The sequence below is a fragment of the Pleurodeles waltl genome, chromosome 2_2 (assembly GCF_031143425.1).
Source record: "Pleurodeles waltl isolate 20211129_DDA chromosome 2_2, aPleWal1.hap1.20221129, whole genome shotgun sequence".
Taxonomy (NCBI): domain Eukaryota; kingdom Metazoa; phylum Chordata; class Amphibia; order Caudata; family Salamandridae; genus Pleurodeles; species Pleurodeles waltl.
This window is the reverse complement of record NC_090439.1, coordinates 137402476-137546654: the sequence shown is the minus strand read 5'-3', so window position 1 is coordinate 137546654 and position 144179 is coordinate 137402476.

The window sequence follows — 144179 nt, the reverse complement described above, 5'->3', positions numbered from 1 at the left end:
GGCTGGAGGCCCAGGTCCCAAGGTCAATCAGAGGCCTCACACCCACGGGCTCCTACGGCCCGAGACGACCACCGAATAGGCCCCGCAGGTGCAGGAGGACTGGGCGCCGCGCACACAGGCCGGAGAGGCCATCCCCAGGTTCCGACTCCAATTGCGAGAGCAAAGAGAGGAGCAATAGTCGAGGAGCCGCCCAACCTACGGCACTCACCAGTCAGGTCCAACAGCGGCCAGGCCAGCCGTCCCAGCCGAGGCCTGCATTCACCTCTCCCCCAACCAGGCCCGCCCACAAACGCCGGGCAGGCTGACGCGTCCCGGCAGTTCAAGCGGTGCACCGCTGCAATCCACAGCCTCCCCGAGTCCTCCCACACCACTCCCGACTCGGCATCAAAGGCTGGCGACTGCTCCACAGGATAAACAAGAAGATTAGGTCCCCTGCCGGGCACAGCCTCACGGTGTGGTGGCCATCTTGCTGGTCAGCCAAGCCACGCCCCATGGTAACCTTGATTTTGCGTTAAAATGCTCAGAGTGTGTCATATAGGCATTCTATAGTGGGCTAGGTTGAACATATTGATCATGTCCCAATATTTCTTGGTGCTGGCAAAGTAATTTATGGTCTCTCTTACATCCCTAACATTCCAGGACATGCCACCAACACAAAATCGCCAAAAAACAGACAAAAATAGAACACTTTTGGCATGATTGACGGAGGAAGAGAGGCGGTTCCACCACCAGCACCATCATACCGACAACATCCTCCCCTCCAAATTATGATTCACAAATCAGCACCGAAGTCTTAGCATGGAGGTAATCCATTGGCGGTCTGAAATGCCGCAGACAGAAACGTACCTCTACCAGAACACTGCACCACAATAGACAATACTATTATTGTGCACATGATACACATACCCACACCACACACACCTGACCACACAGCTTTATAACACACCCTCCCACATACTCAGAAACCTTTGCACACAGAATTCCGACATAGCAAGGCAAGACCACACTGACAGAAGGCACTGCACCTAGATGTCATAAGCACCATCACAGTGAACACGCATCAGACAACAACCAACATCAAGAACAATACAACACACACATCACCACTGCACACAAACACCACAAACCACACGCACACTGTAATACTCAACCTTGCACCAACAAATAGTACACCAAGCATCCCAGCACATCACACACCCCACCGGCAACACAACCACCATTACACAACAACAAAAAACACAATTCACAGATGAGGAGTGGGTCATGGTCAACAAAATCAAGTGGAGCCACCACTGTTTGGAGCATAGGTCCAGCAGACATGCATAGCCCGGAAAACAAAGTTATGGCAGAGGATCTTCATCAGTGGGTACCCATCCACACATAAAGGACGACATCAGGAAGAGGTGAAATGACCTATGGGGGTGGGCTATCCAGAGTTGGATGACCCTTGAGGGCAGCACAGCAGCCACAAGGGGGTAAGTGGAGACTGTTAGGTGACTTCTGTATGGTTGTCTCCTGTGTCCCTTACTGGACTTAGGTATTGATGAGGCTTGATGGATTTTGGGGGAGTATTCAGTCCTGGTTGTCACTTCAATTATGTTGCACTGTAGTACGTTAGCTATGTAAAGCCATGCAGAACATGATGTGGTGTTATTGTACCACATTTTCTTCTGTAAATGTGAGTTACTACAATGTTGAAGCATTCTACTGCCTTCATACTCTATCCCTGAGTCTACTGTACTCACCCAAAGTGATCTTGTTGGCTCTGTATTTGGGTAATAATAAGTGTGTGTAGTGTACATTAAAAGTGGTGTAATTGCAATATGACTGGACATCTCTACAGAATGTATTCCACACATACTTGTCATATCATTTGTGTACACAGTACCTCTGAAGTCAGATTTGTTTCACCTGTAATGACTGATATGTCTGGTTAAACCTTTCAATATAGGTGAACGATTGGCAAGGAATATAGGAATAAGAAGGGAAAATGGCATTGTAATTAAATGGACTGGGGTAAATGAAACAGATGTGATGAAAAAAGTTGTAACACAACATCATCAAGACATTCTCACATGTACAGAACATAACCAAAGCCCAAATGAGATCCTAGGATCCTTCATCCAGCTTAGAAATGCCATTGCAGGAAACCTAGTGAGAACATTGGGGAACAAAAAGAGCGGAAAAGTGGAGTGGTTTGATCATAACTGTTCACTAGCAAGTCAGGAATTAAAACAAGCCCTGCAGGCTCGACCAAGAAACAGGGAAGAGGTCATTATTAAACGTTCTAATTACAAACTTGCACTAATGACAAAGAAGGCACAATTGAGAGCTAGGGCATGGGCTGATCTTGAGCAAGCAACAACATTAAAAGATAGTACTTTATTTTGGAAAACAATTAATCAACCATTCCTAAAAAACATTGATGTACCCCAAATAACAGTACATGTCCTGTCATCAGAATGGCTTTCATATTTTGGCTTAATTTTTAACCCAGATAATCTGACTACCCACATATCGAATAGGGGGACAATCGAGATAAAGCCACCTTTTTTGCAACCAGTTAGTATAGGGGAAGTGAAATCTGCTATGGGAAGATGTTTGAAAGGGAAGGCACCAGGCCCTGATGGGGTGCCAGTAGATGCCTACTTGACATACATCGATTTATGGTGTCCTATTTTGACCCAAGTCTTCTTGAGTGTGACAAAGGGATATATATTAACATCTTGGACTGAAAGCATAATTGTCCCCATTTTCAAAAAGGGAGATAGAGGTGACCCCAAATGCTATCGGCCAATCTCACTTTTAGATACCTCCATCAAATTGTTGGGAAGAGACCTCCTAGAAAGATTAGAATTATGGGCAACCAAAAACCATATACTCACCGAGGCCCAATTGGGATTCAGGCCTGGGGTTGGTACTCTGGAACAATGCATAAATCTTAACCTAATAATATGTAAATATATAATAGCGAGGAAGGGTAATATGTTCCTCTGCTTCGCTGATCTTAGTAGTGCTTTTGATTTGGTGAACCATGTTAAGCTGTGGAAAGATTTGAAAGACATGGGCGCACCCCTAGATATAATAAGTTTTTTGGCACAATTATATAATCATTTAACAGCACGGGTGAGATATGGAAGAAATGGCGAGTGTACCCCAGGTTTTAGGATAGGGAGAGGAATACGTCAAGGCTGTGTCTTGGCACCTCTTCTATTCTCCCTTTACATAAATGGAATAGATGCCTATTTAAAAAATATGAAAATCGATACCCCTAAAATAGGAGAATGCTCTATCCCAGTTCTTTTATATGCAGATGATGCTGTACTGCTGTCACAAACTGCAAATGGGTTGCAGAGGCTAATTGAGGGGTTTGTGGAATTTATGGAGGAAAGAGATATGTTGTTGAATCTGAGCAAAACTGTTGTAATGACCTGCGGGCAGGGAAAAGTCAGGAAAGAAAGCTTTTTTTATCAAAGGTCATAAATGTGAGGAGGTGAATGGATTTACATACTTGGTTATACAATTTTCTAATATGGGACATTGGAAACACCATCTAGAAATCATTAAGATGAAGTATGTTAGGACAACTGAGGCTGTTTTTAGATTTAAAAAAAAAATCGGCAATAAACCCCTTAGGGAAATGCTGCAAATCTACAGAAGTAAATCAATTAACAGCATTACGTATGGTTCTGCCCTTTGGGGTTCGATGCCCGAGATCCGCTCATTACAAGTGTTAGAGAATACATTTTTTTGTAGACTATTGGCGGTGCCAAATACTACTTCCACATTTCTGGTACATAAGGAGTTGGGTTGCCCTTACGTGGAAGATCTAATATACACCAACGTATTGTTGGCCTGGCATGGTATTTGGGCTAAAGAAGGGAATCTCTTTACCCAAAAGATTATTAAAGATTGCCTTACACTAGAATACTGGGATAGAATTCCGTGGTTCATGCACTTAAAAGATTTGTTGAAAGGCATAAATCTAGTTCCAAATTTGGACAACCCAGGTATGATCCTTTAATTTAGCAAGAAAGAAATGAAAGATCAACTTATAGCATGGAGGGTCTGTGAAAGAGAAAATAGGGAACGCAGGAAGACAACAGTAGCACTTTATATGACTGAAAATAATGAGGTAATGCCAAATTATTTGATGAAAGTAGCAAACATTCAGGATAGATTTTATCTGACTCGAATGCGCTTTAGAACGCTACACTTTTTGGTAGCTTTCCCAAAGATGAGGATTTGGAGTAAAAGTCTACCTAAGTGCCCCTGTGTGGGACAGTTTGCACAATCCACAATGCACTTTATTATATCTTGTCAATTTTACCACAATGCTAGGAAGAAATTTTTAAAACCTTTATTTATTACTAATAAATTATTTTATTGTAGAGAGGCTTTTAACTACTTATGTAATTTAGATACTAATGAGAAATGTGATGCGGTGATAAAATTTATCCTAAATGCCATTGAATTAAGAAAAAATCTGTCATATTTAGAAAATCTTTGGTATGAGAATGAATAATTCCACAATCTGTAGTGGTAAGGGTTTTTATTTATCTATTTATCTATTAGTAATGTTTTTTTCCTTTGTATTTTATTCTATTGTATACTCAACCATTATATTAAAGAAATTGTTTTTTATTTTTATCTTTTGTGGAGTAAAATCCGAATAAAGATTGATTTGATTTTTGATTTTGACTGATATGTAGGTGACTATGTTCATGGATTAAATTGATAGATAAGTAAGTTGGATAGTTGACAGGCATGTACGATGTAAAATCATGTGTCTAGGCTGAAGAAGTGAGGTAATAGGTGAAAGCTTTGGTTATGGCTTTCAGGACTCTATTGTTTATAATTGTATTATGGGCTCTTGTTGTCACAACAGGGGCAACTGTGTATTTTGTTAGTATGTGTACTAGATGGGTAGGTATTTAGGGGCATAATTATACTCCGTTTGCGCCAAATTTGCGTTGTTTCTTTCGACGCAAATTCGGCGCAAAACTAACGCCATATTTATACTTTGGCGTAAGATGTGTCTAGCGCCAAAGTAGGAGTAAAGAGCGTCATTTTTTTGCGTGAACGCCTTCCTTGCGTTAATGAGATGCAAGGTAGGCGTTCCCGTCCAAAAAAATGACTGCGACGCAAATGCGTCGTATTTATACTCCCGGGCAAAAATCACGCCCGGGAGTGGGCGGGTCAAAAAACCCCGCATTTGCGCCGCTTTTTAACGCCTGGGTCAGGGTAGGCGTTAAGGGACCTGTGGGCTCAAAATGAGCCCACAGCTGCCCTCCCATGCCCCCCAGGGACCCCCCCTGCCACCCTTGCCCACCCCAGGAGGACACCCAAGGATGGAGGGACCCACCCCAGGGGCATTCAGGTAAGTTCAGGTAAGTATAAAAAAAAATATTTTTATATTTTTTTTTTGGCATAGGGGGGCCTGATTTGTGCCCCCCTACATGCCACAATGCCCAATGACCATGCCCAGGGGACAGAAGTCCCCTGGGCATGGCCATTGGGCAAGGGGGCATGACTCCTGTCTTTACTAAGACAGGAGTCATGTAAATGGCGTCTGGGCGTCGTTAAAAATGGCGCAAATCGGGTGGAGGCGATTTTTTTGCGTCAACCTGACTTGCACCATTTTTAAGACGCCCTAACGCCATTTTTCCCTACGCCGGCGCTGCCTGGTGTACGTGGTTTTTTTCCACGCACACCAGGCAGCGCCGGTCTGCTTGCGCCGGCTAACACCATTCAATAAATACGGCGCCCGCATGGCGCTTCAGAATGGAGTTAGCCGGCGCAAAAAATGTTTCCGCTAAACTGCGTTAGCGCAGTTTAGCGTCAAAAAGTATAAATACGGGCCTCAACCTTTCCGGCCTTTACTTCTCTCCCACCCTCCTTCTCTCTTCACCTCTGTCTATGTGTGTATTAGCATCATCTGGTGAAGGAGGAGGGGCACTGGTAAGTGGGGAGCTGCAGCCCAAGGGATCCAAGAGGCTGGAACCAGCGGAGCCGAGGGAACCAGTGGGACGGAGGGTGAGGGGAGCACCACGGGGGAGAATGGAGCTACTACGACATCTTCTTTAGATTCCTTATCCGCTGGTGTGAGAAAGTAGGCTCTTTCTAGCATGGTTACCACCATTTTTGGCCTGGTTGTGAGTGTTTGTCAGTGTGTTTTACTGTTTCACTGGGATCCTGCTAGCCAGGACCCCAGAGTTCATAGATACAACCCTATTTTTCAGTGTGTTTTGCCTGTCTCACTGGGATCCTGCTAGCTAGCACTTCAGTAACTTATAAGTCACCTGTATGTTTTACCCTTGTTTACTGAAGGCTAGGTGCAAAGTTACTGTGTGTGACCAGGGCCAATTTCTCCGACTTAGTGAGTTCTTGGATACCATTACAGATGTACACTACATATATGTCAATACATATATGTAGCTTCACAATGGTAACTCCGAATATGGCCATGTGAGGTGTCTAAGATCATGGAATTGTCCCCCCATTCCAAATCTGGTATTAGGGGGCCAATCCCATAGACCCTGGGGGCTCCACCATTGCCCCCCTGTACTGCCAAACCAGCTCTTTGAGGTTTTCACTGCAGCCACAGCTGCTGCCACCTCACAGACAGGTTTCTTCCCTCCGGGGGAATGAGCAGCTTAATCTCAGGAAGGCAGAACAATGCATTTCCTTTGGGAAGAGGGTGTTACCTCCTCTCCCTTTGGAAATAGGTATTACAGGCTTGGGAGGGGTAGTCTCCCAGAGCCTCTAGAAATGTTTTGAAGGGCACAGATTCTGTCTACCTTGCATAAGCCAGCCTACACTGGTTCAGGGACCCCCAGTCCCTGCCCTGGCACGAAACTGGACAAAGGAAAGGGGAGTAACTAGTCCCCTGTCCATCACCACCCCAGGGGTGGTACCCAGAGCTCCTCCAGAGTGTCCCTGGCATTAGTCATCTTGGATTCCAAGGTGTGGGGACACTCTGGAGACCTCTGAGTGGCCAATGCCAGCAAGTGACGTCAGAGACCCCTCCTGATAGGTGCGTACCTGGGTAGGTAGCCAATCCCTGTCTCAGGTCTCTCCTCGGGGTGTTTCCTCAGATTCAGTTTGCAAGATTCCTCCAGGACTCCTCTTCATTATCTGCTTCAGCTTCTGACTGTTGGATCAACCAGAGACTGCTCCAGTAACCGATGTAACTTCAACAAAGTATCCAGGACGACTCCTGTGACCTGCAACTTCAGCTCCAGTTAGCAACAAGGTGTGCACACTCTGAGGATTGTGTGCCTTCACCCTGCACCAGAAGAACCAAATGAATCTCCCGTGGAGTGACGGAGTCACTTCCCTGTTTTTGTAGGCACCCTTCTATGACAACAACTGGTACTCTGGGACTCCTCTCCTTATGACAGGTGTGCTCCCTGGAATACAAGTGGTGGACCAAGTGACCCAGACTGTCCAAAGGTCCAGCTGTCTAAATTTGGTGGAGGTAAGAGCTTGCCTTCCCATGCTGCGACAGTACCTCTGTGCAGCATGTCTTCTGCAGCTCCTTAGGCTTCTGTGCATTTCTTCCATGAATCCTTCTTGCACAGTATAGCCCAGGTCCCCAACACTCCATCCTGTGATGCACAGTTCCCTGAGTTGTTCTCCGGTGGCATGGGACCTTCCTGTGTAGTGCTGTGATTACTTCACTTTGCATCTTCTTTATCCCCGTGTTCTAGACTCCTGTGGGTGCTGCCTTGTCTTCTGAGGGCTCTCTGAAGAGCTGAGAGCCCCCTCTGTCTCCTCAGTCTGAGTTGAGACCACCAGGTTCTTCCTTGGCCCAGGCAACTACTTTTTTACGCAAACCACGTACTTGCTTGATCCAAGGCTTGTTGGCGTAATCCAGTAACACAAACAGCCTGCATCCAACAACTCAACGTGAGATATTACCCACACCAAGCAGGAACCCACAGCCACCTTGCTCTTCTGTACTTTTCTTCTTACCGGAGAATCCACTTTTGCACCATCTTCTGGGTTGGCAGGGGCTCCTGTCCTTCCTCGACTCTTCTTTGACTTCTGGATTTGGTCTCCTCTCTCCACAGGTCTTCAGGTCCAGGAATCCATCATTTGTTGCTTGCATTCTTGCTTGGTTCTTGCAAAATCTCCTATCATGACTTGTAGTGTGTCCTGAGGAAACTTGCTGTACTTTACTCCTGCTTTCCTGGGTTCTGGGGTGGGGTAATTTACTTACCTTTGTTTTTTTTCCTACACTCCCAGCGCCCCTCTACCCACTACACTTGCCTAGGGGGGGAATTTGTGATTCGCATTCCACTATATTATTGTATATGCTTTGTGTTGGCTCAGCCCCATTTCAATCTATTGTATTCTCAACTGTTTCACTATTCTATGGCTGTTTAGTTACTTACCTGATTTTGGTTACTAGTGTATGTATTGTGTATAAAACTTACCTACAGAAGGAGTATTGCCTCTAAGATATTTTAGGCCTTGTGTCACTAAAATAAAGTATCTTTATTTTTGCAACACTGAGTACTGTTGTTTATTGAGTATAAGTACTGTGTAGCTATAGTGGTATTGCAGGAGCTTAGCATGTCTCCTAGTGCAGCCTAAGCTACTCTGCTACAGCTACCTGTAACACTGCCTACATATCACTAATAAGGGATAACTGGACTTGTAATAAGGTGTAAGAACCTTATGTACTCACTACAAGCCAGGCTAGCCTCCTAGAGATGGCGGCTCCCTGTTGGTGGCAGACCCATCTGGGGCCACCCCAGCAATATCGTTGTCCGCCACTCCCCTTACCACACTTGCCCTCCCTGTAACTCCCCACACAGTTGCCAGTACTCGCTCACCCAGGAGGGTGGGTGTCTTCACTGCAGGCACCTGTGCCCCCGCCTGAGTCAGCCCTGCTGTCTATTGACCTCCTGAAGTCCATCTCTGTGGGGCAGTCAACCATCATGAATGCCATACAGGGACGGGCATCCGAGATGCAGCAGTCAAATGCCTACCTGGAAGGCATTCATGTTGCCTTGTCTGGCCTAAAGAGATCCTTTCAGGCTCTGGCCTTCTCGTTGATGGCAGCCAGTGTTCCTTCATCTACCGTCCCCCCTCAGGCTACCTGTTCCCAATCCACAACCCCTCTCCCTTCACACATCCAGAGTACACTTACAGACCAGCATACACCCACTCCAACAGAGAAGGTGCGCAAAGTAGAACACCACAAACAAACCTACAAGAATGCACACACACAAAACACACATTTGCATACACAGAAACAGACACTTCCCACATTGCTTCCACCACCACCTCCTCCCTTACAGTTGCATCACCACTCACACCAGCTGTCACTGAATCATCACATACTGATCCTGCCACTATTCCTGTCATATTCTCACTCACCACAACAGTAGACTCACAGACACCCACCCCACACACCACATCTGCACTCACCCCAATCACCTCCAATACCACCTACAGCACATACACCTCACTTTCACACACCACCCCAACATTCATTCACATATCTTCCATTCCCTCTCCCTGCATCACATCCCCCTCCTCCCAAGAGACACAAACGCACCCACTCAACCACCCAACATACACCAACCACACACATGCACACATTGCACACACTAGCATCTATGTACTGCACACCAGCACGTCACACAAGCACTCCCTCTACCGCCACTCCCATCCCTTTTTCATGTGCCCTGCCTGTGTTCCTAAGAAAAACTCTTCCTTTCCTTCCTTGGGATGTTCCCTACTCCTCTCCCACCCCGTGTTGCTCCTAAACGTCATGTACCCCCACACCCCACCCTCACACCCCTGAAGTGCAGGCCCCATTGATGCCCCTATGACGTGCATGCCTATTTGCTGTAAGGAGTCAAGTTGGGGCTGTAACAGGTGGACTATGGCCCATATTTATACTTTTTTAGTTCCACATTTGTGTCATTTTCTGACGCAAATGTGGGGCAAACTTAAAAAATACAGTTGTGTTTTGTACGTTTGTGCCACTTTTGCGTCAAAAAGTGGTGCAAATGCAGCACTAAAAAAGTCTAAATATGGGCACATGTGCTTTGTGCACTTCTGCTCGCTGGACTTGCCATTTTGCACTTTTTGTATATAGTTCATTTTTTAACTAATGTTTAAGAATACATCTACCCACATTACTGTGGTTGGCAAGGGGAGATACTTGTCCTGGTTTCCTTCTACATGGTGGTGTGACATCTGTGTGCAACGGTATGTGATGTTTGTGTTAGGGTTGTGTTGTTGTTGTTGCTTACGCTGGGTAGATGACTTGTGCCATGTGCATGTTTTGATGTGTCTAAATGCTGGCTTGTGGGATTGTATGGGATGGTGTGTGTGTCATGTGCATGGTGCTGTATCTGTGAATTCCTTTGCATGTTGGTTGTGCATGGCATCTCACCTGTGTCATTATTTGTATGTATGTTCAGTGATATTAATTGTGTGTTGTTGCTACATACAGCTTTTTGTTTGTGTGGTTGTGTGGTACTTCTCAACGTGGCTCTCTATGACTGTGCATAAGCATTTGTGGTCTAGTTGTCATTGTGTGAATATGGGGTGCTAAGTATGGATGTGTATGACTGTGTTGGTGGTGTTTGTGTGTGTTGTGCATGAGTCTGTTTGGAGGTGTGTGTGTGTGTGTTAGGTACTCCCTGGAAAATGTAACTTTATCTACATAGTTGCAACTTTTGGTAAAAAGTTAGTATGGTGACGTTCTACCCATTCATATTTAGTGCAGTCGATTTTCATACCTCACTTATGTAGCCCCAAGACACAGCACTTTTCCCTGTCATGTGTTACTGCAGTGGTTTGGATCTGCAGTCAGCCAGGTCACAACACAGTTATCGTAAAAAATATATTCATATATGTGGGTGATGTAAATATACACTGCAACCCTCTGCAGCTCTCATATGCCATTTATACTGGTATCTACATTGGTTGCTTCAGCTTGACATAGGTGAGTCATAGGTGGTTAGAGGCTTGAGACAGAGAGTGCTCAAGTGTGAAGGCACATTGAAATTGAAGGGCTGAGGACATGACCATCACTCGCAGCACACCTCAGTTTGAGAGGAAAGTGTGGCATTATCTGGCTGAGGCACCCAATGTTCTGCAAGAGCCAAGAAAATAACTGAGGCTGGGCACCAAGAATATACCGGAATTGTTGAGTATTAGCAAGGTAAGACACTCAGAACAAGAGTATAGACCTCCACATTGAACTTAGTAAAATCAACTATGTGCATAGGAAAGTACCATCTTGCCTGGCACGTTACCCCCATTTTTTCTTGTGTGTGTGGTTGTTTTTGCCTTTGTCACTGGGATCCTGCTAGCCAGGACCCCAGTGCTCATAACTTGTGCCCTGTATGTGTTCCCTGTGTGGTGCCTAACTCTATCACTGAGGCTCTGCTAACCAGAACCTCAGTGTTTATGCTCTGTCTGCTTTTAAAATTGTCACTGCAGGCTAGTGACTATTTTCACCAATTCTGATTGGCACACTGAAACACCCTTTTAATTCCCTAGAATATGGTACCTAGGTACCCAGGGTATTGGGGTTCCAGGAGATCCCTATGGGCTGCAGCATTTTTTTGCCAACCATAGGGAGCTCAGACAATTCTTACACAGGACTGCCACTGCAGCCTGAGTGAAATAACGTCCACATTATTTCACAGCCATTTTACACTGCACTTATGTAACTTATAAGTCACCTATATGTCTAACCCTCACTTAGTGAAGGTTAGGTGCAAAGTTACTATGTGTGAGGGCACCCTGGCACTAGCCAGGGCAATTTCCCAAGACTTTTTGAGTGCGGGGACACCATTACACGTGTCAACTACACATAGGTCAATACCTATGTGTAGCTTCACATTGGTAACTCCGAACATGGCCATGTAACATGTCTAAGATCATTAAATTGTCCCCCTAAGCTAAATTTGGTATTGGGGTGCCAATCCCATGCTCCAGCATGGACCCCGAGTACTGCCAAACTATCTCTATGGGGTTTTCTTTGCAGCTACCGCTGCTGCCAACCCTCAGACAGGTTTCTGCCCCCCTGGGGCCTGGGCAGCCCAGGAAGGCAAAACACAGGATTTCCTCTGAAAGAGGGTGTTACACCCTCTCCTTTTGGAAATAGGTGTTAAGGGCCTGAGAGGAGTAGCCTCTCCTGGCCTCTGGAATTGCTTTGAAGGGCACAGATGGTGCCCTCCTTGCATAAACCAGTCTACACCAATTCAGGTATCCCCCAGCCCCTGCTCTGAGGTGAAACTGGACAAAGGAAAGGGGAGTTACCACCCCCCTGTCGATCACCACCCCAGGGGTGGTGCCCAGAGCTCCTCCAGTCTGCCATCTTGAATGCAGAGGTGTGAGGGCAAAATGGAGACCTCTGAGTTGCCAGTGCCAAACAGGTGACGTCAGAGACCCCCATGATAGGCTCTTACCTGGTTAGGTAGCCAATCCTCCTCTGAGGGCTATTTAGGGTCTCTCCTGTGGGTTTCTCTTCAGATAACGAATGCAAGAGCTCACCAGAGTTTCTCTGCACTTCTCTCTTAAACTTCTGCCAAGGATCAAAAGCTGACTACTCCAGGACGCCTGCAAAACCGCAACAAAGTAGCAAGATGACTACCAGCAACATTGTAGCTCCTAATCCTGCCGGCTTCCTCGACTGTTTCCTGGTGGTGCATGCTCTGAGGGCTGTCTGCCTTCACCCTGCACTAGAATCCAAAAAGAAATTTCCTGTGGGTCGACGGAATCTTCCCCCTGCTAACACAGGGACCAAACTTCTGCATCACTGGTCCTCTGGGTCCTCTCTCATCTTGACGAGCGTGGTCCCTGGAACACAGAAGCTGGATCCCAGTGACCCCGACAATCCAGTGGTCCTTTTGTCCAAATTTGGTGAAGGTAAGTCCTTTCCTCCCCACGCCAGACAGTAATCCTGTGTACTGGGTGAACTGCAGCTGCTAGGGCTTCTGTGCACTTTTGCAAGGATTCCTTCATGCACAGCACAGCCCAGGTCCCCAGCACTCTGTCCTGCATTGCTCAACTTGCTGAGTTGACCTCTGACTTCGTGGGACCCTCTTTTGTTGTGCTGAAATGACCGCCATGCTCAGATTTCTTGAATGCCTGGTACTTCTGCGGGTGCTGCCTGCTTCTGTGTGGGCTCTCTTTATTGCTGAGCGCCCCTCTGTCTCCTCCTCCAAGGGGTGACCTCCTGGTCCTTCCTGGGTCCTGGCAGCACCCAAAACCTTTAACCGCAGCTCTTGCAGCTAGCAAGGCTTGTTTGCAATCTTTCTGCGTGGAGACAATTCTGCATCCTCCAGCATGCTGTGGGACATCTTCTGACCAAAGGAGAAGTTCCTGGCACCTTCCGTTGTTGCAGAATCTTTGGCTTCTTCCAGCCAGAGGCAGCCCTTTTGCACCTTCATTGGGGGTTTAGTGGGCTCCTGCCCACCGGACACTTGCGTGACTCTTAGACTTGGTCCCCTTCCTTTGTAGGTCCTCAGGTCCAGGAATCAATCTTCAGTGCTTTGCAGTCAGTTGTTGCCTTTGCAGAATCCCCTATCTCTACTTTACTGTCTTTCTAGGGTAATAGGGTAACTTTACTCCTACTTTTCAGGGTCTTGGGGTGGGGTATCTTGGACACCCTTAGTGTTTTCTTACACTCTCAGGGACCCTCTACACACTACACTAGACCTGGGGTCCATTCGTGGTTCGCATTTCACTTTTGGAGTATATAGTTTGTGTTGCCCCAGGCCTATTTTCTTCTATTGCATTCTATTGTGTTCTACAGTGTTTGCATTACTTTTCTAAGTGTTTTAACTACCTGATTTTGGTTTGTGTGTATATTTTGTGTATTTTAGTTACCTCCTAAGGGAGTCTATCCTCTGAGATACTGTTGGCATATTGTCACTAAAATAAAGTACCTTTATTTTTAGTAACTCTGAGTATTGTGTTTCTTATGATATAGTGCTATATGATATAAGTGGTATAGTAGGAGCTTTGCATGTCTTCTAGTTCAGCCTAAGCTGCTCTGCTGTAGCTACCTCTATCAGCCTAAGCTGCTAGAAAAGTACTAATCTACTAATAAGGGATAACTGGACCTGGCACGAGGTGTAAGTACCCCAAGGTACCCACTATAAGCGAGGCCAGCCTCCTACATTGGTGGTGCAGCGGTGGGATAAGTACTTGTAACTGCTTTACCACTTTGTCATTGGTGCTTTTTATAAGAAAAACATATACCAAATACTTCAAAATACACACAGTAACCTAAATAGTTTACCTTTCCTTCTCTAAAACTTTCTAAAAAGTTTCTGAAACGTTTCTGAAAACTTTTATAATGTTTTCAAAAATTTTGAAACGTTTTTCTCTGTTCTTTTAAAAGTCCCAAAAACGTTTTTCTCTCTCTGTCCTAAACCTTTTCTATCATGTCTGCAGCAGAGCTTACTCCAACAGTTGTCCAGGCAACATATGGGAATCTAAATTTTAAAAGTTTGAGGGGTCTCTGCATTGAAGGAGGTTTAGCAATTGGTAAGAATCCTATCAAAGATCTTCTCCTTAGCCTTCTCCTAGAAAGTGACAAGAACAAGTCTGGCCCATCCCAGGACCAGTAGGTAGAGGAGGGGTGTACCCTGCAAGACGCAGAGGAGTCCCGTGAGGATGCCAGGGAGGGTTCTTCCAAGGACCTGTCAGCTAACAGGCCATCTAGTGACACTGGTAGTGGGACAGGGTGACACACTAGTAGGGCACCTTTCACTCCTAAAGGCCAGGTTACTAGAGTCCAGCCAGTTAGGGACAGGTCTCTCTCTGCCAATTCCCACATTTCTTCTGTGTCTCACAATTCCCAAGCCTCCCACCCTGAGGATAACTTAATGGAAAGGGAACTCAGAAAGCTGAGGTTGAAAGAGGACAGGCTGAAGCTTAAACAGCAGCAGCTGGCCTTAGACAGTGAATCTCTGGATGTGGAAAGGGAAAGGCAGAGGTTTGGTTAGTTCCCCATGGTGGCAGCAGCAGTGTATTTGATAGTAATCCTGTTAGAGAGCAAGATTCCACAAACCTGCATACGATACTCCCCCCTTACAAGGAGGGGATGACATTAACAAGTGGTTTGCTGCACTTGAGAGGGCCTGTATGGTACAGTTGGTCCTTCAACGGCAGTGGGCTGCTATCTTGTGGCTATCTTTCACTGGTAAGGGTAGGGATAGGCTCCTTACTGTCAGAGAAAGTGATGCTAACAACTATAAAGTTTTGAAGGATGCACTCTTGGATGGATTTGGCTTAACCACTGAACAATACAGGATTAGGTTCAGAGACACCAGAAAAGAGTCCTCTCAAGACTGGACAGACTTTGTAGACTGTTCAGTGAAGGCCTTGGAGGGTCGGTTACATGGCAGTAAGGTGACTGACTATGAAAACCTGTATAATCTAATCCTGAGAGAGCATATTTTGAACACTTGTGTGTCTGATTTGTTGCACCAGTACTTGGAAGACTCAGATATGACCTCTCCCCAAGAATTGGGAAAGAAGGCAGACAAATGGGTCAGAACTAGAGTGAACGGAAAAGTTCATACAGGGGGTGACAAGGATGACAAGAAGAAGGATGGTAAGTCCTCTGACAAGGGTGGGGACAAAGATAAAAAAACATTCTGAGTCTTCATCAGTCCCATGAAAATACTCTGGGGGTGGTGGGTCCAAATCCTCTTCTCACAATCAGAAAAAGCCATGGTGTTATTTAAGTAAAGTAAAAGGCCATTGGGCAAGTGATGCCACTTGTCCAAAGAAAAATACCAAGGCTCCCAATACCACAACCACAACTGCAACCTCTAGTGCCCCTAGTAATAGCAGTGGTGGTGGGAAGTCTACTACAAATAGCCAATCCATGGGTGTAGCTGGGCTCACTATTGGAAGTGTAGTTGGGGTTGGTCTTGTTAGGGAGACCACAAAGGCTGTTTTAGTATCTGATGGTGGCATTAACGTTGCTACCTTGGTTGCTTGTCCCCTTAATATGGGTAAGTACAAGCAGATACCCCTAATTAATGGTGTTGAGGTTGAGGCCTACAGGGACACATGAGCCAGTGTAACTATGGTTATAGAGAAAGTGGTTCACCCTGATCAACACCTACTTGGTCAGCAGTACCAAGTGACTGATGCTCACAATGATACACTTAGTCACCACATGACTGATGTGAATCTCAACTGGGGGGGTTACTAGTCCAAAGAAAGTTGTGGTAGCCACTGAATTACCTGTAGATTGCTTACTAGGCAATGATTTGGAGACATCAGCTTGGGCTGAAGTGGAGTTGGAGGCTCATGCAGCAAGGCTGGGCAATCCCTGGCCATATTTTTGCTTTGACAAGGGCTCAGGCCAAAAAGCAAAAAGGATAGGGAAACTTGGAACCCGGAATAATGGACCACGTGCTCCCAAAGCTAGGGGTAATAAGGGTAAATCCTTGCCCACTATCCCTCCCTCACCAGACGATTCCCCTTTTGAGGAAGAGGAATCCTCTCCCTGTGCAGAACCTACACCAGAGGAGCTGGCAGCAGACAATGCTGAGCTTTGGGGTGCAGGGGGGCCTGCTAGGGAAGAGCTGAGTGTGGCACAGCAGATCTGTCCCACACTAGAGGGTTTGAGACTGCAAGCTGTCAAACAGCAGAATGGGGATGTCAGTGATAGCCATAAGGTGTATTGGGAAGACAACCTCCTGTATACTGAGTCAAGGGACTCTAAACCTGGAGCTGCCAGGAGATTGGTGATCCCTTTGCAGTACAGAGAGTTTCTTCTTACCTTGGCTAATGACATTCCTTTGGCTGGGCATTTGGGCCGAAGTAAAACTTGGGACAGACGTGCTCCTCTGTTTCACTGGCCTCATATGTCAAAGGACACCAAAAAGTTTTTTCGCTCTTGTGTGACCTGCCAAGCCAGTGGCAAGACTGGTGGCACACCAAAGGCCCCCTTAATCCCACTTCCTGTGGTTGGGGTACCCTTTGAAAGGGTAGGGGTTGGCATAGTTGGCCCACTTGACCCTCCAACTGCTTCAGGCAATAGGTTTATCCTGGTGGTAGTGGACCATGCCACTAGGTATCCCGAAGGAATCCCCTTAAGGACCACTACAGCTCCTGCAGTGGTAAAGGCCCTCCTGGGAATCTTTTCCAGAGTGGGTTTCCCTAAGCAAGTGGTGTCAGGCAGAGGTAGTAACTTCATGCCTGCATACCTCAAAGCAATGTGGAAGGAATGTGGTGTAACATACAAGTTCACTACTCCTTATCATCCACAAACAAATGGTCTGGTTGAGAGGTTTAATAAAACTCTCAAAGGTATGATAATGGGACTCCCTGAAAAACTCAGAAGGAGATGGTATGTACTGTTACCTTGCCTCCTTTTTGCTTACAGGGAGGCACCCCAAAAAGGAGTGGGCTTTAGCCCCTTTGAACTCCTCTTTGGGCACCCTGTGAGAGGTCCCCTCACACTTGTTAAGGAGGGTTGGGAACAACCTTTGAAAGCTCCTAAACAGGACATTGTGGACTATGTACTTGGCCTAAGATCACGAATGGCTGAGTACATGAAAAAGGCCAGTAAATACCTTCAGGCCAGCTAGGAGCTGCAAAACAAATGGCATGACCAGAAGACTGTTCTGACACAGTACCACCCAGGACAGAAGGTGTGGGTATTGGAGCCTGTGGCCCCAAGAGCACTCCAGGACAAATGGAGTGGACCCCATCTAATTGTTGAAAAAAAGGGTGAGGTTACCTACTTGTAGACCTGGGCACTGCTAGGAGTCCCCTTAGGGTGCTCCGTGTCAACTGCCTAAAACCCTACTATGACAGGGCTGAACTCACCCTGCTCATGGCAACTGATGAGGAACAGGAAGAAGAGAGTGACCCTCTCCCTGATCTCTTCTCCACCACTGAAGCTGATGGCTTAGTGGAGGGAGTAGTACTTGCAGATTGCCTTACTTCAGAGCAGAAGGACAACTGTGTAAATCTCTTTAGTCAGTTTTCTAAACTACTTGGTGTGAGCATACAATCAATACTGGAGACCGTTTTTCTGTCAAAAGAAAGATTTACAGGCAGCCTGACCATGTCAGGGACTGCATTAAACAAGAGGTTCAGAAAATGATAGACTTGGGAATGATTGAGCCTTCAGAAAGCCCATGGGCTAGCCCAGTGGTGCTTGTCCCAAAACCTCACAATAAGGATGGAAAAAGAGAGATGAGGTTTTGTGTTGACTATGGATGGCTCAACCAAGTAACCAAGACGGATGCTCACCCTATACCCAGCGCAGATGAGCTAATAGAAACACTGGCTTCTGCCAAGTATCTAAGCACTTTTGATTTAACTGCAGGGTATTGGCAGATTAAATTATCAGAAGATGCTAAACCCAAGACTGCATTTTCAACCATTGAAGGGCACTTTCAATTCACTGTGATGCCTTTTGGTCTGAAGAATGCACCTGCCACTTTTCAAAGGTTGGTGAACACAGTCCTGCAAGGGTTGGAAGCTTTTAGTGAAGCATATCTGGATGATATAGCTGTCTTTAGATCCACCTGGGATGATCACCTGGTCCACCTGTGGAAAGTTTTGGAGGCCCTGCAAAAGGCAGGCCTCACTATTAAGGCCTCAAAGTGCCAGACAGGGCAGGGGAAAGTGGTTTATCTGGGTCACCTGGTAGATGGGGAGCAGATTGCACCACTGCAGGGGAAGATCCAGACCATTATGGAATGGGCTCCCCCTACTACTTAAACCCAGGGGAGAGCCGTTTTAGGCCTCACAGGGTACTATAGGAGATTCATCAACAATTATGGCTCCATTGCAGCCCCTCTTAATGACCTCACTAGTAAGAAGATGCCTAAAAAGGTTTTGTGGACATCTAGATGTCAAAAAGCTTTTGATGAGCTCAAACAGGCCATGTGCTCTACACCTGTCCTAAAAAGCCCTTGCTACTCCAAAAAGTTCATAGTCCAGACTGATGCTTCTGAATTGGGGGTTGGGGCAGTGCTATCACAGCTTAATTCTGAGGCCCAGGATCAACCTGTTGCTTTTATCAGAAGGAGGTTGACCACAAGAGAAAAGCGTTGGTCTGCCTTTGAGAGGGAGGTCTTTGCTGTGGTCTGAGCACTGAAAAAGTTGAGACCATACCAGTTTGGTACTCACTTTATTTTTCAGACAGACCACAAACCACTGCTTTGGCTAAAACAAATGAAAGGTGAAAACCCTAAATTGTTGAGGTGGTCCATCTCCCTACAGGGAATGGACTATACAGTGGAACATAGACCTGGGAGTACCCACTCCAATGCAGATGGACTCTCCAGATATTTCCACTTAGACAATGAAGACTCATCTGGGTAAGGTTAGCATTATTGTCCCTCATTTGGGGGGGTTGTGTAGGAAAGTACCATCTTGCCTGGCATGTTACCCCCATTTTTACTTGTGTGTATAGTTATTTTTGCCTGTGTGACTGGGATCCTGCTAGCCAGGACCCCAGTGCCCATAACTTGTGCCCTGTATGTGTTCCCTGTGTGGTGCCTAACTGTATCACTGAGGCTCTGCTAACCAGAACCTCAGTGTTTATGCCCTGCCTGCTTTTAAAATTGTCACTGCAGGCTAGTGACTATTTTCACCAATTCTGATTGGCACACTGAAACACCCTTTTAATTCCCCTGTATATGGTACCTAGGTACCCAGTGTATTGGGGTTCCAGGAGATCCCTATGGGCTGCAGCATTTTTTTGCCACCCATAGGGACCTCAGACAATTCTTACACAGGACTGCCACTGCAGCCTGAGTGAAATCACGTCCACATTATTTCACAGCCATTTTACACTGCACTTATGTAACTTATAAGTCACCTATATGTCTAACCCTCACTTAGTGAAGGTTAGGTGCAAAGTTACTATGTGTGAGGGCACCCTGGCACTAGCCAAGGTGCCCCCACATTGTTCATGGCAATTTCCCCAGACTTTTTGAGTGCGGAGACACCATTACACGCGTCAACTACACATAGGTCAATACCTATGTGTAGCTTCACATTGGTAACTCTGAACATGGCCATGTAACATGTCTAAGATCATTAAATTGTCCCCCTAAGCTAAATTTGGTATTGGGGTGCCAATCCCATGCTCCAGAATGGACCCCGAGTAATGCCAAACTATCCCTCTGGGGTTTTCTCTGCAGCTACCGCTGCTGCCAACCCTCAGACAGGTTTCTGCCCCCCTGGGGCCTGGGCAGCCCAGGAAGGCAAAACACAGGATTTCCTCTGAAAGAGGGTGTTACACCCTCTCCTTTTGGAAATAGGTGTTAAGGGCCTGAGAGGAGTAGCCTCTCCTGGCCTCTGGAATTGCTTTGAAGGGCACAGATGGTGCCCTCCTTGCATAAACCAGTCTACACCAATTCAGGGATCCCCCAGCCCCTGCTCTGACGTGAAACTGGACAAAGGAAAGGGGAGTTACCACCCCCCTGTCGTTCGCCACCCCAGGGGTGGTGCCCAGAGCTCCTCCAGTCTGCCATCTTGAATGCAGAGGTGTGAGGGCACAATGGAGATCTCTGAGTGGCCAGTTCCAACAGGTGACGTCAGAGACCCCTCCTGATAGGCTCTTACCTGGTTAGGTAGCCAATCCTCCTCTGAGGGCTATTTAGGGTCTCTCCTGTGGGTTTCTCTTCAGATAACGAATGCAAGCGCTCACCAGAGTTCCTCTGCACTTCTCTCTTCAACTTCTGCCAAGTATCAAAAGCTGACTACTCCAGGACACCTGCAAAACTGCAACAAAGTAGCAAGATGACTACCAGCAACATTGTAGCTCCTAATCCTGCCGGCTTCCTCGACTGTTTCCTGGTGGTGCATGCTCTGAGGGCTGTCTGCTTTCACCCTGCACTAGAAGCCAAGAAGAAATTTCCTGTGGGTCGACAGAATCTTCCACCTGCTAACGCAGGGACCAAACTTCTGCATCACTGGTCCTCTGGGTCCTCTCTCATCTTGACGAGCGTGGTCCCTGGAACACAGAAGCTGGATCCCAGTGACCCCGACAATCCAGTGGTCCTTTTGTCCAAATTTGGTGAAGGGAAGTCCTTGCCTCCCCACGCCAGACAGTAATCCTGTGTACTGGGTGATCTGCAGCTGCTAGGGCTTCTGTGCACTTTTGCAAGGATTCCTTCATGCACAGCACAGCCCAGGTCCCCAGCACTCTGTCCTGCATTGCTCAACTTGCTGAGTTGACCTCTGACTTCGTAGGACCCTCTTTTGTTGTGCTGAGATGACTGCCATGCTCAGATTTCTTGAATGCCTGGTACTTCTGCGGGTGCTGCCTGCTTCTGTGTGGGCTCTCTTTATTGCTGAGCGCCCCTCTGTCTCCTCCTCCAAGGGGCGACCTCCTGGTCCTTCCTGGGTCCTGGCAGCACCCAAAACCTTTAACTGCCGGTCTTGCAGCTAGCAAGGCTTGTTTGCAATCTTTCTGCGTGGAGACAATTCTGCATCCTCCAGCACGCCGTGGGACATCTTCTGACCAAAGGAGAAGTTCCTGGCACCTTCCGTTGTTGCAGAATCTTTGGCTTCTTCCACCCAGAGGAAGCCCTTTTGCACCTTCATTGGGGTTTAGTGGGCTCCTGCCCCCCCAGACACTTGCGTGACTCTTGGACTTGGTCCCCCTCCTTTGTAGGTCCTCAGGTCCAGGAATCCATCTTCAGTGCTTTGCAGTCAGTTGTTGCCTTTGCAGAATCCCCTATCTCGACTTTACTGTCTTTCTGGGGTAATAGGGTAACTTTACTCCTACTTTTCAGGGTCTTGGGGTGGGGTATCTTGGACACCCTTAGTGTTTTCTTACACTCTCAGGGACCCTCTACACACTACACTAGACCTGGGGTGCATTCGTGGTTCGCATTTCACTTTTGGAGTATATAGTTTGTGTTGCCCCTAGGCCTATTTTCTTCTACTGCATTCTATTGTGTTCTACAGTGTTTGCATTACTTTTCTAAGTATTTTAACTACCTGATTTTGGTTTGTGTGTATATTTTGTGTATTTTACTTACCTCCTAAGGGAGTATATCCTCTGAGATACTGTTGGCATATTGTCACTAAAATAAAGTACCTTTATTTTTAGTAACTCTGAGTATTGTGTTTCTTATGATATAGTGCTATATGATATAAGTGGTATAGTAGGAGCTTTGCATGTCTTCTAGTTCATCCAAAGCTGCTCTGCTGTAGCTACCTCTATCAGCCTAAGCTGCTAGAAAAGTACTAATCTACTAATAAGGGATAACTGGACCTGGCACAAGGTGTAAGTACCCCAAGGTACCCACTATAAGTGAGGCCATCCTCCTACATTGGTGATGCAGCGGTGGGATAAGTACTTGTAACTGCTTTACCACTTTGTCATTGGTGCTTTTTATAAGAAAAACATATACCAAATACTTCAGAATACACACAGTAACCTAAATAGTTTGCCTTTCCTTCTCTAAAACTTTCTAAAAAGTTTCTAAAAAGTTTCTGAAAACTTTTATAATGTTTTCAAAAATTTGGAAAAGTTTTTCTCTGTTCTTTAAAAAGTCCCAAAAACGTTTTTCTCTCTCTGTCCTAAACCTTTTCTACCATGTCTGCAGTAGAGCTTACTCCAACAGTTGTCCAGGCAACATATGGGAATCTAAATTTTAAAAGTTTGAGGGGTCTCTGCATTGAAAGAGGTTTAGCAATTGGTAAGAATCCTATCAAAGATCTTCTCCTTATCCTACTCCTAGAAAGTGACAAGAACCAGTCTGGCCCATCCCAGGACCAGGAGGTAGAGGAGGGGTGTACCCAGCAAGACGCAGAGGAGTCCCTGAGGATGCCAGGGAGGGTTCTTCCAAGGACCTGCAGCTAACAGGCCATCTAGTGACACTGGTAGTGGGACGGGGTCACACACTAGTAGGGCACCTTTCACTCCTAAAGGCCAGGTTACTAGAGTCCAGCCAGTTAGGGACAGGTCTCTCTCTGCCAATTCCCACATTTCTTCTGTGTCTCACAATACCCAAGCCTCCCACCCTGAGGATAACTTAATGGAAAGGGAACTCAGAAAGCTGAGGTTGGAAGAGGACAGGCTGAAGCTTAAACAGCAGCAGCTGGCCTTAGACAGGGAATCTCTGGATGTGGAAAGGGAAAGACAGAGGTTTGGGTTAGTTCCCCATGGTGGCAGCAGCAGTGTATTTGATAGCAATCCTATTAGAGAACAAGATTCCACAAACCTGCATAAGATAGTCCCCCCTTACAAGGAGGGGGATGACATTAACAAGTGGTTTGCTACACTTGAGAGGGCCTGTATGGTACAGTTGGTCCCTCAAAGGCAGTGGGCTGCTATCTTGTGGCTATCTTTCACTGGTAAGGGTAGGGATAGGCTCCTTACTGTCAGAGAAAGTGATGCTAACAACTATAAAGTTTTGAAGGATGCACTCTTGGATGGATTTGGCTTAACCACTGAACAATACAGGATTAGGTTCAGAGACACCAGAAAAGAGTCATCTCAAGACTGGACAGACTTTGTAGACTGTTCAGTGAAGGCCTTGGAGGGTTGATTACATGGCAGTAAGGTGACTGACTATGAAAGCCTGTATAATCTAATCCTGAGAGAGCATATTTTGAACACTTGTGTGTCTGATTTGTTGCACCAGTACTTGGTAGACTCAGATATGACCTCTCCCCAAGAATTGGGAAAGAAGGCAGACAAATGGGTCACAACAAGAGTGAACGGAAAAGTTCATACAGGGGGTGACAAGGATGGCAAGAAGAAGGATGGTAAGTCCTCTGACAAGGGTGGGGGCAAAGATAAAAAAACATTTTGAGTCTTCATCAGTCCCATGAAAATACTCTGGGGGTGGTGGGTCCAAATCCTCCTCTCACAATCAGAAAAAGCCATAGTGTTATTTATGTAAAGTAAAAGGCCATTGGGCAAGTGATGCCACTTGTCCAAAGAAAAATACCAAGGCTCCCAATACCACAACCCCAACTGCAACCTCTAGTGCCCCTAGTAATAGCAGTGGTGGTGCGAAGTCTACAACAAATAGCCAATCCATGGGTGTAGCTGGGCTCACTATTGGCAGTGTAGTTGGGGTTGGTCTTGTTAGGGAGACCACAAAGGCTGTTTTAGTATCTGATGGTGGCATTGACTTTGCTACTTTGGTTGTTTTTCCCCTTAATATGGGTAAGTACAAACAACTACCCCTAATTATTGGTGTTGAGGTTGAGGCCTACAGGGACACAGGAGCCAGTGTAACTATGGTTATAGAGAAAGTGGTTCACCCTGATCAACACCTACTTGGTCAGCAGTACCAAGTGACTGATGCTCACAATGATACACTTAGCCACCACATGGCTGATGTGAATCTCAACTGGGGGGGTTACTAGTCCAAAGAAAGTTGTGGTAGCCACTGAATTACCTGTAGATTGCTTACTAGGCAATGATTTGGAGACATCAGCTGGGGCTGAAGTGGAGCTGGAGGCTCATGCAGCAATGCTGGGCATCCCTGGCCATATTTTTGCTTTGACAAGGGCTCAGGCCAAAAAGCAAAAAGGATAGGGAACCTTGGAACCCGGAACAATGGACCAAGTGCTCCCAAAGCTAGGGGTAGTAAGGGTAAATCCTTGCCCACTATCCCTCCCTCACCAGACGATTCCCCTTTTGAGGAAGAGGAATCCTCTCCCTGTGCAGAACCTACACCAGAGGAGCTGGCAGCAGACAATGCTGAGCTTTGGGGTGCAGGGGGGCCTGCTAGGGAAGAGCTGAGTGTGGCACAGCAGATCTGTCCCACACTAGAGGGTTTGAGACGGCAAGCTGTCAAACAGCAGAATGGGGATGTCAGTGATAGCCATAAGGTGTATTGGGAAGACAACCTTCTGTATACTGAGTCAAGGGACTCTAAACCTGAAGCTGCCAGGAGATTGGTCATCCCTTTGCAGTACAGAGAGTTTATTCTTACCTTGGCTAATGACATTCCTTTGGCTGGGCATTTGGGCTAAAGTAAAACTTGGGACAGACATGTTCCTCTGTTTCACTGGCCTCATATGTCAAAGGACACCAAAGTGTTTTTTCGCTCTTGTGTGACCTGCCAAGCCAGTGGCAAGACGGGTGGCACACGAAAAGCCCCCTTAATCCCACTTCCTGTGGTTGGGGTACCCTTTGAAAGGGTAGGGGTTTGCATAGTTGGCCCACTTGACCCTCCAACTGCTTCAGGCAATAGGTTTATCCTGGTGGTAGTGGACCATGCCACTAGGTACCCTGAATGAATCCCCTTAAGGACCACTACAGCTCCTGCAGTGGGAAAGGCCCTCCTGTGAATCTTTTCCAGAGTGGGTTTCCATAAGCAAGTGGTGTCAGGCAGAGGTAGTAACTTCATGCCTGCATACCTCAAAGCAATATGGAAGGAGTGTGGTGTAACATACAAGTTCACTACTCCTTATCATCCACAAACTAATGGTCTGGTTGAGAGGTTTAATAAAACTCTCAAAGGTATGATAATGGGACTCCCTGAAAAACTCAGAAGGAGATGGGATGTACTGTTACCTTGCCTCCTTTTTGCTTACAGGGAGGCACCCCAAAAAGGAGTGGGCTTTAGCCCCTTTGAACTCCTCTTTGGGCACCCTGTGAGAGGTCCCCTCACACTTGTTAAGGAGGGTTGGGAACAACCTTTGAAAGCTCCTAAACAGGACATTGTGGACTATGTACTTGGTCTAAGATCACGAATGGCTGAGTACATGAAAAAGGCCAGTAAATACCTTCAGGCCAGCCAGGAGCTGCAAAAGAAATGGCATGACCAGAAGACTGTCCTGACCCAGTACCACCCAGGACAGAAGGTGTGGGTATTGGAGCCTGTGGCCCCAAGAGCACTCCAGGACAAATGGAGTGGACCCCATCTAATTGTTGAAAAAAAGGGTGAGGTTACCTACTTGGTAGACCTGGGCACTGCTAGGAGTCCCCTTAGGGTGCTCCATGTCAACTGCCTAAAACCCTACTATGACAGGGCTGAACTCACCCTGCTCATGGCAACTGATGAGGGAGAGGAAGAAGAGAGTGACCCTCTCCCTGATCTCTTCTCCACCACTGAAGCTGATGGCTTAGTGGATGGAGTAGTACTTGCAGATTGCCTTACTGCAGAGCAGAAGGACAACTGTGTAAATCTCTTTAGTCAGTTTTCTAAACTACTTGGTGTAAGCATACAATCAATACTGGAGACAGTTTATCTGTCAAAAGAAAGATTTACAGGCAGCCTGACCATGTCAGGGACTGCATTAAACAAGAGGTTCAGAAAATTATAGACTTAGGAACGATTGAGCCTTCACAAAGCCCATGGGCTAGCCCAGTGGTGCTTGTCCCAAAACCTCACAGTAAAGATGGAAAAAGAGAGATGAGGTTTTGTGTTGATTATGGAGGGCTCAACCAAGTAACCAAGACGGATGCTCACCCTATACCCAGGGCAGATGAGCTAATAGAAACACTGGCTTCTGCCAAGTATCTAAACACTTTTGATTTAACTGCAGCGTATTGGCAGATTAAATTATCAGAAGATGCTAAACCCAAGAATGCATTTTCAACCATTGAAGGGCACTTTCAATTCACTGTGATGCCCTTTGGTCTGAAGAATGCACCTGCCACTTTTCAAAGGTTGGTGAACACAGTCCTGCAAGGGTTGGAAGCTTTTAGTGAAGCATATCTGGATGATATAGCTGTCTTTAGATCCACCTGGGATGATCACCTGGTCCACCTGTGGAAAGTTTTGGAGGCCCTGCAAAAGGCAGGCCTCACTATCAAGGCCTCAAAGTGCCAGACAGGGCAGGGGAAAGTGGTTTATCTGGGTCACCTGGTAGATGGGGAGCAGATTGCACCCCTGCAGGGGAAGATCCAGACCATTATGGAATGGGCTCCCCCTGCTACTTAAACCCAGGGGAGAGCCGTTTTAGGCCTCACAAGGTACTATAGGAGGTTCACCAACAATTATGGCTCCATTGCAGCCCCTCTTAATGACCTCACTAGTAAGAAGATGCCTAAAAATGTTTTGTGGACAGCTAGATGTCAAAAAGCTTTTGATGAGCTCAAACAGGCCATGTGCTCTACACCTGTCCTAAAAAGCCCTTGCTACTCCAAAATGTTCATAGTCCAGACTGATGCTTCTGAATTGGGGGTTGGGCAGTGCTATCACAACTTAATTCTGAGGCCCAGGATCAACCTGTTGCTTTTATCAGAAGGAGGTTGACCACAAGAGAAAAGCGTTGGTCTGCCTTAGAGAGGGAGGTCTTTGCTGTGGTCTGAGCACTGAAAAAGTTGAGACCATACCTGTTTGGTACTCACTTTATTTTTCAGACAGACCACAAACCACTACTTTTGCTAAAACAAATGAAAGGTGAAAACCCTAAATTGTTGAGGTGGTCCATCTCCCTACAGGGAATGGACTATACAGTGGAACATAGACCTGGGAGTACCCACTCCAATGCAGATGGACTCTCCAGATATTTCCACTTAGACAATGAAGACTCATCTGGGCAAGGTTAGCCTTATTGTCCCTCGTTTGGGGGGGTTGTGTAGGAAAGTACCATCTTGCCTGACATGTTACCCCCATTTTTACTTGTGTGTAAATGTCTAAGATCATGGAATTCCCCCCCTAAGCCAAATCTGGTATTGGGGTGCCAATCCCATGCATCCCTGGGGCTCCAGCATGGACCCCAGGTAAGCCAAACTAGCTCTCTGGGGTTTTCTCTGCAGCTACTGCTGCTGCCAACCCTCAGACAGCTTTCTGCCCCCCTGGGGCCTGTGCAGCCCAGTCCCAGGAAGGCAGAACAAAGGATTTCCTCTGAGAGAGGGTGTTACACCCTCTCCCTTTGGAAATAGGTGTTAAGGGCTTGAGAGGAGTAGCCTCTCCTGGCCTCTGGAAATGCTGTGAAGGGCACAGATGGTGCCCTCCTTGCATAAACCAGTCTACACCAGTTCAGGGATCCCCCAGCCCCTGCTCTGGTATGAAACTGGACAAAGGAAAGTGGAGTGACCACTCCTGATAGGCTCTCACCTGGTTAGGTAGCCAATCCTCCTCTGAGGGCTATTTAGGGTCCCTCCTGTGGGTTTCTCTTCTGATAACAAATGCAAGAGCTCACCAGAGTTCCTCTGCACTTCTCTCTTCAACTTCTGCCAAGGATCGACGCTGACTGCTCCAGGACACCTGCAAAATCGCAACAAAGTAGCAAGATGAATACCAGCAACATTGTAGCGCCTAATCCTGCCATCTTTCTCGACTGTTTCCTGGTGGTGTCTGCTTTGCGGGCTGTCTGCCTTCACCCTGCACTAGAAGCCAAGAAGAAATTTCCCGTGGGTCGACGGAATCTTCCCCCTGCTAACGCAGGGACCAAACTTCTGCATCACCGGTCCTCTGGGTCCCCTCTCATCTTGACGAGCATGGTCCCTGGAACACAGGAGCTGAATCCTAGTGACCCCGACAGTCCAGTGGTCCTTCTGTCCAAATTTGGTGGAGGTAAGTCCTTGCCTCCCCACTCCAGACAGTAATCTTATGTACTGCATGAACTGCAGCTGCTAGGGCTACTGTGCACTTTTGCAAGGAATCCTTCGGGCACAGCACAGCTCAGTTCCCAAGCAATCCATTCTGCATTGCTCAACTCACTGAGTTGACCTCCAACTTCGTGGTACCCTCTTTTGTTGTGCTGAGACAACAGCTGTGCTCAGATTTCTTGAATGCCTGTTCAGGTACTTCTGCTGGTGCTGCCTGCTTCTGCATGAGCTCTCTTTGTTGCTGAGCACACTCTCTGTCTCCTCCTCCAAGGGGCAACCTCCTGGTCCTTCCTGGGACCTGGCAGCACCCAAAACCTTCAACTGTGACTCTTGCAGGTAGCAAGGCTTGTTTGTAATCTTTCTGCGTGGGAACAACTCTGCCTCCTCCAGCACACCACGGGACATCTTCTGACCAAAGGAGAAGTTCATGGCACCTTCCGTTGTCGCAGAAACTTTGGCTTCTTCCACCCAGAGGCAGCCCTTTTGCACCTTCATCCGGGGTTTAGTGGGCTCCTGCCCCCCCGGACAGTTGCTTGACTTTTGGACTTGGTCCCCTTCCTTTGCAGGTCCTCTGGTCCAGGAATCCGTCTTCAGTGCTTTGCAGTCATTTGTTGTCTTTGCAGAATCCCCTATCTCGACTTTACTGTATTTCTGGGGTAGTAGGGTAACTTTCAGGGTCTTGGGGTGGGGTATCTTGGACACCCTTAGGGCCATATTTATACTTTTTGACGCACAACTGCGCCAACGCAGTTGTGCGTCAAACATTTTAACGCCGGCTAACGCCATTCCAAAGCACCATGCGGGCGCCTTATTTATGGAAAGACGTTAGCCGGCGCAGCTGACTGGTGTGCGTCAAAAAAAATGACCCACACCAGGCTGCGCAGGCGTAGGGAAAAATGGAGCTTGGGCGTCAAAAAATGGGGCAAGTCAGGTCTGAGGCAAAATTTTGGCCTCAACCCGATTTGCGCCATTTTTTTTTACTCCCAACCCCCATTGAAATGACTCCTGTCTTAGCACAGACAGGAGTCATGCCCCCTTGCCCAATGGCCATGCCCAGGGGACTTATGTCCCCTGGGCATGGTCATTGGGCATAGTGGCATGTAGGGGGGCACAAATCAGGCCCCCCTATGCCACAAAAAAATAAATAAAAAAATACTTACCTGAACTTACCTTAAGTTCCCTGGGATGGGTCCCTCCATCCTTGGGCGTCCTCCTGGGGTGGGCAAGGGTGGCAGGGGGTGTCCCTGGGGGCATGGGAGGGCTCCTCTGGGCTCCTTCCGAGCCCACAGGTCCCTTAACGCCTGCCCTGACCAGGCGTTAAAAAATGACGCAAAAGCGGCTGGACATCTTTTTTTTTGACCCGCCCACTCCCGTGCGTCATTTTTGCACGGGAGTTTAAATAAGGCACACATGCCTTGGAGTCATTTTTTAGACGGGAACGCCTACCTTGCATATCATTAACGCAAGGTAGGTGTCCACGCTAAAAAATGACACAAACTCCAAGATCTTTGGCGCTAGACGGGTCTAACGGCAAAGTATAAATATGGAGTTAGCTTTGCGTCAGATTTGCGTAAAAAAATGACGCAATTCCGGCGCAAACAGAGTATAAATATGCCCCTTAGTGTTTTCTTACACTCCCAGCGACCCTCTACACACTACACTAGGCCTGGGATCCATTCGTGGTTCGCATTCCACTTTTGGAATATATGTTTTTTTTTGCCCCTCGGCCTATTTTCTCCTATCAAAATCAAAATCATAATCATTAACATTTATAAAGCGCGCTACTCACCCGTGCGGGTCTCAAGGCGCTAGGGGGGAAAGGGGGGGTTATCGCTGCTCGAACAGCCAAGTCTTTAGGAGTCTCCGGAAAGCGGAGTGGTCCTGGGTGGTCCTGAGGCTGGTGGGGAGGGAGTTCCAGGTCTTGGCCGCCAGGAAGGAGAAAGATCTCCCACCCGCCGTGGAGCGGCGGGTGCGAGGGACGGCAGCAAGTGCGAGGCCAGCGGAGCGGAGGGGGCGGGTGGGGACGTAGAAGCTGAGGCGTCTGTTGAGGTATTCCGGTCCCTTGTTGTGGAGGGCTTTGTGTGCGTGGGTGAGAAGACGGAAGGTGATCCTTTTGCTGACTGGGAGCCAATGCAGGTGTCTCAGGTGTGCGGAGATGTGGCTGTTGCGGGGTACGTCGAGGATGAGGCGGGCCGAGGCGTTTTGGATGCGTTGCAGGCGGTTTTGGAGTTTGGCGGTGGTCCCGGCGTAGAGGGTGTTGCCGTAGTCCAGGCGACTCGTGACAAGGGCGTGGGTCACGGTTTTTCTGGTGTCGGCGGGGATCCAGCGGAAGATCTTGCGGAGCATGCGGAGAGTGAGGAAGCAGGCGGAGGACACGGCGTTGACTTGCTTGGTCATGGTGAGAAGAGGGTCCAAGATGAAGCCGAGGTTGCGGGCGTGGTCTGCGGGGGTCGGTGCGGTGCCGAGGGCCGTGGGCCACCAGGAGTCGTCCCAGGCGGACGGGGTGTTGCCGAGGATGAGGACTTCCGTTTTTTCAGAGTTCAGCTTTAGGCGGCTGAGCCTCATCCAATCTGCGACGTCCTTCATACCCTCTTGTAGGTTGGTCTTGGCGCTGGCGGGGTCCTTGGTGAGGGAGAGTACAAGTTGGGTGTCGTCGGCGTAGGAGGTGATGATGATGTCGTGCTTGCGTACGATGTCGGCGAGGGGGCTCATGTAGACATTGAAGAGTGTCGGGCTGAGCGATGAGCCTTGAGGTACGCCGCAGATGATCTTGGTGGGTTCTGAGCGAAACGGAGGGAGGTAAACTCTTTGGGAGCGGTTAGCGAGGAAGGAGGCGATCCAGTCCAGGGCCTGGCCTTGGATCCCGGTGGAGCGTAGGCGGGTGATTAGGGTGCGGTGACAGACGGTGTCAAAGGCAGCCGAGAGGTCGAGGAGAATGAGGGCGACTGTTTCACCGTTGTCCATCAGGGTTCTGATGTCGTCTGTGACTGAGATGAGGGCGGTTTCCGTGCTGTGGTTGGTTCGGAATCCGGTTTGTGAAGGGTCGAGCAGGTTGTTGTCTTCCAGGAAGGTGGTCAGCTGTTTGTTGACGGTCTTTTCTATTACCTTGGCTGGGAAAGGTAGAAGAGAGATGGGGCGGAAGTTTTTCAGGTCGCTTGGGTCAGCCGTAGGTTTCTTTAGTAGGGCGTTGACTTCAGCGTGCTTCCAGCATTCGGGGAAGGTAGCAGAAGAAAAAGAAGAGTTGATGACGGTCTGGAGGTGCGGGGCGATGATGTCGTCGGCTTTGTTAAAGATGAAGTGCGGGCAGGGGTCCGAAGGGGCGCCGGAGTGGATAGAGTTCATGATGGATTTGGTTTCTTCCGTGTTGAAGTGGGTCCAGTTGTTGAGGGTGATGTCCGGGGAAGCGGGTTCAGTGGTGTATGGTTGGGTCTGGTGTCCGAAGCTGTCGTGGAGGTCGCTGATCTTGCGATGGAAGAAAGTGGCGAGGGATTCGCACAAATCCTGTGAGGGCGTGACGGCGTTGGCGCTGGCGCTGGGGTTGGAGAACTCTTTGACGATGCTGAAGAGTTCTCTGCTGTTGTGGCTGTTTTTGTCTAGTCTGTCAGTGAAAAAGTTCCTTTTGGCAGTGCGGATCAGGTGGTGGTGTTCGCGTGTAGCGTTCTTGAGGGCGGTCATGTTGTCCGCGGTGTGGTCCTTGCGCCAGGCCTTCTCAAGGGCACGACAAGTTTTCTTTGATTCTTTGAGGGTGTCAGAGAACCAGAGAGGTTTTTTGGTGTTGGTCTGTCGATGCGTGCGTTTGAGGGGAGCAAGGTTGTCAGCGCAGTTGGAGATCCAGTTTGTGAGGTTGAGAGCTGCGTCGTTGGGGTCGGTGGTGAGGGTGGGTTGGTTGGCGGCGAGAGCGGAGAAGAGTTGCTCTTCAGGGATCTTGTTCCACTGTCGACGAGGGGTGGGTTGAGTGCGGAGGTGGGAGGTCTCGCGTCGGAATGTGAAGTGGACGCAGCTGTGGTCGGTCCAGTGTAGGGCAGAGGTGTGGCTGAAGAAGATGTGTTTGCTGGCGGAGAAGATAGGGTCGAGCGTGTGTCCGGCGATGTGGGTGGCGGTGTTCACCAGTTGTTTGAGGCCGAGGTTGGCGAGGTTGTCGAGCAGGGTGGTGGTGTTGGGGTCGTTGTTTTGTTCCAGATGGAAGTTGAGGTCGCCTAGGAGGATGTAGTCCGGTGAGGCGAGGGCGTGCGGGGAGATGAAGTCGGCGATGGCATCGCTGAAAGAGGCGCGAGGTCCGGGAGGACGGTAGACGAGGGATCCTCTGAGGGTGGTCCTTGGGTCGGTGCGAATCTGAAAATGCAGGTGTTCAGCGGCGAGAGGGGAGTCTTCAGTGGAGGTGGTGACGCTGATGGAGTCTTTGAAGACGATGGCGACACCTCCTCCTACTTGGTTGGTGCGGTCTTTTCTGGAGATCTTGTAGCCTTCGGGGATGGCGGTAGCGATGTCTGGAGCAGAGGAGGCGTTCATCCATGTCTCCGTGATGAAGGCGACGTCCGGGACTGTGGAGTCCAGGAGGTCCCAAAGTTCAACGGCGTGCTTGTGGACGGAACGAGCGTTGATCAGGATGCACTTGAGGTGGTTGATGGCGCGTGGGCTTGTGGTCGTGGTAGTTGCGTGGTGGAAGATGCGTTTGCAGGAGTTGCAGGCGAAGGGTCCATGGGTGCGTTTGGGGTGAGCTAGGAAGCAGGTTTTGGAGCGCCCTGGGTTGAGGGCGTGGAGGGTGGTGGGGTCGTAGCGGATCAGCGGGGCTTGGGGGAGCTGGGGACCAGGGGTCGTGGCGCTGGGCGCGGGCCAGGCGCGGACGGGCGCAGACGGGCTTGCCTCTGGCGCGCCTCCGGCGCGCCAGCGGCGTGCCCGCTGCGCGCGCCCGCTGCGCAGTCGCGCAGCGGCCGCCATAAGAGGTAGGAGGGGGGGAGGGGTCAGCTGGGGGCGAATGGGAGCTGGGGGGCGGGGGCGTGCAGGAGGTCGCGGCGGGAAAGCACGAGGGAGGGGGGACAGGTAGAGTGAGAGGAGCTGGGGGAGGGGGTTTAGGGTGGAGGAGGGTGAGTGTTAGGAGGTTTGGAGATTAGGGAGAGAGATAGGAGTAGGGTTGTGAAGATAGGGGAGGGGGGGTTGTAGAGGTGGGTGAGGGAGAGAGGTAGAGTGAGAGGATAGGGAGATAGGTAGTAGAGGGGGTGGCGGGAGGGGGGGAGAGATAGAGAAATAGATAGAGAAAATAGATAGAGAAGTCGATAGATAGGGAAATAGATAGATAGACAGATAGGTAGGTAGGAGGAGGTGGAGAGTGGGGGAGTTAGATAGTGAGATAGGGAGCTAGAGAGATAGGAAGATAGTAGGAGTGAGGGAGGTAGATAGCGAACGGGTTAGCTAGGGGTGAGAGAGGGGGAGGCGAGTGAGGGAGGGGGATGAGGAAGGAGCAGGAGGGCAGGCTCGGGGGAAGAAGACGGAGGAGGTAGAAGAGCCGAAGACAGGAGAACAGAAGACGGAAGAACAGAAGACAGAAGAACAGAAGACAGAAGACAGAGGCACAGAAGATCGGAAGAGCAGAAGAACAGAGAAGAACAGAGAAGAACACAGAAGAACACAGAAGAACCGAGAAGAAGAACACAGAAGCACCGAGAAGAACAGAGAAGAAGAACACAGAAGACCGGAAGAACACAGAAGAACAGAAGGGAAGAACAGAAGAACAGAAGAGAAGAACAGAAGAACACAGAAGAAGATTGCAGAGGGGGAGCGAGGAGGAAGAGACAGAGAGGAGGAAAAGAAGCAGGAGCAGGAGAGAAGGTGAGTGGCGCGGGGCAGGGCGAGGGGCTGGGAGGAGGGGGGTACTTACAGTTAGGTGGGTCTCAGGAACACAGGAACTCGGGAACTTGGAGGAGCTGCAGCGGCAGGGGGAGCGACCTACCCTTGGGTCAAGGGTCGCTACCACTGTCGCGCAGCGGCCGCCATAAGAGGTAGGAGGGGGGGGAGGGGTCAGCTGGGGGCGAATGGGAGCTGGGGGGCGGGGGCGTGCAGGAGGTCGCGGCGGGAAAGCGCGAGGGAGGGGGGGACAGGTAGAGTGAGAGGAGCTGGGGGAGGGGGTTTAGGGTGGAGGAGGGTGAGTGTTAGGAGGTTTGGAGATTAGGGAGAGAGATAGGAGTAGGGTTGTGAAGATAGGGGAGGGGGGGTTGTAGAGGTGGGTGAGGGAGAGAGGTAGAGTGAGAGGATAGGGAGATAGGTAGTAGAGGGGGTGGCGGGAGGGGGGGAGAGATAGAGAAATAGATAGAGAAAATAGATAGAGAAGTCGATAGATAGGGAAATAGATAGATAGACAGATAGGTAGGTAGGAGGAGGTGGAGAGTGGGGGAGTTAGATAGTGAGATAGGGAGCTAGAGAGATAGGAAGATAGTAGGAGTGAGGGAGGTAGATAGCGAACGGGTTAGCTAGGGGTGAGAGAGGGGGAGGCGAGTGAGGGAGGGGGATGAGGAAGGAGCAGGAGGGCAGGCTCGGGGGAAGAAGACGGAGGAGGTAGAAGAGCCGAAGACAGGAGAACAGAAGACAGAAGAACAGAAGACAGAAGAACAGAAGACAGAAGACAGAGGCACAGAAGATCGGAAGAGCAGAAGAACAGAGAAGAACAGAGAAGAACACAGAAGAACACAGAAGAACCGAGAAGAAGAACACAGAAGCACCGAGAAGAACAGAGAAGAAGAACACAGAAGACCGGAAGAACACAGAAGAACAGAAGGGAAGAACAGAAGAACAGAAGAGAAGAACAGAAGAACACAGAAGAAGATTGCAGAGGGGGAGCGAGGAGGAAGAGACAGAGAGGAGGAAAAGAAGCAGGAGCAGGAGAGAAGGTGAGTGGCGCGGGGCAGGGCGAGGGGCTGGGAGGAGGGGGGGTACTTACAGTTAGGTGGGTCTCAGGAACACAGGAACTCGGGAACTTGGAGGAGCTGCAGCGGCAGGGGGAGCGACCTACCCTTGGGTCAAGGGTCGCTACCACTGTCGCGCAGCGGCCGCCATAAGAGGTAGGAGGGGGGGGGAGGGGTCAGCTGGGGGCGAATGGGAGCTGGGGGGCGGGGGCGTGCAGGAGGTCGCGGCGGGAAAGCGCGAGGGAGGGGGGGGGACAGGTAGAGTGAGAGGAGCTGGGGGAGGGGGTTTAGGGTGGAGGAGGGTGAGTGTTAGGAGGTTTGGAGATTAGGGAGAGAGATAGGAGTAGGGTTGTGAAGATAGGGGAGGGGGGGTTGTAGAGGTGGGTGAGGGAGAGAGGTAGAGTGAGAGGATAGGGAGATAGGTAGTAGAGGGGGGTGGCGGGAGGGGGGGAGAGATAGAGAAATAGATAGAGAAAATAGATAGAGAAGTCGATAGATAGGGAAATAGATAGATAGACAGATAGGTAGGTAGGAGGAGGTGGAGAGTGGGGGAGTTAGATAGTGAGATAGGGAGCTAGAGAGATAGGAAGATAGTAGGAGTGAGGGAGGTAGATAGCGAACGGGTTAGCTAGGGGTGAGAGAGGGGGAGGCGAGTGAGGGAGGGGGATGAGGAAGGAGCAGGAGGGCAGGCTCGGGGGAAGAAGACGGAGGAGGTAGAAGAGCCGAAGACAGGAGAACAGAAGACAGAAGAACAGAAGACAGAAGAACAGAAGACAGAAGACAGAGGCACAGAAGATCGGAAGAGCAGAAGAACAGAGAAGAACAGAGAAGAACACAGAAGAACACAGAAGAACCGAGAAGAAGAACACAGAAGCACCGAGAAGAACAGAGAAGAAGAACACAGAAGACCGGAAGAACACAGAAGAACAGAAGGGAAGAACAGAAGAACAGAAGAGAAGAACAGAAGAACACAGAAGAAGATTGCAGAGGGGGAGCGAGGAGGAAGAGACAGAGAGGAGGAAAAGAAGCAGGAGCAGGAGAGAAGGTGAGTGGCGCGGGGCAGGGCGAGGGACTGGGAGGAGGGGGGTACTTACAGTTAGGTGGGTCTCAGGAACACAGGAACTCGGGAACTTGGAGGAGCTGCAGCGGCAGGGGGAGCGACCTACCCTTGGGTCAAGGGTCGCTACCACTGTCGCGCAGCGGCCGCCATAAGAGGTAGGAGGGGGGGAGGGGTCAGCTGGGGGCGAATGGGAGCTGGGGGGCGGGGGCGTGCAGGAGGTCGCGGCGGGAAAGCGCGAGGGAGGGGGGGGACAGGTAGAGTGAGAGGAGCTGGGGGAGGGGGTTTAGGGTGGAGGAGGGTGAGTGTTAGGAGGTTTGGAGATTAGGGAGAGAGATAGGAGTAGGGTTGTGAAGATAGGGGAGGGGGGGTTGTAGAGGTGGGTGAGGGAGAGAGGTAGAGTGAGAGGATAGGGAGATAGGTAGTAGAGGGGGGTGGCGGGAGGGGGGGAGAGATAGAGAAATAGATAGAGAAAATAGATAGAGAAGTCGATAGATAGGGAAATAGATAGATAGACAGATAGGTAGGTAGGAGGAGGTGGAGAGTGGGGGAGTTAGATAGTGAGATAGGGAGCTAGAGAGATAGGAAGATAGTAGGAGTGAGGGAGGTAGATAGCGAACGGGTTAGCTAGGGGTGAGAGAGGGGGAGGCGAGTGAGGGAGGGGGATGAGGAAGGAGCAGGAGGGCAGGCTCGGGGGAAGAAGACGGAGGAGGTAGAAGAGCCGAAGACAGGAGAACAGAAGACAGAAGAACAGAAGACAGAAGAACAGAAGACAGAAGACAGAGGCACAGAAGATCGGAAGAGCAGAAGAACAGAGAAGAACAGAGAAGAACACAGAAGAACACAGAAGAACCGAGAAGAAGAACACAGAAGCACCGAGAAGAACAGAGAAGAAGAACACAGAAGACCGGAAGAACACAGAAGAACAGAAGGGAAGAACAGAAGAACAGAAGAGAAGAACAGAAGAACACAGAAGAAGATTGCAGAGGGGGAGCGAGGAGGAAGAGACAGAGAGGAGGAAAAGAAGCAGGAGCAGGAGAGAAGGTGAGTGGCGCGGGGCAGGGCGAGGGGCTGGGAGGAGGGGGGTACTTACAGTTAGGTGGGTCTCAGGAACACAGGAACTCGGGAACTTGGAGGAGCTGCAGCGGCAGGGGGAGCGACCTACCCTTGGGTCAAGGGTCGCTACCACTGTCGCGCAGCGGCCGCCATAAGAGGTAGGAGGGGGGGGGAGGGGTCAGCTGGGGGCGAATGGGAGCTGGGGGGCGGGGGCGTGCAGGAGGTCGCGTGGGAAAGCGCGAGGGAGGGGGGGGACAGGTAGAGTGAGAGGAGCTGGGGGAGGGGGTTTAGGGTGGAGGAGGGTGAGTGTTAGGAGGTTTGGAGATTAGGGAGAGAGATAGGAGTAGGGTTGTGAAGATAGGGGAGTGGGGGTTGTAGAGGTGGGTGAGGGAGAGAGGTAGAGTGAGAGGATAGGGAGATAGGTAGTAGAGGGGGTGGCGGGAGGGAGGGAGAGATAGAGAAATAGATAGAGAAAATAGATAGAGAAGTCGATAGATAGGGAAATAGATAGATAGACAGATAGGTAGGTAGGAGGAGGTGGAGAGTGGGGGAGTTAGATAGTGAGATAGGGAGCTAGAGAGATAGGAAGATAGTAGGAGTGAGGGAGGTAGATAGCGAACGGGTTAGCTAGGGGTGAGAGAGGGGGAGGCGAGTGAGGGAGGGGGATGAGGAAGGAGCAGGAGGGCAGGCTCGGGGGAAGAAGACGGAGGAGGTAGAAGAGCCGAAGACAGGAGAACAGAAGACAGAAGAACAGAAGACAGAAGAACAGAAGACAGAAGACAGAGGCACAGAAGATCGGAAGAGCAGAAGAACAGAGAAGAACAGAGAAGAACACAGAAGAACACAGAAGAACCGAGAAGAAGAACACAGAAGCACCGAGAAGAACAGAGAAGAAGAACACAGAAGACCGGAAGAACACAGAAGAACAGAAGGGAAGAACAGAAGAACAGAAGAGAAGAACAGAAGAACACAGAAGAAGATTGCAGAGGGGGAGCGAGGAGGAAGAGACAGAGAGGAGGAAAAGAAGCAGGAGCAGGAGAGAAGGTGAGTGGCGCGGGGCAGGGCGAGGGGCTGGGAGGAGGGGGGTACTTACAGTTAGGTGGGTCTCAGGAACACAGGAACTCGGGAACTTGGAGGAACTGCAGCGGCATTCTAATGTGTTCTACAGTGTTTGCACTACTTTTCTAAGTGTTTTACTTACCTGATTTTGGTTGGTATGTATATTTTGTGTATTTTACTTACCTCCTAAGGGATTATATCCTCTGAGATACTGTTGGCATATTGTCACTTAAATAAAGTACCTTTATTTTTGGTAACTCTGAGTATTGTGTTTCTTATGATATAGTGCTATATGATATAATTGGTATAGTAGGAGCTTTGCATGTCTCCTAGTTCAGCCTAAGCTACTCTGCTGTAGCTACATCTATCAGCCTAAGCTGCTAGAACACAACTAATCTACTAATAAGGGATAACTGGACCTGGCACAAGGTGTAAGTTCCACAAGGTTCCCACTATAAGCCAAGCCAGCCTCCTACAATGTGCACCTGTCTTGCAATTAACCTGAAATGGTTTCCGCTTTGGTCAACCATGTGAGCCCCTCCTGCGTAGCTGATCGTAGTATGAAATTACAAAAAAACTGTCATTTCTGGAGCAGTTATTGTGTATTGGTCAAAAACAAGCATTTCATGCAACACAGTTGCAGGTTTGGCATGAATTTTCATGGGATTTTTGTCTGCAATTTCTGGACTGAACCATTATTAAAATGAATCTTTCGTTTAGAAGGTTGATACAGTTTCAGGAAGATAACTGGAATATATTCGACAGAATGTGCAATTTAATAACCACGCTACAGTGACTTCAACTCCAGTTGCAGTTTTCAAACTATATTACCTGTAGAAGTCTAACAGGGGCAGTAAATCAAAGATGGGCACCTGTGTTTCTCTAACAAGGACAGACAACGGCTCCAGACAAAGGGGCAGATTTAAGAGCCCCTAGTGCCTTGTTGCATCACATTAGCATCAGTTTTTTTCATGCTAATGTGGCCCAATGAGGCAAAAATCACCACCCCAAATTTACAAAGTGGCCCAATGCATGCCTTGCACCACTTTGTAACCCATTGAGCTACGTTATGCCTGCACCAAGCATAATGTATACAAAGGGAGTGTTCCACCATTTGGGGGGAAATGTCACAAATAATTTTAGGAGATTTATTTGCGTCATCTTTTTCAACACTTTTAAAGCCTCCTCAGAGCAGGCGTTAAAGGAGGCACACCAATGTTTACAATACGCCTGAATGGGCTTTGCAGGATTAGCGTCAACATTTTTTACACTAATCCTGCAAAGCTCTGAACTAGTGTCAAAAATATTGATGCTAGTTTCCTTATTACCGCCATGGTGTGATGTATCTTAGATACAGCACACATATGATGGTCTTACGGGGCGCTAGGGGGCGCAAGAAAAGTGGTTCTGCACTAGGGGAAGGTCCACTTTTCTTAAATCTGGCCTAAAATATTTGAGGGTAGACTGTCATTGAGGCAATAGTTCATCAATGAATACAGACCGGGATGTTTGCGGACACCATTAATGCTCACATTTCATTCCTGAAGATAAATGATTAATGGCTGCAATGGTTCAACCACAGAGTTGAATGCCTGATTTATGCACCTGTGTGTAGAAAGTGAATTATTTTAACCTGATATTTATCCAAGTTTGTGTATTTATTATTTTACATAACACAGCATGCTTATTGTTTCCCGAGCAGAATTGTCCGAAAATGAAGCCTTCACTATCATGAAATATCGGATTGCATTAATCCACTTTTCACACTACATGTACTCGGAAAACAGGTGTTTAAATCCGAGGTGGATAAGCACAGCCCATCATGATATGTCATCTTACCTTTCTCAATCTGCCAACAAATGTCTATGCACAGCACAGTTCCGAAAATATGAAGCGAAGAAACGAGCACTCGTAGAGCTTCGTGTTTCAATCAATACATATATCACTTTCTTCCAGCATCCTAATCCAGTGCTTTATTTGTGAATAAAAACGAAGCGGTGCTCAAAGTCCTCCTCTTAAACAAGCGGCTGCTGCAATTAAATGTGGGAGCACGGAATACTGAGGCAGAGTATTCCTGAAGCCATCTCGGGCCTCTTCAATCCATTTACACTCACTCCCTGCCCATCCAGCTAACTCTTGCACCTGTCTTCTTTCTCCCATTGTGACGCTTTTTAGTTTTTCTCCTCTTCCGTCTTTCCCTTATGTGCCTTTTGCTCGCAGCAAGCGCCTAGGGCAGAAGAACAAAAATAAATAAGTGCCGTGCTCAGCACCGGAAACATCAGGCACAAAAAAGTACCGTCCTAATCAAACAGGTTTTAAATGAACTTTCCAGCAGTGGCTGTAATATAATTTCGGGCTATACATTTGGAGAAAATAGGGCCCCTGGAAATATGCGACCCCGCAGCTGAGTTAGCCACATAGTCCATGATCTGTTGTATAACCTGCAGACGTTACCAAACAAATTTATTTCGAGCTAAAATGGGTCACAGGTTACTAAATTCATGGCGACACGTGCTCCCACGCATTTGAAGGGCCTTCTCAAATGCTGACTAAGCATGTTTCAATTGCTTATTGCTGTATTTTGTTGTTACTTCTAGATAAACACGGCGAAATCGTTCCCAGGCAGCGTTATCATGTGTAAAAATGACAAAATAATAAAGCAACTTATCCCAAAATGTGCCACACTAAGCCACATAATTGGTCTTTATTTGCCTTGTTATTTAGTCAGCCATACTGCATAATGTGATCACCCTTGTCGCATGATTCCTGTAGCCCTGACGAGAGGAAAAAAAAACCACACACACGTTTCCCGATGTAACAGTATGATAAAACGATATCCACCATCATTATGTTGCATTATAAAATAAACAAATTAGGCATGTCACGTGAACCTGCCAATAAGGCTCGCGGTTTACTTTTTGTAGCATGCAGTTGTCCAAATGAATCGTGACTCCAGCAAATGACATCAGCAGCTAAAGTTGAAATGAAAACATATTACATCATCTTCTTCCACTTCCGCGTCCCAGTTATTCATTTGTGAGGTGTGTCCTTCTCGTTTACAATGCACAGGTTGACCAACATTCATTATGTGACCCATACCAAATTTGGCCGCCTTCGACTTCTGTTCTTTCAATAATAAATCACCGATAGTACATTTATTTAAGGATAAAACTAATTGCATACATCTGTTTTAGGCTTTGGAATTCATATATTATGCACTCCACTCCCTAAAGATAAAGTAGTAATTACTTTTAGCAACACTGGGATTGCAGGAGAGTCAACCAAATGATGTTAGCAATGATCAGACAGACACTCAAGTGCTGTGCTCAGAGGGAAGCCACTTGTTTTCACTTTGCGCCGGTACATATTTTAAGCAGCCACTAATGCCTCATGCAACTGAAGTCTTGCTGACAGATAAGGATTGTAGCTAACATGCCCACGAAGGCGTCAAAAACATACTTCCTGCTGCAAGGAAAACAACGATCCGGTGCTCTTGAGTGAATATTTTTACTGTTAAGAAACATAATGTCCCACCTGGCAGTGGAGGTTCAACATGTATTAAATACGATAGGCCCTCACCGGACAGGAAAAGGTGCAGAACCAGAAGTAAGATTTACTTCACATGAGTTAGATATAAATGGCCATATTTATGACCCAGTTTGTGTCTCCTTTGCACCAAGCAACATGGTCAAATCCGTTACCCTGGGTGGCTTCATAATTCGTAAGTAATGCAATGCAGCGTAAATGACCTTCAATACAGCGCATTCCTGCCCTTTTCAGTGATGCGGCGCAGCGAGGTGACTTGCTGTGCTGCTCCACAACTTCATAAATATGCCTCTTAGGGTTTACCATTCATCTGAGAACACTTGTGTGACTTTCATTAATGCCGGTGATACTATACATGCAAATACTATCAAAACTAACTGCACTGTTCATGTTTATGTTACATAAAAATTCAAACACAACATCGGCACAGGCATTGCCATGCCACAGTTTCCTGTAAGTTGGAACCTACAGATAAAGGTTGCTTTGGTGCACTTGTCTAATAAATCTGTGTATTTCTGTAAAAAGATACATTTTGTTCTGTTGATCATATTACTCAAAATTGGAACATATGAAAAAGCCATGACAAAATGTGTATTTTATTTGATACTTAAGGAGTCCTCAGAACGGACTAGCCCCTGTCTACACCTTTTGTTACTGTCTTTCCTTGGCTTGCACCGGGTAAAATCTAATGGCGATTATTCATTCCCAGCCCATCAACTGACTGCTGGTGCCCACCACCTGAAAGCTACTGCTGAAATGAAGCACAGCAAGAAGGATTTAACCACTTAGCCAAGGAGACACTTTAACATCTTTGTTCCACATTTAGTGATGCTGGCTGTGGAGATGGGTCTTCCCCTGAAAGAGTGGATACCATGGTTCATTTCAGTGACACTTCAAATTTTTTCATTTTTTTCCCAGTTTTATATCATGTGAACTCGACCCAAAGATAATGGAGTGCTTTACATTAGCAACAGTCACTTAACACAAGGTCATACTTATTTTTATTTTATGCATGCGGAGTCTAAATGATTTACGCAGAATCACAGGACATTGCGTCAATGTTGAGACTCACTAGTGGAGCCTTATTTCCAAATTTGGCAGATTTGGCTGTAACGCCTCATCCTCTACATGTCAATTGAATTTATTTTCTAACACACCAGAATTTCACTGTCAGCACCCTATTTGCAACTGTGAGGTTTAAATGCAGCCAGATACTAAAAGTTGTACAGTCAATTAACTTAGTCATCGCTTCTCATCCCACTCTTAAAACTTGAGGCATTACCTCCCTACCAGCACTGTCACAAGTAAAAACATAGGTCCATATTAACGAGGCCCTTGCATCCGCCATTGTCTCACTTTTTGTATTGAAATGGTGGCCCAGATCACTTAATCATATTTTGCGTGGCTTTGAATGGCCTCATAAATATGGAGTAAGGCAAGGCAGCGTAAATCACTGTGTAGTCTTATTGTACCCTAGGAAGGTGTTCCATGGGTATTGTGGTGGGTGTTTCCATACAACACCCATTAATTTTGATGCATCCCCATATTTACAAGACCTTGCCAACCAGGAGATGCAACAGAACATTACTCCTCCCCCTGGAGTTGCAACAAGGAGAAATATCATTTTTTTTCCCAACATAGTTTCTTCTTCTATGCATACTGCATTCTGATGGGCAGTATTACTATTTAAGACTTTGCTCTTGCTCTGATGATTGAAATATTTTCAATGTTTAAAATGATAGGTGTTGGAGTCCAAGACAATATGACTGGGGATGGAGACTCTGAAGAGGGGCCTAAAGGAAGGTATATTCAAGAGCATCAGTTGGAGGAGGTGTGGAAAAAGTACCATCTTGCCTGGCAGGTTACCCCCATTTTTACATGTATGTCAGTTTGTTTTAGACTGCCTCACTGGAACCCTGCTAGCCAGGACCCCAGTGCTCATAGTTTGTGGCCTGAATGTGTGTCCCTGTGTAGTGACTAACTGTGTCACTGAGGCTCTGCTAATGTGAACCTCAGTGCTTATGCTCTCTCTGCCTTTAAAATTGTCACTATAGGCTAGTGACCATTTTCACCAATTCTAATTGGCACACTGGAACACCCTTATAATTCCCTAGTATATGGTACCTATACAAGCATCCTGGGACCGGTTTCAGGGTATCATCCTTCATCAGCCAGGCTAGCTTGAATCTGGTGGCATAGCAAGCACGGGACCCACGTCTAGGCATACCCTTCGCACTTGGGGCGACAAATGCAAAAACAACAGATGATGGACGTGGCGAGCAAAAAAAAACGATGGATTGAACCCAGATCTGTGTGACCTGGGGTGAATGTTTGATTTGCCCAGCATTATGTCTATCATCTGTTCTTTTTGCATTTGTCGCCCCAAGTGGGAAGGGTATGCCCAAAAGTGGGTCCCATGCTCACTGCGCCACTGCATTCAAGATAGCCTAGCTGATGAAGGGTGATACCCTGAAACCGGTCCGAGGATGCTTGTTTCTGGTCCAGGGAGGACCTGGCTTGGCAGTTCGGGTTGGACTGTTCCCATGAGGAAAAGGGTCAAGACTGATTTGCATATGGCTGGGTCCAACCTGTGGTGGCGTGGTGAGCAAAAAAACAATGGATTAAACCCAGATCGGTGTGACTGGGGGTGAATGTTTGATTTGCCCTGCATTCCGTCCATCTTCTGTTCTTTTTGCATTTGTCGCCCCAAGTGGGAAGGGTATGCCCAAAAGTGGGTCCCGTGCTCACTGCGCCACTGCATTCAAGATAGCCTAGCTGATGAAGGGTGATACCCTGAAACCGGTCCGAGGATGCTTGTTTCTGGTCCAGGGAGGACCTGGCTTGGCAGTTTGGGCTGGACTGTTCCCATGAGGAAAAGGAACCAGACTGATTTGCATATGGCAGGTTCCAACCTGGGGTGGCGTTGTGAGGAAAAAAACGATGGATTAAACCCAGATCTGTGTGACTGGGGTTGAATGTTTGATTTGCCCTGCATTCCGTCCATCATCTGTTCTTTTTGCATTTGTCAACACAAGTGGGAAGGGTATGCCCAGACGTTGTTCCCGTGCTCACTGCGCCACTGGATTCAAGCTAGCCTAGCTGATGAAGGGTGATACCGTGAAACCAGTCCTAGGATGCTTGTTTGTGGTCCAGAGACGACCTGGCTTGGCAGTTCGGGCTGGACTGTTTTCATGATGAACAAGGGCAATACTGATTTACATATGGCAGGGTCCAACCTGGGGTGGCGTGTTGAGCAAAAAACGATGGATTAAACCCAGATCTGTGTGACTGGGGGTGAATGTTTGATTTGTCCTGCATTCCGTCCATCATCTGTTCTTTTTGCATTTGTTGCCCCAAGTGGGAAGGGTATGCCTAGACGTGGGTCCCGTGCTCACTGCACCACTGGATTCAAGCTAGCTTAGTTAATGAAGGGTGATACCCTGAAACCGGTCCTAGGTTGCTTGTTTCCGGTCCAGGAAGAACCTGGCTTGGCAGTTCAGGCTGGCCTGTTCCCGTGAGGAACAGGGTCAAGACTAATTGCATATGGCTAGGTCCAACCTGGGGTGGCGTGATAAGCAAAAAATCAATGGATTAAACCCAGATCTGTGTGACTGGGTGTGAATGTTTGTCTTGCCTGCATTCCGTCCATCATCTGTTCTTTTTGCATTTGTTGCCACAAGTGGGAAGGGTATGCCCAGAAGTCAGTCCAGTGCTCACTGCGCCTCTGGATTCAAGCTAGCCTGGCTGATGAATGGTGATACCCTGTAACCGGTCCTAGGATGCTTGTTTCCGGTCCAGGGTGGACCTGGCTTGGCAGTTCGGGCTGGACTGTTCCCATGAGGAACAGGGTCAAGACTGCTTTGCATATGGCTGGGTCCAACATGGGGTGGCGTGGTGAGCAAAAAAACGATGGATTAAACCCAGATCTTTATAACTGGGGTGAATGTTTGATTTGCTCTGCATTCCGTCCATCATTTGTTCTTTTTGCATTTGTCGCCCCAATTGGGAAGGGTATGCCCAGACGTGGGTTCCGTGATCACTGCACCACTGGATACAAGCTAGCCTAGCTGATGAAGGGTAATACCCTGAAAGCGGTCCTAGGATGCTTGTTTCCGGTCCAGCTAGGACCTGGCTTGGCAGTTCGGGCTGGACTGTTCCCATGAGGAACAGGGTCAAGACTGATTTGCATATATCTGGTTACAACCTGGGGTGGCGTGGTGAGAAAAAAACAAAGGATTAAACCCAGATATGTGTGAATGGGGTGAATGTTTGATTTGCTCTGCATTTTGTCCATCATCTGTTCTTTTTGCATTTGTCGCCTCAATTGGGAAGGGTATGCCCAGACGTGGGTCCCGCGCTCACTGCGCCACTGGATTCAAGCTAGCCTAGCTGATGAATGGTGAATCCCTGAAACCGGTCCTAGGATGCTTGTTTACGGTCCAGGGAGGACCTGGCTTGGCAGTTCGGGCTGGACTGTTCCCATGAGGAACCGGGTCAAGACTGATTTGCATATCTCTATGTCCAACCTGGGGTGGCGTGGTGAGAAAAAAAACAAAGGATTAAACCCAGATCTGTGTGAATGGGGTGAATATTTGATTTGCCCTGCATTCCGTCCATCATCTGTTCCTTTTTCATTTCTCGCCCCAAGTGTGAAGGGTATGCCCAGATATGGGTACCGTGCTCACTGCGCCACTGGATTCAAGCTAGCCAAGCTGATGAAGGGTGATACCCTGAAACCAGTCCTAGGATACTTGTCTCTGGTCCAGGGAGGACCTGGCTTTTTCAGTTCGGGCTGGACTGTTCCCATGAGGAACAGAGTCAAGACTGATTGGGAAATGGCTGAGTCCAACCTGGGGTGGTGTGGTGAGCAAAAAAAAACGATGGATTAAACCCAGATCTGTGTGACTGGGAGTGAATGTTTGATTTGCCCTGCATTCCATCCACCATCTGATCTTTTTGCGTTTGTCGCCCCAGGTGGGAAGGGTGTGCCCAGACATGGATCCCATGTTCACTGCACCACTGGATTCAAGCTAGCCTAGCTGATGAAGGGTGATACCCTGAAACCGGTCCTAGGATGCTTGTTTCCGGTCCAGGGAGAACCTGGCTTGGCAGTTCAGGCTGGACTGTTCCATTGAGGAACAGGGTCAAGACTGATTTGCATGTGGCTAGGTCCAACCTAGGGTGGCGTGATCAGCAAAAAACAATGGATTAAACCCAGATCTGTGTGACTGGGGGTGAATGTTTGATTTGCCTTGTATTCTGTCCATCATCTGTTCTTTTTCCATTTTGTCACCCCGAGTGGGAAGGGTATGCCCAGACGTTGGTCACGTGCTCACTGCGCCACTGGATTCAAGCTAGCCTAGCTGATGAAGGGTGATACTGTGAAACCGGTCCTAGAATGCTTGTTTCCGGTCCAAGGAGGACCTAGCTTGGCAGTTCGGGCTGGACTGTTCCCATGAGGAAGAGGGTCAAGACTGATTTGCACATGGATGGGTCCAACCTGGGGTGGCGAGGTGAGGAAATAAATGATGGATTAATCCGAGATCTGTTTGACTGGGGGTGAATGTTTGATTTGTCCTGCGTTCTGTCCATCATCTGTTCTTTTTCTATTTGTCGCCCTGAGTGTTAAGGGTATGCCCAGACGTGGACCCCGTGCTCACTGCACCACTGGATTAACACTAGCCTAGCTGATGAGGGGTGATACCCTGAAACCAGTTCTAGGATGCTTGTTTCCGGTCCAGGAAGGACCTGGCTTGGGAGTTTGGGCTGGACTGTTCCCATGAGGAATAGGGTCAAGACTGATTTGCATGTGGCTAGGTCCAACCTAGGGTGGCGTGATAAGCAAAAGAACAATGGATTAAACCCAGATCTGTGTGACTGGGGGTGAATGTTTGATTTGCCCTGCATTCCGTCCATCATCTGTTCTTTTTGCATTTGTTGCCACAAGTGGGAAGGGTATGCCCAGACGTCGGTCCAGTGCTCACTGCGCCACTGGATTCAAGCTAGCCTAGCGAATGAACAGTGATACCTTGTAACTGGTCCTAGGATGCTTGTTTCCGGTCTAGGGAGGACCTGGCTTGGCATTTCGGGCTGGACTGTTCCCATGAGGAACAGGGTCAAGACTGATTTGCATAAGGATGGGTCCAACATGGGGTGGCGTGGTGAGCAAAAAAACTATGAATTAAACCCAGATCTTTATAACTGGGGGTGAATGTTTGATTTGCTCTGCATTCTGTCCATCATCTGTTCTTTTTGCATTTGTCGCCTCAATTGGGAAGGGTATGCCCAGACGTGGGTCCCGCGCTCACTGCGCCACTTGATTCAAGCTAGCCTACCTGATGAAGGGTGAATCACTGAAACCGGTCCTAGGATGCTTGTTTACGGTCCAGGGAGGACCTGGCTTGGCAGTTCGGGCTGGACTGTTCCAATGAGGAACCGGGTCAAGACTGATTTGTATATGTCTAGGTCCAACCTGGGGTGGCGTGGTGAGCAAAAAAACAAAGGATTAAACCCAGATCTGTGTGAATGGGGTGAATGTTTGATTTGCCCTGCATTCCGTCCATCATCTGTTCTTTTTTCATTTCTCGCCCCAAGTGGGAAGGGTATGCCCAGATATGGGTACCGTGCTCACTGCGCCACTGGATTCAAGCTAGCCTAGCTGATGAAGGGTGATACCCTGAAACCGGTCCTAGAATGCTTGTCTCCGGTCTAGGGAGGACCTGGCTTTTTCAGTTCGGGCTGGACTGTTCCCATGAGAAACAGGGTCAAGACTGATTGGAAAATGGGTGGGTCCAACCTGGGGTGGCGTGGTGAGCAAAAAAACGATGGATTAAACCCAGATCTGTGTGACTGGGGGTGAATGTCTGATTTGCCCTGTATTCCGTCCATCATCTCTTCTTTTTGCGTTTGTCGCCCCAGGTGGGAAGGGCATGCCCAGACATGGATCCCATGCTCACTGCACCACTGGATTCAATCTAGCCTAGCTGATGAAGGGTGATACCCTGAAACCGGTCCTAGGATGCTTGTTTCCGGTCCAGGGAGAACCTGGCTTGGCAGTTCAGGCAGTCCTGTTCCATTGAGGAACAGGGTCAAGACTGATTTGCATGTGGCTAGGTCCAACCTAGGGTGGCGTGATAAGCAAAAAAAACAATGGATTAAACACAGATCTGTGTGACTGGGGGTGAATGTTTGATTTGCCCTGCATTCTGTCCATCATCTGTTCTTTTTGCATTTTGTCGCCCCGAGTGGGAAGGGTATGCCCAGACGTTGGTCACGTGCTCACTGTGCCACTGGATTCAAGCTAGCCTAGCTGATGAAGGGTTATACCGTGAAACCGGTCCTAGAATGCTTGTTTCCGGTCCAAGGAGGACCTGGCTTGGCAGTTCGGGCTGGACTGTTCCCATGAGGAAGAGGGTCAAGACTGACTTGCATATGGATGGGTGCAGCCTGGGGTGGCGTGGTGAGGAATAAAATGATGGATTAAACCGAGATCTGTGTGACTGGGGGTGAATGTTTGATTTGTCCTGCGTTCTGTCCATCATCTGTTCTTTTTCCATTTGTCGCCCTGAGTGTGAAGGGTATGCCCAGACGTGGACCCCGTGCTCACTGCACCACTGGATTAACACTAGCCTTGCTAATGAGGGGTGATACCCTGAAACCGGTTCTAGGATGCTTGTTTCCGGTCCAGGGAGGACCTGGCTTGGCAGTTTGGGCTGGACTGTTCCCATGAGGAACAGGGTCAAGACTGATTTGCATGTGGCTAGGTCCAACCTAGGGTGGCGTGATAAGCATAAGAACAATTAATTAAACCCAGATGTGTGTGACTGGGGGTGAATGTTTGATTTGCCCTGCATTCTGTCCTTCATCTGTTCTTTTTTGCATTTGTTGCCACAAGTGGGAAGGGTATGCCCAGACGTTGGTCCAGTGCTCACTGCGCCACTGGATTCAACTAGCCTAGCGAATGAACGGTGATACCCTGTAACTGGTCCTAGGATGCTTGTTTCCGGTCCAGGGAGGACCTGGCTTGGCAGTTCGGGCTGGACTGTTCCCATGAGGAACAGCGACAAGACTGATTTGCATAAGGCTGGGTCAAACATGGGGTGGCGTGGTGAGCAAAAAAATGAAGGATTAAACCCAGATCTTTATAACTGGGGGTGAATGTTTGATTTGCTCTGCATTCTGTCCATCATGGGTTCTTTTTTCATTTCTTGCCCCAAGTAGGAAGGGTATGCCCAGATATGGGTACCGTGCTCACTGCGCCACTGGATTCAAGCTAGTCTAGCTGATGAAGGGTGATACCCTGAAACCGGTCCTAGTTTGCTTGTCTCTGGTCCAGGGAGGACCTGGCTTTTTCAGTTCGGGCTGGACTGTTCCCATAAGGAACAGGGTCAAGACTGATTGTAAAATGGCTGGGTCCAACCTGGGGTAGCATGGTGAGCAAAAAAACGATGGATTAAACCCAGATCTTTGTGACTGGGGGTGAATGTCTGATTTGCCCTGCATTCCGTCCATCATCTCTTCTTTTTGCGTTTGTCACCCCAGGTGGGAAGGGAATAGCCAGACATGGATCCCATGCTCACTGCACCACTGGATTCAATATAGCCTAGCTGATGAAGGGTGATACCCTGAAACCGGTCCTAGAATGCTTGTTTCCGGTCCAAGGAGTTCCTGGCTTGGCAGTTCGGGCTGGACTGTTCCTATAAGGAACAGGGTCAAGACTGATTTGCATATGGCTGGGTCCAACCTGGGGTGGCGTGGTGATGAAAAAAATGATGGATTAAACTGAGATCTGTGTGACTGGGGGTGAATGTTTGATTTGTCCTGCGTTCTGTCCATCATCTGTTCTTTTTCCATTTGTCGCCCTAAGTGGGAAGGGTATGCCCAGACGTGGGTCCCGTGCTCACTGCGCCACTGGATTCAAGCTAGCTTAGCTGATGAAGGGTGATACCATGAAACCAGTCCTAGGATTCTTGTTTCCAGTCCAGGGAGGACCTGGCTTGGCAGTTCGGGCTGGACGGTTCCCATGAGGAACAGGGTCATGACTGATTTTCATATGGCTGGGTCCAACCTGGGATGGCTTGGTGACCAAAACAACTATGGATTAAACCCAGATCTGTGTGACTGGGGGTGACCGTTGTCTTGCCTGCATTATGTCCCTCATCTGTTCTTTTTGCATTTGTTGCCCCAAGTGGCAAGAGTATGCCCAGACGTAGGTCCCGTGCTCACTGCACCACTGGATTCAAGCTAGCTTAGCTCATGAAGGGAGATACCCTGAAACCGGTCCTAGGATGCTTGTTTGTGGTCCAAGGATGACCTGGCATGGCAGTTCTGGCTGGATTGTTCCCATGAGGAACACAGGCAATACTGATCTACATGTGGCAGGGTCCAACCAGGGGTGGTGTGGTGATCAAAAAAACTATGGATTAAACCCAGATCTCTGAGACTGGGGCTGAATGTTTGATTTGCCCTGCATTCTGTCCATCATCTGTTCTTTTTGCATTTGTCGCCCCAAGTGGGAAGGGTGTGCCAAGACGTTGGTCCAGTGCTCACTGAGCCACTGGATTCAAGCTAGTCTAGCTGTTGAAGGGTGATACCCTGAAACCAGTCTTAGGATGCTTGTTTCCGGTCCAGGGAGGACCTAGCTTGGCAGTTCGGGTTGGACTGTTCCCATGAGGAACAGTGTCAAGACTGATTTGCATGTGGCTGGGTCCAACCTGGGGTGGCGTGGAGAGCAAAAAAATGATGGATTAAACCCAGATCTGTGTGACCTGGGGTAAATGTTTGTCTTGCTTGCATTCTGTCCATCAACTGTTATTTTTGCATTTGTCTCCCCTAGTGGCAAGGGTATGCCCAGACGTGGGTCCCGTGCTCACTGCGCCACTGGATTCAAGCTAGCTTAGCTGATGAAGGGTGATACCCTGAAACCAGTCCTAGGATGCTTCTTTGTGGTCCAAGGACGACCTGGCTTGGCAGTTCGGGCTGGACTGTTCCCATGAGGAACATGGTCAGGACTGATTTGGATATGGCTGGGTCCAACCTGTGGTGGCGTGGTGAGCGAAAAAACGATGGATTAAACCCAGATCTGTGTGAATGGGGGTGAATGTTTGATTTGCCCTGTATTCTATCCATCATCTTTTCTTTTTGCATCTGTTGCCCCAAATGGGAAGGGTGTGCCCAGACGTGGGTCCCATGCTCGCTGCGCTACTGGATTCAAGCTAGCCTAGCTGATGAAGGGTGATACCCTGAAACCTGGCTTGGCAGTTCGGACTGGACTGTTCCCATGAGGAACAGCTTCAAGACTGATTTGCATATGGCTGGGTCCAACCTGAGGTGCCGTGGTGAGAAAGAAAACAATGGATTGAACCCAGATCTGTATGACTGGGGGTGAATATTTGATTTGCCCTGCATTCTGTCCATCATCTGTTCTTTTTGCATTTGTCACCCCAAGTGGGAAGGGTATGCCCAGTCGTGGGTCTCGTGCTCACTGCGCCACCGAATTCAAGCAGGCCTAGCTGATGAAGGGTGAAACCCTGAAACCGGTCCTAGGATGCTTGTTTATGGTCCAGGGAGAACCTGGCTTGGCAGGTCGGGCTGGACTTTTCCCATGAGGAACACAGGCAATACTGATTTACATATGGCAGGGTCTAACCCAGGGTGGCGTGTTGAGCAAAAAACGATGGATTAAACACAGATCTGTATGACTGGCGGTGAATGTTTGATTTATCCTGCATTCCGTCCATCATCTGTTCTTTTTGCATTTGTCGCCTCAAGTGGGAAGGGTATGCCTAAAAGTGGGTCCCGTGCTCACTGCACCACTGGATTCAAGCTAGCCTAGCTGATGAAGGGTGATACCCACTGGTGATACGCCACTGGAATCCCTGAAATCGGTCTTAGGATGCTTGTTTACGGTCCAGGGGGTACCTGGCTTGGCAGTTCGGGCTGGACTGTTCCCATCAGCAGCAGGGTCAAGACTGATTTGTATAAGGCTGGTACCAACCTGGGGTAGTGTGTTGAGCAAAAAAACTGTTTATTAAACCCAGATCTGTGTGACTGGGGGTGAATGTTTGATTTGCCCTGCATTCTGTCCATCATCTGTTCTTTTTGCATTCCTCGCCCCAAGTGGGAAGGGTATGCCCAAACGTTGGTCCCGTGCTCACTGCGCCACTGGATTCAAGCTAGCCTAGCTGATGAAGGGTGATACCATGATACCAATCCTAGGATGCTTGTTTGCGGTCCAGAGATGACCTGACTTTTCAGATCGGGCTGGACTGTTCCCATGAGGAACACGTGCAATACTGATTTCCATATGGCAGGGTCCAACCTGGGGTGGCGTGTTGAGCAAAAAACGATGGATTAAAAGCAGATCTGTATGACTGGGGGTGAATGTTTGATTTATCCTGCATTCCGTCCATCATCTGTTCTTTTTGCATTTGTCGCCTCAAGTGGGAAGGGTATGCCTAGACGTGGGTCCCGCGCTCACTGTGCCACTGGATTCAAGCTAGCATAGCTGATGAAGGGTGAATCCCTGAAACTGGTCCTAGGATGCTTGTTTAGAGTCCAGGGAGGACCTGGCTTGGCAGTTTGGTCTGGACTGTTCCCATGAGGAACAGGGTCAAGACTGATTTGCATATGGTGGGGTCCAACATGGGGTGGCGTTTTGAGCAAAAAAACAATGGATAAACTTAGATCTTTATAACTGGGGTTGAATGTTTGATTTGCTCTGCATTCCGTCTATCATCTGTTCTTTTGCATTTGTCGCTCCAAATGGGAAGGGTATGCCCAGACGTGGGTCCCGCACTCACTGCGCCACTGGATTCAAGCTAGCCTAGCTGATGAAGGGTGAATCCCTGAAACCAGTCCTAGGATGCTTGTTTACAGTCCAGGGAGGACCTGGCTTGGCAGTTCGGGCTGGACTGTTCCAATGAGGAACAGGGTTAAGACTGATTTGCATAAGGCTGGTACCAACCTGGGGTGGTGTGTTGAGCTAAAAAACAGTTGATTAAACCCAGATCGGTGTGACTGGGGGTGAATGTTTGATTTGCCCTGCATTCTGTCCATCATCTGTTCTTTTTGCTATCTCGCCCCGAGTGGGAAGGGTGTGCCCAGATGTTGGTCCCGTGCTCACTGCGCCACTGGATTCAAGCTAGCCTAGCTGATGAAGGGTGATACTGTGAAACCAGTCCTAGGATGCTTGTTTGCTGTCCACAGATGACCTGGCTTGGCAGTTCGGGCTGGACTGTTCCCATGAGGAACACGAGCAATACTGATTTACATATGGCAGGGTCCAACCTGGGGTGGCGTGTTCAGCAAAAAACGATGGATTAAACGCAGATCTGAATGACTGGGGGTGAATGTTTGATTTATCCTGCATTCCGTCCATCATCTGTTCTTTTTGCATTTCTCGCCCCGAGTGGGAAGGGTATGCCTAGACGTGGGCCCCGTGCTCACTGCGCCACTGGATTCAAGCTAGCCTAGCTGATAACCGGTCCTAGGATGCTTGTTTAGAGTCCAGGGGGCACCTGGCTTGGCAGTTCGGGCTGGACTGTTCCCATGAGGAACAGGGTCAAGACTCATTTGCATATGGCTGGGTCCAACATGGGGTGGCGTGGTGAGCAAAAAAAGATGGATTAAACCTTAGATCTTTATAACTGGGGGTGAATGTTTGATTTGCTCTGCATTCCGTTCATCATCTGTTTTTTTTGCATTTGTCACCTCAATTGGGAAGGGTGTGCCCAGAGGTGGGTCCCATGCTCACTACGCCACTGGTTTCAAGCTAGCATAGCTGATGAAGGGTGAATCCCTGAAACCGGTCCTAGGATGCTTGTTTAGAGTCCAGGGAGGACCTGGCTTGGCAGTTCGGGCTGGACTGTTCCATGAGGAACAGGGTCAAGACTCATTTGCATATGGCTGGGTCCAACATGGGCTGGCGTGGTGTGTAAAAAAACAAAGGATTAAACCTAAATCTTTGTGAATGGGGTGAATGTTTGATTTGCCCTGCATTCTGTCCATCATCTGTTCTTTTTTCATTTGTTGCCCAAAGGGGGAAGGGTATGCCCAGATATGGGTACCGTGCTCACTGCGCCACTAGATTCAAGCTAGCCTACCTGATGAAGGGTGATGCCCTGAAACCGGTCCTAGGATGCTTGTCTGTGGTCCAGGGAGAACCTGGCTTTTTCAGTTTGGGCTGGACTGTTCCCATGAGGAACAGGGTCAAGAATGATTGGAATATGGCTGGGTCCAACCTAGGGTGGCGTGGTGAGCAAAAAAACTATGGATTAAACCCAGATTTGTGTGACCTGGGGGTGAATGTTTGATTTGCCCTGCATTCCGTCCATCTCCTGTTCTTTTTGCGTTTGTCGACCCAAGTGGGAAGGGTATGCCTAGACATGGGTCCCATGCTCACTGCACCACTGGATTCAAGCTAGCCTAGCTGATGAAGGGTGATACCCTGAAACTGGTCCTAGAATGCTTGTTTCCGGTCCAAGGAGGACCTGGTTTGGCAGTTCGGGCTGGACTGTTCCCAAGAAGAAGAGGGTCAAGACTGATTTGCATATGGCTTGGTCCAACTTGGGGTGGCGTGGTGAGGAAAAAAATGATGGATTAAACCCAGATCTCTGTGACTGGGGGTGAATGTTTGATTTGTCCTGTATTCCGTCCATCATCTGTTCTTTTTGCATTTGTCGTCCCAAGTGGGAAGGTATGCCTAGACGTGGGTCCCTTGCTCACTGCACCACTGGATTCAAGCCAGCCTAGCTGATGAAGGGTGATACCCTGTAACCGGTCCTAGGATGCTTCTTTCCGGTCCAGGGAGGACCTGGCTTGGTTCGGGCTGGACTGTTCCCATGAGGAACAGGGTCAAGACTGATTTACTGATTTGCATATGGCTCGGTCCAACTTGGGGTGGTGTGGTGATCAAAAAAACGATGGATTAAACTTAGGTCTTTATAACTGGGGGTGAATGTTTGATTTGCTCTGCATTCCGTCCATCATCTGTTCTTTTTGCATGTGTCGCCTCAATTGGGAAGGGTATGCCCAGATATGGGTACTGTGCTCACTGCGCCACTGGATTCAACCTAGCCTAGCTGATGAAGGGTGATACCCTGTAACCGATCCTAGGATGCTTGTCTCTGGTCCAGGGAGGACCTGGCTTGTTCAGTTTGGGCTGGACTGTTCCCATGAGGAACAGGGTCAAGACTGATTGGAATATGGCTGGGTCCAACCGAGGGTGGCGTGGTGAGCAAAAAAACTATGGATTAAACCCAGATTTGTGTGACTGGGGGGTGAATGTTTGATTTGCCCTGCATTCCGTCCATCTTTGCTCTTTTTGCGTTTGTCGACCCAAGTGGGAAGGGTATGCCTAGACATGGGTCCCATGCTCACTGCGCCACTGGATTCAAGCTAGCCTAGCTGATGAAGGGTGATACCCTGAAACTGGTCCTAGGATGCTTGTTTCCGGTCCAAGGAGGACCTGGCTTGGCAGTTCGGGCTGGACTGTTCCCAAGAAGAAGAGGGTCAAGACTGAATTGCATGTGGCTGGGTCGAACCTGGGGTGGCGTGGTGAGCAAAAAAAGTGGATTAAACCTAGATCTGTGTGACTGGGGGTGAATGTTTGATTTGTCCTGCATTCCGTCCATCATCTGTTCTTTTTGCATTTGTCGCCCCAAGTGGGAAGGTTATGCGTAGACGTGGGTCCCGTGCTCACTGCACCACTGGATTCAAGCTAGCCTAGCTGATGAAGGGTGATACCCTGTAACCGGTCCTAGGATGCTCGTTTCCGGTCCAGGGAGGACCTGGCTTGTCAGTTTTGGCTGGACTGTTCCCATGGGGAACAGGGTCAAGACTGATTTGCATATGGCTGGGTCCAACCTGGGGTGGCGTTGTGAGCAACAAAACAATGAATTAAACTCAGATCTGTGTGACTAGGGGTGAATGTCTGATTTGCCCTACACTCCATCCATCATCTGTTCTTTTTGCATTTTTCACCCCAAGTGGGAAGGGTATGCCCAGACATCGTTCTCGTGCTCACTGCGCCACTGGATTCAAGCTAGCCTAGCTGATGAAGGCTGATACCCTGAAACCGGTCCTAGGATGCTTTTTACCGGTCCAGGGAGGACCTGGCTTGGCATTTCGGGCTGGACTGTTCCGATGACGAACAGGGTCAAGACTGACTTGCATATGGTTGGGTCCAACCTGGGGTGGCGTAGTGAGCAAAAAAACTAAGGATTAAACCCAGATCTGTGTGATTGGGGTGAATGTTTGATTTGCCCTGCATTCCGTCCATCATCTGTTCTTTTTTCATTTGTTGCCCCAAGTGGGAAGGGTATGCCCAGACGTGGGTTCCGTGCTCACTGCGCCACTGGGTTCAATCTAGCCTAGGTGTTGAAGGGTGATACCCTGAAACCGGTCCTAGGATGCTTGTTTCTGGTCCAGGGAGGATCTGGCTTGGCAGTTTGGGATGGACTGTTCCCATGAGGAACAGGGTCAAGACTGATTTGCATATGGCTGGGTCCAACCTGGGTTGGCGTGGTGAACAAAAAAACAATGGATTAAACCCAGATCTGTGTGACTGGGGGTGAATGTTTGATTTTCCCTGCATTCCGTCCATCATCTATTTCTTTTTACATTTGTCGCCCGAGTGGGAAGGATATGCCCAGATGTGGGTCCCATGCTCACTGACGCACTGGATTCAAGGTAGCCTAGCTGATGAAGGGTGATACCCTGAAACCGGTCTTAGGATGCTTGTTTCCAGTCCAGGAAGGACCTGGCTTGGCAGTTCGCGCTGGACTGTTCCCATGAGAAACAGGGTCAAGACTGATTTGCATATGGCTGGGTCCAACCTGGGGTGGCGTTGTGAGCAACAAAACAATGAATTAAACTCAGATCTGTGTGACTGGGGGTGAATGTTTGATTTGCTCTACACTCCATCCAACATCTGTTCTTTTTGCATTTGTCACCCCAAGTGGGAAGGGCATGCTCAGACATCGTTCTCGTGCTCACTGTGCCACTGGATTTAAGCTAGCCTAGCTGATAAAGCTAATACCCTGAAACCAGTCCTAGCATGCTTTTTACCGGTCCAGGGAGGACCTGGCTTGGCAATTCGGGCTGGACTGTTCCCATGAGGAACAGGGTTAAGACTGACTTGCATATGGCTGGGTCCAACCTGGGGTGGCGTGGTGAGCAAAAAAACTAAAGATTAAGGCCCATATTTATACTTTTTGACGCAAAACTGCGCCAACGCAGTTTTGCGTCAAAAAAATTAGCGACGGCTAACGCCATTCTGAAGCACCATGCGGGCGCCGTATTTATTGAATGACGTTAGCCGGCGTTAGCCGCCGGCGCTGTCTGGTGTGCGTTAAAAAAAACGACGTACACCAGGCAGTGCCGGCGTAGGGGGAAAATGGCGTATGGGCGTCCACAAATGGTGCAAGTCAGGCTGAGGCAAAAAAATCGCCACAACCCGATTTGCGTCATTTTTTTACGACGCCCATCCCCCATTGAAATGACTCCTGTCTTAGCAAAGACAGGAGTCATGCCCCCTTGCCCAATGGCCATGCCCAGGGGACTTCTATCCCCTGGGCATGGTCATTGGGCATAGTGGCATGCAGGGGGGCACAAATCAGGCCCCCCTATGCCACAAAAAAAAAAAAAATACTTACCTGGACTTACCTTAATGTCCCTGGGGTGGGTCCCTCCATCCTTGGGTGTCCTCCTGGGGTGGGTAAGGGTGGCAGGTGGTGTCCCTGGGGGCAGGGGAGGGCACCTCTGGGCTCATTCTGAGCCCACAGGTCCCTTAACGCCTGCCCTGACCCAGGCGCTAAAATCCGGCGCTAATGCGGGTTTTTTAGACCCGCCCACTCCCGGGCGTCATTTTTGCCCGGGAGTATAAATCCGACGCATATGCATCGGAGTCATTTTTAAAGACGGGAACGCCTACCTTGCATATCATTAACGCAAGGAAGGTGTTCACGCAAAAAAATGACGCTAACTCCATGAACTTTGGCGCTAGACGCGTCTAACGCCAAAGTATAAATATGGAGTTAGTTTTGCGTCGAATTTGCGTCGAAAAAAACGACGCAAATTCGGCGCAAACGGAGTATAAATATGCCCCTAAACCCGGATCTGTGTGACTGGGGTGAATGTTTGATTTGCCCTGCATTCTGTCCATCATCTGTTCTTTTTTTATTTGTTGCCCCAAGTGGGAAGGGTATGCCCAGACTTGAGTCCCGTGCTCACTGCACCACTGGGTTCAAGCTAACCTAGCTGTTGAAGGGTGATGCCCTGAAACCGGTCCTAGGATGCTTGTTTCTGGTCCAGGGAGGATCTGGCTTGGCAGTTCAGGATGGACTGTTCCCATCAGGAACAGGGTCAAGACAGATTGGCATATGGCTGGGTCCAACCTGGGTTGGCGTGGTGAGCAAAAAAACAATGGATTAAACCCAGATCTGTGTGACTGGGGGTGAATGTTTGATTTGCCTTGCATTCTGTCCATCATTTTTTTTTTTTACATTTGTCGCCCCGAGTGGGAAGGATATGCCCAGACGCGGGTCCCGTGCTCACTGAGGCACTGGATTCAAGGTAGCCTAGCTGATGAAGGGTGATACCCTGAAACCGGTCTTAGGATGCTTGTTTCCAGTCCAGGAAGGACCTGGCTTGGCAGTTTGGGTTGGACTGTTCCCATGAGAAACAGGGTCAAGATTGATTTGCATATGGCTGGGTCTATCCTGGGGTGGCGTGGTGAACAAAAAAAATGATGGCTTAAACCCAGATCTGTGTGAATGGGGGTGAATGTTTGATTTGCCCTGCATTCCGTCCATCATCTGTTCTTTTTGCATTTGTTGCCCCAAGTGGGAAGGGTATGCCCAGACATGGGTCCCGTGCTCACTGCACAACTGGATTCAAGCTAGCCTAGCTGATGAAGGGTGATACCCTGAAACCGGTCTTAGAATGCTTGTTTCCAGTCCAGGAAGGACCTGGCTTGGCAGTGTGGGTTGGACTGTTTTGCATAATGCTGGGTCCAACCTGGGGTGGTGAGTAAAAAAAACAATGTATTAAGCCCAGATCTGTGTGACTGGGGGTGAATGTTTGATTTGCCCTGCATTCTATCCATCATCTGTTCTTTTTGCATCTGGCGTGAAACATGAATAGGGAAAGGGGAGTGACCACTCCCATGTCCATCACCACCCCAGGGGTGGTGCCCAGAGCTCCTCCAGTGTGTCCCAGACCTCTGCCATCTTGAATCCAGAGGTGTGAGGGCACAGTGGAGGCCTCTAAGTGGCCAGTGCCAGCAGGTGACGTCACAGACCCCTCCTGATAGGTGCTTACCGCACTAGGTGGCCAATCCTCCTCTGGGGGCTATTTAGGGTCTCTTTGGTGGGCTTTTCCTCAGATAACGATTTGCAAGAATTCACCAGAGTTCCTCTGCATCTTCCTCTTCGACTTCTGCCAAGGATTGACCGCTGACTGCTCCAGGACACCTGCAAAACTTCAACAAAGGTGCAAGAAGACTACCAGCGACATTGTAGCGCCTAATCCTGCCGGCTTTTTCAACTGTTTCCTGTTGGTGCATGCTTTGGGGGCTGTCTGCCTTCACCCTGCACTGTAAGCCACGCAGAATTCTCCAGTGGGTCAACGGATTCTTCCCCCTGCTCCAGCTGGCACCAAACTTCAGTGTCAGTGGTACTCTGGGACCCCTCTCATCCTGACAAGCGTGGGCCCTGGAACACAAGTAGTGGACCCAAGTGACCCAGACTGTCCAGTGGTCCAACTATCCAAATTTGGAGGAGGTAAGTCCTTGCCTCCCTTCTCCAGACAGTAATCCTGTGTACTGTGTGAACTGCAGCTGCTAGGGCTTCTGTGCACTTTTGCAAGGAATCCTTTGTGCCCAGCAAAGCCAAGGTCCCCAGCACTGTCCTGCTTTGCTCAACTCGTTGAGTTGACCACCGGCTTCATGGGACACTCTTTTGTAGTGTTGAGATGACTGTCATGCTCAGTTTTCTTGAAACCGTGTACTTCTGCGGGTCCCCTCTTCCAAGTGGCAATCACCTGGTCCTTCCTGGGCCCGGGCAACACCCTTTTTCTTTAACCATGACCTTTGCAGCTAGCAAGGCTTGTTTGCGTTCTTTCTCCAAGAAAACAATGCTCCGTTCTCAAGCACTCTGTGGGACATCTTATGCACAAAGGAGAAGTTCCTAGCACTTTTCGTTGTTGCAGAATCTTCAGCTTCTTCCATCCGGAGGCAGCCATTTTGCACCTTTATCTGGGGTTTAGTGGGCTCCTGCCCCCCCTGAACACTTTTGTGACTCTTGGACTTTGTCCACTTCTTTTGCAGGTCCTCAGGTCCTGCACTCCGTCTTCAGTGCTTTGCAGTCTGTTGTGGTCTTTGCAGAATCTCCTATCACGACTCTAGTGTGTTTCTGCGGAAATAGTATCACTTTACTCCTACCTTTCAGGGTCTTGGGGTGGGGTATCTTGGACACCCTTAGTGTTTTCTTGCACTCCCAGAAACCCTCTACACACTACACTAGCCTAGTGGTCCCATCGTGGTTCGCATTCCACTTTCTTAGTATATGGTTTGTGTTGCCCCTAGGCCTATTGTATCCTATTGTATTCTACAGTGTTTGCACTACTTTTTTTAACTGTTTGCTTACCTGATTTTGGCTTGTGTGTATATTTTTGTGTATTTTACTTACCTCTGAAGGGAGTATATCCTCTGGGATATTTTTGGCACATTGTCACTAAAATAAAGTACCTTTATTTTTAGTAACTCTGAGTATTGTGATTCTTATGATATAGTGCTATATGATATAAGTGGTATGGTAGGAGCTTTGAATGTCTCCTAGTTCAGCCTAAGCTTCTCTGCTATAACTACCTCTATCAGCCTAAGCTGCTAGAACACTACTAATCTACTAATAAGGGATAACTGGACCTGGCACAAGGTTTAAGTACCATCAGTTACCCACTATAATCCAGGCCAGCCTCGTACACGAGGTGACCACCCAAAGTTGTGGAAGAAACCTCAGCAGGATGAGGAACACAGCTTTGCAGGTAGAAGCTCCTATTTTTCATCTTGTAGTCGTGACTATGATTTTAAAGGAGTGTAATGATTTGGACAAATCTTCCTTCTCAAGATTCATTGCATAAATATACCCACTAGAGCAGTTTAATATTACTTTCCCTCAGGTGCTGAAAGTTAATGATATTCTGGTGAGTATACCTTCTACTTTGTTTTTAGCAACTGAGGCATCATCTCTTCCACATTTCTTGCATGTACAGTAAAGACAAAAGTAGAGGCTGCCATTAAGGAAAGCATCTGAAGCATCTCATTTTGCACTGAGAGTGAATATTTATGCTGCTTTTGCCTCACAAGCAATTCTGAAAGATTTCCAGTTGTTCTCTGAATGTTTGGATGAGGGAAAGGATCTGTCTGAAATAATGAAGAAAATTGAATTGCTGGGTCTGATTTTGTTAGATACACTCTTTGATTCCTTATGGGCTGCAGCTACAACCTCGGGAGCAGCCATATTTGGGTGGAGGTTGTGGATGAAGCAGTGGAAGGTCAGTCAGGCACAGAGGTCTTTGATGCATCATCTCCCATTTATAGGCAACAAATTATTTGATTTGTAATTGGAGGTTATCATTAAGAAATCCATGGAGGAGAGAAAGATGTTCTATACCCTTTGAACTCTTACACTATAGAGTCATTGTTTCAGAGCGAAACAATACCGTTTTTAAATGGCAAGGAGGGCCCCTTGAAAGTCAGAGCTGAAGGTTGAGGGGATGCATTGTTCTCCAAATCTCTCCTACAGCCAGACATGAACAGCCAAGCCAAGCCAAACCTGACTATATGGACATAGCAGTGGGAACATGTCTGAGAGACTTTTATCCACAGTAGGTTCATGTGATATCAGACAAGTGGTGTCTTGAAGTAATCAGCAAGGGCTATGCTATAGAATTCACAGGTCAACTGCCAGGTCAGTATTTTTAACACAGGCCAGTTCCCAAGGATCTAGTAAAGAGGAGAACTATGTTGCATGGTTTACAGTATCTAGGGAATGGTGTGTGAATGCATTGGGACATGAAAGGGTTAAAAGCTTAGGAAGTGTTGATGAGTGGAAATGCATACACAACATGAACATAGCATGAAGAGACAGCAGATGATTTTGTGATGCTTATTTCTGCCAATCCTATGCTCATAGACAAAATTACATGTTCTGAAAAGGTGTAGTGCTTATTGTACCATGGCAAGACATGTTGTTCAGGGGAGACATTCTGTTGAAGTTATGCTGACCCTACCAAGCCTGAGATTAGTTTGAAGGCCCTTGGAGCATGATTGATTGGTACCAGTGAGAGAGAGGTGCGAGCTGCAGCTGGAAAGAGTCAGCAGGAACCTGGGTTAGGGAGAATACTGATAACACCACAAGAAAAATTGGCACAGGAAACGAACATGATGTTGTGTGAGCCAGTTTTTAGTGTATAAAAAGGAGGGTCGGAGATCCCTCACAGTTGGAGACATGCAGATTTTCCATTACTCAGAGCTGCTGTCCTTTTTGTGCAGTTTCAAGAGAATGTTTGGAGTGCCCTTCAGGTGCCAGCTGCCAAAGACTAGTCATCCCTGGGCGTAACGTCTTCTACTTAATCTTGATTCACTGATTTATTATTATGCATTTGACTTACTGCATTGCAACTGATTGTCTTGCTATTGTTCTGCCAGCATTGCAATACATATATGTGCCTGTTTTGCTACTGTGTAGCCAGAATTGCGAATACATATGATTTTTTGTTATTGTTTTTATTAAAGTTGTGTTGTATCAGATACATGTGTTGCTCCTTACTGAGTGTCCTTAGTATATTTGTGCCTGAATAAAACTGCTTGATGAGGCTACAGGCCACCATGCCAACACAGATGGGTACCAAGCCATGGTCCAGAAGAGGTCAAATGTGCAGGGTCTGGTGTGGCAGAGAGAGTGTGGAGTGTACTCACTGATCTTCTTGGTGCCAAAATGAGGGGGAAAGTACAGGCCTGTCCTGGATTTGAAACGTTTAAACACATTTGTGAAATACATTCTATTAAAAATGCTGGCACTTCAGATGATAATTACAATCTTGTAGAAACAGGGTTTTTTGGTGGCTCTGAATCTTCAGGATGCATATTTTCATGTCCTGATTTGAGAGGAGAATCAGTAGTACCACATGGTTTCAGTACAGGGACGGAATTTCCAGTTCAGAGCTCTCCCCTTTGGGCTCTCATTGTCTTTGGTTCTTCTTTCTTGATGGTGGATACCAATGTGAAGGTGGTGTGCTCATATCTCCGTGATATGGGCTTTGTGGTGAACCATCAAAAGTCTAGTTTGGTTCCAGAACAAATAAAAACATATATAGGATCACTTCTAAATACAGAAAAGGGACAAGTGTTCTTACCAGAGTAGAGGATATAGTCATTACATAACTATCTGAATCAACTTATGTCTATAAACCAGGCATCCTCCAGGGAGGTAAAACTTAAGGGTCTGATGTCAGTCAAAACAGCAGTGGTTTCCTGGTCATGTCATAATTTGAAGCCAGGGGTGTATGATAAAGTGGACAACTAGTCTCCAGTGACTCAACAGTTCAACTCAATATTCCCAGTAGTAGACAGGTAAGGGGTCATTTATAGCAGTGGTTATAGCCATCAAATAATGGAAAACGGGTACACTTCTAGCTCCCAAATCCAAAGGTAGCATCCTCAGATACAAGTGTGTGGGGTTTGGGGTGCTGCCCTTGAAGGGGCAGAATCACAGGGAGAGTGGTTAGAAACAAAAGGGTATGCTATTTCAATTGGAGAGAACTGAAGGCAGTTTGGTGTGCCCTTCAGAGGTTTGCTCCTCAGATGCATAATGCTGCAGTGTTGGTAAGAACAGACATCCAGGTTGCAAAAGATTATCTCAACAGACAGGAGGTCAAAAAGGATAAAGAGTTGGGGAGGTTGGCCACGGAGATATTTTCATGGGCAGACAGCTATCTATTGGAGCTGAGAGCAATGTATATTAAGATGGTAGAAAATGTGTTGGCAGACAGGTTACAGTGCAATCTCCCCACATCGGTCTTGTATCACACCAGCAGGGAAGCTTTTGAAATAATAAACAGGGGGTTCAGGAAACTGTGGATAGATTTGTTTACTTCCCCAGATAATGCCCTTTTCCCACAGCTTTGTTTGGAGCAGTGGCACCAGGGGAGTGTGAGCAGTGATTTTGCTGGCAGTCACATTACCAGCAGGCCTAATTTGTTTCTGCCAATTTCTCTCCTACCAACAGTATTGCAGAAAGGGAGGAGAGAACAGGTGCAGGTAGTTCTGTGGGCACATTTTGGTCCAGGAGAGTTTTGGTTCCTATTATTCAACAGGTTGGCTCAAGGGAAGCATTTCCATCTTTCACTCGAACCTGCCCTGCTCAAGTCTTCAATTCTATTACAGAAACATTGGGTGACTTTAAATTTTCACAGCCTGGAGATGAAGCATCAAGTCCTACAGGATATAGGTTGTTCAAATGAGGTAGCAGCAGGAGTGTAAGCAACTGTCTATGTTGTGATCATTTGCTAGAAACAGGAAGAATTTTTACAACTGGTGCAGAAAGAAAGGACTGAATCTCATGTTTTATGATATTTGTTCTTGTTTTGGACTTTCTCGGTGTAGGATTTGTTTTTGGGTTGTCTCCACCAACCCTAGCAGAACAATGGGCAGTGATTAAGTACTGCAGTCAACTGGGGAGGGGTCAGTAAACAATATACTCTTTTTGGTTAGAAAATTGATTAAAAGTTTTAGGTTGAAGAAACCAGCAGTTCATTCTCCTACACTGACATGGAACTTGGAGTACCGCTTAAGAGCTTACAAGAGAAGCCATTTGAGCAATTGCAGGAAGCAGATTTCTCTTGGGTATCCGAAGTGCTAGCATTTTTTGCTGGTGATTACTTCAGGTAAGAGGTGGGGGGAACTTGATACACTAGTGATTAATTACCCATACTTTTGATTTCTAGCAGATAGGATGATGTTAAGGCCAGACCCGAAATCCAGGTCCGGGGAACAGAGAGAATTTAATTATTTTCAAGAACTTAATTTACAGGTGGTGTTAGAAGGTTCAGTCTCTGTCCTTCCAGGCTCATTGGACGTGAAAAGTGCATTGGCAACTTGCTGGGTAAGGACAAAAATGTTTCACTTAGCTAATGCATTATATCTAGCTCATGGTGAAGCAAATTAAGGGATAACGGTGGCTACTGTTACATTGAGCAGATGGTTGAAGCAAGCTATTACTCAAGCTCATGTCCATACAAGGGGGCATATTTTTACTCTGTTTGCGCCAGATTTGCGTCATTTTTTTTAATGCAAATTCAGCTTAAACTCAACTCCACATTTATATTTTAACGCTAGACATGTCTAGCGTTAAAATATTGGAGTTAAAGTAATTTTTTTGCCTGCGGAAAACTACCTACCGTCAATGAGATTCAAGGTAGGCATTCTCGGGCAAAAAATGACTAAAGGGCGGTAGCACCTTATTTATCCTCCCATGCAAAAATCTCACACGGGAGGAGGAGGGCCTTAAATAATGGTGCTAAGCTTGCTTAGTACCATTATTTAACGCCTGGGTCAGAGACCATGGAAACACCCCACAGGTTCCCTTCCCTGCCTCCAGGGACTCCCCCACTCACCCACACCTGGAGGACACTTAAGGATGGGGGGACCCATCCCAGGTAAGTCCAGGTTAAGTATTTTTATTTTTTTTGCAATGTGCCATAGGGGGGACTAACGTGGCCTCCCTACATGGCACTGTGCCCAAAGGCCAGGGGACTTATGTCCCCTGGACATGGCCATTGGGCTGGGGGGTATGACATGTTTTTACTTAGACAGGAGTCCTGTCCATGTGGGTGGTGCGTGGAAATAATGACGCTAATCAGGTTAGAGTAATTTGTTTACTCTAACCTTACTAGCACCATTCTTTCACGCACAACCTTCCGTTTCCCCTACGCCTCCCCCATCCGGTTAGCATCAATAATGTTGACGCTAACTGGGCCTTACAGCTGGCTAGCATCATAGCTTAAATATGATGCCAGGCTGGCATCCAGGAATGGCGCTAGCCGGCGGTATACCTTTTGACACCACCCTGCACTAACGCTTGTTTGCGTCAAGAAGTATAAATCAGGGCCTAGGTGTGATGTTCAAGAGGATCTCCAAGGGAGATCTACAAGGTCAGTATCTACCTTTTGAGCAGAGCGATGCGGGATGTCTATATAGGCAATATGTTAAGCCACAAACTAGGCAACTCCTAATGCATTTGTCAAACATTATAGATTGTATGTAACTGAGTGTAGTTCTTTGACTTTTGTTACAGGAATGTTGAATACCACAATAAAGTAATTGTAACTGTTTTTGTCTTTGGCTGTAGTTTGATGACTGTACTAATAAAGACTTTGAGTAATGTTTCAGTGTTTGATGGCTTGCGTATATTCTCAAATGTTAGAACTGGAATGAGGAGCAATGATGAGGATGTAATCTCTCCGAATCAGGAGCTCCTCATCCCAGTCAGATTCCCATCCCTTCCTCCCGGGCATGGCACCAATAAACTGTCTTGTGAATACAGGAACTACCAAAGAGAAAGGTGGGACTTTATAGGAGCCACTAAAAGTAGTTAAAGGAATATGTATTTACTTGTGAGGGTGCTGGAAGGAGACAATGTCTCAAACTTTAGGACTGGAATGAAGAGCTCCTGATATGGAGTAATGAAGATTACTGGAAAGTGGTGGATTCATTTCATTGCAAAAGTTCAAAGTGTTCCAGAAGCTGACGCAGTGCAACTCAAAGACAAAAGAACTACACAACAGCCCAAAAACCACTTCATCATTCGTTTGTCCCTCAGAATTGGGGGCCACACACATTGCAGATTTAATAAGGGTACAACCAGTACTGTCATGGCATGAAGTCTGGTTGTCAGGGCACGCAGGCCTAAATTGAATCATATTAAAAAACTGTATAGACCTAAGACGTTCTTTGAGAATCCCCTGGTTGATGCACATTAAGAACATTTTTGAGGAACTGGGCCACCCGGTCTCCTACGAGATGGCAGAAATAATGGAAGCACTCAGTAGGAAATATCTGAGAATGGAGTGCCTCACTTATCTGGAGGATCACAGGTGGTCCACAGAAGCACAAAAACCCAGGCCCATAATTATACTTTTTTAGTGCCGTATTTGCATCATTTTTTGACACAAAAGTGGCGCACACCTTCAAAATATAATTGTATTTTGTAAGTTTGGGCCATTTTTCCATAAAAAAAAGACGGAAATACGGCGCAAAAAAAGTATAAATATGGGCCCCAGTGTCCTAAGGGACCAATTGATGCAGACTGTGGACAGCATGGAGCCTTACTTAATTAATGTTATGAACCCTAGGCATCGGTTTGTTCTCACTCGTTTAAGACTGGATATGTTCTTTCGCCTGGATAGTTTCCCTACAATGAATGATTGGACTGCTACCTTAGAGAACTGTCTTTGTGATTCAATCTCAATACAAAGTACAATTTATGTAGTTTTATTTTGTAAATTGTACGTTAGACAGAGGAAGTGATTCGTAAAACTATTTTTAAAATTCGTACACATACAACAATGACATCTGGCTTATTTGTTTCTTCAAAGTCTTCAAACAATTGAAATTTGTTATGGTCTCGCAAACTATCTATGTTCTGTACTGAAAGCCAGAAAGTGTTTTAGATAATTGTGTATGCACTGTACTTATAATAAATTCTGCAGTTGCCCACAGTCAAGTTTTAGCTGCTCTGCATAATTTTTACGGATTACGCTTTTTTCTCATCATGATTTTTATTCAACTAGTGCACTTTATGATTGAGATTACATTGAACAAAGTTTTTTCGTTTTAACTGAAACATTCTTTGTTTATAGGCTGCTCATTGGTATCATCAAATTGGTATTTATGGATGTATGGTTTTATATTCTTATTTATCAACCATTCTATACTAATTTTGAAATGGTTTTATATATTTTAATGTACCTTTATGGTTGCTGAATATAACCAAATAAAGTGATTACTACTACCACTACACAACAGCCCAAGCACATGATAAACTTGTAGCTCTCAATGTGTACTCATTTGTAGGCGCTAACCTTCAGTTTATAGTCTCTGTAAAAGAAGTAGAGACAAATTGTTGTTTTCACTAGTGAACCTCCTAAATATTCATCCCCCCAATGTATTTCAATTGAAAGTTGAAACTGAACCATCACTTTAATATCAATGGGCTGCGAGCCATGAATGCAAAGATGAGCTAGTGTTGATATTCCTTTTCTGTGTCTTCAGTCTCCTTATTAAAAACGGAACCTGCGCTTGTTTGCAGGCCTTTCTTCAATATGCATTGAGTAGGACAAAGTTAACATCCAAGTCATGCAAAGTAGGCGTTCCCGTATTTGCATGACAGTAGGGGGGAGTAAATGCCTTTGCCTGCATTCCATATTAAAGAGATTAAGGGGGTTATTACAACTTTGGAGGAGGTGTTAATCCGTCCCAAAAGTGACGGTAAAGTGACGGATATACCACCAGCCGTACTACGAGTTCCAAAGGATATAATGGACAATTCAAAATACACACACCTGATACACATACAAACACCACTCCCACACACCCAACACTATATAAAACACACACCCACATCACCCACAAACACCTACGTCAAAAAATTAGTCACGAAGGCCAGAGAGACAGCACAGAATAGACAATCCCACCACACAGAGGCACACAACACCATCACCCACACAACATCCACGCACAAAACACCACACACCACTACACATCACCACACACATCAACACTGACACCGCCCCACACATCACACACACCACCCCATGTCACGCCAAAGACACCCCCGGTTTTCCGAGGAGGAGCTCAGGGTCATGGTGGAGATAATCCTACGGGTAGAGCCACAGCTATTTGGCTCACAGGTGCAGCACACATCCATAGCCAGGAAGATGGAGCTATGGCGCAGAATAGTCGACAGAGTCAACGCAGTGGGGCAGCATCCAAGAAATTGGGAGGACATAAGGAAGAGGTGGAACGACCTATGGGGGAAGGAGCGTTCAGCGGTCTCCAGGCACAACATCGCGGTTCAGCGGACTGGCGGCGGACCCCCACCTCCTCCCCCACAACTAACAACATGGGAGGAGTAAGTCTTGACCATCATGCATCCTGAGGGCCTCGGAGGAGTCGGTGGAGGAATGGACACTGGTAAGTCAAATCTTAACTATCAGATCCACCACCCTACCTGCATGCTATCACACCCCCCCACCCTCACACCCTCCCCTATCACTCCAACTCCTCACTAATGTACTAAGAACACAAACCACACATCCCAACACCAAGCCCTGCATGACACAACTAAGCATGGACACCCATCACTAAAGCATGCTCACTGCACATACCCATAACACCCCCCAAACCATCATCACACAAGCCCCCACACAGGAATGCTTGCACTGGGGTACACGCACACCCACCCATTGCACACCATTACACACACACATGCAATAATCATTCTCTTATGCCCCTGCAGGATCACAAAGGACCGTCACCACACCAGAGGGTCCAGACAACTCCACTCCACCCACAGAAGAGGCCCACAGTGACAATAGCAGCTCTGCCCTACTGGATCCTGATGACCAGCCCGGACCATCGTGGTACTCGGGATAGTCGGTTCCCCTTGCACAGGCACAGCCCAACACTGACCTTCCACCCTCTGGTAACACCAGCACAGCACCCACCCAGCGGGCCCATACCTCCATACCCAGGACAGGTCAATCAGCGGTGTGTCCAAACTACAGGGAACCCAGGATAACCCACCACCCCAACAACAACAGGGACCTGGGGGCAGTGGTAGTGGGCACACGGTCCAGGGGACGGAGGCCCACGAACACAGGGGTACTGGGAGGGCTGCTGTGCGTCAAGGGGCGGACAGGCCAAGAGAACCCACTCTCCACGAGGCCCTCTCCTCCATCATGGGAGCATACCACCACTCCCAGGAGACGATGGCGACGGTCCTGGCCAAGTTTCAGGAGATCCAGCGCATGCAGGACGAACTGTATTTGGGGTTCAGGGAGGAGCTCAGGACCATCAGCTCCACCTTGGGCACCATCGTAGGGGTGCTGAAGGACATACAGCAGACCTTGAGGGACACCGTGGCATTCCAAGGGGCCCCTGACACTAGCATGGACGATGAACTGCCAACCACCTCCGCCGGCGCTAGTGGACAGGAGGCACCGCCACAGGACCACCACACCAGCACCCCACCCCCTGCAGACGGAGAAACACACCGCAAACAGTCCCTGAGATCCAGGAACAGGACAGAGCAAGATGGCAAGACCCCCGCCAGGAAATTAGACCACCCTGATTGTCCTCCCATTGTCCCACTTTGTTACCCTGTCCATACTTAAACTGCCCCAGCTCCACTTCCTATGCCCATATGGGCAGTGCACCTGTGAGACTAATAGACTGGACTCTGCCATGGACATTCCTCCACCATCACCCCTCACCATTTTACTAACCCCCTCCATTTTTGAGGACTTAAATAAACACCCTTGAACCACAAAACAATGTTGAGTCAGTCTATGATTTGGTAAAATGTATTATCACTGACAGTGTCAAGATGCGTTTCTAGTTGTAAAGGCAACATACCTTATGTCACACATCACAAGTCCTTGAAGGATGCATGCAGATGAAGACACATTGGTAACCACACCTGTGAAACCATAATGGAAAGGTACAACTCAGTTACCAAATAATGCTATGAAATTACACACAGGATAGAGGAAGACGTGTGACAGTGAATGTAATGGTAAAAATGAAAATGTTCTCACCTGTGTGTCACTGGAAATATTGCTGTATGACTCACTCCCTGTTGTCGTTGTCTTCTTCCTCAGCTTCCTCCTCATCACTGTCCACAGGCTCCACAGACTCCACAGCTGCCACAACACCGTCATCTGGACCATCCTCCTGCAGAAAAGGCACCTGGCGTCGCAATGCAAGATTGTGAAGCATCGAGCAGGCGATGATGATCTGGCACACCTTCTTCTGTGAGTAGAATAGGGAACCACCTGTCATATGGAGGCACCTGAACCTGGCCTTCAGGAGGCCGAAGGTGCATTCGATCACCCTCCTAGTCTGCCCATGGGTCTCATTGTAGAGTTCCTCTGCCCTGGTCCTGGGATTCCTCACTGGGGTCAGTAGCCATGACAGGTTGGGGTAACCAGAATCCCCTAATAGCCACACACGGTGCCTCTGGAGTTGACTCATCATATCAGGGATGCTACTATTCCGCAGGATGTAGGTGTCATGCACTGAGCCAGGGAACATAGCATTTACCTGGGAGATGTACTGGTCTGCCAAACATACCATCTGTACATTCATAGAATGATAACTCTTCCGGTTCCTGTACACCTGTTCTCTCCTGTGGGGGGGGACCAGAGCTATATGGGTCCCATCAATAGAACCTATGACGTTGGGGATATGTCCAAGGGCATAGAAGTCACATTTCACTGTAGCCAAATCTTCCACCTCAGGGAAAATTATGTATCTCCTTACGTGTTTCAGCAGGGCAGACAACACTCTGGACAACACGTTGGAAAACATAGGCTGGAACATCCCTGATTCCATGGCCACTGTTGTCTGAAATGAGCCACTTGCAAGGAAATGAAGCACTGACAGCACCTGCACGTCAGGGGGGATTCCAGTGGGATGGCGGATTGGTGACATCAGGTCTGGCTCCAAATGGGTACATAGTTCCTGGACAGTGGCACGGTCAAACCTGTAGGTGACGATTAAATGTAGCTCCTCCATTGTCAACAGGTCCACCAGCGGTCGGTACACCGGAGGATTCCGCCATCTTCTCAATTGTCCCAAATGACAGTGCCTAGGAAGGACGACAGCGACCACAGAGTCAACTTTTTTCCAGGTGTGTACCCACAGTTACACAGAACACAACACCAAACACAAAACCCTTCCTGTATGTGTGTTGAGTGTAGGCCTAGCTATGTGTGACGCAGAAGTAAATGAAGCCATGTGGGCCCCTGAAATGGCGGCTGCCTGACCTCTAAACTGGGACAATGGGATTGTGAGGTAACTGCGCTGCCGTTGCACACCATCCCGGTAGGCGGTCGTAGACCGCGGCGCAATGCTGCATTGGTTAACATTGGACCCTATGGGTCCCAGGAGCCAATGAACAAGTGTGCCGCCGGTGATGATACGCACCGCCGCGGACGTCACCGCCACGGACGTCACCGCCATTTTCTATCTGTTCAATCACTAGATACCTGATCTTCGACAGGAGAGGACCTTCACTGCAAGTGCTGCTGTAACCTCGGTCTGGAAGCGACGATGGCTGCCGCGTCTGGGGAAAGGGCCCCTGCCTTCACTGTTCAGGAGTTGGAGAAACCAGTAGACGGGGTCCTCCCCCAGTACACGCTACTCTACGGTCCTCCAGACCAACAGGTTAGTACACAGGTAGCACATTGTATGGGCTAGGCCTGGGTGAAAAGGGCTGGTTGTAAGAGGGAAGGGGGCAGAGTTCAGGGAACATTAATGCATGTGAATGAATGTACCACATGGCTAGGGTAGGGAGCGGGGACACTCACATCGACTGTGCAGTTGGTAATGACTTCTCTTCTTCTCTTGTGCATGTCATGTAGGTCAGCGCCCACCAGAAGAAGGACATTTGGCGTGCCATCGCCAAGGATGTCCGGACCCTGGGGGTCCACCAGAGACGGGGCAAGCACTGCCGGAAAAGATGGGAGGACATTCGCCGCTGGAGCAAGAAGACGGCGGATGCTCAGCTGGGGATGGCCTCCCAACGTGGGAGGGGCGCCCGTCGCACCATGACCGCCCTGATGTTCCGGATCCTGGCAGTGGCCTACCCTGAGTTGGATGGGCGCTTGAGGGCATCACAGCAGACACAAGGGGGTGAGTACAACCTCATTCTCCTGACTTCGCGCGCATTTGAGGGGCTGGCTGAGGGCTGTGGGTGTACCTAGGCCAGGCAGAAATACGTAGGCTAGGCCCCTCCGCAATGCAGGCCAATGCAGGCCATGTGGCACCCCACCCCACCGCAGTAGAGTGACAAGTGCAGGTATACATGCCCCTGTGGCATCCATGTGTGCAGATGTCCACCATAGCCATGTAGGCCAGATCCCAGAAATTGCATCTGTAGAGGCCAGGAGCACGTCGTAGTGCATGGGGCAGCTGTGTCTGTATTGTCCACCAACGGTAGCGGTATGCCATGCACTCAACCTGTCTTTCTTCTGTCGTCCCCCCCCCCCTTTTTCTGCTCTCCCTGTTCTTTTGTGCATCAGCATCATCAGGCGGAGGTACAGTGGCACCGGAGCACGAGGGAGCTGCATCCCACATGGCCATGGAGGGCCACACCACAGACTCAGAATGCACCAGTGGGATGGAGGGCGAGGGGAGCTTCATGTCGGCCACCGGATCACCGACCAGCGACACGGACTCGTCCGCCGATGGGAGCTCCCTTGTGGTGGCGGCACCATCTGTGCCCCCCACTTCTACAGGTACAGCCGCCACCTCCCCTACCAGCACCGCCCTCCCAGCAGCCCAGGAGGGTGGGCATCACCTTCGCCCCAGGCACCTCAGGCACTGCCCCAGTCACCCCTGCTGCCCTCAGTGAGGAGGCCATTGACCTGCTCAGGTCACTCACTGTTGGGCAGTCTACCATTGTGAATGCCATCCAGGGTGTAGAAAGGGAGTTGCAACACGGTAATGCATTCCTGGAGGGCATTCATTCTGGTCAGGCTGACCTTCAGCGAACCCTGCAATCTCTGGCCTCAGCACTGATGGCAGCCATTGTCCCTGTCTCTAGCCTCCCCCCTCCAACTTCCTCCACCCAGACCCAATCCCCTGTACCCCAGCCCATCCCAAGCACACCACAGACCAGCATGCACACACCTCAACACACAAAAGTAGCTCAGGCAAACATTGGCACCACACATCCCACAGGCACTCACACAAGCATCACCCACATACAGACACAGCAACATCCACTGCCTCCACTGTGTCCCCCTCCTCATCGTCTCCCTCCTCCCTCCCATTGTCGTCTACACTCTCACCTGCATGCACTACATCTACAGCCACTAGGACTCGCTCCAGAACACCCAGCACCACACCCCACTCACCTGCACTCATCACCCCCACTACCATTTACACGTCCCCTGTGTCCTCTCCCAGTGTGTCTGTGATGCCCCCTCCCAAAGTACACAAACGCGGGCACCCACACACCCAACATCCATCCACCTCACGACAGCCTCCAGTACCTGCACCTGCACCCAAAACACTTAAAGTGACACCTCCTACAACCACCTCCTCTTCCTCCACTCCCAGACCCCCTCCAGCTACCCATCCCAGTGTTCGTTAGAAACTGTCCCTCTGCTAAGTTGACCTTTTTGCCCCCACCCCTACCCCTCCAATTCATCACTGCCATCGTAGCGCCTCAGCCAAAAAGCCTCCAGTACCAGTGGTGCGTGTTCAAGGTGTGTGGAGTGCACCGGCCACCAGGGCAGGCAGTGTGACACGGAGCCAAGGCACTGACAGTCCACCCCCTGTAAAGGCTCTGAAGTTGGAAAGTGGCCGACAGGACCGTGTGAAGACTCCTGGAGGCAAAACAACTCACAGGGGTGCCAGGGGGATTGCAGAGTCAGCTGTGACTTCCCCAAAGGTGGGGAAAGGCCAGAAGAAGTCTGCACAGCCTGGTGTGAGCATCACAGTGGAGAAAGGCGCTATCCTTCCCGGCGGCCGGGACGCCACCCCCAGCATCATCGTCACTGGTCAGGAGACCACCGCCACCGCCAGAGTCAGGGCCCAGGAGGGCACAAGGATCGTCACTGGTCAGGAGACCACCGCCAGAGTCAGTGCACAGGAGGGCCCAAGTATCGTCACTGGTCAGGAGACCACCGCCAGTGTCATTGCCCAGGAGGGCCCAAGTATCGCCACTGGTCAGGAGACCACCGCCAGAGTCATTGCCCAGGAGGGCCCAAGTATCGTCACTGGTCAGGAGACCACTGCCACCGCCAAAGTTAGTGCCCAGGAGGGCCCAAGTATCGTCACTGGTCAGGAGACCACCGCCAGAGTCATTGCCCAGGAGGGCACAACTATCCTCACTAGTCAGGAGACCACCGCCAGAGTCATTGCACAGGAGGGCACAAGTATCGTCACTGGTCAGGAGACCACTGCCAGAGTCATTGCGCAGGAGGGCCCAAGTATCGTCACTGGTCAGGAGACCACCGCCAGAGTCATTGCCCAGGAGGGCCCAGGTATTTTCACTGGTCAGGAAACCACCACCGGAGTCATAGCCCAGGAGGGCCCCGGCAGCCACAGCCCCGCTGGCCAATGAGGGACCGTCAAGCCACACACCAATGCCCAGTCCAGAGAACGTCATGCCACACACCAATGCCCAGACCAGACACCGCCAAGGCAAAGCACCGCTGAACAGTCCAGACACTGCCATGGCAAAGCACCGCTGAACAGTCCAGACACCGCCATGGCAAAGCACAGCTGAACAGTCCAGACACCGCCATGGCAAAGTACCGCTGAACAGGGCATGCACCGCTGAACAGGGCAAGCACCGCTGAAGAAGGAAAAGACCGCCACATCAAACATCGTTATCCCATGTGCAGCTGGGACAGTGACGGCGCAGGAATTGTCACGGGGAGACTAATCCAGTCTCAGCACCAGTCCCCCTCCAGAACCAGTGGAGACATGCATCCACTCTGTCAGTCCTTCACAGGATGAAGCACTCTGGGCACCAGTCCCCCTCCAGCACCAGTGGACACATGCATCCACTTGTGAGACTGTGGCTTTGCACTCCCCAGGATGGAACAATGGGCAACCCAGCCACTGTAGAGACTTGAGAGACTGTGGCTTTGCACTCCCCAGGATGGTAAAGTGGGCAAGCCACCCACTGTAGAGACTTGAGAGACTGTGGCTTTTCACTCCCCAGGATGGAACAGTGGGCAACCCACCCACTGTAGAGACTTGAAAGACTGTGGCTTTGCACTCCCCAGGATGGAACAGTGGGCAACCCACCCATTGTAGAGACTTGAGAGACTGTGGCTTTGCACTCCCCAGGATGGAACAGTGGGCAAGCCACCCACTGTAGAGACTTGAGAGACTGTGGCTTTGCACTCCCCAGGATGGTAAAGTGGGCAAGCCACCCACTGGTGACACTTGAGAGACTGTGGCTTTGCACTCCCCAGGATGGAACAGTGGGCAAGCCACCCACTGTAGAGACTTGAGAGACTGTGGCTTTGCACTCCCCAGGATGGAACAATGGGCAACCCACCCACTGTAGAGACTTGAGAGACTGTGGCTTTGCACTCCCCAGGATGGTAAAGTGGGCAAGCCACCCACTGTAGAGACTTGAGAGACTGTGGCTTTGCACTCCCCAGGATGGAACAGTGGGCAAGCCACCCACTGTAGAGATTTGAGAGACTGTGGCTTTGCACTCCCCAGGATACATCAATGGGCATGGAGCCCCGTCGTGGATCTGGCGTGGTGCTGTCATCTGGCTGAGGTGCCCCCCCCCTTCTCTTCCCCATGAGGTGCCTGTTATACTTCTCTCTGATGCCCCGGCAGTGTTCTCTCCGTTTGTGGACAGGTATCTTGTGTGGGCCTCGCCCATGCATTTTTGGACTAGTGTTGCATGGACATTGATATGTGCATATCTGCACTACTTCTCATAATGTATATACTTTTGAATGATTTTATATATATCTGTGTATATTTGAAACATATATATATTGATACATTACCATGTTTGAACCGATTTCGTTTTGTCTTTGCATTCTTCCGGGTGGGTTGTGGGTTGTTACTGTGATGTTTGTAGATGCATTGGTGTGTGTGTTGTAATATGCGAGGGTGGGGGTGGAGGTGGGGGTGGGGGTGTTGCATGTGTGTCCCCCTGACTTTTGCCTCCCCCCTTCCCTATGTCGTAGGTGCAGTACTCACTGTTGTCTTCGCCGGCGCCGGCGTTGGTCTTCGTAGATGAGTAGGAATACAAGGGGCGGTAGGATTTGGAGTTCTGGCTCCATGGGGTCCTCCTTCCTCGTGGGATGTGTTCAGGTGAGCGTTTTCCCATTGCAGAAACTGTTTCTGCTGTGTTTTTATCCACGGTGAATCCGCCCCGGAAAAGGTGGCGGATTGGCGGCTTGTGATACTATGGGCGGTACATTGTTTTCCGCCTGTCTGTTGGCGGTGACCGCCGCGCTGCTTTTCTGTACCGCTGTGGCGGGCGGTGTGTTAAAGTGGCTGTCTTTGTTGGCGGTTTCCACCAGGGTCATGATTCCCTTTTTTTGTCCGCCGGCCTGTTTGCGGTATTACCGCACTTTTACCACCGTCCACCAGGGTTGTAATGACCCGCAAAGTTTGGATATTTTAAGACATGGTTTAGGGTTACTCCAAATTATTTTTTTTAAAGGTGGCATTCATGTCCCTCAAACGTCTTCTAGAAATATTAATTTGCAACATGCTGAGTGCATAGTTATGTCTGATCACTGCATTTAATTTTTACAATTTAATTATCCCTTGTATTGACATCGCTAATGCCTACCACCTATGAAAGTTAACCCTCACTTTCTGCAGATGTTTGAGCAATATCATCCTTAGCTAAGTCCCTTATCCCATTATTAATATAAATTCCCAGGTACCCAGCTGTAAAAGTTAATTTCCTATTGTGCATTCCTTGCATATGATTTAAGGGGTAAAGCTTTGTTTTTGTTCTAATTAATTCAATTGAACAAAAATTGGGTGAATCAGGCAACATTAGACATTTGGGCTGGTAGTGAGATCTGCAGAATGGAGAGGGCAAGCAAAATAAATCCAACATGTATTAATTATTTTTGTATACTGCCCATAGTAAGTACTCCCTTTTTCCCATTGTCCCGTTGTATGACCGCTGTAAGAGGCTCGAAAATCAAAAGCAACAACAACTAGTCCCTGAACTGATAAAAAATGATTCAGACAGGAATCCTTTTTAGTTGTTTCTTGCAACCATTGCTTTCCATGGCCATTTGACCTTACTTATGAATAAAAGGTCTATTCAACTCCAGGTCAATGTCCCAAATAAGTACCCCCATTAAACTCAATCAAAAGACTTCTCTGCATCTAGCGAAAGGACTGTTGCCTCATCCAAGTGACCCTGTACTTGACCCATTATATATGGGAGAGTTCTCATATTGTCATTAGCTTTACTGCTGGTAAGAAACATTCCCTGAGCAGGGTGTGTAAGGTATGGTATTGCCCTTTTAAAACTATTGATGAACACTTTAGCTTAAATCTTTACATCCATGTTTAGCAATCAAATGGGATGATAGCTAGAACACACCAAAATATCTTTCCTGGGTTTAGGGAGAATCATTATTATTGCCTTATTGTATTTGTGTCTTTTGGTCCTATTCCCCTCTGCGTTCTTGATTACTTGATGTAAAACTGTTAGTAATTGAGTTTTATTCATTTTACAAAAATCTGTATGCAATGCTTCTTCCCCTGGCTCCTTTCCACTGGCCATGCACCCTAAAGCTGCCTGATTTTCCTTTTTTCTCGTTATTTCCCCCTATAGCTCATTATGTATTTCTTTGGCATCTTCATGTAATTTTACACTGGTCAAGAAAAGTTTCACTGTCTGTTGTGAAAAATTATGTAGGGTTTAACACTTCCGGAGAATTCTTCCACTATTTCAGATGTGTGTGTGATTACTGAACGTTCCTCCTTTCTTCAACCCAACAGGCCATAATGCTTCCATTGAATATGTGTGAGTGCTTGCTCAGCTTGTTTTGTTAAAAGTGAATGTAGGGTGTATTTAGCCGCCGTAAGTGCTTTAATATTGTCATGTGTTGAATTTTGTTGATATCATTCTTAACTTCTTTTGTAGATCTACCTGTTTTTTATTATTATGTTTTTATATAGTGCAGAGCCACACATAAGGGCACATTTGAGTACAGCTATACCTGCTGCCTACAATACCCGGGAAAAGACACTGAGCTCTCATTAGAGGTTAATTAATCGTCCTGTTGGCTTTGGAGTTTTTTCACCACTTGAATTAATCATCCATAGTTTGGAAGAAGGAAAAATAATGCATGTAGAGATCCGTACTTTCATGGGAGTATGATTCAAAAATACTCCTTTCCAAAATGTCATGCACTTCAGCACTAGGAGGAGCACTCTGATATTTCAAACAGTACATGTCCTGGTACCATTTTCATACTACAAGAACACGTAATGCTTGTCCCAAAAGTTGTAATGATCTCCAGATTTCCACTAAAGTCTGGCCTCCCACAACTATAAGATTGCTGTCACTGTTGTTTCCAAAGTCTGGTCTACTAAACCTGTCCATTACTGGGTCTACTGTAACCTTCTAATCCTCACTGACAACCCAAAAATAATTGAACACCCAAACTCCGCAAAGATCCTATAGAGGAAGGACAGGAAAGCAAATTTACTACCTTCTGGGGCAAAACTTGTTGTCACAATTATCACTGAGGCTTGCATCTTGATCTTGGCACACATAATTATACCCAGGAAAAAAGGCCTCTTTTGACATAGCAGCCCTACACTTTTTGCCTGGACGTGATGTGTTTTCAAACTGCAAGTGCCCTGGGCCCCTGTTAAACAGGTTCCCAGGGCCAGCTATCTTCCCCAAAACAATACTATTTATTGGCATTTCAGCCACCCTTGTGAGTCCCTAGTAAATTGTACCCGGGGGACCTAGGGCATGGGTACTAAAGAGGGCCCCCAGAGCAGCAGCATCAATTGTGCCACTCTGAGAAGCCCTAAACCAGCCTCATGCAGACTGCCATTGCAAGTGCATGACAAGATGTATTCAAAAGTTGCAAACTCGACATGGTACTCATCAAGAGTGCCTTGTCCCCTAACACTGCATGCACTTTAGGTAGATCACCCCTCTGGCAGGCCTTACAGCCTGGGAGGGTGCACTATAGTGCATGTGAGGGCATATGTTTGCAGGAACAAAAATGCCCCTACTATGTCTTTACACAACCTTAAGACATAGTAAGTGTACAGGGAAGCCGTAGCAAATGCATGTGCTGGACACTGTTCATTATGAGTTCCCCAGCTACATGATTGCCGCTCTCAATAATGGGTTGTTTGGCATCAAACAACTCAGAATAAACAAACCACACTGAAGCCAGTGTTGTATTTATTATAACATGTACCCAGAGGGCACCTTAAAGGAGCACTCTACAAAACGTAACAACCTTGGCATGGTTGCTGACTGTTTTTTTACCAGCCTGACACCACCAGACACAAATCTGGACTCCTGGGGTGAGACCCTCTGCTCTGAGGAGCCAGAACACAAATCCTTTCCAGGGTGGAGGTGCTATACCGCCTTCCCTAGACAGACACCCATGCCTAGCGGTATGCTTCAAAGGCTTTACTGCCTTTGAAATCTGACCTCTGACTCTGCTGTTGGAGCAGGTGCCTGCCCAATGTTTTTTCCCTCAGTTTGAGAAGGAAAATGTAGTCAGAGTAGGGGGAGTGGCCCTCCTCAGCCCGCACCATATATATATAAAAATAATCGAACCGCACTCCATGAACACTTAAGATTTTTATTTCGTCAACATGTTGCAACTGCACCCATATATATATATCTCTTAATGTATGTATATTTTCACTAAACAATAAAGGTTACAGGGATGTTATAGTTAGGTTCAAATGTTGCAAACACAAAATCATAGCAATTCAGCTGTTACAGTTACAGTTATTTCAAGTAACTATAACTTGTGCCATAAGGTCACTGTTACTCGCTCCCTTGCTATGATGTTTTCTCATCAATAACTTTACTGCAAATATTATACTCATATTATCAATGTTGTCACAGAAGATGTCATGAGTGATGTAATATCTGGGGTAATTAGCAGTGCATGGTGAGAGCATCAGTTTTAGTTACTTTAGGGCACAAGTTATAGTTCCTTGAAATAACTCTAATTATAGCTGCTGAATTTCTATGGTTTTGTGCATGTAAAATCTGAACCTAACTACAATGTCCCTGTAACACCTGTTTTTTAGCAAACTTTTAGTTTTCCTTTTTAAATTCTATTTCATTACTATAATATCCTTGTAACCTTTGTTTTTTTCAGTGAATTTCTAGAGATTTTTTTAGTGTTACGTAAAATGCCCATCACAATGCACAGTGAGGGTGGGGCGGTTGGATGCAGGGCCTGATCAAGCTTTGTGCTGCCCCCCACCCAAGCTTGCTGCTCCTGCCCCCTCCTCCTTACCCTCCACTGTCCAAGCCAATGCCCCTGCTCCCTCATTACAGCACTGTGCGGCCATTATTTTGCCACTGGTCTTAGTGCCTGCCCTGAATAGTTAGCTCCTCTTCCCTACCTTCTGTTGTTGGAGCCCATGAACCAGCCCACTGCTTCCTGCCCTGCATGGTTTGATACGCTTCCACTGCCCTACATTTAGCTTGGTGTCCTTGCCCACTCCACCTGCCCTCCATTGCCCAATTGTATGCCCCATCATTGCACTCAAGCTTAGCCTCTGTGCTTAGCTTGCAGCCCTTACCTTCCTTCCCTCTGCCTTCCAATGTTTTTGTGTTTGCTCCGCTCCCTCCTTTTTGCCCACCGTATTCCATGGACCTGCCACTGCCCCTCCTATCTACTCTGAGTGTTCTGTTGAGCTGCTACTGCCCCTCCCACCTGCCTCGCCAGGTCAGGTGGCTGCGGCCTGTCCATGTCACCTCCACCCTGCCTGGTAGAGTCCAATACCAATGTCCCTTTCCTCCTGTACCCCTTGGTCCATTTTGCAACTCCCCCCTCTCCCCTCCATCTACTGGTGTGCTCCACTTGCTCATCCTGCCTGCCCTGCGTGGTTTGTTGTGGAGTCCCTTCCCATTCCCTATCTTGTCTGTGTCAAGCCCCTACCCCTCCCTTTTGTCCTCCATGGTCCTTTGTGCATGCTACATCCCTCTTGCCCACCATGCCCGTTGTGCTGCCACTAACCCTCCAACTTGCCATGCATGGCCTACTTTGCTGTCACAGCCTCTCCTACCTGCCCAGTGTCATCAGCATGCTACCACTGACCCACTCCCACCTTCCCAAAATTGTCTGTGTATATTCCAATATAGTCTCACTATTGCCCTTCTTGTGTGCTGTGCTTCCAGTGTCCATCCTTCCTGCCCTTCATGGTCGGTTTGCTGCTCCAGCCCTGACCCCTTTCCCCCTACCCTCTCTTTTCTTTGTGAAGGTCCCTATCCCCTCATTCCTGCCTTGTCTAGTCCATTGTTGAGTGGCCCCCTCCTCCCTCCTGTCTTTCATAGTCCATTATGCTGCAACTGTTACTCCTGTGTGTCTGGTAGTGTCAGCTTCCTGCCCTTGCCTCTTTCACCTCTGCTCTCTGTTGTCAATGTGCATGGCCTTGTCCCCTCCCTATTGCTTTCCATGGTCTGTTGTGCTGCACTGCTGTCCTGCTTGACCTGTGCGGTGTACTGTACTGCTGCAAGCCCTATCACCTGCCCTCCAAGGTCCCTTTGGTGCCCCTGCCTTTCTCCCTCCTGCCCACTATTATCTGAGTCTCTACCCACAACCTTTCCACCTGCTCTCCGTGACCCAATGTACCATACTTGCCAACATTTTTAACATGATGAGAGGTAAATTTTGAAAACAAAACTGGGGAATTGATTTTCCATATTGACTTACTTTAGAAATGAGGAGGTTTTAGGGAGAAGACAGATAAATAAAGCCCGTTTGGACTTAGAAACATTGGGCATCTCCTATCTGAATCAGATATGTTGGCATGTATGGTTGTACTGCCACTGCCTCTTATGTCTGCACTCACTTGTAGGTTATATTGCCACATGCCTGCCCTGCGTGGTTAGCATGTTGCCCCTGACCCCTTTCCCCTGCCCTCCATGGTCCGTTGTGCTGCCATTGCTCCTCCCACCTGCCCAGCATGGTCAACTTGTTGCCTCTGCACACTCCCCTGCCCTTAATCATCCAAGTCTGTGCCCCGGACATCTGCCTCCCCACAGTATTATAATGAACAACTAGATTGCTAACATTCTATATTTATGTCAAAAGTGTGGCATGCCTGACGTCCTCTTGATGTAATCAAAACTGTAATACCTAAAGCATTTCCTTTAGAATTTATAAAAATTAGAAGGTCTTATTCCCATAGAAATAATGGTTAGTGCACTAAAAAACTAAAACGAAGACATATTTGTTGAGTTCTCAAATAGTAACAAAGCACTTTTAAATTATTTGCCATCTTGATGTGATTTTATCCAGTTGATCACTTGATTATATGATACACTTTGAGGAGAGAATGTGGCATCACTCACTCTGCAACTGACTTTCAGACTTTGCAACTGGGGACCAGGTTCAAGTTTCGGTGTCAGCTTGACATCCTGTGATTCTAGGAAGATCAGTTAGGCCCTCATTACAACCCTGGCAGTCGGTGATAAAGCGGCGGTAATACCACCAACAAGCCAGTGGTAATTTTTTTTAAATTATGACCACGGCGAAAACCGCCCACACAGACAGCCACTTTAACACACTGACAGCCACGGTGGTAGCAACAAGTACGGTGGCGGTAACCGCCAACAGCCAGGCAGAAGACAATGTACCGCCCACACTATTACAACAGGCCTATCCACCACCTTTTCCGAGGCGGTACCAATCACATCAAAAGCATGGCAGAAACAGAACACCAAAGTCAAAGGACTCAACTCTGGAGACTCAGGGAAGAACAATGCTGCCATGGAGCCCGAACTGCAGATGTTCCCCATGCTGGTCTACCTCCTTCTACACCAGGAATACCAAAGAAGGCGAAGATGACCACGGTGAGTACTGCTGCATAGCACACAGGGGAGGGGGGAGGAAAAAGAGAGTGACACACACACACAACACGCAAAACCACCACCCCCAACACTATACACACAAACAGATGCAACAACATTACACATCCACCCCGTATCCCTCAGGAATAATGCAAGGACAAAAGGAATTGATTGAAGTGAGTGTAATAAGTTAAAACACTAGAAATACATCCTCCAAAATCAAAACAGTATTTACATATATACAAATTGAAGGACACTGCCAAGTCTATAATGTCTGTGGGCCACAAGGCCACATCACGTAGGCCAAGGCCCCACTTGACTCCTGTATCAACACGTACAGAACACTGCAAGGGCATCAGGTCGAAAATACACAGGCACCTCAGGGTGATGGGGAACGGGGGGCACCTCAGCCAGAAGATGGTACAACACCACTTGTCATGGAGGGGGCAACAGGCCCTTGCGATGACCTGGGGTTTTCAAAGCCACAGTCTCTCTAGTGGGTGGTTTGGCCACTGCTTGGTCTTGAGAAGTGCAAGGGCACAGTCTATCAAGTGGGTGGTTTGCCCACTGCTTGGTCCTGGGGAGTGCAAAGCCACAGTCTCTCTAGTGGGTGGTTTGGCCACTGCTTGGTCCTGGGGAGTGCAAAGCCGCAGTCTCTCTAGTGGGTGGTTTGCCCACTGCTTGGTCCTGGGGAGTGCAAAGCCACAGTCTCTCAAGTGGGTGGCTTCTTCCACTGGTTATGGAGGGGGCTTTGTGCCCAGTGTGCTTCATCCTGGCAAGGAGGGGGTGAGTGGATGCCTTCTTCCACTGCTTCTGGAGGGGGCCTTGGGCCTAGTGTGCTTCATCCTGGCAAGGAGGGGGTGAGTGGATGCCTTCTACCACTGGTTCTGAGGGTGGCTTTGTGCCCTGTGATGCAGATCTTGGGGAGTGCAAGGTCACAGTCACTCACCTGGGTGTCAGGCCCACATGATTTGCAGTGGTCAGGATGCATCACAGTCCATGGAGGCAGGACTACACACTGCCTGCCAGCGGTGACGGCTGCTCAGTGGTGGCAATGCCAGTGCTGATGTCGGTGCTGCCAGTGGTGGGGGGAGGCTCCAGCCCTTCCCCTGCAGCCTCGAACGGATGGCCACTGGGGCTGCTGCTGCTGGCGGGGGTGCTGGTGGTGGTGCTGGTGGTGGTGCAGGTGGTGGAGCAGGTGCCGGTGCAAATGGCAGTGCTGGGGGCGGTGCTGGGGGTGGTGCTGGTGTCAGGGCTGCCAGTGGTAGGGAGAGGCTCCAGCCCTTCCCCTGCAGCCTCGGTTGGCTGAAGCGCATTGGTTGGTGTTGGGGGCTCAGAATCAGTCCCAGCACCAGGCCTTCTGTCCTTCCTGTCTGCAGGGCAAGGCCCTTTGCCCTTCCCCTTGTAGGTGGTGGTGCCTCCTTGCCATCTGGTGGTGCATCCTTGCCCTTACCCTTGGCAGCTGGTGCAGGCACACTGCCAGTGCTGCTGGGGGTGGAGCCACTCACATCTGCAGTAGCTGCCGAAACTACTGTGGTCGTGGACTGGATGGCTGAGGTGCTAGCCTGGGTTCTGAACACCCTGGCCTGACGTGAAGCACGAGGGTGAGGGGTAGGGAAGAGGTCAATGGCAGAGATGAAAAGCACGGACGAGAGAAGAGGGTGAAGGTTTGGGAGTGGAGGAAGAGGGAGTGGTTGTTGCAGGTGTCTGTCTGCTGTGTTTGGGTTCAGGCGCATGGGCTGGATGCTATTGTGAGGTGGATAGCTCTTGGGTGTCTGAGGTCTTGCGTTTGTGTACTTTGGGAGGAGTGGGCACAGACACAGTGGGAGAGGACACAGGGGACGTGTGCACGGAAGTGGGGGTGGTGACTGCCAGTGAGGGGCGTGTAGTGATAGGCGTGATGGTGATGGAGGCAGTGGATATGGATGTAGTGCATGCAGGCGTGAGTGGTGATGTTACTGGAAGGGAGGTGGACAAGGAGGAGGAGGGGGACATAGTGGGGGCAGTGGATGTTGGTGTGTCTGTATGTGGATGGAGTTTGTGTGATTGCTTGTGGGATGATGTGTGGTGCTTGTGTTTGCCTGAGCCACTCCTGTGTGTTGTCTTGGGTGCATGCTGGTCTGAATGTGTGCTTGGGATAGGTTGGGGTTGAGGGGAATGGGACTGGGCAGAGGAAGTTGGAGGGGGTAGGCTAGAGACAGGATCAATGGCTGCCATCAGGGAGGAGGCCAAAGCTTGGATTGATCTCTGTTGGGCTGCCATGCCACAGTGAATGCCCTCCAGGAATGCATTTGTTTGTTGCAAATGCCCTGCCAGCCCCTGGATGGCACTCGTTATGGTTGACTGCCCAACAGAGATGGATCTCAGGAGGTCAATAGCCTCCTCACCCAGGGCAGCATGGCTAACTGAGGCAGGGCCTGAGGTGCCTGGGGCGAAGGAGGTGCCCACCCTCCTGGGTGAGAAGGCACAGGAAACTTGCTGAGGGGCTGGTGGAAGAGCGGTGCTGGTACGGACGTTTGCAGCTGTACCTATAGTTGGGGTGGGCACAGAGCTGTCTGTCACCACTAGGGAGCTTCCACGTGAGGAGGTATCACTTTCCGAACTGTCCCCTTCTGTCTCCGCCGTGGTGCTCCATTTGCCCTCCATCCCACTGGTGCCCTCACCGTCGGTGGATTTGGCCTCATGGGCCCTGTGGGATGCAGCTCCCTCCGTCGCCGATGCCTCTGCTCCTCCACCAGATGATGCTAATGCACATAAGGACAGGATGACAAAACAAAAAGAGGGGAAGAGACAGAGGATACACTTGATAAAAGGTAGCAACAACACCACAGTTGGCGTACACAACACACACACACACACACACACACAGGGAACCTCCCTAGGCACTAGGCAATGCACTAACAGTCACAACGCTAGTCAGCATGCCATGGACAGTAATACCTAACGCCAATTGTAGCATACCTGAGACCCACAGAGCTCTGCCCAGTAGTGGATGTCCACTAGCTTGGTTGGAGGTGGAGTTTATCAACCTACCCTGCAATGTCTGGCCTGGCCTAGGGGCACCAGCAGGCCCACACCCCCCACCCAAAGGCCACTCCACCACGCACAAGTGGTATAATGTGAAACCCCCTTGTAGCTGCTGTGATGCCCTCAAGTGCCCATCTAGCTCCCGATAGGCCACCGCCAGTATGCAGAACATCAGGGGGGTCAGGGTTCGACAGGCACCCCTTCCTCATTGGGAGGAGATCCCCAGCTGGGCCTCCCATTGCATAAACTGGCAGTATCCAAACCCATACCATTATGCCACCAGAGCAACACCCACCACATTATGACACATGAATCACCACAGCGGACAATCAACAGCAGTAAACCATTGGCTGTACATACCACTGCGCTCAAAATGGACACCCAGAGACAAAAAAACACCACATTGGACAATTCAAACAACACACACCTGATACACATACACACACCACACCCACACACCCACACCACTATAAAACACACACCCACATTACCCATAACCCTTTTCCATTCCTAACAATTGCCAGCATAGACATCAAGACCACAGACATAACCACAGCCACACACTATACACATTTATACACCACTCTGCACCCCACATCACACAGCCCAACACATTAACCAACACACCCTCACCTACACACCTCACACAACACCCATGGCACCACAAAGACACCCCCGTTTCACAGAGGAGGAGCTAGGGGTCATGGTGGAGGAAATCATCAGGATAGAGCCACAGCTATTTGGAGCATAGGTGCAGCAGATATCGATAGCTAGGAAGATGGAGCTATGGCAGAGAATTGTGGACAGGGTTAACGCCATGGGACAGGACTAAAGAACTAGGGATGACATCAGGAAGAGGTGGAATGACCTACAGGGGAAGGTTTGTTCCATTGCAGCAAGACACCAGCTTGCTGTACAGTGGACTGGTGGTGGACACCCACCTCCGACCCCACAACTAACAGCATGGGAGGAGCAAGTCTTGGCAATCCTGCATCCTGAGGGCCTTTCCAGAGTAGGAGGAGGACTGGACTCTGGTAAGTCAACTCTCTACTACTATCACCCCCCTACCTGCATGCCGTCACATATGCTGACCCTCACCCTCACTCCCATCACTCCACCACTTCCCACACACCCCGCCATCACATCTCACTCATCCCAATGCCAAGCCCTGCATACTCTACAAATGCATGGGCACTCATCACTAAAGCATACACACCATAGAGAACTAATCTTTCCACCATACACCATCGTACACAAGTGAAAGCTGCCAGGGCAAATACACCAAAGAGGGCAAGCCACAGATGCACAACATGTCAGACACACAAACATAAGACATCATTTACATCCCCACAGGTACCCCAGCCAATGCCAGGGGAGAGGAAGTGCCAGAAATATCCAGTCCCCCAACTGAAGAGGCCCACAGTGATGACAGCAACTCTCGTCTTCAGGATCAGGATGACCTACCCGGCCCATCAGGGACTCTCTGGGTTCTGCCGGTGAGAAAGGAGGTGACCCAGTCCAGGGCTCTGTCATGGATTCCAGCATTGCTGAGGCGTGAGCATAGGGTGTGGTGGCAGACGGTGTCAAACACGGCCAAGATGTCCAGGAGGATGAGGGCAGCTGTTTTGCCGCTGTCCAGTATGGTTCTGATGGTGTCGGTGGCGACGGTGAGGGTGGTTTTGGTGCTATGGTGGCTGTGGAATCTGGAATGGGAAGGGTCCAGGCCGCAGTTCTCCTCTAGGAAGCAGGTTAGTTGTCTGTTGATGGCCTTCGCGATGACTTTTGCCGGGAATGGGAGCAGGGAGATAGGCTGGAAGTTCTTGAGGTCTTTTGGGCCGCCTTGGGTTTTTTGAGGAGGGCATTGATCTCGGCATGTTTCAGGCTCTTTGGGAAGGTGGCAGACTCGAAGGAGCTGTTGATGATCTTCCGTAGTTGGGGTGTGATGACGGAGCTTGCTTTGTTGAGGATGTGGTGAGGGCAGGGGTCAGATGGAGAGCCGGAGTGGATGGTGTTCATGATTTCGATGGTGTTGTTGTCGTTGACGGGGGTCCAGTTGAGAAGGAGGTTGGTCAGAGGTGGATCTGTGGTGTTGGTGGTTGCCAGGGCGGTCTGGGTGCTGAAGCTGTCATGGATGTCTGCTATCTTGCGGTGGAAGTAGGAGGCTAGGGAGTTACATATGTCTTGGGATGGAGGGATGTCATTGACGTTGGAGCTGGGGTTGGAGAGTTTCTTCACGACATTGAAGAGCTCCTTGTGGCTGTGTGCATTGTTGTGGATTTGGTCTTTGAAGAAGGTTCTTTTGGTAGCTCGGATGAGTTAATGGTGTCTGCGGATGGTGTTTTTGAAGGCTGTGTGGTTGTCCAGAGTTTGATCTTGGCGCCACTTTCTTTCGAGTCTTCGGCAGCTTTGCTGAGATTCGTGGAGGTTGGCGGTAAACCAGAAGGCCTTTCTGTTTTTGTGTCTATTGGAGGGATTCTTGACTGGTACAGGTGTTGACCCATTGCATGAAGTTGTGGGCAGCTGCATCATTGTCAGGGTGTTGATAGGTGGGTTCTGGGAGAGAGTCGCAATAATTTGGTCTTCAGTGACCTTATTCGAACTGTGGTGGGGGATCTGTTGTGGTTGGTGGTGTGTTGTGGGTTTCTTGCTGGAGAAGTGGATGCAGCGGTGTTCTGTCCAGTGGAGTTCGGTGGTGTGATTGAAAGAGACATGATCGCTGGGCAGAGAAAATAGGGTCAAGTGTGTGTCCTGCGGAGAGGGTTGGTGCTGTGACAAGCTGTTTGAGGCTGAGGTTAGAGAGGCTGTCGAGCAGGGTGGGGGTGTTGTTGTCGTTGGTGTTTTCGAGGTGGAAGTTTAAGTCTCCGAAGAGTATGTAGTCAGTGGATGCAAGAGCGTGCGTGCTAATGATGTCGTTAATGGAGTCGTTGAACTGCTGTTGTGGGCCGGGGGGCCTGTAGACGAGGGTCCCTCGAAAGGTGGTGGTTGGGTCGTTGTGGATTTGGAAGTGCAGGAGTTCGGTGGTGCTGAGGGTGTCTTCGGTGTTGGTCGTGATCCTGCGGGTGATCTTGTAGTCATCCGGGATGGCTATGGCGATGTCAGGTGCTGAGAAGGGGTTCAACCAGGTCTCTGTCAGGAAGACGACATCTGGGGAGCCTGAGTCGAGTAGACTCCATAGCTCTTCTGCGTGATTGTGGACGGAGCAGATGTTGAGGAGGATACATCTGAAATGGTTGCGTCCTGCCTTGGTGGGTGTGTTGTTAGCATGGGGGCTGGTGAAGGTGCAGTTCTGGCAGGAAAAGGGTCCTTGGGTGGTCTGCGGAGAGTCTTGAAGGCAGGCGGTAGAGTGGTCAGTGTTAAGGGCGCGGAGGATGGCGTGTCGGAGTGAACACGTGCGTGGCATCGGTGGGGGGACAGGAGGCAGGGGTTCTGATACTGGGCCGGTCACGGCTTGGGCGGGCGCAGACGGGCATGCCTTTGGTGCACCAGCAGCGTGCCTGCTGCGTGAGTCCTCTGCATGGCCACGAAGTAGCCACCATTAAGTAGGGAGGTGGGGGGAGGAAAGGACAGCTGGGAAGAGGGAGGGGGACGGACAACGGTGTGAAAAAGGGGGCGGAGCCAAAAAGGGGGTGAGGCGTCGGGGCAGCAGCGTGGGGGAGAGAGAGAGAGGGGAAGAGGGAAAGTGAGAAAGAGAGCATAGTGAGAGAGGAACAAGGAAAAGGAGCACTAAGGGTCAGTAGGGGAGCAGAGAGCAAAGCAAAGCAAAACAAAAGAAGGAGAGAGGCAGAAGGTAGCCTAGTAGGAAAGCAGAGCTCTCCCACTAGATACCAGGTATGAGGCGCAGGCAGAAGCCTGCGGGTGGAGGAGGGCCTCGAACTCCTGACAGGAGTCAGGAGTTAAGAGGAGCCAGTAAAAGGGCTCTACTTAGACAGTGGAGCCACGGGAGGCAGAGCAATGCACTGACCAGGTCAGTGGTATTGCTCAGTCTACCATGCAGTGGCTGCCATTAAGTAGGGAGGTGGGGGGAGGAGAGGACAGCTGGGAGGTGGGTGAAAAACAGCATGAAAAAGGGGGTGGGCTAAAAAAGGGGGCGGAACCAGAAAAGGGGGCGGACCGCGGGGGTAGCAGCGGCGGGGGAGAGAGAGACAGGGGGAGAGTGAAAGTGAGAGAGAGAGCGGAGTGAGAGAGAATCAAGGAAAAGAAGCACTAAGGGACAGTAGTGGAGCAGAGAGAAGAGCAAAGCAAAGCAAAGCAAAAGAAGGAGAGAGACAGAAGATAGCCTAGTTAGAAACCAGAGCTCTTCCACTAGACACCAGGGATGAGGCGCAGGCAGAAGTCTGTGGGTGGAGGAGGGCCTCGAACTTCTGACAGGGGTCAGTAGTTAAGAGGAGCCAGGGAAAGGGCTCTACTTAGACGGTGGAGCCACGGGAGGCACAGCAATGCACTGACCAGGTCAGTAGTATTGCTCAGCCTACCATGCAGCGGCCGCCATTAAGTAGGGAGGTGGGGGGAGGAGAGGACAGCTGGGAGGGGGGCGAAAAACAGTGTGAAAAATGGGGTGGAGCTGAAAAAAGGGGGTGGGCCGTGGGGGCAGCAGTGGCAGGGGAGAGAGAGAAAGGGGGGGAGAATAAAAGTGAGAGAGAGAGTGGAGTGAGAGAGAAACAAGGAAAAGGAGCACTAAGGGACAGTATTGGAGCAGAGAGCAGAGCAAAGCAAAGCAAAAGGAAGAGAGAGGCAGAAGGTAGCCTAGTAGGAAAGCAGAGCTCTCCCACTAGATACCAGTGATGAGGCGCAGGCAGAAGTCTGCGGGTGGAGGAGGGTCTCGAACTCCTGACAGGGATCAGGAGTTCAGAGGAACCAGGGAAAGGGCTCTACTTAAACGGTGGAGCCACGGGAGGCAGAGCAATGCACTGTCCACAGGGTCCACTGCTGGCACACAGGCATCACGGGCATCTCCAGACTCCTCCTCCTGCATGAATGGGACATGGTGTCTGAGGGCCAATTTATGCAACATGCAGCATGCCACCACTATCTGGCAGACCATCTTGGAAGAGTGGCATATGGATCCACCTCTTAGATGGAGGCACCGGAACCTGGCCTTTAGGATACCAAAGGTCCTTTCAATTATCCTTCTGGTTCCCCAATAGGCCTCATTATTACGTTCTTCTATCCTTGTCCTGGCATTCCTTACAGGGGTCAGCAGGCATGAGAAATTGGGATAACCAGAGTCACCTCAAATATTGAGGGTCAACATATTTCCACACACTATCCCATATGGCCCACACCATACCCATATACCAACATCTACTAGGTGGGAACCAGACCTCACCTATTAGCCACACCCAGTGCCTCTGTAGTTAGGCCATCACAATTGGGATGCTGCTATTCCTCAGGACAAAGGCATCATCCACCAAACCAGGGGCCAGATGTACGAATGCGCCATGCAAAACGCGCATCGCGAAGCACAATCCCATTTTGCGAGTCGGTTCCGACTCGCAAAATGGGAATGCGACTCGCAAATAGGAAGGGGTGTCCCCTTCCTATTTGCGATTCGCACCGAGATGCAGAATTGCTTTGTGACCGCGAACGCGGTCACAAAGCAATTTGCAGTTAGCACCCATGTCAGGTGGGTGCTGGGTCTCCATGGGACCCCTTCCCCTTTGTGAATGTTGCCATAAATATTTTTTCAGAACAGGCAGTGGTCCAATGGACCACTGCCTACTCTGAAAAAACGAAACCAAATGGTTTCATTTTTTCTTTTGTATTGCAACTCATTTTCCTTTAAGGAAAACGGGCTGCAATACAAAAAAAAAAATGCTTTATTAAAAAAGCAGTCACAGATATGGAGGTCTGCTGTCTCCAGCAGGCCACCATCCCTGTGACTGCAGGGAATCACAAGGGGGTCGGAAACTGCGACCCACCTCATTAATATTAATGAGGTGGGTCTTTGCGAACCCCTTGCGATTCGCAGAAGGTGTCATGGACATCATTCTGCATATGATTTTGCGACTCGGAAATTGCGAGTTGCACTGACTCTCAGTTTCTGAGTCGCAAAATCTTATCTGACTACATCTGGCCCCAGGATACTCAGGGGGTCATTACAACATTGGCGGTAAAAGCCACTTACCGCCGTGCAGAAGTCCACCAACACACCGCTGTGGCCGTGGAAATCCGCCACAGCTATTACGACCCACATCCCGAAATCCGACAAAATTCAGACACCCACACAAGTCTGCCACACCAAAGGTCAGTGATAAACTGGCGAAAACAAAACCTCCACCGTTATGCCAACAGAAATACGCCCATGCTATCACGACCCACGAATCCACGCAGCGGTCTTTCAACCGCGGTATTCCATTGGCGGTACACACCGCCGCGCTCAAAATACACACACATCTCCAAAACACCACCACATTGGACAATTCGAAAGACACACTCCTGAGACACATACACACACCACTCCCACACACTCAATACAATATAAAACACACACCCACATCACCCACAAACCCTTTAGACAACAATTGAGAACGAAGCACAGAGAGAGACACCACCATCCACAAACTAGCAGCCACAGACACTCAACACCATCACCCACACTACTTCCACGCACAAAACACCACACACCACTACATATCACCACACTTATCAACACATACACCACCCCACACATCACCTACACCACCCCATGGCACGGCAAAGACACCCCAGGGTCTCGGAGGAGGAGCTCAGGGTCATGGTGGAGGAAATCGTACGGGTAGAGCCACAGCTATTTGGCTCACAGGTGCAGCACACCTCCATTGCTAGGAAGATGGAGCTATGGAGAAGAATAGTCGACAGGGTAAACGCATGGGACAGCACCCAAGAAATCGGGACGACATCAGGAAGAGGTGGAACGACCTACAGGGGAAGGTGCGTTCCGTGGTCTCTAGACACAACATCGCCGTACTGCGGACCGGCGGCGGACCCCCACCTCCTCTCCCACAACTAACCACATGGGAGGAACAGGTCTTGACAATTATGCATCCTGAGGGCCTCACAGGAGTCGGTGGAGGAATGGACTCTGGTAAGTCAAATTTTAACTATCATATCCCCCACCCTACCTGCATGCTATCACAGACCCCCACCCTCTCCCCCACCCCTATGACTCCAACTCCTCACAAATGTACCAATATCACAAACCACCCATCCCAACACCAAGCCCTGCATGCAACAAAAAATCATGGACACCCATCACTAAAGCATGCCCACTGCACATACCCATAACACCCCCCTCAACCATCATCACACAAGCCCACACACAGGAATGCCAGCACTGGGGTACACGGTCACCCACCCATTGCACACCATGAAACACACTGATGCAATAATCATGCCTTTCCACCCCTGCAGGACCACTACCCAACTTCACCAGACAGGAGGGTTTAGACATCTCCACCCCACCCACAGAAGAGGCCCACAGTGATGACAGCAGCTCTGTCCATCTGGATCTAGATGACCAGCCTGGACCATCGTGGGCCTCGGGACAGTCGGTTCCCCTCACACAGGCACAGCCCACCACAGACCTTCCACCCTCTGGTAACACCAGCACAGCACCCAACCAGCGGGCCCATACTTCCGTCCCCAGGACACGTCAATCAGCTGTGTGTCCACCACTACAGGGAACCCAGGATAACCCACCACTCCAACAACAACAGGGACCTGGGGGCAGTGGTATTGGGCACACGGTACAGGGGACGGAGGCACAGGAACACAGGGGAACTGGGAGGGCTGCCGTGAGACAGGGGACGGACAGGCCTAGGGAACCCACTCTCCATGAGGCCCTCTCCTCCATCATGGGAGCATGCCACCACTCCCAGGAGACGATGGCAACGGTACTGGGCAAGTTTCAGGAGACCCAGCGCCTGCAGGAGGAACAGTATTTGGGCTTCAGGGAGGAACTCAGAACCATCAGCACCGCCCTGGGCACCATCGTAGGAGTGCTGAAGGAGATACTGAACACCAGGAGGGACACTGTGGCCCCTGACACTAGCATGGACGATGAACTGCCCACCACCTCCGCCGGCTCTAGTGGACAGAAGGCACCGCCACAGGGCCACCACACCAGCACCCCACCCCCTGCAGACAGAGAACCGCCCTGCAAGCGGTCCCTGAGAACCAGGAACAAGACAGAGCACAATGCCAAGACCCCCGCCAAGAAATAAGACCACCCTGATTGTCATCCTACTGTCCCACTTTGTAACCCTGTCCATATTGGAAGTGCCCCATCTCCACTTCCTATGCCCATATGGGCAATGCACCTGTGAGACTCATAGACTGGACTCTGCCATGGACATTTCTCCACCATCGCCCCTCACCATTTTACAACCCCCCTCCAATATTTAGCACTTAAATAAACACCCTTGAAGCACAAAACAACCTGGAGTCAGTCTGTGATTTAGAAAATGTATATTAGCAATGACAGTGACAAAATGTGTTCTCAAATGTAATGTTAACATACCTATGTTACACATCTCAAGTCCATGAGGAATCTAAGCAGATGACACACGTTGGAAACCACACCTGTGTAACTGTAATGGAAATGTACAACTCAGTTACCATATACTGGTTGAAATCGACAGACAGGATAGAGGTAGAAGTGTGAAAGTACATGTAGTAGGCAGGAATGTATTCTCACTTGTGTGTCACTGGAAATATTGCTGGATAACTGAGTCGCTGTTGTCAATGTCTTCTTCCTCTGCTTCCTCCTCATCACTGTCCACAGGCTCCACAGCTGCCACAACACTGTTATATGGACCATCCTCCTGCAGAAAAGGCACCTGGTGTCGCAAAGCCAAATTGTGAAGCATACAGCAGGCCACGATGATCTGGCACACCTTCCTTGGTGACTAGAATAGGGAACCCCCTGTCATATGGAGGCAGCTGAACCTGGCCTTCAGGAGGCCGAAGGTGCGTTCGATCACCCTCCTAGTCCGCCCATGGGCCTTATTGTAGCGTTCCTCTGCCCTGGTCCTGGGATTCCTCACTGGGGTCAGTAGCCATGACAGGTTGTGGTAACCAGAGTCCCCTAATAGCCACACCGGTGCCTCTGGAGTTGACCCATCACATAAGGAATGCTGCTATTCCGCAGGATGTAGGTGTCATGCACTGAGCCAGGGAACATAGCATTTACCTGGGAGATGTACTGGTCTGCCAAACATACCATCTGTACATTCATGGAATGATAACTCTTCTGGTTCCTGTACACCTGTTCACTCCTGTGGGGGGGGGGGGGAACCAGAGCTACATGGGTCCCATCAATGGCACCTATGATGTTAGGGATATGTCCAAGGGCATAGAAGTCACCTTTCACTGTAGGCAAATCCTCCACCTGAGGGAAAACGATGTAGCTCCGCATGTGTTTCAGCAGGGCAGACAACACTCTGGACAACACATTTGAAAACATAGGCTGGGACATCCCTGATGCCATGGCCACTGTTGTTTGAAATGACCCACTTGCAAGGAAATGGAGCACTGATAGCACCTGCACTTGAGGGGGGATTCCTGTGGGATGGCGGATTGCTGACATCAGGCCAGGCTCCAACTGGGTACACAGTTCCTGGACTGTGGCACGGTCAAACCTGTAGGTGATGATTAAATGTCGCTCCTCCATTGTCAACAGGTCCACCAGCGGTCGGCACACCGGAGGATTCCGCCATCTCCTCACATGTCCCAGCAGACGGTGCCTAGGAAGGACAACAGCGAGCACAGAGTCAAACAACTCAGAGGTATGTACCCACAGTCTACACAGAACACGAAACATAATCCAAAAAGTTGCCTGTATGTGTGTTGAGTCTAGGCCTAGGTATGTGTGATGCAGTTGAAAATGAAGCCATGTGGGCCCCTGAAATGGCGGCTGCCTGACCTCTAAACTGGGACAATGGGATGTGAGATAACTGCGCTGGCGTTGTACACCGTCGTGGTAGGCGGTCAAAGACCGCGGCGCAATGCTGCATTGGTTAACATTGGACCCTATTGGTCCCAGGAGCCAATGACGAAGTGCGCCGGTGGTGATGGTACGCACCGCCGCGGACGTCACCGCCGCGGACATCACCGCCGCGGACGTGACCGCCATTTTCTATCTGTTCAATCACTCGATACCTGATCTTCGACAGGAGAGGACCTACACTGCAAGTGCTGCTGTGACCTCAGTCTGGATGAGACAATGGCTAGTGCGTCTGGGGAAAGGGCCCCTGCCTTCACTGCACAGGAGTTGGAGAAGCTCGTGGACGGGGTCCTCCCCCAGTACACGCTACTCTACGGTCCTCCAGGCCAACAGGTAAGTACACAGGGAGCACGTTGTATGGGCTATGCCTGAGTGGAGAGGACTGGTTGTAAGAAGGAAGGGGGCACGGTTCTGCGTGCATGATGGACATTGAATGCATGTGCCACATGGCAAGGGTAGGGATGTGGGCCACTCACTTTGACGGTGCAGTTGCTAATGACTTCTCTTCTTCCCCTGTACATTTCATTTAGGTGAGCGCCCACAAGAAGAAGGATATTTGGCGTGCCATTGCCAAGGACGTCCGGACCCTGGGGGTCCACCACAGACGGAGCACCCACTGCCAGAAAAGATGTGAGGACATTCGCCACTGGAGCAAGAAGACAGCAGAGGCTCAGCTGGGGATGGCCTCCCAACGTGGGAGGTGTGCCTGTCACACCATGACCCCCTGATGTTCCGGATCCTGGCAGTGGCCTACCCTGAGTTGGATGGGTGCTTGAGGGCATCACAGCAGACACAAGGGGTAAGTACAACATCATTCTGCGGACTTTGCGCGCAGTGAAGGTGTCTGGGTGGGGGAGGAGGGCTGTGGGTTCCCCTAGGCCAGGGCGAGTTCCGTAGGCTAGGCCCCTCCATAATGCAGGCCATGTGGCACTCCACCCCACCTCTGTAGAGTGCCAAGTACAGGTATACATGCCCCTGTGTCATCTATGTGTGCAGATGTTGACCACAGCCATGTAGGCCATATCCCAGGAACTACATCTGTAGTGCCCAACAGTGCGGCGTAGTGCAGGGGGCTGCTGTGTCTGTATTGTCCGCCAACGGTAGCGGTAAGCCATGCACTCAACCTGTCTTTCTTCTGTCGTCCCCCCCCTTTTTGTGGTCTCCCTGTTCTTGTGTGCATCAGCATCATCAGGCAGAGGTACAGTGGCACCGGAGCACGAGGGAGCTGCATCCCACATGGCCATGGAGGGCCACACCACGGACTCAGAATACACCAGTGGGACGGAGGGTGAGGGGAGCTTCACGGCGGTCACAGGATCTGCAACCAGCGACACGGACTCGTCCTCTGATAGGAGCTCCCTTGTGGTGGCGGCAAAATCTGTCTCCCCCACTTCTACAGGTACAGCCGCCACCCCCCCTACCAGCACCGTCCTCCCAGCAGCCCCTCAGCCTTCGCCCCGTGCCCGCTCACCCAGGAGGGTGGACATCACCTTCGCCCTAGGCACCTCAGCCCCTGCCCCTGTCACCTCTGCTGCCCTCAGTGAGTAGGACATTGACCTCCTCAGGTCACTCACTGTTGGGCAGTCTACCATTTTGAATGCCATGCAGGGTGTAGAAAGGGAATTGCAACACACAAATGCATTCCTGGAGGGCATTCATTCTGGTCAGGCTGCCCTTCATCGAACCCTGCAAACTCTGGCCTCAGCACCGATGGCAGCCATTGTCCCTGTGTCTCGCCTCCCCCCTCCAACTTCCTCCACCCAGACCCAATCCCCTGTACCCAGCCTATCCCAAGCACACCATCAGACCAGCATGCACAAACCTCACCACACAAGGGAAGCTCAGGCAAACACAAGCACCACTCATCCCACAGGCACTCATGCAAGCATCACACACATACAGACACACCAACATCCACTGCCTTCACTGTGTCCCCCTCCTCCTCATCTCCCTCCTCCCTCCCAGTCTCGTCTACACTCTCACCTGCATGCACTACCACTACAGCCACTAGGTCCCGCACCAGCACACCCACCACCACACCCCGCTCACGTACACTCACCACCCGCACTACCATTTACACGTCCCCTGTGTCCTCTCCCAGTGTGTCTGTGACGCCCCCTCCCAAAGTACACAAACGCAGGCACACACACACCCAACATACATCCACCTCACAACAGCCTCCAGCGCATGCACCTGCACCCAAAGCCACAAAAGGTACACCTCCTACAACCACCTCCTCTTCCTCCACTCCCAGATCCCCTTCAGCTACCCATCGCAGTGTTCCTAAGAAACTTTTCCTGACCAAGCTTGACCTCTTTCCCACCCCCCCCTCCAATTCATAGGTCCCGTACTAGCACCTCAGCCAAAAAATCTCCGGGACCAGTGGTGCCTGTTGTTAGAGGTATGTGGAGTGCACTGGGCAACAAGGCAGCCAGTGTGACATGGAGCCACAGCACAGCCAGTCCCCCCCCCGTGAAGCACCAGAAGTTGGTCAGTGCCCGGCGGGAGTGGGGGAAGACTCCAGCCAGCAAAGCCGCTCACAAGGGTCCCGGGGGAGTGTCCACTCAGCTGTGACTCTTCCCAAGGTGGGGAAGGGGCAGAAGAAATCGCCAAAGTCTGGGAGGAGCAGAACGGCGGAGAAGACCGCCATCTTCCCCGCTGCCCAGGAGGCCACTGCCAGACCAATCGTCACTGCCCAGGAGCCACCGCCAGAGTCAGTGTGCCCAGGAGGGCAGCCCGATCGCCACTGGCCAGGAGGCCACCGCCAGAGTCAGTGCCCAGGAGGGCAGCCCGATCGTCAGTGGCCAGGAGGCCACCGCCAGAGTCAGTGCCCAGGAGGGCAGCCCGCTCGTCACTGGCCAGGAGGCCAACGGCAGCCACAGCCCAGCTGCCCAGGAGGGCCCCGGCAGCCACAGCCCAGCTGCCCAATGAAGGACCGCCAGCCCCAGCTCAGCTGGGCAATGAAGGACCGCCATGGCAAGCACCGCTGAACAGGGCAAGCACCGCTGAACATGGCAAAGACCGCCATGGCAAGCACAGCTGAACAGGTCAGAAACTGCAAACTCAAGCACCGCTGAACAGGGCAAAGACCGCCATGGCAAGCACCGCTGAACAGGGCAAGCACCGCTGAACAGGGAAAGGACCGCTGAACAGGGCAAGGACCGCCAACTCAAGCACTGCTAGCCCATGAGCGGCAGGGGCAGTGACGCAACTGGGACCGTCACGGGGAGAGTGATGCACTCTGGGCACCAGTCCTCCTCCAGAACCAGTGGAGACATGCATCCACTCAGTCTGTCCTGCACAGGATGAAGCATTCTGGGCACCAGTCCCCCTCCAGAACTAGTGGAGACGTGCATCCACTACCTCTGTCCTGCACAGGATGAAGCACTCTGGGCACCAGCCCCCCTCCAGAACCAGTGGAGAAAGGCATCCACTACCTCGGTCCTGAATAGGATGAAGCACTCTGGGCACCAGTCCCCCTCCAGAACCAGTGGAGAAAGGCATCCACTACCTCTGTTCTGCACAGGATGAAGCACTCTGGGCACCAGTCCTCCTCCAGAACCAGTGGAGACATGCATCTACTACCTCTGTCCTGCACAGGATGAAGCACTCTGGGCACCAGTCCCCCTCCAGAACCAGTGGAGAAAGGCATCCACTACCTCTGTCCTGCACAGGATGAAGCACTCTGGCCACCAGTCCCCCTCCAGAACCAGTGGAGACATGCATCCACTACCTCTGTCCTGTACAGGATGAAGCACTCTGGGCACCAGTCCCCCTCCAGAACCAGTGGAGACATGCATCCACCCAGTCTGTCCTGCACAGGATGAAGCACTCTGGACACCAGTCCCCCTCCAGAACCAGTGGAGAAAGGCACCCACTACCTCTGACCTGCACAGGATGAAGCACTCTGGGCACCAGTCCCCCTCCAGAACCAGTGGAGACATGCATCCACTCAGTCTGTCCTGCACAGGATGAAGCACTCTGTGCACCAGTCCCCCTCCAGAACCAGTGGAGACATGCATCCACTCAGTCGTCCCTGCACAGGATGAAGCACTCTGGGCACCAGTCCACCTCCAGAACCAGTGGAGACATGCATCTACTACCTCTGTCCTGCACTGGATGAAGCACTATGGGCACCAGTCCCCCTCCAGAACCAGTGGAGAAAGGCTTCCACTACCTCTGTCCTGCACAGGATGAAGCACTCTGGGCACCAGTCCCCCTCCAGAACCAGTGGAGACATGCATCCACTACCTCTGTCCTGCACAGGATGAAGCACTCTGGGCACCAGCCCCCCTCCAGAACCAGTGGAGACTGTTATCCACTTGAGAGACTGTGGCTTTGCACTCCCAGGATGATCAGTGGGCAACCCACCCACTTGTGAGACTTGAGAGACTGTGGCTTTGCACTCCCCAGGATTGAACAGTGGGCAAACCACCCACTGTTGAGACTTGAGAGACTGTGGCTTTGCACTCCCCAGGATTGAACAGTGGGCAAACCACCCACTTGTGAGACTTGCGAGACTGTGGCTTTGCACTCCCCAGGATTGATCAGTGGGCAAACCACCCACTGTAGAGACTTGAGAGACTGTGGCTTTGCACTCCCCAGGATTGAACAGTGGCCAAACCACCCACTGTAGAGACTTGAGGGACTGTGGCTTTGCACTCCCCAGGATTGAACAGTGGGCAAACCACCCACTGTAGAGACTTGAGAGACTGTGGCTTTGCACTCCCCAGGATTGATCAGTGGGCAAACCATCCACTGGTGAGACTTGAGAGACTGTGGCTTTGCACTCCCCAGGATTGAATAGTGGGCAAACCACCCACTGTAGAGACTTGGGAGACTGTGGCTTTGCACTCCCCAGGATTGAACAGTGGGCAAACCACCCACTGTAGAGACTTGAGAAACTGTGGCTTTGCACTCCCCAGGCTACATCAATGGGCATGGAGCCCCCTCGTGGATCTGGCATGGTGCACTCATCCGGCTGAGGTGCCCCCCCTTCCCTTCCCCCTGAGGTGCCTGTTGTATTTTTATCTGATGCCCCAGCAGTGTTCTCTCCGTTTTGATCAGGTATCTTGTGTGGGCCTCGCCCAGGCATTTTGGGACCAGTGGTCCACGGACAATGACTTGTGCATTACCTGCACTACTAATCGTGGTGTATATTTTGTTTAATGTGTGTATATATATATAGATATATATATATATATGTATATATTTGGTTACTGTATTTTGATATATTAAAATGGCTCCACTCATTTCCTTTTGTCTTTGCATTCTTCCGGCGGGGTTGGGGGGTGTTACTGTAATGTTTGGATATGCATTGGTGTGTGTGTTGTAGTGGGTGAGGGTGGGGGTGGGGATGGGGGTGGGGGTGTTGCCTGTGTGTGTCCCTGTCTTTTGCCTCCCCCTCCCCTATGTCGTAGGTGCAGTACTCAACGTTGTCTTCGCTGCCGGCGTTGATGATCGTCGTACAGGAGCAGGAAGACTATCGCTGGCAGAATATGGATTCCGGCTCCATGGTGTCCTGATTCCTCGTGGGATGTGTAGAGGTGAGCGTTTTCCCTTTGAAATGGCTGTTTCTGCCGTGTTTTTATCCGCCCCGGAAAAGGTGGCGGATTGGTAAGTTGTGATACTGTGGGTGGTACATTGTCTTCCGCCTGTCTGTTGGCGGTGACCGCCGCGCTGTTTGTTTGTACCGCCGTGGCGGTCGGAGTGTTAAAGTGGCTGTCTTTGTTGTCGGTTTCTGCTACGGTCATAATTCCCATTTTTTTACCACCGGCCTGTTTGTGGTCTTACCGCTGCTTTAACACCGTCCGCCAGGGTTGTAATGACCCCCGTAGCATTGATGTGGGAGATGTACTGGTCCGCCAAGCACACATCTGTACATTCATGGAAACTCCTCTGATTTCTTAACACCTGTTCATTCTGGCGGGGGGGGGGCAAATGTAATATGTGTTCCATCAGTTGTCCCAATTATGTTGGGGATATGTCCCGTTGCATAGAACTCGGCCTTCACTGTGGCCAAATCTTCAGCCTGGAGTAAAACAATGTAGCTGCACATGTGTTTAATCAGGGCAGACAATACTCTTGTCAGCACTATTGAGAACATTGGCTGTGACATTCCTGCTGCCAAACCCACTGTCACTTGGAAAGAACCCGTTGCCAGGAAATCGAGCACTGATAGAACTTGCACAAGAAGGGGATCCCAGTAGGGTGACGGATAGCAAATATTAGGTCAGGCTCCAATTGGGCACACAGCTCTGTGATTATGGCCCTGTCAAGTCTATAGGTGAGGATAATGTGGCTGTCCCCCTGTGTTGCCAAGTTCACCAGGGGTCTGTACACTGAGTATGTCTCCATCTCCTATCCATCCGCAGTGATAGGAATCTATGGGGCAAAATAGTGAGGAGCTGGTCACAACTGAACAATGAAGCTACAACAGAACCTTGCATGCTGTTAACTTGTAATGGGTTAGTGTGATTTGTCCAGTATGTCCTAATTTCACCAGTGATGTAGCAATTTTCCAGGGCCTGCCCCCCTAAATGGCATCCGCCTGTCCTGTGTGGAGGGACAGGTGGAAGTGAGGTAATTCCTCTGACGTTTTGTTCCATTGCGGGAGGCGGTCAAGAACCCCCATGCAACTCCTCATTGGTTATAATTGGGCCCCATGGGTTACAGTGGCCCTTGGTGATCTACGCCGGTGGTGACGATATGCACCGCCATGGAAGTGACCACCATTTTCTATCTGATTCCTCACTTGCTACTGGATCTTCCGCAGGAGAGGACCTACACTGCATGTGCTGCTGTGACCTGTGTCTGGAACCTACCATTGCCGTGTGACCAGGGAAAGGGCCCCAGCCAGAGGTGTTGGAGAGACTGGTGGATGGGGTCCTACCCCAGTACAGACTGTATGGGCCTCCAGACCAACAGGTGAGTACACTGTGGGCACGATGCAATGTGGGATGAATGCAGGAAGTGGTGTGTGTGAAGGCCTCATGTAAGGTTGGTGGGTGGATGTCCTCTGGGTGGCATATAGGTTGTGTACTGGGACATGTGTGTGCCACTTGCGATGGAAATGGGTAGGGTGGGCAATATGTGTAACAGGCAGAACTGTTTGCGTAATTCAATTTCCTGTGTGTATTGCCTCTGCAGGGCAGCATCCATCAAAAGAAGGGTATTTGGCGTGGCATCACCAAGGACGTGCAGACCCCGGGGGTCTATGTCAGGGGGAGCACCAACTGTCGCAAACAGTGAGAGGACATGAGACGCTGGGCACGGCAGACAGTGGAGTCCCAGCTGGGGATGGCCACACAACGAGGAAAGGGTGCGTGTCGAACCCTGACCCCCCTGATGGCCAGCATACAGGTTGTGGCCTATCCTGAGCTAGATTGGTGCTTGAGGGCATCACAGTAGCCACAAGAGGTGTGTACAGTGCCCATCATTACAACCTATGCATGGTAGAGTGGTATCTGGGTAGGGGATGTCTGTCAGTGGGTGCCCCTAGACCAGGCCTGACATTGTAGCGTAGGTCCCCTGGTGGCTAGGGTTCAGAGGGAAAATCTTGCTACCTAGCTCGTAAGCATCCACAAAGCTAGGTAGGTCCCAGGTGTGCTGTATTTGCCGGTGGCTGCCCCTCCCCATGCCTTGGCTACTATTTTTCTGGTAATGCTATGACATATTGTGTAGGCCTGTTCCCTGTGTGTGAGGGTACTGTGTACGCCAACGGTGGTGTTGGTGCAGCCATTGACCAAGTGTATCCTTTGTCTCTCTCCCCCCCTTTTTGTTTTGTCATCCTGTCCTTATGTGCATTAGCATCATCTGGCGGAGGAGCAGAGGCACCGGCGACGAAGGGAGCTGCATCCCACAGGACCCAGGAGGCAGAGCCCTGCCCCAGTTAGCCTTGCTGCCCTGAGTGAGGAGGCTATTGACCTCCTGAGATCCATCTATGTAGGGCAGTCAACCATTGTGAATGCCATCCAGGGGCTGGCAGCCCAGATGCAGCAATCTAATGCATTCCTGGAGGGCATTCACACTGGATTTGCAGCCCAACTGAGATCGATCCAGGCTCTGGCCTCATCTCTGATGGCAGCCATTGTCCCTGTTTCTACCCTCCCTCCTCCAACTTCCACTGCCCAGTCCCATTCTCCTCAACCCCAATCCATCCCAAGCACACAGGCAGATGAGCATACACACAAGACAATACACAACAGTGTCACAGGCAAACACAAGCACCACACTTCATCCCACAGGCACTCACACAAACACCATCCAGTTGCAGACACACCAACATTCACTATTTCCACTGTCTCCCCCTCATCCTCCTCCACCACCTCCCACACAGTTCCATCCACACTCACACCTGCATGCACTACATCATCATCCACTACCACTATCACCACACCAAGCAGAACACACACATCACTGGTAGACACCTCCAGAACAGCCATGCACACATCCCCTGTGTCCTCTCCCACTGTGTCTGTCCCCCCTCCTAAAGTACACAAACGCAAGCACTCAGACACCCAACAGCCATCCACCTCACAACAGCATACAGCCCATGCACCTGCACCCAAAAGTAGGAGACAGATACCTACAACAACCACTCCCTCTTCCACCACTCCCATTCCTTCTCCCTCTTCCCATCCCAATGTCCCAAAAAAACTGTTCTTATCTACCATTTACCTCTCCCCTCCCCCTCCCCCATCCTGCACGTATGGGCAGGGTAGGAAGTTCCCAGTCAAGCACTTCAGCCACACAGTCCACGGGCCCAGCCGTCACCATACCCACTCATGGTGGAAAAGGATCCAGCTCACACGTCCTGAAGGTGAAGGACCCTGCATCAGGCAGCCTCAAGGGAAAGGAGCCTGCCCCAGCTGCCAGAAAGACCAAGGTGCCTGCCCAAGCAGGCAAGAAGGGAAAGGAGTTTGCCCCAGTTGCCAGGAAGACAAAGGAGCCTGCACCAGCAGGCAAGAAGGGAAAGGAGCTTGCCCCACCTGCCAGGAAGACCAAGGAGCCTGTACCAGCAGGCAGGAAGACCAAGGGGCCTTGGGCAGGAACTGTGATGGAGCCCCCACCACCAACCATGGTTGTGCGCCCACCTGAGGTTGCAGGGGATGGGCAGGAGCCTCCCCCCATCAGCTGCACCTCCACCACTGTGCAGCTGTCTGAGGTTGCAGGGGATGGGCAGGAGCTGCCCCCCCACCAGCAGCACCACCACCACTGTGCAGCTGTCCTAGGTTGCAAAGGATGGTCAGGAACTGCCCCCCCACCTGCAACACCACCACTAGTGTGCAGCCATCCAAGGTTGCAGGGGATGGGCAGGAGCCTCCCCCTACCAGCAGCACCACCATCACGGTGCAGTTGCCCGACTTTGCAGGGGATGGAAAGGAGCCGCGCCCCACCAGCAGCACCACTACCACTGTGCAGCCATCACTGCTGGCAGACGGTATGTAATCCTGCCTCCATAGGCTGCTCTGCAGCCTGTCCCCTGCAAAGCCAGTGGGTATGACACCCACCTGAGAAAATGTGACCTTGCACTCCCCAGGATCAAGCGCAGGGCATGATGCCCCCGCCAGAACCAGTGGGTAAGACACCCACATGCCCAATACCCCCTGGATCAAGCACAGGGCACGATGACCCCTCCACAACCAGTGGGTAAGACCCCCACTCGAGAGACTGTGTCACATCACTCCCCAGGACCAAGAGCACAGGGCAGGTTGCCCCCTCCAGAACCAGAGGGTAAGACACCCACATGCCCAGCACTCCCCAGGACCAAGAGCACAGGTCATGTTGCTCCCTCTAGAACCAGTGGGTGAGACACCCACATGAATGACTGTGACTTTGCACTCCACAGGAACACGCACAGGACATGTTGTCCCCTCCAGAACTAGTGTTCTTGTAACATCTCCTGGCTGAGGTGCCCCCGTCTCCCTGAGGTGCCTACCTATTTAGCAACTAATGCCCCTGCAGTGTTCTCTCCGTGTTGAAGCAGGTGACATGTGTGGCCTTGGAATTTGGCCTGTGGCCATGTGGACTACGCAAATAGTGGATTGGGCTGTGTCCCTTTTTCTCTACATATGTATATATCTATTATCTTGCCTAACTTATTTTTCATGCTGTGTTGATCTCATTACATTCACTTTTGCGCAATTGTTTTGTCCTTGCATTATTCATCCAAAATATGGGGTAAAATTGTTTTTGTAATGCAGCTGGTTGTGTGTATGGTGTTGGGGGTGTGTGTTGTTCATGTGTGTCACTCTCTTTTTGCTCCCCCCCTCCCTTGTGTGCTAGGCAGTTGTACTCACCGTCGTCGTCTTCGCCAGCATTGGTGTTCATGGTGGAGCAGAACGTAGAAGATCATGGGGAAGACAGGCAGTTCAGGTTCCATGGTGGCGCGGTTGTTCCCTGTGTCTCCAATGGTGAGTCTTTTCCCGTCTGAGCTGAGTTTCCGCCAGGCTTTTGATGTCATTGGAACCGCACCGGAAAAGGTGGCAGTTTCCTGGGTCATAATATGGTGGCTGGAACCTGGCTGTAGGCGACTACCACAGTGGTGGTTGTTGTTTCCGCCCTGGCGGTCGGTGTGCTACATTGGCTGTCTTTTTGAGATCTTTCTGTCATAGTCATAATTTGGCAGTAGTTACCACCAGCCTGTTGGCGGTATTACCGCCACGTTATCACCAACTGCCAGGGTCGTAATGAGGGCCTAAGTGTTTTGCACACTTCTGTCATCAGGCTATACTTGGGGTACATTTGGGTAATATTTGTGCTACATTTGGCCTCTTTTTTCTCTGGTGGCCATCTTGGAAGGCTTATTTGCTATGAAGCTCCCTAGTCTCCTCATTTGCTGCAGCAACCTGAGCAGAAAATGCTTTCAGTTCTCCACTTCAATTCCATCAAAATGGCATTTAGACGTGCCACACATGTGACATGAATTCAGAATGTTAGCACTATAGTTGTTCATGAAAACACTGTAGTAAAGTTGCTGATTAATTGGCAGTCTGCTGCTTGCGGTAAAACTACATGTTTCAGTCTGCATGTCAGAATGTTTTAATGAAATATAAGTGTAAGATATTTGAACTCTCTCGTTTTGTTTCTTTCAAAATTAAACATTTTAAATTTTACCAGTTTGATTCAATCAAGATGACTTCAGGTGTGCTGCACTTTTGTCATAAGCAGACTTTTAGCACGACCTTTAGCTATTTTTCAGAACACTCTGGGAGGCTGTAGTAGAACACAAAGGAATCAAATGTCAAGCTACTCCTTTTGGCAGTACATGTTTTACTGCGAATGTCAAACTTCATTCTCATATGGCTAAGAAAGATAGCGTGAAAGTACAGAAAATATGCTCTCATTTTAGCTTCTGGAGCACTGTCCATAACCTCTATATAGGAAAATCATGAGAAAATAGTTTTCTCATGATTCAGAATACCCCAGCAGAAGGCTTTTTCATTGGGTTAAATCACCTTAGAACATACTACAATTCCTAAAATTGGTATGGTACCATGAACAACTGATTTATATTGTAACTAAAATCTGTTACAACCATTTATATGCTCTCCATGTTGTGACCGTCAAAACTTGCCATTCACTACAATGTTTTTCAATGGGGTGCTCTCATGTATATTGTTCCCAAGATGGCTGTGAGCACGTCCTGGTTGAAGTGCTAACAGCCAATCAGATCGCCCTGTGAGATTTGTGCTTAGGCATATCTATGCCTGTTTTTCTTTTAGTAGCTCCAAAACTAGTGAACGGATTGTATGCACTGCTAATTACCTCATACACTCATATATTACATTACATCTTCTTTGACATCATTGATAATATCACTGGTACATTTGCAGTAAAATTATTGATGAGAAAACTGTGCATGATGAGAGCATGAGTTAAAGTTATTTAACCCCTTCCCCGCCACGGATGTAATGGTTACGTCCATGGCAGCGCCCGTGTGGCGCCATGGACGTAACAATTACGTCCTGGGACTGGCAGTCGGGGGAAGCGAGGGCCGCCCCCCACCCCCCCAGGCCAGGGTTGAAAGGGGAATCCCTTCCCCTTTCACCCCCTCCCACACCCCCCATGACGTCAGCGCGCTGATTTCATGGAAAGGGGGAAAGACGCGCTGGAAGCCATTTGCTTCCAGCGTGTCTAAGGGAGAAGGTGAGTTTTTCACCTTCGTGCGGGGGGGGGATGCTCTGAAAGAGGCATCAAGGGAAAGGAAAGGGTTTTCCTTTCCCTCGATGTCTCTTTGAGCATTCCTGCTGCCCGATCGCGATGCGATCGGGCAGCAGGAATGCCCACTAGACACCAGGGATTTGTGTATGTGTGTGTGTGTGTGCTTTTTTATTGTGTGGGGGAGTGACCCCTTGGGCAAGGTTCGCTTCCCTTTGGGGGCAAATTTATTTTTCGTCGTTTCAGCCCCCCCCTGGGGGCAGATTGGCCCTATTTTTAGGCCGATCTGACCCCAAGGGGGGCAGAAAGCCACTAGACACCAGGGATTTTATTGTTGATTTTTATTTTTTGTGTTGGGGGGCGGCCCCTTGGGCAAGGGTCACCCCCAGGGGCCCACTTGTATTTTTGGGCAGTTCTGCCCCCCCTTGGGGGCAGAGAGGCCTATTTTTTTTAAGCCTTTCTGCCCCCAAGGGGGGCAGAATCCCAATAGAGCCAGAAATAGTATGTATGTATGTGTGCTTTGTGCTGGGGGGTGGCCCCTTGGGCAAGGGTCGCTCCCCCTGGGGGCGCAATGTATCTATCGTCATTTCTGCCCCCGTTGGGGGCAGATTGGCCCTATTTTTAGGCCGATCTGCCCCCAAGGGGGGCAGAAAGCCACTAGACACCAGGGATTTTATTGTTGGTTTTTATTTTTTGTGTTGGGGGCGGCCCCTTGGGCAATGGTCGCCCCCAGGGGCCCACATGTATTTTTGGGCAGTTCTGCCCCCTTGGGGGCAAATAGGCCTATTTTTTTAGGCCTTTCTGCCCCCAATCCCAAGAGCGCAAGGGATATTATATGTGCTTTGTGTGCTTTGTGTGGGGTGTCCCCTAGGGCAAGGGTCGCTCCCCCTGGGTGGCCAATGTATTTATTGCCGTTTCTGCCCCCCTTGGGGGCAGATTGGCCTTATTTTTAGGCCAATCTGCCCCCAAGGGAGGCACAAAGCCACTAGACACCAGGGATTTTATTGTTGTTTTTTTTTATTTGTGTTGGGGGGCGGCCCCTTGGGCAAGGGTCGCCCCCAGTGGCCCATATGTATTATTGGGCAGTTCTGCCCCTATTTTTTAGGCCTTTCTGTCCCCAAGGGGGGCAGAATCCCCATAGCGCCAGGGATACTATATGTGTGTGTGTGTGCTTTTTGTGGGGGTGTGGCCCCTTGGGCAAGGGTCGCCCCCCCCAAAGGGTGCAATGTAATCTGGGCGATTTCTGCCCATCCCCTCCCCCCCTCTTGGGGGTAGATTGGCCTATTTTTTTTTACGCCCATCTTCCCCCAAGCAGAGAACACTAGACACAAGGGAAAATTAAAAAATGGTTAGTGGCGGAGTGTTTGTCAACTGGCGAAGTATTTGCTTTTATGATAATAACAGTTTTTCTCCTTTTTGTTCTAGTTCAAAGCTTTTGCTGACTTTGCTGTGGCTTGTTGCAGTTTTGGCAGTAGTTGTCCTGCGGTTTGCGTAGTTGCATGTTTTAGGTAAGTAAATAAATTTACTCCAAGTGAGTATTGTTGCCATGCATGAATGACATGTTTGTAGGTGGTGTACTGAATGCAGGATTTTGTGTGAAATTGTCCTTAGATTTATGCACAATGATTATTGTGTTGTCTTATGTCTAATTTGCTTTTTGTTTCTCTTTTTATTGGGATATCGTTGGTGATTGCACATCACAGACGTATGTGGACACTCACCAACATCCAGAGAGCATACCACCATTACCAGGAGACAATGGGCCACATACTGGACAAGTTGCAGGAGACCCAGTGGCTGCAGGAGGGACAGTACCTGGGGATCAGGGAGGACCTAAAGAACATCCACACCACCCTGGTCACCATTGCAGTGGTGCTGGCAGACATGGCCAACACCATGAGGGAGGCAGTGACACTAGCCACACCGATGAACAGCCCTCCACCTCTGCTGCCTGTAGTGGACAGGAGGCCCACCAGAGGAACAACAGGCCACCAGCAACCCTCCCCCTGCAGAAGGAGAACCACCCCGCCAACGGTCCCTGCGATCGAGGCAGAAGCCATAGAGCATTGCCAAGACCCCGCCAGGAAATAAGACTCTCCTGATTGTCACCCTTGTGTCCCACTCTGTCACCCTGTCCACCCTGAACTGCCAATGCAACAGGGGCAGGACAGGCCCAGGGAACCGACTCTCCAGGAGACACTCACCAACATCCAGACATCCCTTCCTATGCCGCCTTGGACATTGCACCTGTGATACAAATAGACTGGACTCTATCCTGGACATTCCTCCACCATCAACCCAGCCCATTCCATTACCCCCTCTACTCCTTAGCACTTAAATAAACACCATTTAAAAATACGTGTAAGTATGGAGTCTGTCAAATGATTGACCAAAGTATTCGTCTAAAAACCTTTAAACACTGCAATACAACTGTACAGGAATAAATACATAGGACTGGCCTGTAGTAGGCTGCAGTCAACACACCAGGTGCCAGAGTGGGGCACAGATATCTGAAAATAGAGATGCCAAAGGGTACAGTAAGTGGCCATAGAATCTGGAGAATCGGCCTGCCATGTACAATGTCAAACACAAAACTGTTAGTTTAAAGTGAAGTTACAGTGTCTTACCTGTGTGTCACTGGAAGTACTGTTGTATAATTGCTGTTCTGTTGTCCTCATCCTCATCCTCTGTCTCCTTATCTTTACTGTCCACAGGGTCCACTGCTGCCACACGCCCATCTCCAGCCTCATCCTCCTGCCGAAAAGGCACCTGACATCTCAAGGTAAGGTTATGCAACATGCAGTATGCCACGATTATCTGACAGACCTTCTTGGGTGAGTAGTACAGGTATCCACCAGTTAGATGGAGGCAACGAAAGCTGGCCTTCAAGAGGCCGAATGTTCTTTCTATTATTCTTCTTGTTCGACCATGTGCCTCATTGTAACGTTCCTCTGCCATTGTCCTTGGATTCCTCACAGGGGTCATTAGCCATGAGGGGTTGGGGTAACCAGAGTCACCTGCAAATATCGAGGGATACCTGTTAGCCACACACTAACCCTTATGACTAACACCATACCCATACATCAAAATACACTGGGTGGGAACCAGGGCTCACCTATTAGCCACAGCCGGTGCCTCTGAAGTTGAGCCATCACATATGGGATGCTGCTATTCCTCAGGATAAAGGCATCATGCACAGACCCAGGATACTTTGCATTGACGTGGGAGATGTACTGGTCCGCCAGGCACACTATCTGCACATTCATGGAGTGAAAGCTCTCTCGATTTCTGAACACCTGTTCATTTCTCCAGAGGGGGACAAATGCAATATGTGTACCATTGATTGTCCTAATGATGTTGGGGATATGTCCCATTGCGTAGAACACAACTTTCAATGTGGCTAAATTCCCCACCTGGGGGAAAACAATGTAGCTCTGAATGTGTTTAATCAGGGCATACAACACTCTGGTCAGCACCATTGAGAACATTGACTGTGACATTCCTGCTGCCAAGCCCACTTTCACTTGGAAGGAACCAGTTGGCAAGCAATGGAGCACAGATAGGACTTGCACACAAGAGGGGATCCCAGTGGGGTGACGAATAGCAGATATCAGGTCAGGCTCCAATTGGGCACACAGCTCTGTGATTGTGGCCCTGTCCAGCCTATAGGTGAAGATAATGTGCCTGTCATCCATTGTTGCCAAGTACACCAGTTTCTGTGCATGAGGGGGATGTCTCCATCTCCTATTCATCCTCAGCGATTGTAATACAGGGGGAAAACCGGGGAGCAGCTGGTCAGTATTCCACATTTCCAAACAGTACACTGCATTGCATGTTGTGACTGTAACAGTATTTTGTGGATAGGCCCAAATGGTGCCTATGTGTACTGTGAACCAGTTTGGTGCCAGGGCCTGTCCCCCCTGAAATGGCGTCCGCCTGTCCTCTGTGGATGGACAAGTGAAAATTAGGTAATGCCGTTAACGTTGTGCCCCGTTGTGGAAGGCAGTCGAGTGCCACCGTGCAACTCCTCCTTGGTTGTCACCGGGCTCTATGGGTTACAGTGGCCAATGGTGATGTACGCCGGCGGTGACAGTATGCACCGCTGCAGATGTGACCACCGTTTTCTATCTGTTCACTCACTTGCTACCTGACCTTCAACAGGAGAGGACCTACACTGCAAGTGCTGCTGTGACCTGTGTCTGGAACCGACCATGGCTCGTGTCACTGGGGAACAGGCCCTGACTTCACCACTGCAGAGCTGAAAAGACTGGTGGTGGGGTCTTACCCCAGTACTGAATGCTGAATGGGCTTTCAGACCAACAGGTGAGTACACTGTGAGTACAATGCACGCAGCATTAATGCATGGAGTGCTGTGTGTGAGAGCATCATGTGGGGGGAGTTGGTGGAAGGGTTCTGGGCAGCTTGATGCATGTATGGTGTGCAATGTCTGTGCTTAAGGGGATGTGAGGGCTATGGTAGGTCATGAGTGTAACAGGCCGGACGGTCTGACTGATACCTTTTTCTATATTTATTTTTCTGCAGGTCAGCACCCATCAGAAAAAGGGTTTTATGGCGTGCCATCGCCAAGGATGTGTGGACCCTGGGGGTCAACGGCAGGTGGAGCACCCACTGTCGGAAACCGTGGGAGGACCTGAGATGCTGGCAAGGAAGCCGGCGGAGGCCCAGCGGGGGGTGGCCTCCCAATGAGGAAGGGGTGCCCTCGAACCCTGACCCCCCTGATGGGCTGCATACTGGCAGTGACCTATCTGGAGCTGGATGGGCGCTTCAGGGCATCACAGCAGCCACCAGGGGGTGATTCAGTTTCCCTATATACTAGTTGCACTTGGTGGGGTGGTCTCCAGGTGGGGGATGAGGGCCTGTAGGTGCCCCTAGGCCAGGCCGGACATTGCAGGGTAGGTCCCATTTTGGGCAGGGGCTGATGAACACCACCTCCTACCAAGCTAGTAGCTATCCACTACTGGGCAGTGGTCTGTGGGTGCCAAGTATGCTGCTATTGGCGTTAAGTATTCCTGTCCATGGCCTGGTGACTAATACTGTGACTGGTAGTGCATTGCCTAGTGCGTAGTGCTGTTCCCTGTGTGTGAGTGTGCGTGTCATGTACGCCAACAGTCGTGTTGTTGGTGCCATTGACCAAGTGTATCCTTTGTCTCTCCCCCCTTTTTGTTTTGTCACCCTGTCCTTATGTGCATTAGCATCACCTGGTGGAGGAGCAGAGGCACGGGTGTAGAGGGAGCTGCATCCCACAAGGCCCGTTAGGCCAAATCCACTGACAGTGAAGGCACCAGTGGGACGGAGGGCGAGGGGAGCACAATGGCGGAGACAGGAGGGGACAGTTCTGACAGTGATACCTCCTCCGATGGAAGCTACCTGGTGTGGCAGACACCCCTGTACCAGCACCGCCCTCCCAGCAGCCCCTCAGAGAGTTTCCCGTCCTCTCTCACCCAGGAGGGTGGGCATCTCCTTCGCCCCAGGCACATCAGGCCCATCCCCAGTTAGCCCTGATGACCTGAGTGAGGAGGCTATTGACCTCCTGCGATCCATCTCCTTTTGTGCAGTCAACCATAGTGAATGCCATCCAGGGGCTGGCAGGGCATTTTCAACCAACAAATGCATTCCTGGAGGGCATTCACTATGGCATGGCGTCCCAACAGAGATCAATCCAGGCTCTGGTCTCCTCCATGATGGCAGCCATTGTCCCCCTCCAACTTCCTCTACCAGCCCCATTCCCTTCAACCTATCCCAAGCACACAGATAGACCAGCATGCACACAAGACAACACATAAGAGTGGACATGGCAAACACAAGCACCACACATCATCACACAAGCGCTCACACAAACACCATCCAGATGCAGACATACCAACATCCACTGCCTCCACTGTCCCCCTGTCCTCCTCGTCCTCCACCTCCCTCCCAGTAGCATCTCCACTCACACCTGCATGTACTACATCCTCATCAATTACCACCATCACCAGCACACCTATCAGTACATACCCCTCACTGGCAGTCACCACCCTCACATCCATGCACACGTCCCCTGTGTCCTCTCCCACTGTGTCTGTGCCCCCTCCTCCCAAAATATACAAACGCAAGCACTCAGACACCCAACAGTATCCACCTCACAGCAACATCCAGCCCATGCTCCTGCACCCAAAATAAGCAGACAAACACCTCCTACAGCCACTCCCTCTTCCTCCACTCCCAAACCTTACCCTCTTCCTCCCCCAATGTCCCTAAGAAGCTTTTCCTCTCCACCGATGAGCTCTTCCCTCCCCTCCCCTCGTCTTTCACGTCGGGCCAGGGTGGTCAGATCCCAGGTGAGCACCACAGCCACCCAGTCCACGGCCACCATAGTGTTGACAGCTACTGCAGGTGGGAGAAGCTCTAGGGAACCAGCCATCAGCACTGAAAGTGTGCCTGCACCAGCTGCCAAAGGGAAGGGCAAGGAGGCACCACCAGCTGCCAAGGGGAAAGGCAAGTAGGTACCACCAGCTGCCAAAGGGAAGGGCAATGAGGCACCACCAGCTGCAACAGGGAAGGGCAAGGGGCTTGCACCAACAGCCAGGAATGACAGGAGGCCTCGAGATGGGAGTGATTCTGAGCCCCCACCACTAACCATGGCGGTTCAGCCATCCAAGGCTACAGGGGAAGGGCTGGAGGCTCCCCCCACCACCACCAGCACCGCCAGCATCACTGCCAGCATCAATACCAGCATCACCACTGCTAGCTTCAGCAGCTCCATTGGGCAGCTGTCTGAGGATGCAGGGGAAGAGCTGGAGCTTCCCCCCACCACTGCCAGCCCCAACACCAGCCTCATCACTGCCACCACTGAGCAGCCATCACTGCCAGCGGGCAGTGGGTAGTCTTACCTCCATGGGCTATAGTGCATCCTGGACCCTGCAAATCCTGTAGGTGTAACACCCAGGTGAGAGGCTGTGGCCTTGCACTCCCCAAGTGTTGCATCACAGGGCACAATGCCGCCTCCAGAACCAGTGGAAAAAGCCATTCACTCACTGCATCCTTGCCAGGATGAAGCACACTGGGCACAATGCGCCCTCTAGAACCAGTGGAGAAGACATCCATTTACCGCATCCTTGCCAGGATGAAGCACACTTGGCACAAGGCCCCCTCCAGAACCAGTGGAGAAGCCATCCACTCACCGCATCCTTGCCAAAATGAAGCACACTGGGCATAATGCCCTCTCCAGAACCAGTGGAGAAGCCATCCACTCACCGAATCCTTGCCAAGATGAAGCACACTGGGCACAAGGCTCGCTCCAGAACCAGTGGAGGTGCCACCCACATGAGAGACTGTGGCCTTTCACTCTCTCCAGGACCGGAGGTATTGTACCATCTTCCGGCTGAGGTGCCCCTCCGTTCCCCATCCCCCTGAGGTGCCTGTCTATTTTCGACCTGATGCCCCTGTAATGTTCTCTCCGTGTTGTTACAGGGGTGAGGTGGGGCCTTGGCCTATGTGTTGTGGCCCTGTGGCCCACGGACATTGAGAACTGGGCAGTGTCCCCACATTTGTATATATGTATATACTGTTTTGATTTAGAAGCACATATTTCTACTATTTTATCTTATTACACTCACTTTAATGAATTCCTTTTGTCCTTTCATTATTCCTGAGAGGTACGGGGTGAATGTGCAATGTTTGTGTATCTGGTTGTGTGTATGGTGTTGGGGGTGGGGGTGTTGCATGTTGCATGTGTGTGTCATTCTCTTTTTCCTCCCCCCTCCCTTGTGTGCTAGGCAGCAGGACTCACCGTGGGCGTCTTCGCCGGCGTTGTTGCTTGTAATGCAGGAAGAGGTAGACTAGCATGGGGAAAATGTGCAACTCGGGTCCATGGCGTCGTGGTTGTACCCTGAGTGTCCATAGGTGAGTCCTTTGACTTCTGTGCTCTGTTTCTGCCATGTTTTTGATGTCATTGGCACCACCCCAGAAAAGGTGGCAGATAGGCCTGTCGTAATACAGTAGGCGTAACATTGTCTTCCGCCTGGCTGTTGGCAGTTACCACTTACTACTGATGGTGTTGGTGTTTTGTGGTAAACCGTCACCCCAACAATATAGCAAAACCAAAAATTACCGCAGCACTCCCAGGAATGGCAATATACATCCTTTATTATTCATAAAGATCACTCAACAAACACCACTGACGGGTTTCGACTAACCATCTTTCTCAAAGTGGCCAAGTTCAAATTAAATGAGTCCCTTGTTGCTGGTTAAATTACAGATTCCAATAAGAGGCATCCTGGGTGTTAGAATCCAAAGATTCTTATTATGGAGTCATGTACTGCACTCACCAAATCCTTGCCAGGATGAAGCACACTGGGCACAAAGCTCGCTCCAGAACCAGTGGAGTAGCCACCCACTTGAGAGACTGTGGCCTTTCACTCCCCAGGACCAAGCAGTGGGCAAACCACCCACTTGAGAGATTGTGGCCTTGCACTTCCCATTACCAAGCAGTGGGCAACCCACACAAATGAGAGACTGTGGCCTTGTACTCCCCATGACATCGCCCAGAGCATGTAGCTCCCTCCAGGACCAGTGGTGTTCTACCATCTTCCGGCTGAGGTGCCCCTCCTTTCCCCATCCCCCTGAGGTGCCTGTCTATTTTCGACCTGATGCCCCAGAAGTGTTCTCTCCATGTTGTTGCAGGCTATTTCGACTATTTTATCTTATTACACTCACTTTAATCAATTCCTTTTGTCCTTGCATTGTTCCTGAGAGGTACGGGGTCAATATGTAATGTTTGTGTATCTGGTTGTGTGTATGGTGTTGGGGGTGGGGTGTTGTGTGTTGCATGTGTGTTTCATTCTCTTTTTCCTCCTCCCCTTCCTTGTGTGCTAGGCAGCAGTACTCACCGTGGTCCTCTTTGCTGGCGTTGCTGCTTGTAATGCAGGAAGAGGTAGACAGCATGGGGAAAATGTGCAACTTGGGTCCATGGCATCGTGGTTGTATCCTGAGTGTCCAGAGGTGAGTCCTTTGACTTCTGTGTTCTGTTTCTGCCGTGCTTTTGATGTCGTTGGTACCGCCCCAGGAAAAGTGGCAGATAGGCCTGTCTTAATACAGTAGGTGTAACACTGTCTTCCGCCTGGCTGTTGCCGGTTACCACTTACTACTGCTGGTGTTGGTGTTTTGTGGTAAACCGTCACCCCAACAATATAGCAAAACCAAAAATTACCGCAGCACTCCCAGGAATGGTAATATATATCCTTTATTATTCATAAAGAACACTCAACAAATGCCACTGACGGGTTTTGACTAACCATCTTTCTCAAAGTGGCCAAATTCAAATTCAATGAGTCCTTTGTTGCTGGTTAACTTATAGATTCCAATAAAAGGCATTCTGGGTATTAGAGTCCAAAGATTCTTATTATGGAGTCATGTACTGCACTATCAAACATACAACCTATTTACAACCTCCAAGTGCATTCCTCTCAATGTAAGTATATTTCTTCCCACATTGTATGCATCCAATGTCTCTTAAGTAAATCAATATAGTCACCATTCCTGGGCCCGTTCATCAGAGTCCTTCATCACAGGCCGCATCAACACCAAAGTAGCGACTGCAAAGGACAAATGGTATACTTAATGCTGATGCTGGCGTTTTGGGGTAGACCATCAGCCCAACAATATAGCAATGCCAAAAATTACCACCGTTCTCCCAGTAATTGTAATTTACATCCTTTATTTTTCATAAAGAGCATTTATCAAATGCCACTGACGCGTTTCGCCTAACAGTCTTTCTCAAAATGGCTGAATTCAAATTAAATGAGTCCTTTGTTTCTGGGTAATTTATAGATTCCATTAAGAGGCATTCTGGGAGTTACAGTCCAAAGATTCTTATTATGGAGTCACTTACTGCACTATCAAACATACAATCTATTTACAACCTCCAAGTGCATTCCTCTTGATGTAAGTATATTTCCTCCCACATACAGTAGTATGCATCTAATGTCTTTTAAGTAAATCAATATATTCAACATTCCTGGGCCTCTTCGGCAGAACCCTTCTCCATCACAGGCAGCATTGACACTGAAGTAACGATTGCAAAGGACATACCCCATATGCTTCTGGAGAAATGCCATCACAGTGGTTCTTTTGGATGGCAGAATGAGAGTCTTTGCCAATCCGGGCTTTTAGCTCTCAGTGTTTGTACATAATGCAACAATTAGTATCACACTCAATTCCTCCACAATTAGCTGATCACGATTGATTTAGATAGATAGATCTTTTTTTTCTTTTTAACATGTCTTTTTAATAAAAAGCCCTCTTGGGCTACCTGGCGCTTCGAGAGAAGCCTTAAGGCATCCCTTGCGGTGCCATTGCTTCAGCAAGCACGGCGTTGCTCTGCACGTGTGCAGGGGACAGAGATGAAAGCTTTGAATTTTGCTTTACAGGTCCTGCTGTCAAAACCCAAAGTGTTTGCTGTGGCTTGGCTGGAGAGCTGTAGCCAAACCACAACAAACAGCTATGTCCTGGTGATGGCCACCCAGGGACATAGCAGGAGCTGCTCCTGGGGAGTCCCCAGGGCCATCAGTGGCTCCAAGAGGAAGGCAGTGCAGCCCCCCTCTAACAAGGACAAAACCCCGAGGGGTGATGGTTCCTATAGCTAATGGAGGTTCAAAACGGACCCCTATCATTATTAAGAATGTGTCCTGGAGGTTGGTGGTCCCCAGTGGGTGGGGGTCCAAAGAGACCCCTTTTCATATTTAAAATATTTGCGCCAAGGGTGGTGGTCCCTGGGGTGCACTGCCCTCACAAATAAATGACACTTTGCCCCGAAGTAATGGTACCCTGGGGTGCAGGGGTGCCACAGGCCTCCTGCATAATATTACCTGAATGCCCTGGGGAGGTGGTGATCCCTGGGTCAGCGAGAGGGGGCTGGCCAGCCCTCGCACATTAGAACACAACCCTGGGGAGGTGGCCGTCCCCAGGACAGCGGTGACAACACTGATGGCTGTCCACAATTGAACGATTTCTGTTGTTGAAGTATTATCAGCCTATCAGATCACTGCATGAGATCGGGAGGAGTCGCAAATCCTATGTGTCCTTATGCATACAAATTTGTATTTCCATTAAATTCTCTAAAACCCTGAACTGAATTACTTCAAAACCAAAAAGGTCACTTTCTGGATCAGGACCTACCTTTTTGCCAAATTTGGTGTAATTCCGTCCTGTAGTTTTTGCACTATCCCTGTTCAAAATCCCTAAGAAAAATTAGTGGGGAAAATGTATATTGGAACACCCCCCTTTTTCTTTTCCCCCCTGCATGCACCACCCCGAAGCTTTCCAGGAGGCAGCTGACGTGACTGGCAAATTTTATTTCAAAGTTTCAAGAAGATTAGTCAAGCAATGTCAAAGATATAGGCAAATAAAAACCTTTTTTTATAGAAATTAGATCCTAACTATAACTGCCTAGTGGCGACTGCCACTAGGGAATACATATAACGAGCTACAGTAGCCACTTGCTAGCTATAGTTAGGATCGTGTTTCCATAGGACATGCATTTTTTATTTTGCTAATAAATATGGCATCTCCACGACACTTCTTCCAAATAAATTGCTCATGATTGCTAACTGTGCATGGAAATTTTGCTGTGATCTGTAAAGAGGGAGCCAAGAAAAAATGGGGGGTCCCAAAATAAGTTTTCCTCATTAATTTCCCCATAGGAACTTTGGACACAGCTACAGCCTAAACCACTAAATGGATCTACACCACATTTGGCAGAAAGCTAGATCTAGATCCAGAAACAATTGTTTTAGTGTTTTAATATAAATCTGTTCAGTAGTTGAGAAATAATGCTCAAATCTTTGTATATATAGAGACGAGGTGACTCTGCTGATCTGGACACCTCAAGCTGAGATCTGTTTGGCTGCCTCCACCTCAACCAGGAAGTGGAGACAGCCACCTTAGAACTCTTACCTTGGCAATGTACACCTGGGGTTGGATTAATTTATGGCAATTAAAATCCCCTAGAAATTCACTGAAAAAAACAAAGGTTAAAGTAACTTCAGAGTTAGGTGAAATGTTCAGTTGCAACATAACATTGTAAACCCCAAAAAACAGAAAGTCATCATTTGTGCCCTAAGGTTACTTTAACTTGTAACTCTCGCCATGAAATTCTAGTTACCTTACAAATTATATCTCTCGTGACAACTTATTTGATGTCATGGATAATATCACTGTGCATGGTGGGGATACAAGTTATAACTACCTTAGGGCATGAGTAATAGTTGCTTGAGATAAATATTACTGGAGAATTCCAGTGCTCTTATTATAATTCAGCTCTTTTTAATTAGGAATATTGAAAAATAACACATACATCCACCTACAATCAAAGGCAGATGAGAAGCTGATGGAATATTTAGCCAAGCAAGGCATAGGCAGAGAATCAAAACAAATGAAACTCCTAAGAAGCTGCAATATCCATGTCTTTCATGAGCATCTCCACACTCACTCTCCAAGGCCACTACCTTTGTAGCCAAGTGCTGGGCTGGTAGGCAGTTTGTCAGAATCCTGCTACATTTATTACTGCAGGTGTAGAAAGTATGTTTGGGATGGAGGAGTACCTATTCAGCTAGGTCCATATCTAGCCCTGTCAGCTGTTTCCTGATGGCTTCCAACTGCAACCAGATTCTTGGTGCATCTGTACATTGGTGTATCCGCTTCATCTCCCTCACCTGGCCCTGCAATAGCCCCTTTTCTCCCTGTGGGATTTATTGTTCATGGAGGATATAGCCACATATTCCCCTAGCATAGCTGCATTCAGCGTCGCCCACGGGAATGAGATATGTGTTCCTTTGTGTTGTTAAGTGTCATGTAAGTTTTGAGAACTCCCTAATCTGATGGATTACATTGAGTTTGTGTAAGAGTGGGGTGCACAGACACTAGGGGTGATGTCGGGATGGTCAGGTCCACAGTCAGAGCTGCATGATCCGCCAGGGAACAGGGCTCTATGTCCATTGAACTCACCATGTCCTGTACCTCATGTGTCCCTAGGAAGTGGTCCAATCGGGCGAATGTCTTGCATGTGAGTAAAATGTGTTGGCATGTGTTGTGGGGTTATATAACCTCCAGAAGTCCCAGAGGCCTAGGCCTATCAGCCAGTACGGAATCCCCTGTGCCCACTGTCGCTGTGCGGAATGTTCTATCTCACTGTTGAAGCCTATAATAAAGTATCCCCCAGTAAAACCCTCCTGCAATTGAAATTCAGGATGTCCCCAATCACTATGCATAGAAAAGGCTCGTGGCCCTCATTAGGAGCATACAGGGTTCCCAGGATGTAAGCCTGTCTGCCCACTTGTATTTGGTAGCCCAGAAGTCTCCCTCTAATTTCAGCTAGCTTGTTGCCTATAGCCCTTTGGGATTTGCTGTAAATAAAAATCCTCATCCCTGCTTTCTTGTAGGGGCTACATGAGAAGAGTTGGTGTGGGAACAAATGGCAGAGATGAGGTGGGTTTCCTGGATTAAGCAGATCTGCGTCCCTGGTCTGCTCCACATAGGACAAAAAAGCCCTCTTGCACAGGTTGTTCAGCCATTTAGCCTTGATGGAGGCTATTTGTAATTTATTGATCAGACTGGGAATAATGCAGGTGTATAAGGTGATGCTTGTGATTCTAAGAACTCCCTCTGAGACTGAAAGGAGACCGAAAGGTGGTGTTGCCAGCATCTGTGTGTAGTGTTCTATGAGCGCATCCTAAATGTGGACATAAGAACCCTTCCGAACTAACAAAATAACATAAAATCAACACACAAAAGCCCTCATTACAACCCTGGCAGTCGGTGATAAATTAATACTGCCAACAGGCCTGCGGTAACCAAAATGGAATTATGACCACAGCGAAAACCGCTCAGACAGACAGCCACTTTAACACACCGACCACCACGGCGGTATCAACAAGCATCATGGCGGTAACCGCCAACAGCCTGGCGGAAGACAATGTACCGCCCACAATATTGCAACCAGTCTATCCGCTACCTTTTCCGGGGCGGTACCAACAACATCAAAAGCATGGCAGAAACACTGCACAGAAGTCAAAGGACTCACCTCTGGAGACTCAGGGAACACACACAACACTATGAAGCCCGAGCTGCACATATTTCCAATGCTCGTCTACATTTTTCTGCATTATTAACATCAACGTCGGCAAAGACGACAACGGTGAGTACTGCTGAATAGCACACAAGGGTGGGGGGAGGAAAAAGAGAGTGACACACACACTCAACACGCAGCAAACAACAACCCCACCCCCACCCCAACACCATACACACAACCAGATGCACAAACATTACATATTCACCCCTCAGGAATAATGGAAGTCCAAACTGATTAGAAGAATGTGAGTGTAATAGGAGAAAATAACATGAATAAGTGCATCAAAATCCAAACGTAGATACATATTTACAAATGTAGGGACACTGACCAGTCCTCAATGTCCGTGGGACACAGGGCCACAACACATAGGCCAAGGCCCCGCCTCACTCCTGCAAAAACACTGAGAGAACACTGCAGGGGCATCAGGTCAAAAATACTCATGCACCTCAGGGGGATGGGGAATAGGGGGCACCTCAGCCGGAAGATGGTACAACACCACAGGTCCTGGAGTGGGCTACATGCCCTGTGCGATGTCCTGGGGAGTGCAAGGACACAGTCTCTCAAGTGGATGGTTTGCCCACTGCTTGGTCCTGGGTAGTGCAAGGCTACAGTTTCTCAAGTGGATGGCTTCACCACTGGTTCTGGAGGGGGCCTTGTGCCTGGTGTTCTTCATCCTAGGAAGGATAGGGTGAGTGGATGGCTTCTTCCACTAGTTCTGGAGGGAGCCTTGTGCCCAGTGTGCTTCATCCTGGGAAGGATAGGGTGAGTGGATGGCTTCTTCCACTGGTTCTGGAGGGGGCAGTGTGCCCTGTGATGCAGATCTAGGGGAGTGCAAGGTCACAGTCTCTCACCTGGGTGTCAGACCCACAGGATTTGCAGGGGCCAGGACACACAACAGCCCATGGAGACAGGATTACACACTGTCTGCCATCGGTGATGGCTGCTCAGTTGTGGCAGTGGCTGGGGGAGGCTCCAGCCCATCCCCTGCAGCCTCAGATTGCTGCCCACTGGGGCTGCTGCTGTTGGCAGTGGTGCTGGTGGTGGTGCTGGCAGTGGTGTGTGGAGGCTGTAGCCCATCCCCTGTAGCATTGGATGGCTGCCCACCGGCGTTGCTGCTGCTGGCAGTGGTACTGGTGGCGGTGCTGGCAGTGGGGTGGGAGGCTCCAGTCCATCCCCTGCAGCCTCGGACGGCTGAACCACCCTGGTTGGTGGTGGTGGCTCTGAATGAGTCCCAGCACCAGGCCTTCTGTCCTTCCTGCCTGCTCGTGCAGGCCCCCTGCCCTTTCTGTCAGCTGCAGGGGATTGCCCCTTGCTCTTCCCTCCTGCAGCTGGTGGTGCCTCCTTGCCCTTCCCTGTTGCAGATGGTGGTGCCTCCTTGCCCTTCCCTGCCACAGCTGGTGGTGCCTCCTTGCCCTTCCTTGATGCACCTGGTGCAGGCACCCTTTCAGTGTTGCTTCCTGGTGCCCGGGATCCTCTTCCACCTGCAGTAGCTGTCAACACCATTGTGCCCCTGGACTGGGTGGCTGAGGTGCTTGCCTGGGTTTCCTTCGCCCTGGCCTGATGTGAAGGATGTGGGGAGGAGATGTAGGGAAGAGGTCAATGGTGGAGAGGAAAAGCTTCTTAGGGACATTGGGGTGGGAAGAGGGTGAAGGTTTGGGAGCGGAGGAAGAGGAAGTGGTTGTAGGAGGTGTCTATCTGCTGTGTTTGGGTGCAGGTGCATGGGCTGGATGATGTTGTGAGGTGGATGGCTATTGGGTGTCTCAGTGCTTGCGTTTGTGTACTTTGGGAGGAGGGGGCACAGACACAGTGTGAGAGGACACAGGGGACGTGTACATGGATGTGGGGGTGGTGACTGCCAGTAAGGGGCGTGCAATGATAGGCAAGATGGTGGTAGTGGATGAGGATGTAGAGCATGCACGTGTGAGCGTAGATGCTACTGGGAGGGAGGTGGACAATGAGGAGGAGGGGGACACAGTGGAGGCAGTGGATGTTGGTATATCTGCATCTGGATGGTGTTTGTGTGAGTGCCTGTGGGTTGATGTGTGGTGCTTGTGTTTGCCTGAACCACTCCTATGTGTTGTCCTGGGTGCATGCTGGTCTGACTGTGTGCTTGGGATAGCTTGTGGTTCAGGGGAATGGGATTGGGTAGAGGAAGTTGGAGGGGGAGGCTAGAAACAGGGACAATGGCTGCCATCAGGGAGGAGTTCAGAGCCTGGATTGATTTCTCTTGGGCTCTGATGCCAGAGTGAATGCCCTCCAGGAATGCATTTGTTTGTTGCAAATGGGCCACCAGCCCCTGGATGGCATTCACAATGGTTGACTGCCCCACAGAAATGGATCGCAGGAGGTCAATAGCCTCCTCACTCAGGGCAGCAGGGCTAAGTGGGGCAGGGCCTGAGGTGCCTGGGGCAAAGGAGATTCCCACCCTCCTGGGTGAGCGGGCACAGGAAAAACAATGAGGGTCTGTTGTGAGGGAGGTGCTGGTACGGGGGGAGGCAGCTGTACCTGGATTTGGGGTGGCACAGAGGTGTTTGCCACCACCAGGGAGCTTCCATCAGAGGAGTTATCACTGTCAGAACGCCGTAGTGCTTCCCTCACCCTCCGTCCCACTAGTGCCCTCACTGTCAGTCGATTCGGCCCTCCTGGGCCCTGTGGGATGCAGCTCTCCCCATCGCTGGTGCCTCTGCTCCTCAGTCAGATGATACTAATGCACATAAGAACAGGGTGACAAAACAAAAAGGGGGGGAGAGACAAATGATACACTTGGTCATGGAGGGCAACAACACCACCTAGGTGTACACGACACACACACACACACACACAGGGAACAGTCACAATGCTAGTCACCAGCCCATGGACAGGGATACCTAACGCCAATTGCAGCATAACTGAGACCCACAGACCCCTGCCCAGTAGTGGATGCCTACTAGCTTGGTTGGAGGACTTTCACATCAGACTCTGCCCATCTTGGGCCCTAACCTGCAATGTCACCACCAGTATGCAGGCCATCAGGGGGGTCAGGTTTCGAAGGGAACCCCTTCCTCATTGGGAGGCCATCCCCAGCTGGGCATCTGCCGTCTTCTGTGCCCAGCATCTCAGGTCCTCCCACCATTTCTGTCAGTGGGTGCTCCACCTGCCGTAGACCCCCAGGGTCTGCATGCCATTGGCGAAGGCACGCTATATACCCTTTTTTTGATTGGCGCAGAACTGAAGGGAAAAATACATAGGAAAAGGTATCAGTCAGACCGCCCTGCCTGTTACACTCATGGCCCACCATAGCCCTCACATCCCCTTACACACAGGCATTGCCCACCATACATGCATCATGCTGCCCAGAACCCTTCCACCAACTACCCCCACATGATGCTCTCACACACAGCACTCCATGCGTTCATGCCGCGTGCATCGTGCTCACAGTGTATTCACCTGTTGTTCTGGAGGCCCATACAACATTCTGTACTGGAGTAGGACCCCATCCACCAGTCTCTTCAACTCCGCAGCGGTGAAGTCAGGGGCCCTTTCCCCAGTGAGACGAGCCATGGTCGTTTCCAGACACAGGTCACAGCAGCACTTGCAGTGTAGATCCCCTCCTGTTTAAGGTCAGGTAGCAAGTGAGTGAACAGATAGAAAATGGCAGTCATTTCTGCGGCGGTGTGTACCGTCACCACCAGCATACATCACCATTGGCTAGTGTAACCCTTAGGGCCCAATGGTATCCAATGAGGAGTTGCACAGCGGTTCTCAACAGCCTCCTGCAACTGCGCACAACACCAGCAGAATGACCTCATTTCCACATGTCCCTCCATACAGGACAGGCGGATGCCATTTCAGGGGTTGGTAGGCCTAACTGCATCACAGTACACATAGGCACCATTTAGGACTATCCCACAATATACTGTTACAGTCACAACATGCAATGCAGTGTAGTATTTGGAAATATGGAATACTGACCAGATGCTCATTGTTTGCCCCCTAGATTGCAACCGCTGAGGATGAATAGGAGATGGAGACATCCCTGTGTACAGACCACTGGTGGACTTGGCAACAATGGAGGACATGCACATTATCCTGACCTATAGACTGGACAGGGCCTCAATCACAGAGCTGTGTGCCCAATCGGAACCTGACCTCATATCTGCTATCCGTCAGCCCGCAGGGATCCCCGCTCTTGTGCAAGTCCTATCTGTGCTCCATTTCCTGGCAACTGGCTCCTTCCAAGTGACAGTGGGCTTGGCAGCAGGAATGTCTCAGCCAATGTTCTTAATAGTGCTGACCAGATTGTTGTCTGCCCTGATTAGACACATGCACAGCTACATCATTTTCCCCCAGGTGGAGGATTTGGCCACAGTGAAAGCTTATTCCTATGCAATGGGACATATCCCCAACATTATTGAGGCCTTTGATGGAACACATATTGCATTTGTCCCCCCACCCAGATAAATGAACAGGCGTTCAGAAATCGAAAGAGCTTTCCCTCCATGAATGTGCAGATAGTGTGGCTTATGGACTAGTACATCTCCCATGTCAATGCAAAGTATCCTGGGTCTGTGCATGATGCCTTTATCCTGAGGAATAGCAGCATCCCATATGTGATGGCTCAACTCCAGAGGCACCGGTGTGGCTAATAGTTGAGCCCTGGTTCTCACCCAGTAGGTGTCGGTGTATGGGTATATTGTGGGCCCTAAGCGTTAATGTGTGTCTAACAGTTGTCTCTCGATATTTTCAGATGACTGGTTACCCCAACCTCTCATGGCTACTGACCCCTGTGAGGAATCCCAGTACAAGGGCAGAGGAACATTACAATGAGGCACATGGGCGCACAAGAAGAATAATAGAAAGGACATTCGGCCTCCTGATGGCCAGCGTTTCTTGCCTCCATCTAATTGGTGGATACCTGTACTACTCACCCAAGAAGGTCCGTCTGATAACCGTGGCATACTGCATGTTGCATAACCTTGCCTTGAGGCGCCAGGTCCCTTTTCTGCAGGAGGATGAGGCTGGAAATGGGCTTGTGGCAGCAGTGGACCCAGTGGACAGTGAAGATGAGGAGGAAGAGGATGAAGATGAGGACAACAGAACAACAATTATACAACAGTATTTCCAGTGACACACAGGTAAGACACTGAAACTTCACTTTACGCTAACAGTTTTGTGTTTGACATTGTACATGGCAGGCAGATTCTCCAAATTCTATGGCCACTTACTGTACCCTTTTGTATCTCTATTTTCAGATATCTATGCCCCACGTTGGCACCTGGTGTGTTGAGTGCAGCCTACTACAGGTCATTCCAGTGTATTTATTCCTCTACAGTTGTATTGCAGTGTTTAAAGCTTGTTAAACTAATACTTTGGTCAATCATTTGACAAACTACATACTTGTATTTATTCAAATGGTGTTTATTTAAGTGTTAATAAGTAGATAGGCTGTTCAATGGGCTGGGGTGATGGTGGAGGAATGTCCAGGCTAGAGTTCAGTCTATTTGTATCACAGGTGCATTGTCTAAGGGGGCACAGGAAGGGGAGCACTGGCAGTTCAAGGTGGACAGGGTGACAGAGTGGGACACAAGGGTGACAATCAGGAGAGTCTTATTTCCTGGCAGGGGTCTTGGCAATAGTTTCTGGCTTCTGCCTGGATTTGCAGGGAAGGTTCTCCTTCTGCAGGGGGTGGGGTGCTGGTGGCCTGTTGGTCCTGTGGTGGGTCCTCCTGTCCACTGGCAGCAGTGGAGGTGGGGTTCTGGTCATCGTTTTGGCTAGTGGTAGGGGCCCAGTGGTGTGCCACTGCCTCCCTCATGGTCGTGGCCATGTCTGCCAGCACCCCTGTAAAGGTGACCAGGGTGGTGTTGATGTCCTTCAAGTCCTCCCTGATCCCCAAGTACTGTCCCTCCTGCAGACGCTGGGTCTCCTGCAACTTGTCCATTATCTGGCCCATCATCTCCTGGGTATGCCTCCTAGAATGTTGGTAAGTGCCTCCTGGAGAGTCGTTCCCTGGGCTTGTCCTCCCCCTGTCACACAGCAGTCCTCCCAGCTTCCCTGTTGTCCTGTGCCTCTTTCCCCTGAACCGTGTGCCCACTGCCACTGAACCCAAGTCCCTGATCGCCCTATGTTGTGGGGTGGCCTGGGGTCCCTGTAGTGGTGGACACACTGCTGATTGACGTGTCCTGGGACAGAGGTATGGACCTGCTGGGTGGGTACTGTGGTGGTGTTTCCTGAGGGGGAGGCTCTGTGGTGGTATGGGGCTGTGCCTGGTTAAGCGAGTGTCCGAAGATCCCTGATGGGCCAGGTTGGTCATTCAGATCCAGGCATCCAGAGCTGATGTCGTCACTTTGGACCTCTTCTGGGGGGGGGGGGGGACTGGATGTTGCTGGTACCCCCTCTCCGGTGTTGTTGGCCGGGGGACCTGTGGGGATGTAAATGCAGTGTTATTGTTTCTATGTGTGACATTTTGTGCATGGGTGTGTTGCCCTCTATGGTTGTTGTTGCCCTGGCAGCTTTGCCTTGTGTGTGTAGTTATTTGGTGGTTCTAGGTGATTCTCCCTAGTGTACATGCTTTAGTGATGGGTGTCCATGCAGGTCTTTGATGGGGGTCCGTGCAGTGGTGTTACATGCAGGGCTTGGTATTGGGAGGGGTGGGTTGTGATGGTGGGGTGTGTGTGAGGTGGTGGAGTGATGGGAGTGAGGGTGAGGGTGGGGGTTTGTGATGGCATGCAAAGAGGCAGGGTGATAGTAGTAAAGAGTTGACTTACCATAGTACAGTCCTCCTCCTACTCCTGCCAGGCCCTCAGGATGCATGTTTGCCATACTTTCTCCTACCTTGTTGTTAATTGTGGGGTAGGAGGTGGAGGTCCACCACCAGTCCTCTATACAGCTATCTGGTGTCTTGCTGCCACGGAACGCACCTTACACCGTAGGTCGTTCCACCTCTTTCTGATGTCATTCCTTGTTCTGGGGTGCTGTCCCACGCTGTTGACCCTGTCCATGATTCTCCACCATAGCTCCATCTTCCTTGCAATGGAAGTCTGATTCACCTGTGATCCGAATAGCTGTGGCTCTACCTGATGATTTCCTCCACCATGACCCTTAGCTCCTCCTCTGAGATCTTGGGATGTCGCTGTGGTGCCATGGGTCTAGTGTGAGTGGTGTGGGTGAGGGTGAGGGTGTGTGGGGTGATTTGTTGGGGTGTGTGATGTAAGGTACGTAGATGGTATATAGGTGATGGTGGTGTGCAGCTGTGGTCTTGTCTATGGTCTTGCTTTCTCTCTTGTGGCACTTGTTTGTATTGGTAGAGGGTTGTGGGTACTGTGGGTGTGTGTTTTATAGTGGTGTGGGTGTGGTGTGTATATGTGTGTCAGGTGTGTGTAGTTTGAATTGTCCAATGTAATGTTGTTTTTAATGTGTGTGTGTATTTTGAGCGAAGCGGTATGTACGGCCAATGGTTTAGCGCCATTAAATGTCCGCCGCAGTGATTTGTTGGCCATAATGCTGTGGGTGTAGTTCTGTTGGCGTAACGGTGAGGGTTTTGCTGCCACCAATTTATCACTGACCTTTGGGCTGGTGGACTTGAGTGTGTGGCTGTATAGTGACGGATTGCTCTGTGTGTCATGATATGGGTAGCGGTAATCCGCTGCGGGCGGTATGCTGGCGACAGTCAGCATGGCTGTAAGTGGGACTTGCCACCAATGTCATAATGAAGGCCATAATGTCTCTGCTGCCCTCAGAGCCCTGAAGGGACCATTGGTTATGGGACAGAAGTGTTTGTGTTTTTTTAGTGTCAGAGCAGATAATTAATAGTAAAGTGTCACAGAATGGTCTTGCAATTAAAGCAGATGTATTTCCAGGAATTCATGCATGCAGGTCAATGTATCCTCTGGGCGAGCGTCCCCTGGTTTCAGAGGACTAACCCTGTGTGTGCGGTCCAGTTGAATGATTGAGCCAGATGGGGCTTCTAGGATAATAGCGAACACAGCTTGACCGTAGGCCTCCAGGCAATCATCCTTCATCCTTGTGGGCACTCCATGGATATGGATATGGATATTGTTCCTCCTAGAGCGATTATCCAGGTGCTCTGCATGTGCTTAGAAGTCTATTTGCTGGTCTCTAAGGCGAATGATTTCTTGTTGTAGCTATTTGATTTCTTCACCTCTACTTGTCTCTTGATCTTCCAGATTGGAGACTCTGCCCCCAAGGTCGACAATATCCTTATAAAACTGTCTTTAATTTTGGGGAGACGTCAATTTTGACTGTTTGTAAGTCATCTATGAGGGAGACAAACAGCACCTGAAGGAAGAAGTGAGTAAAAGGACCCTCTATTTCCCTGCCCTCAGTCTGTACTTCGTGGCCATCTGTGGGGCGGCCATCACCACTGGGTCCTGTTGGCAGTCTTGACAGCATGTCCTTAAGTGTTCTATTCTTTTTGGCTTGTGCTGTTGTCATGCTTCTGCCAAGTAGTGGTGGAGGTATATTCAGAGGCAGGGCCGTAAGCACCAATTGAGATCTGTGGCCCACAAGGTGCACTGTTGGGGAGTGGTGATGCCCCATTCCTGGACGGGAGTCTCCAATCCAGAGGGATACGGGTCCATCCAGGACCCATGAACCCCCTGCAGCTGTTGGAGGTGAAAGTACGGGCTTTGAGTTAGGTTTGTTCTCAGGGCCAGCCCATGCTCCACCTGGGTGGTATCAGGTAGTGACTACCTCCTGTGGGTTATCTTGGTGATGTCCCTGTTCCCTGGGTCATAGCCAAGAGAACCCATATGCAAAGTCCAAATGATGCTGCCCACCTAGGGGCTCCCAGAGGGTCAAGAGATGCTGAGGATTAGGCTCCTCTTAGGGGGTCACACAGGGACAGCATGAAACAGGGAAACAGTCCAGGAGGTGCATTTGAAGAGTTTCTCACGGCAGCGCAGATGGATATTGCAAGAGTGGGCAGAGCGGGAGAGGAGACCAGAGCCCAATGGTGCAGTGTGACATGTTCGCACCTGGGTCTGGCATAGGCCACATGTCTGCTGGTGCTGGATTAACCTGTGGGGGGGAGTTACATCCCCAGGCTCAAATCTACACGCAAGAGCGTCAGTTCTCAGCCTCTCCAAAGCCACTCTGTATCCCAAAGGCTTCAGGCAACTGCCTGCGATGGGAGGCAGTCAAGCGGTCAGAAAGGGCCCCAAACCCAGCATTGGTGACACCGCTTCTCTGCTGGCTCCCCTGGGCCCCGAGGACAGAGCTCTGCCAGCAATTGGAGATGTATTCTGCTGGGCTCACTTTCTTCTGCTTTAGGCATCTCTCAACGCTGCCCTCGCTCCATTCTAGACTGTCCTGCATGCCTCCTCAGGTGCATCGACGACCCATCATGGTGCTTTGGTGGTGCCCCAGCCCAGCATCAGAAAACAACTAGCCTCAGATGCCACTTTTCCTCCCCAACCACTACTGTCCAGGAGCTGAAAGGTGCATTGTCCGCAATGGCTCAGTGTACCCGGGTTGCGCCCACCATCTTTTATCCACCAGCTCCTTCGCCCTTGGTCTCAGACTGGCATGTGATCAGCGATCCCAGGTCTTGGTGTTGCCACTCCGCCTGGAGAATGGTCCCAGACTCCTATGGTAGCACTGAGTGCCCTTGGGTAGTGTTATTTCTGAGGAATTATTTCTGGGCCTGCCAGAGGCACATCCTCCTAGCCCGCCATTTTGGCCACACCCTATTTCAGTGTTTTTTAGAGTTTAAAACATTACAATGTTACTGAACATTTCAGTTAACTATAACATTACTTTAGCCTTTGTTTTTTCAATGAGTGTGTGTGTGTATAAATGTATTTTACTTACTAAGCATAGTAAAGGCATAGAAAAGGCATGTGTGGTGTGGTAAAGGCATCTGGATGGTAATGACGTACTTGGCAAGGGCATTTGTTGTAAAAGTGTACATGGTTAAGGCATGTGTGGTAATGTCATACATCTGTACCTAGAAGCTTCAATTACATCTTTCTGCAGAGTGCATTAATGGTGGTCTTTTTTGCTTTATTGTGTGCATCGATGTCAGGATGATGCCCATCTCCAGCACAGTGAGGGCCACAAAATGGTAGGGGTATTTCTTGGTATTCTCTGTACACATAGGGAATGATGGCAATCTCTTTTGACATTATAGTAGGGTTGGCATAAGTATGCTGATTATTGGCATAATGGGGGCAGTCATGGTATAATAGCACTATCTTTTTCTAATGCTGTTATTATCAGTGGTATTACTTGGCAAGCTGTTAATGCCCTGCAGCATGGGCATACATAACATGGTGGTGCCCACACATGGCATCATGTTATCATCACTTAAGCATTCCTCCATCTATAAAGCTATCTGCTCATGCACTCGTTAACTAATTAATGAATGCACCCATCACTTTAGGGCTATGAAAAGTGTTATATAAATACCAGTACAATACCATGCAATACAGTGCACCAATTTATTTATATATTCTTCTAAGCATTAGCTGTTTTTTGCTTTCACCCACTTATCCATCCATGTAAACACATGATAAGCTGTCAATCAGCAAAGAAAGACTCTCACTTGTTAAAAGGCAGACATTGTATTTGTCAGTGCTTATCTTTTTAAAAGCTTGTTTAGTACATCGTAGTCCACGTGCCTTTTCTGTTCTCTCTTTAGTGGAGTTGATGATGGTGTCAGGTACCTGCTGTCACAAATGTTCCTCAGAAAATTCAAGGGTTACTTGCGTTTCAAAAGGATGGATGCACATTTTATTGCTATTATCATGATTATCTTTATTATTGTTATTGGTATTATTAGTGCTAGCAGTACTAACACTAGCAGTAGTAGTATTAATGGAAGAAAGAGAATCACTATTCAGTAACATTAGCAGTAATAATACTCTGTTGCTGCTACTTCTAGCACCACTATTGCTAAAACGAACATTAATAATATTTAGTACTATGACAGGCTTAATGTTTTTTTTTGTTTCAGAACTAATTACCTAACCATTAGCTTTAACTTCTAACAACAGGGGAGAATATTTACAAAGTCTGAGCTGATTGTGTATGTGCCAGTTTCATATCTGCCATGCTATCCATCTTCTTTAAGCTACTGCAAAGCGGATGATGTAGACTTATACGCATATTAGTGATGTGGTTTGTATTATTTGGCTGTAAAGCACTGTAACTCATTTGATACGATTACTGTGTACATTATTGTTTCAACATTTTATGCAAAGTGTTTTATAAATACATTTCAAAATATTAACAGTTTCGACCTGTTCAAATTTAACTTACCCCAGTCTAGATCTAGCACCTCCTGCCTTCCTATAAGCTTGCAACTGTTTTAATGACTAAAATTCAGAAGTGGAGAAGTGTGTAACAATAGTTAGAGAAGCAGACCCTCATGCAGAGATCTGGCCTGAGACCATGGCTCAATTCCTGCCTTGGTGGGTCTTGGGCTCAATTCCCGTGGACCAGATCATTCTCACCTCAGTGCCTAATCTAATTATAATTAATGGGTCCAACTCTGGGCAATAGTTTGCTTAATCTCCACGGCTCTGACAATGTGTGGATGCCTGACTTCACCCTGGGGATTGACCAGGAGTGGGCACCACACAAGGAAGGCCAGGACAGGTTCCACAGTGGTATGCGTACAGCACCTTGAGACCCTAACAGGTGATTAGTGCGCTATACAAGTGTGAAGTTTACATTTTAAGTTTTTTTACAGATGTTGGAGAAATGTCTCTTACCTCCCAATTCTAATTCAGACTATAAATACCCAAACATAAGGCTCACGCTTTCACATGCAAAGTCATTACCCTTTGGAAAATGTTGTCTACAAAATGAAATCCAGGCAATGGAAATCGACCTTTAAATACAAAGGCACAAAATAGATGTGGCCTACTAACGCAGGTGTGTAGCAGTTGCTTATTTCTATGTGATCCGCTAAGTGTGACAATTATGCTCAAATGTGGCTCAGTGCTTACTGAAACCTCAGATCGATGGTACACATAGCTAGTAAGACCCATTAACAGGGGTAGCGTGAACTCCTCGCTATTGCAGGTGCAGCGGGGTGGAGTTCTCTAAGGTCCTCTTTTGTTAGCAGCTAGGCAGATACATGCTCACAAGTAACACTAAAAGCAAGAACAGATAGGTTGATAGAAAAGGGAAAAAAGGATTGATGAGAGGATGAAAGGAAGGATGGCTGAGTGAGTATAATGGTGGATGAAAGGATTAATGGATGAGTAGGTGAAATGATGGGTGGATGAAAGGATGGATGGATGAGTTGGTGAAATGATGGGTGGGTAAAAGAATGAATGGATGGGTGGATAAAGGGGTGGATGTGTGGGTGAAGAGGTGAATTGGTGTGGTAAAGGATGGATGGCAAAAGTATGGATGATGAATGGATGAAAGAATGGGTGGATAAGTGTGTAAAAGGAAGGGTGAATGAGTATGCGAGAGAATAGGTGGATGAAATGAGGGCAGAGTAAATGGAAATCAGAGGGGATGGATGGATGTATCCATAGATGGATTGATAGATGGACAAACGGACAGGTGGATGCATGGATGGATGAATGGAAGATGAGCAGGTGAAAGGATGGCAGAGTAAATGGCAATCTGAGAGGATGGGTAGCTAGATCGCTGACTAAGTGAAAGAGTGGCAGGGAAAATGGAAATCTGACTGGATGGTTAAGCCAAATGATGGATGTATGGATGGCTACATTTACTGATAATGGATGTGTGAATGGATGGATGGAATGCTGAAAGTTTGTATGATGAATGAAAGAATAAATGGATTAAAGAATGTAAAGGTAAAATGGTGGATATCAGTGGGAAAGTGGGATAAAGAGAAAAACTGCTCGCAAGAGAAAATCACAGATAAAGCTATGTGATACAAATGTTTGCACCTACTATTTCAAATACCATGTATGCTGAGTATATGGCGATGGAAAAAGAAAAAAATACAGCACAAAAAGCAACATCAGAATATACAGCCAAACATCAAGTTTTGCTAATAACGCCAAAACACAATTCTAGATCGTAAAATGTATTCTATAATTTAAAGATAGATGAGATGGATATAAATGTATGCTACGCACAGAATTTCTGTAGAAAAAGGTTTTGCATACTGTCAGTCCCATTCAAGTTATCACTCACCTGGAGATACACATTTTCAGCAAGAATGACGTGGAACCCCGTCGCTTCTCACTACTATAATGCATATAAAACACTTCCAACACTTAGCTCGAAACGAACTGCAAAGAGAGGGTGAGGAGTTATAGGTATATGGGAGAAGGCACACAAGAGACATCAATGAGTTGTAATAACACAGCTCGTCTCCTGAAATGACGTCTCCCACAAGCGACCACTCTTTTATCGTAAACAGACTACAAGACTGCTCCTGCGCTCTGCTGGAACAGCAATTTCAAATGCATGCAGTTTTCACATGAATCATAACATTCCAAAGAACTCAATACGATCATATCAATGGCACAGTACCCTTATCTTGCTACAGCCAAGGAAATATGTGTGTAACTTGTCCTGTTCCAATGTCCTATACAGATTCCTTAAAACTCCACAACGTAAAGCACCAAACAGAAATAAGGTTCACTCAGGATTTGTAAATATCTCTGTGATGGATCCATGAACAGTTGTTACAGCACAACCTTGACAGTGAGACAGACTTCCAGAAAGTAGCAGCAAGGAGCAGTCCAATAATCCAACAGTAGTTCCTAGCTAATCACTAACCTGAAGCCTCCGATGGCAGTGCTGGAAGAGGATGAATGGCTCCAAGGGTACAAAAAACTTCTTGGAAGTGTCCCAAGGATGCAGTTCTTTGAAGTGGCACTGCGGTAACGTAGAAAATCTATGAAGATAAACTCAGGGCCATATTTATACTTTTTGACGCAAAACTGCGCTAACGCAGTTTTGCGTCCAAAAAATTAGCGCCGGCTAACGCCATTCTGAAGCGCCATGCGGGCGCCGTATTTATTCAATGACGTTAGCCGGCGTTAGCCGCCGGCGCTGCCTGGTGTGCGTGGCAAAAAATGACGTACACCAGGCAGCACCAGCGTAGGGGAATATGGAGCTTGGGCGCCAAAAAATGGGGCAAGTCAGGCTGAGGCAAAATTATCGCCTCAACCCGATTTGCGCCATTTATTTCGACTCCCAACCCCCATTAAAATGACTCTTGTCTTAGCAAAGACAGGAGTCATGCCCCCTTGCCCAATTGCCATGCCCAGGGGACTTCTGTCCCCTGGGCATGGTCATTGGGCATAGTGGCATGTAGGGGGGCACAAATCAGGCCCCCCTATGCCACAAAAAAAAAAAAAAAAAACACTTACCAGAACTTACCTTAATGTCCCTGGGATGGGTCCCTCCATCCTTGGGTGTCCTCCTGGGGTGGGCAAGGGTGACAGGGGGGGTCCCTGGGGGCATGGGAGGGCACCTCTGGGCTCCTTCCGAGCCCACAGGTCCCTTAACGCCTGCCTTGTCCAGGCGCTAAAAAACGGCGCAAAAGCGTCTGGATGTCATTTTTTTTGACCCGCCCACTCCCGGGCGTGAATTTTGCCCGGGAGTGTAAATACGGCGCACATGCCTCGGAGTCACTTTTTTAGACGGGAACGCCTACCTTGCATATCATTAACGCAAAGTAGGTGTCCACGCTAAAAAATGACGCAAACTCCATGGACTTTGGCGCTAGACGCGTCTAACGCAAAAGTATAAATATGGAGTTAATTTTGCGTCGGAATTGCGTCAAAAAAAATGACGCAATTCCGGCGCAAACAGAGTATAAATATGCCCCTCAGTATCTGGCTTGAAGATTTTGACAGATGGAGAGCCAGGAATAAGAATGAAGATGAAGAACAGAACCCAAGCAGAGGATCACAGGTGAAGAGCAGAGCGCAAGGAGAGGCTTCCTCTCATCAATAGGGAATAAAGCCAAGCACTTGGCCAAACCTTTGGGTGGGGCCTTTATAGACTGTATGTTCCTCGAATGCTGCAGTAGATATCAATCCTGTTTTAGACACTCTAATCTCAGATCATTATATTTCAGATCCTCGAACCCTACTTGTTGGTTCTGGCCCTTCCTGCTAGGTCATTAAAGAGTTTTTCCTCCCTTTGGTAAACCTGTTTGTGTGGGGTTTTAGGACTCTGCACACTTTAACCCAACTAACTAGTGGTAAAATGCTTGTGCTTTCCCTTCCAAACATGGTAAAAGTAGTAAACCCGTCATTGGTACCTTCAATTTACTTCTAGCTTCCTACTAGATGGTACTACATGTACCATGGACCTGTAAATTGAATATCACAAGCGGACTGCAGCCCTCATTGTGTGACCAACTTCAGTAGTACTGTAAAACATATAGCAGGCCCGCCACTGCAGCTCGTAGTGCAGTTTTAACACTGCCATTTTGATCTGGCGAAATAAACATTTTACCAGGGCGAAACCTTTGTGTTTAATATTTATAAGTCACCCATACAGTAAGCCTGAACACCTTTTAGGGCAGGGTACATGGTATTTAAAAAGAAGTTCAGATGTAGCTAAGGTTTACATAATCTGGGAGTGAAAAATCACCAAAGTAGTTTTTTACTGCCACAAGGATCAAGGCTAGATTGTCAATAGACAAACTCTGGGTTACCTTATTACACTTAATAAGTGATAACTTCAGTTTGGGAGCATATAGAGAAAAACAACTTCCACTCCTGGAATTTAAATTTAATACACTCTTTAATGTTAAAGTTGGATTTTAAGGCACTATTCTGAAAATGCACTTTTAGAAAGTTGGCATTTGTTCTGCCTAAACCAAATGTGCCTTCCTTAATGACAGTGTCCAGGGTCACAAAGCTGTTAATGGGATTCCTGTAGTATAATGTGCATTTCTTTGAGTCAGGGATCAAAAGATCCTTGGGTGTGGGAAAGGGTGTTCCTCTCCTGAGCAGTGTGACCTTGGGGGGTTGTACTTGGCTCTTGCTGCAAATGCACTCACTCCTGAGCCTGTCTGACCTTTGTTTTATTAGAAAGGCATGAGCCACACACATTGGGAGATTGAAGAACTGGCCAGTGTAGGGTTAGACAAAGGGAGCGTCACTCAAACATAGGCTGGCACAGGTTATAAAAGTGACACCATCTGAACTTATCATCAGAATTCATCCTGGATCTTTGAAGATTCAAAAGAAAGGTCTTTCCTCCAGTCTGAATCCTGAAGGGTAAGACTGAACGAGCTAGCCTTGAATTCAGGGGCCCAGAAGTGAAACCAAAGGTCAGTCAATTGACTGCCTGTTTGAGCTACAGAGACACAATAAGAATCAAGAGGCCTTTCTTGCTTCCAGCTCACCCAAACCCACTGGACCTTACCTGGTCTCCTCTGCTGGCCTCTGCAGGAGGGAGTCTTGACCTCCCCCCCAGGTGCTGTCCTCATGGTGCTAGACCCTTGGCTAGAATCAGTGTCTACTCCTCTTTGCTAACCTGAAGGTTTCACCAGACTTTCCGCTGAGCAACATTGAGGGCATATTTATACTCTGTTTGCGCCGGACTTGTGTCACTTTTTTGACGCAAATCTGGCACAAACTTAATTCCTTATTTATATTTTGATGCTAGACCCGTCTAGCATAAAAATAATGGTGTTAATGTAATTTTCCAGATATGTGAAACCTCCTTGAATCAATGAGATGCAGGGTAGGCGTTCCCATCCAAAATATGACTCAAACATCCTAGCGCCATATTTATCTATCCCGGCAAAAAAGACGCACAGGTGGGAGGTGATTTTGACGCAAATTGGTTTTGACGCAAATACCGATTTGTGTCAAAATTTAACACCTGGGTCAGGACAGGTGTTAAAATGGGGCAAACACACCACTACTTAAGGAAAACACAAAGAAGCAACATCACAACCCACAGGAGCAGATGGAGCTGAAAATGATACAGCTTGCTAGACGGCACAGAGGACAGCAACATCTCTAGCAATCACCACCACCACAACGCAGCCCACAAAGGCAATGCAGAAGGCAGGAGAGGGTCTTTCAGAACTAGGACAACCATCCTTGGCCTCAGGGAGCTGGACATCATTAGGTCTTATAGACTGAACCGGCAACCCATAATACACCTGCTGCACCACACTGAGACGCAAATTACAGCCAGCCTGCAGACCCCACACAACATACCACCTATAACAAAGCTGCTTGTTGTCCTGCACATGCTGGTGAGTGGCTCATTCCAACCAACTGGGGCACTGGTTGGTGCTGTATCACAGCCATCATTCTCTGCATTCCTGCCAAAGCTTCCCGCATGTGCTCGGTGCAATGGACTGCACCCATGTCTGGCTCGTACTACCTGCAGCAACAGAGCACTTATACCGGAAAAGCAAGCACATGTATTCCATTAATGTGCAGGGAATAGTGGACCACCGCAGATTATTCATAAACGTTTTGGCCAAGTATCCTGGGAGTGTCCATGACACCTACTTATTCCAGCACAGTACAATCAATAAACAGTTCCAGGATGGACAATTTGGAAATGGCCTACTTGTGGGTAAGTCTACAAATCTAGTGATGTACACACAACACTCCAACCCTGTTGTTCAAACAAGACTTACATCATTACAGTAATATGTGGCCTGGGTAACACACATGTGCAGGTGATAACACATATGCAACATGCTGCAGTACCGCACAATCAGTGCACAACACCAATAAACACACCCACATGTACGTAACAACCCCACACCTTGACAGGCACCCCATAGGAGCGACAGGTGCAGACATGTACCCTTTGAAAACAGCAGAACTACACTGACCATTACAAGTGGCCTCAGGTTGCCCACTATGTACACATCACACTAATTACACAAAACAAACAATAACACAGACATGTTAAGGGCATACACCATGCCCATGTCATGTAACTTCCAAATAGGCACAGATGTTGTGCTAATCAGTGCCAGAACAAATATCAAACACGACACAACTTGCACCAATACCTACTGCATCTCATCAACACATACCTAACTTACCTGCAGTGTGCATAGACAATTGCCTGATGCAGTGGCTCACACACATAGGATATACAAGATCAATCACCAGCACATACCATGTGCCAGATGTGTAAGAAGTGGAAACACAGTCACTGTAGTGCAATCTCACATGCAACACTCACTGACTCACAACACCATCATATCTGTACCAGATATATGAAATGGCCTAACAGGGGGCAGAGACACAGTCAGACAGTGCAGATCATGGATGTTATTGTGGGACCCAGTAAGAGACAACAGGACAGAACTGACCTCACATGCGCTGTGCCAAGGGACACATTTTCTAAGTAGCTAAGCTACATCCCACAGACTGCACTGTGTATGTGTCAACAGTAGAAATGCAGAGTATTGTTTTGGAAGATAGGAGTGACACTGCTAGTTATGTTGATCATCCAGTGACAATGGTATACACACCCTTGGACACCTTATGGCTGACACAAACAGCAGCCACTCTGGAACACAAGGGAAGAATGCTATAGCCCAGTTTCATAGCCTGGCATGCACTGTATGTACAACTTGGCAGATGACCATCTTTACATTACTTGAAGCCAGATTCTAAATTGGCCACCCTCCTATGCTGCATGTAGCCTGGAAAGGTTGTGCAATGTATCTTGCTGCAGGTCTGTCACTACAAGCTACATAGCATGAAGGTGCAGTCTCACATGTTGCTGTCCCCTAAAACCTGAGGAAGTGCGAACAAAAATATACCACCCCAGGGGTGCAGTATGCAGTTTGAAAATAGGAAGTAGACAGCGCTATGAACTCAGATGAATGTGGCACAAATGCATGCTGCACATGGCTGCACACACAGAAAGAGCCAATTGCACATCAAGAAAGCATATGTACAGGGCGGTGTACCATACAGCACATATACATCCACCTCCACATGGCAGATAGCCAAGTACCCTGGTGTGGGGTAGGTAGCGTTGGTGCATGGCTACACATGTGCAACTGGAACAGGGAAAAAAAAGGGTTGCCGAGTAACATGTCACACATGGGGCAATCTTGCATTGTTGAAATGTTGCAGGACACAGCAGCCAATTTAGGAGACATGTTTTGCAGTCACACTAACCAATTTCATAAGCCCTTATGGCCTGATTTATGAAAAGTTAGCACTGCGTTTATGTAATTTTTGTATGCAAAAGCAGCTCAAACTTACTAAATATAATTTATTTTGTGAAAGTTTGTTCCACTTTTGCATCAAACAATGATGTAAACGTGATGCTAACTTTTCATAAATCAGGCCCTGAATGTCACACCTCATCTGCAATGACACATGTCAAAAGGGATAGGATGTCCAGGCACTGTAGTGCCACCATGTTGCAACCACATCTGACCCCATTGTGTTGTTAGGATGTGTCATGTCTCATCTACTGATAGCACACTGATACAAAAGTGCACTACAAAACGCATGACACATACATAATGACGATCAGTGTGGAGTCCAAATAAAGTGTTCTAGGTCCTTGACCCATACACAAGATTGTCATGGCCAACAACCTAGTGCTGAGGAAAGATCACACAAGGTTTGGAACTCACACCAAAACACAGATACATATGAGCCACAACCAGATCCTAATATCAACTGCCATGCTACAGGACTTACATCTTGCAAGCCCTTGCAATGATTTACTCCTGTAATCTTTTGCAGCGGATATGGATAATGGCATACAACCATGGATAATGACCCCATTTCACATCCCAAGCACACCAGCAGAGCATGCATATAATGAGGGACATCGGAGGACATGGACCATTGTGGGGAGGACAGTTGGCATCCTGAACCCCAGATTCAGGTGCCTGGACATCACAGGAGGCAGCCTCCTATATGCCCCAGAAATGGTCTGTAAGATCTTATTGACCTGTGCCATCCTGCACAACAAGGATGAACG